Raw genomic sequence first — 144,179 nt, forward strand, 5'->3', positions numbered from 1 at the left:
TGCAGAAATTGGATGTTTGCTCGGCTATGGCATGTCTGCGTTCGACACCTAGGATCCAGAAATGGCGGGAAGAGACTCGGGCCCCCAGACAGAGAGATTTCGCTTCGCGCCCAACACCTTTGACCGCAGCAAGCACTCTACGATTGCAAGATTGGACCGCAGAAGCCTCACTAGCTGCATCACAAGTTAAGCATGTAAGCTTTCTGATGCACGAATAAATACACTTGCGTATTTCGCTACTTCACTTCTATAGTTAAGTGCCCATACAGCCTCAGAAGCACCCGCAAGGTGTTTCACGTACCACACTGTATGCGTCTCCGATACAGCCTACCTGCTTTTTTTTTTTTTTTGTAGCTGAAGCTTAGGATAAGGAAGTTCGTTGTAAGGTCCTTACGATAACCACCTGTATGTGGCTTCTACAACGCAATAAATTTACCGCATTGAATAAGGTACACGGCCAAAGAAAATGTGCGTCAACGAACGGCTTTGCACGGAAGTACATAAGCTCACAAATGTTGGCGACAAGGACTCAAAACATACAAGCGTATTGTATGAGATATATATAGTAATGGGCCGTATCCCTGTAATGCCTCAGTTTGATAGCTCAGCATTTGATACCTAAAAATTGTCAGTGGAATACGGGAAACTCAAGGCCTAGCCTAGCCTTAAGTACACTTTATGATACACTTCAGCGAGTGTTCCCCCAGGTGTGATAGTTCAGCAAACCGAATGGTAATTTAAAAATTATTATTCTAGCTCTCACTCACATATTCTTTCATTTCCCTTTATTTGTTGTAGAAATGTACTCTGCATAACCAGAAATTAAAATGAACATTTTTTTCTAATTAACGCTTAATGTAGATTACTGTTTGAGCACTGTTGTTCTAGGGATACCCGTGTACAATGACATTTTTTTTGCATTTTCCTATGTATGCCTAAGTGCACGAAATGGATTATTTCTTGGCATGAATAGTTTTAATGGGCATTAAAAGCAAATCAAAGTTGAACCCCCTGACTTATCGTTGCTTATTACTCGATTGATGAAATCTGTTTTCTGTAGTCTTAGCGCAACAAAATTACGCCTTTCAAAGGCAAATAAGAACCGCGAAACGCCTCGCATAAATTTACAATTCAGGGATAAATTATTACAAAGAAGGCGCCAAATAAAACAACAGACGAAGGAAGGAGACACGAGACAACCACGTAGGCGCAATTGTATCAGTGAAGCCTCAGTCTCTCTTTCGACAAAGGAACTGGCGTATCTTGGGAGCGACACATAGAAGTTATTCTGTATCGTGGCTTCCTTGCGCGATGCAGATGACGGCCTTGTTTCTTCTTGTTGTTTTGATCCTTGACAGCAGCTATAAATTACTATGTCAAGAAATAAAACACTCAGTTGTTAGTGCGCCTACGTGGTTGTCTCGTATCTCCTTCCTTCGTATGTTGTTTTATTTGGCCCCTTCTTTGTAATGATTATAACCAACTCGCCCACCAGCACGTGCTCAGGGATAAAGTCATAAATGTTTACCTGTGGCACGGACAAGCACAATGTCAATAAAATTTAGCGATTCAGATTATTAGTATCAGTAACTTTTCAGTTGCAGTACCGGTCTCCTTATTGCACTTTGTCAATGAAATTTAGCGATTCAGTATGATTAGTATCATTAACTTTTCAGTTGCAGTACCGGTCTCCTTATTGAACTTTAAAAATATGATTTGCAAGGAAGCCTAAGGGCCTCACGTGCGTTAAGTAATAGCGTCTCATTCACTACGCGTACTGTGTACGCTATCTTAAAGTACATTGTTTAACAATTTTAGCGCGCTTAATTAATATTTTGCTAGCCCTGTCAAACATGACGGCACCCGTGGTTCCCATTTCAGTAGGGTCATACCGATGGCTGCCTCTCGCTTTTGTTTATCGCTAATAAATGGTGAAGTAAGCTTTCGCTTTTTCTGAACTCAGCTAAATCGCAAGTAAGCGACCAGCGACCGATTTCTGATATCGCTCGATAATTTTGCCGATGAGACGCATCGACAACGAAAGGACATGATGTTCGGAAATGCATTGCTTCGGCTTAAACATAATTGAGACGGGCCCCAACATGGTTTCGAGTCCACTAACATGTTCTTTACGTTTACATCACCGCAAAGTACTAGTGTTAAACAAAATTAAAAAGGTGGAGGACGCTTAACCTTCGCCTTTAAGAGCAGAATGCGATAGCATTCAAATACCCTTGACTGCTTTTAACACTTTCCGGCAACTTCAGCTTATGTAACCGTAATGTTTGCCGGGAAACGTTGGCGGCGAATGCTATGCGCAAAGGCGAGCGTTCTGGTAGAAGCGTGGCCTCTTGTATGGGTCCATCCCCAGGGAAGTGCACTGCCGCGAAAAAAAAAAAATATCATCTTCCGGTGTCTCTCGTTCTTTCGCACTTTTAATGTTTAAGTCTGAGAATACTGACGATGATTCAAGAAGAAAGGCATGCGCTGTCGCTGTTTTGTTTCATGACATTTGTTTGAGGCCTGTCATTCTCCAAATTCTGATGAATAACTATGCCAAGAATGTAAGACAAGGTGTGAGCAACTTTAGTGATAGAATGGTGCGGCAATATAGCCCGCATATACCGCATGCCATATAGCAAAGTGTGGCTCATATGTATATACCTAAATATGTATGCAAATTTTCTCTAACAGACAACGCCACTGACGCCGACACCGGTTTTTCTGCAACACGGGGCCCTTAACGCCTATCGCGTCAATAACTCTGGGGTTTTCTCTGCCATAACCGCGATCTGATTTTGAAGCAAGCCATAGTGGGGGGCTCCGGAACAAGTTCGGCCATCCAAGAGTTCATTTAACGTGCACCCAATACATGGTACGGGAGCGTTTTTGCGTTCCGCCACCTTCGACAGCCGCGGCAGGAATCGATCCCATGACCTCGAGCTCAGCATGCACAACGCCTTCATTACAGGGCTACCGCGGCCGGTTGCTTGTTTTCAGCCTAAGGCGCAGAACACTATTCTAAAGAGCCCATAACAAGAATGTTTTGTCTCCACGATTTCATGAATAGATGAAAGAATCTCTCCCATTTTTGGTTAAATATTGAGTAAAATATTATTCGGTGTGTTTTAGTCCAAACGATTGAAATTCTGGAGTCTTGAAATCCTTCAGGACAGCACTAGCTATCTCAGGGTGCTTGAGAACATGCAAAATCGAGCGCTTAGAACCTGTTTGGATCTACTGGGATGCGCTTGAACAGCCGCAACAATTGTCATTGTCAGTAAACATACCATCAATACATATATATCGCCCCAGACAACCTTATAAATCATCTTCGTCATCTTTTCCGATTCCAGTCTCAACGCCTCGCTGCTCCCCCTCGCAAAGTAGACCAGAGGCAGCCGTTTCGGGCATTGTAGCCTCATTCCGACCGTCTCTTCCATCCGATTTCAGGCCTGCGGCACGACCACTTTGTCGTTTGTGGTGGCGGCCACAAGGTCAGCTTCTCGTTCCAGGAGTTCGAAAGAACTCCGACTTCCCAACTTGTTCCCTGAATCAAGCCGCTCCTAATCTACTGCTTGATTCATGCTCCAATCGAGTTCACATTTATACAGATGGCCCTTGGGCTCTAACCAGCTCTACTGGCGTCGATGTCAATCTGCGAGAAGTTCAAGATCAGCCACGCCACAACATCGACAGGGTCTGAACGGTCCGCCCACGGCAGCGCAGTGCTATATGTGCAGCAACAGTCACCAAATCACTGGGCTATATACTGTGACTCAAAGGCAGTCCTGCAATCCCTCTTATCAGCTCTGCGCCAAAGCCCGCATGAACAACTGGTAGCAGAGATACGTTTACACTACCATCAAGCGGTAGGCAGAGGCGACGACATTGTATTTCAGTAGCTATCTGGACACTGCAACATTACTGGCAATGAATATACCGACAAAGCTGCCCATGAGGAACATGGCATATGTGAAAGCACTTTGATACCATTGTCGAGAGCGGATGCAGCGCGGCACCTGAGCGCTCTTGCCCATATTACTTTAACGAAGTGAAGGGCACCTGAGTTCACCAACCAGCGCCTATATGCCATGGCGCCACATATGAGATTAGAACTTTTACCTAGCTTTAACCGACGCGAAGAAACGTTACTGTGCCGCCTTCGAGTAGGAGTTTCTTTCACAAACGCTTACTCATTCCGAATTATGTGAGCGACAGTCCCAAATGCAGCACATGGTGGTGTCGAAGAAACGACCAAACATCTCCTGTGGGACTGCCCCACATACGACGATGAAAGGACAGCTTTGGGGCACTTAGACGACAGGCCTTTCACAGGTGAGAAGACCTTGGGCCAGTAGCCTTGTTCATCTGTGTACAAGGCTATAAAGGTGCTGGTACGTTCCTTGAAATGTACCAGCCTACATCACCGCCTATGACTAACTCAGCAATGAATGCTTGTGCGTGTAACAGTGCAAACTGTGAACGTCTTTGTTCCTTCTCCTCTTTAAATACCCTTTCTCCCTTCCCCAGTGCAAGGTAGGCTACCTGGCTCAGCCTGGTTAACCTCCCTGCATTTCCTTTATGACCTCTCTTTCTGTTTTTCTCTGTTGAATGTGCAGCTCAAAATAACTTATTGCCTCCTAGCTCCGTATGCACTGCAGACACTCAAAAAATGAAACAATTTGTCGAACCTCCGTCTAATACTTTATTCAACACAACCACCCCAGGCAACCTTAGAGGAATTGGGGAGAAAAATAATGCTAAGATTGCGTGATTGCACATTCCAGCGCAAGTATATACTTTCCTTGTTTGTTTTTTTCATTAACTGCAACAAAACTGCGTTGCACAGGCCTCAAGCGGACTTCACCGAATCCATAAGGATTACTCGATATATATATATATATATATATATATATATATATATATATATATATATATATATATATATATATATATATATATATATATATATATATATATCATCATCATCATCAGCCTAGTTACGCCCACTGCAGGGCAAAGGCCTCTCCCATACTTCTCCAACTACCCCGGTCATGTACTAATTGTGGCCATGTTGTCCCTGCAAACGTCTTAATGTCATCCGCCCACCTAACTTTCTGCCGCCCCCTGCTACGCATCCCTTCCCTTGGAATCCAGTCCGTAACCCTTAGTGACCATCGGTTATCTTCCCTCCTCATTACATGTCCGGCCCATGCCCATTTCTTTTTCTTGATTTCAACTAAGATGTCGTTTACCCGCGTTTGTAGCCTCACCCAATCTGCTCTTTTCTTATCCCTTAACGTCACACCCATCATTCTTCTTTCCATAGCTCGTTGCGTCGTCCTCAATTTCAGCAGAACCCTTTTCGTAAGTCTCCAGGTTTCTGCCCCATATGTGAGTACTGGTAACACACAGCTGTTATACACTTTCCTTTTGAGGGATAGTGGCAACCTGCTGTTCATGATTTGAGAATGCCTCCCAAAAGCACCCCAGCCCATTCTTATTCTTCTGGTTATTTCAGTCTCATGATCCGGATCCGTGGTCACTACCTGCCCTAAGTAGATGTAGTCCCTTACTCCTTCCAGTGCTTCGCTACCTATCGTAAACTGCTGTTCTCTTCCGAACCTGTTAAACATTACTTTAGTTTTCTGCAGATTAATTTTCAGACCCACCCTTCTGCTTTGCCTCTCCAGGTCAGTGAGCATGCATTGCAATTGGTCTCCTGAGTTACTAAGCAAGGCAATATCATCAGCGAATCGCAAGTTGCTAAGGTATTCTCCATCAACTTTTATCCCCAATTCTTCCCACTCCAGGCCTCTGAATACCTCCTGTAAACATGCTGTGAATAGCATTGGAGATATCGTATCTCCCTGTCTGACGCCTTTCTTTATAGGGATTTTGTTGCTTTCTTTGTGGAGGACTACGGTGGCTGTGGAGCCGTTATAGATATCTTCCAGTATCTTCACATATGGCTCATCTACACCCTGATTCCGTCATGCCTCCATGACTGCTGAGGTTTCGACTGAATCAAACGCTTTCTCGTAATCAATGAAAGCTATATATAAGGGTTGGTTATATTCTGCACATTTCTCTATCACTTGATTGATAGTGTGAATATGGTCTATTGTTGAGTAGCCTTTACGGAATCCTGCCTGGTCCTTTGGTTGACAGAAGTCTAAGGTGTTCCTGATTCTATTTGCGATCACCTTAGTAAATACTTTGTAGGCAACGGACAGTAAGCTGATCGGTCTATAATTTTTCAAGTCTTTGGCGTCCCCTTTCTTATGGATTAGGATTATGTTAGCGTTCTTCCAAGATTCCGGTACGCTCGAGGTTATGAGGCATTGCGTATACAGGGTGGCCAGTTTCTCTAGAACAATCTGACCACCATCCTTCAACAAATCTGCTGTTACCTGATCCTCCCCGGCTGCCTTCCCCCTTTGCATAGCTCCTAAGGCTTTCTTTACTTCTTCTGGCGTTACCTGTGGGATTTCGAATTCCTCTAGGCTATTCTCTCTTCCACTATCGTCGTGGGTGCCACTGGTACTGTATAAATCTCTATAGAACTCCTCAGCCACTTGAACTATCTCATCCATATTAGTAACGATATTGCCGGCTTTGTCTCTTAACGCACACATCTGATTCTTGCCTATTCCTAGTTTCTTCTTCACTGTTTTTAGGCTTCCTCCGTTCCTGAGAGCCTGTTCAATTCTATCCATATTATAGTTCCTGATGTCCGCTGTCTTACGCTTGTTGATTAACTTAGAAAGTTCTGCCAGTTCTATTCTAGCTGTAGGGTTAGAGGCTTTCATACATTGGCGTTTCTTGATCAGATCTTTCGTCTCCTGCGATAGCTTACTGGTTTCCTGTCTAACGGAGTTACCACCGACTTCTATTGCGCACTCCTTAATGGTTCCCATGAGATAGTCGTTCATTGCTTCAACACTAAGGTCCTCTTCCTGAGTTAAAGCCGAATACCTGTTCTGTAGCTTGATCCGGAATTCCTCTAGTTTCCCTCTTACCGCTAATTCATTGATTGGCTTCTTGTGTACCAGTTTCTTCCGTTCCCTCCTCAAGTCTAGGCTAATTCGAGTTCTTACCATCCTATGGTCACTGCAGCGAACCTTGCCGAGTACGTCTACATCTTGTATAATGCCAGGGTTCGCGCAGAGTATGAAGTCGATTTCATTTCTAGTCTCACCATTCGGGCTCCTCCACGTCCACTTTCGACTAACCCGCTTGCGGAAAAAGGTGTTCATTATCCGCATATTATTCTGTTCTGCAAACTCTACTAATAATTCTCCTCTGCTATTCCTAGAGCCTATGCCATATTCCCCCACTGACTTGTCTCCAGCCTGCTTCTTGCCTACCCTGGCATTGAAGTCGCCCATCAGTATAGTGTATTTTGTTTTGACTTTACCCATCGCCGATTCCACGTCTTCATAAAAGCTTTCGACTTCCTGGTCATCATGACTGCATGTAGGGGCATAGACTTGTACCACCTTCAATTTGTACCTCTTATTAAGTTTCACAACAAGACCTGCCACCCTCTCGTTAATGCTATAGAATTCCTGTATGTTACCAGCTATTTCCTTATTAATCAGGAATCCGACTCCTAGTTCTCGCCTCTCCGCTAAGCCCCGGTAACACAGTACATGCCCGCTTTTTAGCACTGTATATGCTTCTTTTGTCCTCCTAACCTCACTGAGCCCTATTATATCCCATTTACTACCCTCTAATTCCTCCAATAATACTGCTAGACTCGCCTCACTAGATAGCGTTCTAACGTTAAACGTTGCCAGGTTCAGATTCCAATGGCGGCCTGTCCGGAGCCAGGTATTCTTAGCACCCTCTGCAGCGTTACAGATCTGACCGCCGCCGTGGTCAGTTGCTTCGCGGCTGCTGGGGACTGAGGGCCGGGGTTTGATTGTTGTATTCATATAGGAGGTTGTGGCCAAGTACTGCACCAGGGTGGCCAATCCTGCTCTGGTGAGAGAGTGCGTTACCGGTTCTGGTCACCGGGATCAGGCCGCACTCCAGGCCTGTTTGAGCAATTTCTCAACACACGGTTTCTTTTTTCTTTTTTTTTTGTATTTCCCGGAGGAGAATTGCGCGGCACCGGGATTTGAATCACGGTCCCCTTGCACTGGAGACGGATACTCTACCGTCCCCGCAGGAGTTAAATTAAAATTTGAATTATGGTGTTTTGCGTGACAAAAACCACTTTCTGATTATGCACGCCGTAGTGGAGGACTCCGAAAATTTCGACCACCTGGGGTTCTTTAACGTGCACCTAATTCTAAGTACACGGGTGTTTTCGCATTTCGCCCCCATCGAAATGCGGCCGCCGTGGCCGGGGTCCGATCCCGCGACCTCGTGCTCAGCAGTCAAACACCATGACCACTGAGCAACCACGGCGGGTCCCGCAGCAGTTGTACGCCTCATTTAACCTACAGTGGCGCCCTATTTAATCAGTCAAGGTGGACCAATCTGAGCTCGGTTATACCGCATGGATGGCACTCGGCTAGAGAACCTGGTATTTATGACCTGCACATGTGTGGCCACACATAATTGAGGATATAGAATTTTTTTTTTTAGGAGGGTTTCCGTACTGTGATAAAAGGAAGGAAGGAAAATACCTTTAAAAAAAAAAAAAAGGAACATAACATGTGATTTGAACTCGTGATCCTTCAATGTTGCCCGGAAAGGTAGCTCAGTCGGTTGGTTCGTCAAGCCAACCGACTATATATATATATATATAAGGCCAATAGGTTTCCTTTCAAATTCGCATTGTTTTTATCTAGCAAGTCCCATTCTATTTCGCCTCACTACGCCCGAAGAGCTGCTCGGTACAACAGCATTCCCAGTCCTCTCTGTCGGCTAAACGGCGCTTCTTGCCTCGTTCGTTGTAATTCCCATTGAACACAACGTGGCTCGCTCTTTTTAATGTCTATGTTTCCCGTACATCTGCGCCAGCATCTCGAAACCGTTTGGCTGCACAAGCGAGGCGGAGCTTCCAAGCCGGCAGCCGCCGATGCCATCCGCTTTGAAGGCGTCGCTTCTTACAAACATCCATTCTGCATTGCAGATTAGAGAGGCGGCATCGCGAAAAGGTGTTGCACGATGCCAAGACAGCGCGTCAGCAACTCCTCATCGCGTATACACGCAGCCATCTGAGCGACGCTCGCTTCCCTGTCTAGCTTTAGTCGCCTTAGTTGTATCGCTGTCGCAAGGCCGTAGTCTATTCTGAGTGCATAGCCTCTAGCTCGTCCGCTTTGCCACAGTTATCCGTGCGGAACGAGGTTGTTCCGGAGCAGCTGCCGTCAGAGGCGTGCTTTGAAATGATCAACTTCACGAAGCGACTGACGAGCGAAATCTGTTCAGTGCGAGCGAGTCTGTACTGCCGTCTATTTATTTGCTTTCCTATCGCCAATTCCTCGCAGTTCCGCCTGATTTGCTTTGAAAAAACTGCAATCATTCTGGCTTCTTGCTTGCATTATGCAATTTTGCCACTCAGCCTCAAAATATAAGATTTCTAGTGGTAACATTGCTTTCTGTTTTTGTTTTTTGTTATTAAGCATGAAATGCTTTTAGCTCCGGTTGTCGGCGAGCTTCGAGAGACCTCGAGACAAAATTCAGAGCCTTAATCCTGGCACTCAAGATGAGAACGGACCGAGGATGAAACGAGAACATCCGGGCATCGTTGCGAGAAAAAAACGAGATCATCCTAGAAATCTGTCAAAACTTCAGAAAATGCCGTCTCTGGACCTAACCCTTTCACCCTTTGTACAGAACCGCATCACACATGCTAGTTACTGCTGAAGCAAGTTACAAAATATCGCTTGCGATTTCTTCCTAGTGCTTGTTCACAATATCACTGAAGCTGTAACTACTAGTACGCTGAAGTTTAATTTCTCATTTCCAATAGCGATGTTCAAAAGGCCGATACATGTCACCATAGACTTGATTGTCATCTTTTGGCACTGAGGCAGGGTTGCCTGTGCTCTTTTGAACTCCAGCGGTCCGTCAGTTCCGCGGTGCGGGTTTTGCGCCGCCTCGAGATCTGGCGCCATGCTGCGTGACCAAGCCGGCAGCGTCCGCCGCGGCGACGATGGGTAAAAACCATCCTGAATCCTGGCTGAGACGAGACTTGCAATGAGGTTCAGTTCAAAACAGGTTCATTTCGGCTCAGTAAGCTTTCAGGCCTGAGTCGCGTCGTGGCCGCATATGCTTCTGCATCGTTGTTCATTTCAATGAGGTCGCCATCACAAATGCTTTAGGCCGAGCAATGGAGCCCAATGAACGGACAGGTAGGAAGCGTTTACCGGAAACCGATCGCTTAGCGAGTTAAACGCCAGGGTAGAAGACTCCTCGACTGTGCCACCAACGCGAGGAATATGCCGCCGTTCACAAAGGTGACAGCGAAGCCACGGGTCGCGGCCACCTACCTAAGTCCGCACATTTGCAGCCGAGTACTTCGGCGCGACAAGAAGAAAAAGTAGCGACAAACGCTGAGCGCCACGCACTGTTGGAAGAAGAAAAGCATATTAAGGCGGCGGCATCACAGGCAGCAAAGACTCCATATGAACGCAATTGTTTCCTGTCGCTATCTGTGACAGGAAACAATTGCGTCCATGTGGAACAGTGCACAATATAGAGTGGTGCGGTGTGGCGCGGTGTGGTGTGGTGGGGTGTGCCGCTGCGAGCATGCACTATAACTATTTTAAGATTGTGGCTAGCATTATCTCCAGCCAGTCTGCTCTGCCGGTTGCCATTTCATGCTTGCATCTACTCTCGATTACCGGAGAGCCGGCATTCTTTTCGTTTCGTATAACAATTTTTGGGGGGGGAATTACTGCTGTATTCATTCGTTCACTCATTCAATGAACCTACTTGTTCTTCGGGATACCTTTATCTACGTTGCTATAATGAATACAGTATGCGTCCTCCTTTCTCTACTTGACTTAGGGCCGGTGTTTTTGCCGATTTTACCCACTCAGTTACGTTCCCACAGTGTTTCCGGTTTTTGTTTTTTCTTTGAGCAGTTACTTTTTAAAAAAGCCTATACAGTTTGCCTGAATCGCGTCACTAAGGATGAAATATTTGCCCTGGTAGATAATATTTTCATGAATGGCCAAAGCAATCCATTTAATAATCAAACTAAATGGAATAAATAACTGCTTAGTTCGAAAGCTTATGGCGCATGTTTATAATGGAAAACTTTTCTTTTTAAATATTATTCACATACCATCAAGGCCCATTTCGGCATTACATAGGGAGGTTAGAGAAAAATAAATGTCAATTCGCTAACAGCACAATTAATAATACAAGCTGACAAACAAGGAACATAAGCGTGTACACACACACACACACACACACACACACACACACACACACACACACACACACACACATATATATATATATATATATATATATCATCATCATCAGCCTGGCTACGCCCACTGCAGGGAAAAGGCCTCTCCCATACTTCTCCAACTACCCCGGTCATGTACTAATTGTGGCCATGTCTTCCCTGCAAACTTTTTAATCTCATCCGCCCGCTTAACTTTCTGCCGCCCCCTGCTACACTTCCCTTCTCTTGAAATCTAGTCCGTAACCCTTAATGACTATCGGTTGTCTTCCCTCCTCATTACATGTCCTGCCTCAAGTTTTTTCCCTCACTCAATCTGCTCTTTTCTTATCCCTTAACGTTACACCTATCATTCTTCTTTCCATAGTTCGTTGGGTCGTCCTCAACTTAAGTAGAGCCCATTCTTATTCTTCTGAATATTTCAGTCTCATGATCCGGATCCGCGGTCACTACCGGCCCTAAGTAGATGTATTCCCTTACCACTTCCAGTGCCTCACTACCTATCATAAACTGCTGTTCTCTTCAGAGGCTCTTAAACATTACTTTAGTTTTCTGCAGATTAATTTTTAGACCCACCTTTCTGCTTTGCCTCTCCAGGTCTGTGAGCATGCCTTGCAATTTGTCCCCTGAGTTACTAAGCAAGCCAATGTCATCAGCGAATCTCAAGTAACTAAGGTATTTTTCATTCACTCTTATCCCCAATTCTTCCCAACGCAAGTCTCTGAATACCTCTTGTAAACACGCTGTGAATAGCATTGGAGAGATCGTATCTCCCTGCCTGACGCCTTTCTTTATTGGGGTTTTGTTGCTTTCTTTATGGAGGACTATAGTGACTGTGAAGCCGCTATAGATATCTTTCAGTATTTTTACATACGGCTCGTCTACACCCTGATTCCGTAGTGCCTCCATGACTGCTGAGGTTTCGACAAAATCAAACGCTTTCTCATAATCAATGAAAGATATCTATAAGGGTTGGTTATATTCCGCACATTTCTCTATCACCTGATTGATATTGTGAATATGGTCTACTGTTGTGTAGCCTTTGGGGAATTCTGCCTGGTCATTTGCTTGACAGAAGTATAAGGTGTTCCTGATTCTATTTGCAATTTAGTAAATAGTTTGTAGGCAACGGACAGTGAGCTGATCGGTCTATAATTTTTCAAGACTTTGGCGTCCCCTTTCTCACGGATTAGGATTATGTTAGCGTTCTTCCAAGATTCCAGTACGCTCGAGGTCATGAAGCATTGCGTATACAGGGTGGCTAGTTTTTCTAGAACAGTCTGCCCACCATCCTTCAACAAATCTGCTGTTACCTGATCCTCCCCAGCTGCCTTCCCCCATTGCACATCTTCCAGGGCTTTCTTTACTTCTTCCGGCGCTACTTGTGGGATTTTGAATTCCTCTAGACTATTCTCTCTTCCATTATTGTCGTGGGTGTCACTGGTACTGTGTAAATCTCTATAGACCTCCTCAGCCACTTGAACTATCTCGTCCATATTAGTAATGATATTGCCGGCTTTGTCTCTTAACGCGTAAATCTGATTCTTGCCAATTCGTAGTTTCTTCTTCAGTGCTTTTAGACTTCCTCCGTTCCTGAGAGCATGTTCTATTCTATCCATATTATACTTCCTCATATCAGCTGTCTTACGCTTGTTGATTAGCTTCGAAAGTTCAGCCAGTTCTATTCTTGTTGTAGGGTTAGAGGCTTTCATACACTGGCGTTTCTTGATCAGATTTTTCGTCTCCTGCAATAGCTTACTGGTATCCTGTCTAACGGAGTTACCACCGACTTCTATTGCACACTCCTTAATGATATATATATATATATATATATGCTTCTTCCAGAGCTAATTCAGAAAAAGCTACTAGAAATCTTTATTTGACACTTGCGCTTGTTTACCTGTTCTTCGCAGTGTTCGTCCTGCGCTTCTGTCATGCGCGAGTCTATTTACTGGGGTTCCTTGTTGGCGAAGTAGAGGAGAGGTAAACAGCACACGCGTACCTGTGAGGTACACGTTATTTCAACTCTCTTTTGAGGGTTTATGCGTCTTAATGGCGAATGGTGAGCATTAATCACATTTGAACTAGTAAAGGTACCTCGTCCCCACCCTCATTTACATAGAGAGAAGTGATTGTTGCAGGGAAAGGAGGAAAGGCTGGCACTATCTTCTGCAACCCTTGCGGGAGCGCGGCTCAGCGCCAGCACGGGAAAGGATATGGGAGTGAAGGAGATAGAAGGAGGGAGAAAGGTAGAGAGTCGCCATGGCAGTGGCGGAGCAGTCCGGCCTGGAAGGCCCAGTGGCTTCGACCGGAGGAATGGACTGGTGATAGACCATAGGAGGTGGCCCAGCAAAAGGAAAGTTGAGGCGGATCAGGAGGCTCGAGGTGGTGAATAGCCGTTAGGCTATTCGTCTTTGAAGAAATTTCCTAGAGTCTCGCCGAGAGCCCCGACGAGGTACTCGATGACACTTAGGAAGGCTGGTAGCTGATAACGACTGGGGAAGAGGATGTCTTCCTGTCGTGAACACGGGAGCCCTAGGCGGGAGAACTCCTGCAGAAGTCGGCCCCGGTGCTGCAGAGGAGCAGGGTAGGCCAGCAGAAGGTGCTCCAGAGTCTCTGGGTTACCGCAGGAGGTACATGCTGGCGAGGTGGCTTTCCCAAGCAGGTGCCGGCGGGCTGCCATCCAGTAGCAGCCAACCCGCAGTCGGAGAAGCAACGAGGTATCCCTTCGTTGGAGGCCGTGCTGTGCAAGCGGCCGTGGAGGCCGTCCCAGGGATACCCGTTTATCCGGATGACAGGCGATGATGTGCCGGCGCAGCCTGTGCCTTGTGAAGTCCACGGCCGTTACAGCAGGGCTGATGGGGACGCTTGGGTGATGGGCGCTCTTTACGAGAGTGTCTGGCTCTTCATGTACATAATGAGCATCCTGCATCCTGAAGGGCCGCCAGTCTTGAGGAGAGCAGTGCAACCCCAAGGCTAGCCTTTTCACGGCTCTGCAGGCAAAGCAACGCTGCCTTGCAGTCGCAGAAGATAGCTGCCGGAGTCGTTGGTAGCTCCTCTGCCAGTAGGTCCACAGCAAAGTGGAGTCCTGCTAGCTCTGCTGCTATAGAGCTTGCATGACCCGGGAGACGGCACACCTTGCTCTTTTGTAGGGCCGGTGCAACGCAAGCTGCTGTGGATGAGCCCGTCTCCGGTATCATGGATCCATCGACGAAGTTGTGAAGGTGGTCCCCAAGTCTCTCTTGGAGGAGAGAGGCTGCCGTCTTCTGTAGGGCACATGTTGGGGAACGGTTCTTTGAGACACCTGGCAGCTCCGTCGAGATAGGGATTGATGGTTGGTGTGGTGGGCGAGTCTGTACGGCGTTTACAGGCGTGTCCCCTATGGCTTCCTTATAGAGGCCACACAGCCGTCCCAAGTGTGATGCTGGCCGGGAGCGTAGGCGGGTCAGGAGTGCTTGACCATCTGCGGCATGGTGTAGGCGATCAATGTGCCATAGCCCCTGTTGCAAGAAGGGTAGTTACCGGGGCCAAGTTGCTGCCTCAGCAAGAGTGGCGGCCACTTGTGAGGTTCGGGGAACGCCAAGACAGACCCGTATTATTGACCGGTGCTGCAGCTCCAGTTTCCGCAGGCGGCGTGGGGGCAGCGCCACAAGAGGGGGGGGGGCATAGAGTAGCCGTGAAGTGGCTGCAGCTTCAAAGAGCTGCAGCGACCACCTGGTGGTACAGCCAAGTCCACGGGCAAGGAGCTGTGAGATCGCCTTGCAGACCCGAAGCATCTGGGTGCACAGGGCATTGGTAGCCGGCAGCCAGGTAAGCCGATGGTCAATGCGCAGCCCCAGGTACGTGACTGCCTTGCTCCATGGGATCTGGACGCCCTCCAAGCGCAGCCGGGCGGCTGAGCGGTGGGCTGCTGCTCTGGGATGCGGCACGAAGGCCTCGGTCTAACTGGTCGAGATGGTAAGGCCGATGCTGCACAAGTAGGCAGCCGCAGTGTCCAGGGCCCTCTGTAGGGCCGCACCTGTCTTGCGGATGTGCTGCGGTGGTCCCCGCACCCATAGGGCGATGTCAGCCGTGTAGATTGAGGACTGCACGGGGAAGTGAGCGTGGATCGGCAGGGCAGCAGGCAACCGTGCCAAGGCCAGGTTGAAAAGGAAGGGACTCACTACTGGCCCCTGTGGCACGCCTGCAGTGACTGGACGAGGGGTGCTCTTCGCTCGACCCACACGTACCCTGAGGGTGCGATTGTGCAGGAACGACGAGAGGAACTCCCGCAGGTTGCAACAGAGGCCGAGGAAGTCCAGGCCCTGCTGGACAACTGCGTGAGGGAGGCTGTCGAAGGCACCCTGTACGTCGATCAGCAAGAGCATCACGAGGTCCCCGCCGGCCTTGGCGTCCTCTAGGGTGGACACCATGTTAGCGATGGAGTCCGCAGTGCACCGCCGCCGCCGGAAGCCCGTCTGTTGGTCTGCCAGGAAGCCGCGAACACGGGCCACCCAGTCCAGTCGTGCCAGGGCCATGACCTCCATCACTTTGCAGGCAGCGGAGGTGAGGGAGACCGGTGGATAGGACGACGACAGTTCCCTAGCCGGTTTTCTGGCCTTGAGGATGGGTGCCACAATGGCTGTGCGCCATGCCTCTGGCACCTGCCCTGACTGCCAGATCTCATTGAAGCACTCGAGCGGGCACTGTTGCTCGCTGGCGGCCAGGTTGCGGAGCATCTGTGGCGTTACACCGTCTGCTCCTGGCGCGCTGCGGCGTTTCCCTCGTCTCAGGGCCGCCTGGAGTTCGTGCAGGGCAAGTGGCTCGTGGCAGAGGGCAGCGACCTGGCTGGACGTCCAAGCAGGGTGGAGGCTGTGTAGACAGGTGGGCAGCTGGGCAGGGGGGTATCCGACCGGCAGGATGGCTGCACTCTGTGGGACAGGAGGGGCGAACCGGTCCGCCAGAAGTTCTGCGAGGGCCTCTTCGCTGATTCCTAGCAAGATGGCCATAGCGAGGACGGGTTGACGGCTCGTCCTCTTGCCGGTGAATGACTTGAGTAGTCGCCAAGCTAGGGGGCCCCTTGAACGGTCCTTGATGCTTGAGCATAGGCTCACCCAGCTCTGGTTCCTCCTGCGGCGGGCCTGTCTTCTGCACCAGGCGTCCACTCGTCTGTATTCAGTCCGGTGCTCTGCCTTCCCTGACCGAATTGCTCTGCGCTCCACGCGGCGCCTGGAGGCACGGATATTGGGTAGGCGGAAATCTGGGGCAGGTGTGTCTGGTGGGGCAGAGGACTGAGCGGTAGCCGCCTGGGCGCACTCCACGATGGCGTTTAGAAAGTCACAACGATCGGTCGCCTCACTACAGTGCTTCCTAAACAGAGGCCAGTCTATGACGTTGAAAGTTCTGGTCTTTGGCTTGGTTCCATGCACAGAGGTGATCACAATGGGGAAGTGGTCCGAACCCCAAGTGTCCGGAGTTGTGTCCCAGGAATAGGGGCACTGTTCTGTGGTGAGGGAGAGATCGATGGCTGAGTTCACCCCTCGGCGGACATAGGTGGGTCCTCCGCTGTTCCGGATCACCTGTCCGGCTCTGCTGATGGCGTTGAGGAGGCATCGGCGTCGGCTGTAGCAGCGGCGGCTTCCCCAGTGTATGTGGTGGGCGTTGAAGTCGCCACACAGAACTGCCTGCCTCCCGAGGCGCAGAGCCAGCTGGACAAGGATGGAGGAGTCCCATGGCTTTCCTGGTCGTGTGTATATGCTTGCCACGGTCGTGTCTTGGCCGCCGAGGCGCACCGTGACCGCACAACACTCCAGAGGACCTCCTGCGATGTCGGCCACTGAAACCACAGCGTGCGCCAGGTTGCACCGAACGTAGATGGCTGTCCGTGGCTTACCGGGCTGGTGGATGTCGTCCAGGCACGGCGCGTCCGTTCAGCCGCGTGTCGTGCAGGTGGTGGCGCCTGAGTAACCGGTGTATCCCGGGAGTCGCAGGTCCTCGGCCGCCACGTATACCTCCTGCAGAGCAAGCACGTCGTAGTCGCGCTGCAGGAGATGCGGGTGTTCCACTGGAGAACACCCGGGCGGTCGCGACCCTTCCTTGCTGTTGGCTGAACAGCCATGGTGGTTGGCTGGCTGATGGCAAGCCACTGCCTTCAGGCAGATGGGTCGGAGCGGGTGGTCAGCTGGCAGCATGGTGCTGACTGCTTCCATGATGAGCAGCAGGTTCGCTACCAGCTGATCCACGGTAGTCTGCGCAGGAGGCGCGGCAGTGTCCTGTGTCTGCTGGCGGCGGGAGGCACGAGAGGTTGGTACCGGAGGCCTTGGTGCCGGGCTGGGGCCCTTAGCGCATTTGCATAGGACCGCGCCGGAGGGCCGGAGGTGAGCACAGCTGCGGCCGCTCCTCCTCGCGGACTACTGCCCTCACAGCGCGCTTGGACAATGGCGAGGTGGAGGAAGCCATGATTGTGGCCACCTTGCGTTCTTCCTGCCACTTGGGGCAAGCAGGAGTGTCCGCCCTGTGGGAGCCCCCGCAGTTCCTGCAGCGTACGGTCTGGCAGGAGACCTTCGCCGCGTGACTTTTGCCACAGGAGATGCAGTCAGTCGGCCACTGGCAGAATTTCAGGACGTGCGCGAAGCGGCCGCACTGCCGACACTGTACTGGACGGGGCCTGGCTGGCCTCACCCTGAAGCCGAGCTTCTAGAGGCGTACGTGCTCCGGGGGAACCGGTCCCGCTAAACGGATGGTGACGGTGCTCCCGTCCATCGTTGCTAACAGCACATGGATACTGGACTCGTTGGCTCCCAGTAGGTCCGTGTTTGCAGGCAGCCCGCTCACCCCGTGCAGGAAGCCGGTGCTCTTGCCGCGCTCGGCCAGTAGTTGGGCAGTCACAGGGATCGCGTGCAGCTCGGTAAGCTTGAGCAACCCCTCTAGGCACTCCTGGGTGGTGGTGACGGCGGCCACGATGCTGCGCCTGTGGTTGACGCGAACCGCTGATACACCGGGCCGCGAAGAGAGGGTCGCGGCAAGTGCGAGGCGGGCTGCTCCTCGGAATGCCACGCCGGCGCCGAGGGACGGAAGAGCACCGTACCGACGACCGTAGGGTCCAACGGGAGCGCAGAATTCTCCAGGGCCCGTGCACGCCGCCTGTCCCCCTTCGACTGCACCAGAGTGAAGCCGTCTGACGTTGGCTCATGGGCAGGTGGTGTCCCCTCTGCACTGCCGCTGCAGGCACGCTAGGTGTGACCAGGTTGCAGGTGGGCGCCGCGAGTCGTGCGTTGCCTCGGAAGACGAAGGCGAGACATCGGCAGGCTCCTTTCTCTGCTTCTGCCGCTCCTTCCTCCCTTTTGGCTTCGGCAGCGGAGCATTCTGGCGTGGCGGGTCCTTCAGGAACCGCGCCACGGGGTGCACGGGGCCCTGCGGTGACGAAACGGTGGTTGTGTCTTCTGCCAGCTCCATCGCGTCGGTAGCGTTCTCGTGTGCAGTCGGACCGCTGTCAGACGACGCTGCGGGGGGCGCGCCGCCATCGGGAGCTGACGACGCGTCGGGGGTGGGTCCAGGAACGCCCTCGCTCCGAGGAGGCGCGAAGGGGGTGGCTGTCGCCCTTTCCGGAAGGGCTTGCTCCACGTGGTCGCTGGCTTCCGCATGCTGCTCCGAGCTGGGGGCAGCGGTCGACGGCTGCTTGCGATGCCCGGACGCCTCCTCGTCGTCACTTTCTGTTTCGCGGGCGCGTTTTCTGGAACTGGACAGGCCCATGTCCTCGTCGGCAGAGGGAGGGAGCGGGATTGAAGCATGGGGCTCCTCGTGTGCTGGGGAACCGTCTACGGGGGGCACTGAGGCTACCTCGGGGGCTGCCGGCTTCGTGGCATCTTCTAGGGTATCCGCAGAGTGGGGGGGGGGGGGGGGTGACCACAGGCAGATCGACGGAGGTGGCCCGTTGACTGAGTCACTCGCCCAGCATGCGAGTGGCACGGATTTCCAGGTCCTCCCTTGCCCGGCGTTCGTCGAGGGACGCGGGGCCGAGGGTCACCAGGCTCAAACTGCCTTGGCGACGGTGGCGAACGCGCGGCGGGCGCTCTCCGGGCGAGGCGAGAACCATCTTGTTGTCGCGAAGAGAGTGTACCGCGGCCCTCTTTCCTGTCTTTCGGGGAATTTTGTGGGGTCCTTGACGCGGGGCAAACCTTTGTACACAAATGACCCCGACGGCGCCGCGGACAGTGCTGCCGCGCGGCCGCCGCGCCTGACGTCACACCTGCACATGTCGCGTCGTCTTCCCACGCTCGGCTGTCAAAAGCCGATTAGTTATGGTCAGAGTGCTTTTGTGTACGGAGTGTTGACGCGAATTTCTTGACCCCTTGAACTCTGGCGCTTATTGGATGATGTCGGCTTGCCTGATTGGTCGGAATAACGAAGTAGCCCATTGGTGGAGAAAAGTGTCTCTTGGATGCTGGGGAAACTTATTTAAGGAATAGTTTTGGGGTAGTTTAAAGTGAGCAAGTAGACAGCAGCAGACGGCGCATCTTCACCAGGGGAGACCAGGCCGGTCAGGCAGGCCGACGACGACGGGTATGACATCGTTTTGCTTGTAGATATTTTGTACAGTTTAAACTTACGGCAGATGCCAAGAGAATAAATCTAGTTGTTCAAATGTTACTCTCGTCGTCGTACCTGCGAATTTGGACTTGCCCCTGCCAGAGCTCATCCCCATTCATCTTCCGTCTCCCCGGTGAGTTGATGCGTCAGATATCTCACGGCTGCGTCACTTCGCTACATTGTGCTGCAAGAGCCTCTTCTCGCGCACGGGTAGAAGGCCAAGAACAGCGAAAAGAAGCGATGATCGTCCGAGTCGAAAGACAGCAGCGTCGTTCCTTCTTCTTCTTCTCTCTCAATAAAAAATGCATAGAACATAGAAAAGTTAGCTTGGGTTGCCTCCCCCGCCTCGTGCTTCTCACATATGCACAGAAGGTGTCACGAGAGGCACTGGAGTGAGTAGAAGGGGCATCAACCTACCGCGATGGGGGAGCTGGGCGATTAAGGGAATTTTTTCATGAGGACATGAACCTATTGCATATTTATTTCAGCATGTTTGCAGAATGAACATGCAACGGGATGTTTAGACAGAATAATTTCCCGTGCCATGCGTCTGTGCTTAAAGAAATGGTAGGCGACCCTAATTTTTGACTTAGGGGTATCTTGGTGTCACTCGCCCCTCGGCGTTGGTGTTCTTTAGGTTAATTTTAGGCGAACGCAACGCACGAACAGAACTCGGAGGCAACTGTTTTCAATGAATAAACCGATTAAATATCAAGCCACCTTCTTGTGTTCTGTCTTGTGTAATTACTTCCATTTTCTACTTCCGTGTTTCTAGGAATTTCGCCAAAGTCCTGCTCACGTGCCGGGTCTCTAAAGTCTGCGATCCTGTGCTTTGGTGTGCGATAATCAGGGATTTCTAATTAATTATAATTATTCCAGACACGGCAGTAACTCAACTTGTAACTAAACTTATGCTCTGGTATCACAGCTATAATAAAACGGATGAATTTTGTACCGTACTACTTTTTTTTCTTTTTTTCTGATTTATTTTCAATTTCGTCCGCGGTCATCTGTGGAAGTGACCCGAAAGGGCAAGAAACAAGAGTCTCACTCGGTGCTCGTGCCACTAATATTACACCACAGCGTTATGTGACATACCTGGCCCGCAAGGCCGCATTGCTTGCACGAAAAGTTCCGGCCAGCCCTGCCGCACGATAACCGTGAGCCGCAAGTTTCCTGCAAACTGTCCGTTTACTATATAGAGTGTCACCGATCTCCCTTAGACGCGGAACCCAAGCACGCCGCACAGTGGCCTGCCTTTCCACAAGTCGAAGCGGCTCGCAAAGCGTGCGTGCCCCGTTTTATGCTGTACACGCATGGCCTAGATGTTTAAAGTCTTGCTTTCAGTAGTAAGAATTAGTTTTGTGCATTCATTCATTTATGGTGCTAAAGGGACCCTGAACCACTTTTTATACAAGTAAAATAATGCATTTGAAGTTAAAATGGACTATTTAAGAAAGGCTCTGATGTAAAAAAGTACTTCAATGCGTACGGCAGAAGCGGAGTTACTGGCAATCAAAGGTCGCGTACGATCCCGTTCGCGGTGCTTCCGTTCCTTCCTCAACGCCTTCCACTGCGAAGGCTACGGCGGAGCGAGGCGTGCCGACTGAACACCACCGTGGCGCGCAGTTCAAATTCGATTTTGGGTGTAGGTAGACGCCACTACATACCAATTTTGGCGCCTACGACGCGCCGTACTCTAAAAGGCGCAGATATACTCCGACGTAGTGTGCGCGCGCGCGCGCGTCGAACTCCGCGACGCCACGCTGGAGAAAAACTGGCATCTATACTCCGGCGACACGACGTAACCGGCGTGACCGGCGCCGTCGGGCGCGTTCCAACGTCTCCGGCGCATGACTAGCTCCGCTCCTATTTTTCGCCGGCTGCGCCGGGCCGCGTCGGCGAAGCGTTCCCGGCGTTCCGCACGTAGAAGCAAAACGCGCGCGATCTCGAGAAAAAAAAAAAAAAGAGAGAAACAAAACGGCGGGCGGCGCGCGTCCGCGGTGTTGATTCTCTGCGCATGCGTTGGGACGGTTGCTGTGGCAACGCGCGATCTCGGGGCGCTCGGTGCAGCGGCCGCCGATTGGAGTGTAGAGCGTCGGACTTGCGCTTGGCGCGGAGTCGCCGACGTGACGTAACGACCGCAACCGCCGCTAGCCCGCGCGCTGAGAACGTCGGAGTATAACTTGGCCTTTAAACAAACGCTCAGCCCGTCGGGCGCCACGCGGCGGCCGCGGTATCTACGCTACGTAGCAGACCGCAGCTACACGCAACTGTAGTGCGTATGCTCGGCGCTTGCTTCGTGCACGAAAGGGCTTGACTGCGCGCTCGCGCTCATAAGCTGCCGTGTGCACCGTGGTGCGGACTGTAGAGCGGACTTCTTGGTGCGGACCGGCTTTGTCCTGCACCAGCATGACAGCTTGACGGACGGCTATTGGTCAGATCCAACTTGCGCAATTTGAAGCGCTGTCAATAACCCAATAGGAAGCGAAGTCTCCCAAGACTTCTAGCCAGGAGTGAGCGCACGCTGGCAAGAGAGTCCTGTGGTCTGAAGATAAGTCTCGCGTGGTTCGAGGCCGTTGAGTGTGCAAAATTGGTCGAAATTAGCGTGACCTGACGACACCGATAAAAGAGTGGCCAAAGTTTAATTTTTATCATGGCGGCCGCAGCCGAGCATGAGAAGACGATAGTCGGCTTCTTTCATTAATATGCTTAATTCTTATTGCAATTCGAAAGCAGATTTTTGTTTACTTCAGCCTGTTTATTAGCTTGTTTCAATGGAGAGAAACATCTTATTGATAAGAAAGACGGAGAGGTTGACTTCACCTAGCGGGCTCTAGTCTGCAACCCTGCACTGGGGAAGAGGGAAGGGGAGTTAATATACTGGGATAAATCATGATGAGAAGTGGTGGGTGCTTATGCGTATTATAGGCAGTGGCCCTAATAGAGTCGCTCGTCTAGTTTTGTGTCGTGCAGGAACTTGACCAGCGCTTGAGTTTCCCGCATTGAAGTTGAAGTGTCAGGCCCTGGGCAGAGAACAGCGTCCTCCGACACTGGTTACCTGCCAACGCTGGCTAGGATATTATCGAGCGTCCTTCGCTCTAGCATGTAGGCTGGGCAATCGCACAACATGTGTTCCAGCGTTTCAAGCGCGAGGCAGTGTTCGCAATCAGGGCCGTTCGGCTGGCCGATGAGGGTGTGTGTAGCGGCGGGTGCAAGCGACGCCTAGCTGATTCCTGCGTAGCAATGACGCCTTGCTCCGCGTAAGCATCGGGGGCAAACTGGATTCACCGACTGATCTAAACACCCTTCTTGATTGATGTCAGCTGTTGGTCAATAGCAGCCGCGTATGGCAATCCGATACATTATGAAATAAATCAGGCCCAAACGAGCGAGGAACCCGCTTCTGATGAAAAGAAAGCGTTTGAGAAAAAGGTGAGTTCACGCTCCGCTTGAGAGGTCCATGCGTCACGCGCGACTGCAGGCCATCCGCGGACTGTGTTTTTTCACCAAGCCCGAGGGGTGTAGCCAAACCCCTTTAAGGAATACATATACGCGGGATAACAGACACGCAAGCGCGAACACGCGCACATGCACATGCACACAGACGCACGAACACGCACAGACCTTAATATTCATTACTCGCGGTGCTTGCTTGCAGGCTCCCTACCCACGGTGGCGCGATGCCGGCGCCTGCAGCACAAGTATTAGAAACACTGGGAGTACTTACGGTAGAACAAGACTTTCTTAAAGAATGATTGTTTGTTTATAACAAAAACTTTCAATATTATGCAATTCTATGTTAACAGACCTGTGTTCTGGGCGACTATATCGAAGTAGGCAATAACTTTGTATCTATTTCGCCGAAATTTATTTAACTATTACGATAAGTAAACATGTGTTGGGCTGAACAATGTGGAAGGTCAACGATACATGTTAGGAACTGGGGCGCACTGCTCTACGCGCTGTTGCCGAACGTTTTGCAACCATCAATCTCCATATGTGTGTATTGTTAGTCCAAACAGAAGGTTTGAAGAGCGTTATGACGCCGACTTAATGCAATGTGGTCATAGAGTAATACATCCAGCCAAAAGAGCGGACACTTCCATAGGGCCATGCGACCCAGATCACAGCTAGTGGTCCAAGCGACCGGCATTAAGTATGAAATCAAAGATTGACGAGTAGGCTTCTGTTGAAAAGAGAGCGAAAAGAGAAAAAGGTGACTTCACGCTACGCTTGAACGGTCCACGCGTCACGCGCGACTGCATAATTTGGCTGCGGGGTTAACAGCAGCGTATTCCATTAGCGGAATGTGTACGGTAGAACAAGGCTTTCTTAAAGAATGATTGTTTGTTTATAACAAAAACTTTCAATATTATGCGATTCTATGTTAACAGACCTGTGTTCTGGGCGACTATATCGAAGTAGGCAATAAATGTGTATCTATTTCGCCGAAATTTATTTAACTATTACGATAAGTAAACATGTGCTGGGCTGAACAATGTGGAAGGTCAACGATACATGTTAGGAACTGGGGCGCACTGCTCTACGCGCTGTTGCCGAACGTTTTGCAACCATCTCCATATGTGTGTATTGTTAGTCCAAGCAGAAGGCATAGAGAAAGAAATTTGAACAAGAGCGGACACTCCCATAGAGCATAGCGGCCGAATTGACTGTAGCACACCAAGCGGATGTTGTTGACTCCTTCCGGTTTCGGTTTTGGGCGCGCGCGTTTTGAACACCACTTGGTACACGCCGCGCCGGCTCCGCTGCTCGGCGCGGCATTCATTTTTCTTTCTTTTCGCTTCTGCTGAGCCTCGCGTGGCCTTCGCGTGGAATCGTTTCATTATTAAGTAGAAATGATTGCGATTGACCTTTACAAGACTGCACCGAATCTGTCAGGTGCAATTTCATAAAGAAAACGAAAGACGCCTTCTGAAATGATGAAATGTTTATTTTGCTCTATATAAGTGCTCGTTCCGGGCTTCTGCATTCATCCAAAGTTGTGGCACCAGGTAAGCAGCAGTCGTTGCCGTACGATGCTCCACCGGATGCCATCAGCTGAAAGAAAGTAAATTACAAGCATGTATCATTCTGGTATATTGACCTAACAGGAGTATTTCGTGTAGAGGCGAAACGTGCGTAAGTGGTGAATGAGCGGCATTACAGATAAATTCACTTTTACGTATATTTCGCAGCAAAGACTCCTCCCAAACAATGCTACAAAATTTTCAAGCAGCCCTCCTTTCCCGGGCATTATTTCCTGCACTTCAAGTGCACAAATACACGGGTGACTGCGCGTTTCCAAAGCAACTTGGCCTCAGTCGACACGATGGTACGCCAAGTACACAAAGGTGGCTACAACACAGGCTCAGCCAGACCATGTTACACGCTCGCAGAATGCCTTCTAATCGCACTGAAGTCAGACTCGTGGGTGCAAAGCCTGTTTTCAGTCGCTCAGAATACATAGATGTCATGTTCTTGAGCTCCTCCTCGTTATCTTTTACGCGTCCTGCCGGCGCATGCAGCACTCCCGTGTTATCACTCTCGGCAATCGCTCGTCGCGTTTTCGAGAAGCGTGAGTACCGAAATAATGTATATGTTGTTGCAGGGCTATAAAATGCGTCACAAACTTGTCCCACTAAAATTCAGTACACGCAAAACCAACTCACTATGGCCGGCTTGCTTTTTTGCTAACACCTTCACAACCCCAGGCGCGGCGAGCAAGCCTCAAGATATCCTAAAGAGTTACCAAATAAATTACAATACTTTTTCGGGTCAGAGAATGCGTAACGAACTTCTACCAGTAAGATTCAGTACACGCGAAACTGCGGCACACAGCCGAGCTGCTTTTCGCTAACTGCGTCAATAAGCCGGGCGCGGCAACCGTGCTTCTAAATTACCCCAAATATAACGACGTTAGTTACAATAATGTTGGGGGCCACAGAATGCGCGAAAACTTGTCAGTCTTAGGCGCTACGACGTAGTACACGCATGTACACGCGCAAATGCGTCACACGGCCGAGCCGGTTTTCGCTTACTGCGTCAATAACCCGGGTGCGGCAAGCGTGCTCCAAAACTACCGAAATAAGTTACAGTAATGTTGGCGCTCATAGAAAGCGCCGCAAACATCTCCCAGGACGAGGCATTAACTCAAATTATCTGCGCCAGGACGGCGGAGCTGTTTTTCGCTAACTGCGCCACTCGAACTAAGCCTAAATGTGCTCAAAATGCGCCGCACACTGTCAAACACAATTTCTCACCTTGCCGTAGTCCAGTAGTGCAGTGGTGCCGTGTCGAAATGCAGACGATACGCAAGAAAAGCATAGAGAAGGCCGGGAGCCCAAAAACATGGGCTATATCCAAAACAGACGGGTCGGCGAGCACGCGAGCTTCGTACGTACGACCGGCCCCGCTCACTCCTGCGGCTTGTCTGGCGCATGACGTATGCACGCGCGTCTGGCGTGCCGCTAGCTTGTTGCTAGGCAACGAAACAAAAAGTTGCAAAGTATAAGTTCATTTACACGCAAAACTTTTTCACTTTTAGTGGGAAGGGATAAAAAAAATAAAACGTTGTCTGGAAGTTTATTTCACATTCTTTTTTTTCTGATGCTCGCGTCAACTGACGGTTGTTGTTGAAACTAGGCGTGACGTGTTTCCTGTTGCCAGTTTTTGAAGAGTGTCCCCTCTTGTTGAATTTCTTTCTCTATGCAGAAGGTTTGAAGAGCGTTATGACGCCGACTTTATGCAATGTGGTCATAGAGTAATACATCCAGCCAAAAGAGCGGACACTTCCATAGGGCCATGCGACCCAGATCACAGCTAGTGGTCCAAGCGACCGGCATTAAGTATGAAATCAAAGATTGACGAGTAGGCTTCTGTTGAAAAGAGAGCGAAAAGAGGAAAAGGTGACTTCACGCTCCGCTTGAACGGTCCACGCGTCACGCGCGACTGCATAATTTGGCTGCGGGGTTAACAGCAGCGTATGCCATTAGTAGAATGTGTTTCTTCATCAAGGCCGTGAGGTGATTCAGGACCCCTTTAAATATGCACGCGCCCTACAAACACGCGCACATACTCATGCGCATAGGCACACAGGAGCACATGCACACACACGCACGAACACGCATAGACCATAATACTGATTGCTCACGGTCCTTGTATGCAGGCTCCCTACTCACGGTAGCGCGATGCCGGCGCCTGCAGCACAAGGACGAAAAAAAACATGGGAGTACTTAAGGCAGAACAAGGCGTTCCTAGGGAATGATTGTTTGTTCATAGCAAACATTTTCGATAATATGCGGCTTTATGTTAACAGGCATGTGTTCTGTGTGACTGCATGGAATGAGGCTCTAAATTTCTATGTATTTTGACACAATTTATTTAGTTACTGCGATAAACTAACATGCGCTAGTTTGAGCTACGTTGAAGGCGAAATGATTCTGAAGCCTGGGTCCTCTTCGACGTGCATTGCTGCTTAACGTTTTATTGCAATGAAGTAAAAAATATTGCTACTCAAAACAGAAGCTTGAAGTGGAGGAGGAAAAACTTTATTTTGTAAAGGAATTTAGGATTTCCCAGGCCACTTGGGTCCCCGCACGCCCCCACTTCACGCAAACGTTCATGTTCAACATATCCATGACGCTGGCAGCTCGGCTGGCGGCGATCTGCATTGCCGGGTCCGTGGAGCGTAGTGAGATCTCCCAGTCCTCCTATGTTTGGAGTGGTACCGGCCCGCCGGGGGGAGGAGAAGCCGGGCAGGCCAGGAGTATATGGGTGAGGTTTGCTTTTGGCGCATTGCACAGAGTGCAAAAGGGTGGGATGGGTCGGTAGTGGGATAGGAGGGATGGACTAGGTAGCGTGCGCGTTTGCAGACGACGCCATAAGTGTTGCTCCCTGGTAGTGAGGGAAGAGGTGGGTATATTTGCCTCTAGGCACGAGCATTCGCGATGAGGTCAGCGAAGGTGCACGTACGCTCCCTCGAGAAATCCCCCATGAGATCAGCCTGTGTCCGTTTTCTTGACCCTCGGGCTAAAGAATCGGCGGCCTCATTGCAGGGGTTTCCCGGGTGCGCGGGCACCCAGATGCGCTCAGCGCTTCGGGAGAGGGGAGGGTTCTGGGTCAGTATGTGGAAGGTGGCAGGGTGAACTCTGCTCCTAGTATAATTCAGCAGTGCAGTTTTAGAATCACTCAGGATGTAAGTAGCACTGGAGCTGCAGAGTGCTAGCGCTATAGCGATCTCTTCCGCTTCCTCTGGGTCTCTTCCCGGGGGTAGTTCCTGTATTAAGGGAGAGGTGTTCGGTGTGTAAGCAACCGCTGTGGCTCCGTGCTGATCACATGCAGCATATACCCATATTGCATTCTGTTCATCGCCGTACCTTTTATGAAGGGCTGCTGCTTTGACTTTTCGTCGCTCGCGGTTTTCGTCGGGGCGCATGTTACGGGGGAGCGGTCGAATGCGCAGAATTTGAAGAATTGCCATGGGAAGGTCTTTTGGGGAGTTATAATTAGCAGGAATGCTAATTTGAAGTTTAGAAAGTATATGTCTTCCGGTATGGGTGCTGGCTAATCGGAGATATTGTGCCTGAAGTGTGCTTCGGTTAGTTCTTGTACGGTGTTATGCACACCTAACTCCGCCAAGCGTTCGTCACTGGTGTTTTTGGGCAGACGGAGCGCTGCCTCTGTAGCTTGCCTGATTGTTGAATTTATTGTTTGGATTTCGGTTACATTGAGGTTGAGGTAGTGGGTAGAATTCAATACTCTACTCATGGTAAACGCTTGTACCGCTTGCAGAGTATCTGATTCACGCAGGCCGTGAGCTTTATTTGTTACTCTGCCTATTAGCTGCGTGGTGGCTGCTAGTGCGCTCTTTAAGCGTTTGATTGTTTCAGTATTTCTGCCATCTTGTTACAGGTAGAGAACCAGGATTCGAATGGTGTGGACCTGTGGGACCTCTCTACTCTGCGCGTAGATTCTGATAGGAGTATGATGCGTTTTACGCTTTGGCGGGATCAAGAAAAGTTAAAATTTTTCCGGTGAGCAGGAGAGGACTACCTTGGTGACCTCGTCCTGTATTACTATCGCGGCTGTTTGCAGGGTTTCTTCTATTTGGGCGTCTGATCCATATGTAGTCTACAGGGTGATAACATCGGCGTACAGATTATGGTTAAGATGGGGAATTTGCTGCAGCTTCCGTGCGAGCGGAATAAGCACTACATTGAAAAGGAAAGGGGACAGCACGGAGCCTTACGGTGTGCCCACATTCGCTATAGAGTGTAGCGGCGTGTACGAAGGTTGTCTACGCACATGCTGGCCGTTCGGTTCTGCAGGAAAGCCCTTATGTAGTTGTATGCTCGTTTGCCAACGCCTAGGTATAACATAGCTTTTAGGATAGCCTCGTGGGTGACGTTGTCGAATGCCTTCTTGAGATCAATCGCCAGTACCGCTTTGGTGTGCGTAGGTATGAGGGGTCCAGTATAGCTGTCGTGAGTTGAAACATGGCATCCTGTGTGGATAGGCCAGATTTGAATCCAATCATTGAGTGTAGGTACTGACCGGTGTCTTCCATGTGGCCGTATAGTCTAGCTAGGATGACCTGCTCAAAGAATTTGCCTAAGTTAGAGGTAGGGGAGTTGGGTGCAAATTTTCTGGTGGGACTAGTTCGTCAGGTTTGGGTATTAGAATAACCCTTCTATGCGCACACTCCTCTGGCAGTGTGCTGCTCTGTCAATGCTTGATGAAGATACTGGTAAGTTCTCGTGGGGAGTTATCATCGAGGTTCCTAAAAGCGGAATTTGTTATGCGATCTTCGCCTGGCCGGGTGCTGCTCGGGATTCTTGTATATTTATGTCCCTGCCCAGTTCAGTACTTGATGGTCCGGCGAACTTCGGTAAGGAATTCGAAGAGCCCGTCGAGGTGTGTAGGCTCCTGAGTATCTGTGGTAGCGCCTTCGTGCCGTATTTGTGGTTGTGTGTTAGTCGAGCGACGATATTTCCAGTATGTTGTTGACTTTTCATGGGATGAATTAGATGTTTTAAAAGATGCCATGCTCGAGCCATACTGACATTGCCTTCAGACCTTAGCATATCTGCTGCCAATTCTGCCTACAAAGCTGTTGGCTATAATCATGAATTTGCTTTGCAAGCTCAGATATCTAGTTTTCGGAGATTCTTATCGCATTTTTGCTGAACGTATCGTTTCACGAGACTTTCATGTGCTTCTATCTTATGGGCAAATTTTGAGTCCATAACTGGGACTTGCTGTTGTCGGCTATATTTCTTGGTACACGCCGCTTGGTCCTCGAGGACCCATGCTGTCCAGGTTCGCGCATCCACCGGCCTAGTTTTTTTTATTTGTTTCCCGTTGTTTTCTAAATTTATCCCAGTTGATTAGATTATGCTTTATTCTCGTACGAGACGCTTGGGGACTTGAGACCTTAACTTCGGTAATATAGTGGTCACTGCCTAAAGTATGTGTTGTTCTATTCCATTCCAAATTGTTGATGAGTCTGCCCATCGTGAGGTCCGGACTTGTGTCCATCATTCCTGTTGTACTTTGTCCGGTGGGGCAATCGAAATTATTGTACATCATAAGCTGGAGACTGTATATCCCGGGAGCGAAACACTACTTTTAGGGTCATGTAGCAGAATTAGGTCGGGTGGGTGTTCCTCATCTATTATGAGTTGGATTAGCGCTTCTCGTTTACGACGTATGCTGCGACAGTTCCAATGCCAGAGTTTTGAAAGGGGAAGAGTCACCTTCGGCCAAGGTGAATCACCTGCCATTTTGCTGGCCAGAAGTTTTGGAAGTGGAAGGGGGGTCGGTGATTTGGGGTTGGGCACCCCCTCCATTTGGTTGGGTGCCTTCGCCACCATTAGGCTCATTTTTCTGCTGAGCTCGGTACAGAAGATATCTAGTTTGTTCTCTAAAATTTTGAAGCGTTCGTCAATGAGGCAGTCCATGCGAGTTTAGAGTGTTGGAAATCGAGTCTCGGGTGTTTGGAGGCAATTTTCTAGGAAATGCTGACATTGATCGCGCATCTGCTGTTGGAAGTCTGCTAGTTTCGCTATTAATTTTCCATACATCTCAGCTGTTTTTTCTGATGGTTTATGCTCAGCTGTGTTGTCTGACAACGGAGGAACTTCATTTTTTTTCTTTGTTGTAGGTGGGGTGGAGCTTGAGGTTTCTGCGGGACATGAACCCTGTCTAGGAATAAAGGGTGACCAAGAAGTGGGTGCGAGGGCTGGTTGATGGTTTGCGTAATGGGTGAGGGGTTGGATTGGGTGATTGCCTGTCGTAAGCCTCTTACCTCCTCTCGAAGGCGGGCCAACTCCTCGTCCCGGGATTCTGATTTGCGGGCGATTCGTTCTGCCCATGTGAGCATCTGGATGTAGGTCCCGTCTTCCGGTTGTGCCCTTGTTAACTGAAGGCTTCGTTGTTTCTTGTCGCTGTGTTGCTTTGTACCACTCTGTTCCTGTAAGGTGCTCGCCGCCGCAAAGGATGCATTGGCGCACGCACTGAGGTCTTGTCTTCGCCGTGATCTTCGCCGCATCTTGGACATCTCGGTATTTCCTCTTCTGGGCACACATGATGTCTGTGTCCTGGGGCGCGACAGATCGTGCAGGCCTCTGGTCGCGCCCTATATGGCGTGCACAGGTGCCCTCCCCCACAGTAAATAACTATAGGGGGATGGGTCCCTGGGCAAACGTTACAAGGATGGACTTGGACTTGCCCATGCGGCTTGCTAGTAGGATGCCTGATTCTGGATCTCTCGCTTGTAGATTTTGTTGAAGCTCTTCTTCCATTTCATCCCGAAAAGCACTAGAAATCACGCCTCGTACTGTGTCCGCTGCAGGGACTATGTACGCTGCAAACCCGTACGCTTTTGCGTTTAGGACGATGCTTCTGATTTTAACCAAGTGCTATTTCCTGGTTAGTGCTGGCCTCTGTGCACATGTTGTTCGTTGGGTGCATGCGTAGTTGCACTTCTGCTCCTATCGGTATCTTAGCCGCTTCGCAGAGGCAGCGGAGCAGCAGCTGCGGCTGTATCTTGGGTAAGAAGAGGCCTCCCTGCGAGCGGAAAGCTACCTTTATCGCACGCTGCGGCAATTGAGCCATTTGGCGACTTCTGCGCGTGACTTGCTGCGTTGCACGCCCCTGCGCCGAGTCCGGGCGGTACCTCGGACGCCACGTCGACGCGGGGAGCGTTTCGGTGCGTCGCTGACATGCGTTCTGCTTTCCGCGTACCCCGTTCATATCCTGCCTTGGGGATTTTGATTGGGACTTGCCTTCATAGGTTCCGATATTAGTGGTCCAGTCTGCTGGGTGGTAGTCCTCTTCCTGGAGGGTAGTTCCTTCGACTTTTACTTCAATCATTCTGGGTTCTCGGTGTTTCGCCGTACGATAGGTCTCGCGCTTGGCTTGGCGCGGCCTGTACGGCGTGTCCGTCTTCTCTGGCTGATAAGTCGGGTTTCCTCGGCGATAGGGTCACCAAAGTTGCAGACTGGCCTCCACGCACCTTCCGGTAGCTGTATAGCGAGATTGATGAAACTAGGTGATGATTTACTAAAGTGTCAGCATCGGTTTTACGCAGCCGATGTGGCATGCGTCCGCTCCAGCCGGCAGTTGACGCGTTCCTCCTTGAAGAGCATTATCAAGAAGATCCTACGCATTGTGGTAATAGAGTAATATGACAAGAGTAAATACCGGACACTTCCATAGCGCCATGCGGCCCAGATGTCAGCTAGCGCTCTAAGCCACCGGCATTATAACTATGCACTCATTGCCTTTTCCTATCGAGCTATAAGCAATGATTAATGTGTCAGTATTTTCTGGAAACCATTTGTTTCATTTTCGTTCTTGATAGACAGTTGTGTATTTTTGTTTGTGTTGCAATTTATTTCGGAAACCTCCAACCAAACATATTTCATATCGATATATCTTGTGATAGTTCGTGGGAAAAAGACAGAGAGCCATTGTATCATTACACCACGTTTATTCAGAAACTAGTATATGGAAAAGGAAATAATACGATATAAAGAAGTACCGTGCAAATTGTACGTTATATCCCAGTATACTTGTTCGTCTTGAAACGTACCTATACCTTGACACATTTTCAAAGGGACCTAATTCATAACAGTTTATTGCATAATGGCACAGTCAATGCCCTTCTTTTTTTTTACATCTGAAATTGGACATGGCGTGAGGAAAGTGCCTGACGATATCCGCAGATCGTTTCGCTCCCTTCTGGGTAACTGGCCTTGAGATAGAACAAACTGTAAAACAAGGAAGAGTAGATGAAAGAAAAGAAACATAAATTAATTAAGGTACTCGTACGAGTGGACTTGCATAAGTCAGCACAGATATCTCAGCAAGAAAAGGTGTATTTTTGCGAACGCAAAGTACGCGGGTCTCCCCATTTTTATAACGCGCAATTGCAGCAGCTGATTATTATCGTTCCGAGTATATTTGCACAACTTACTGTTCATTTTTGTGAAAGTTGCTAGACTTACATTGGCAGTCATACGAAGAGCCCTTTTATGAAACGGCTGATAAAAAAGATGTGCCAGCAAACCAATATATATTCGCATTACGTTATGTAATGCGATGCGTATTTTCACTACGGCGCCTTACCGTTTCGAAGCAAATAAGCGAAAATGTCATCGTTTCGTCGTAGGGCCGCGAGCTTCCGTATTGCAGGAAGTGCAAGCAGCCGGCTCTGTTGTCAGTAGGATGAGAGGAGAACGACGCTTCGATCAATGTGTTGGGAGCATCGAATATTTTCAATAACTCTAACATTTACTAATGAGTAAAATTTGTTGTGGTGTGGTTTGCTGGGCCAGTCGGTGCATAGTGAACGTATAAGGGGTACCAGCAAGTACGGACGTGATCACAAGTAAGAAGAAACGAACAGGACAACGCTGTCTCTTTTTTTTTTAAACATGTAGAAAGGAGCCCAAGGTAGAAGAAAAGCAGTTTAGTAGTGTGGTTTGTTGGGCCAGTTATAGTGCTGACATTAGCAAACTATGCCAGTTGGTTTAACGGCAGTTAAAATGAAGGACAAAACAAAGAAGGGAGACAGGACACGTGCGTCGACTACAACTGAGCTATTTTACTAGAAAAACTGTAACTCGATTATCAACGTACACAGGCAGTGGCAATGCGCCACCCGGACATCCCACTTCACTGTCTTTACCTTACGTGTTCGATGAAATATGGTGAAAACCTCCAAAATCATATCTTTATGCCACTGACACCTTCAGCTCGTTATCACATACTGTACGAAGGCACAGCTCACCCAGCTATTAGTGTTTCCTGCAGCGGGGAGGAAATTTCTGTTCATGTAAATACGTTAACTGCTTCTCTGCATAGCGACCCGGAGCGAGATCACAGTTGCAGTTGTTGTTAATAGAGTGTTTCTTAACGTTAATTTTGCGAGGCTGTTGTATGTACGTAACAGGCGTGCGTGTTTGTCTACGTACGTGCCGCACGGCACAAACGTCTAAATAGATTGCAAGCATACCTGCCAGTAATACATAGGGTGTCCTGGGTATGGAAATACTTATTGCGTCGAACAACACTATTACTGCTATGCGTCTAGCAAATTTCCAAGGAAAAGCTCTGAAATACAGATCCTTTTCAGGATATTTTTTCGTACAAGAACTTCTCTTTTTTTCGAGCAAGACGGAGAAACACAACAAAGAAAAAGTTGCTCCTTTCAAAGAGATTCAGTGTCAGCTTTTTTTTTTCCAACCCCCGCCACCTAACTTCCGCTGTCACACATTTCTGACACCAAGGTCTGGAAAATGGTATCAGCATTAGCCAGCTATCGCTTCACCGTGCTGACCAGAGCAATTCACATGGCCAGATAATCACAAGTGGGAGCGTAACTGAAACACATATCAAGGCCAGCGGACACAAAGAGGGCAAATTATAAATCCCTTTATTAATAAAGAAACCTATTCACTCAGCGAGTACGAATCACCGCCAACAAGCCAGATTAGTTTTTCGTTTATTTCTAAAGCAAACAGAGAAATTCCGCAAATTCCAGCCGCAACATCAGGAAGTCTTCTTGATAACTGTATCGCCCTCTCCACATCGACCCATCTCTTCTCTCAACCGACCGCATAGTTTATCGCACGACCGCACCGCTGTGCGCAGTAGAGATTCTCCCTCCCCCCTAGCCCACTCATCTTCGTGTTCGCCGACGTGAGGCAGAGGAGGAAATTAGAGAGGGCGATCGCAGTTTTTATTCGATTGGCTGTTAACTGTCATGCCATAAGATGACGCATTTCTGCAACCGATGACGATGCCTATCCTTACCGTTGGGGGGCTTGAACATAGCCGGCGAGCCCGGTCGGCCTAGTCCTCGGTGTACGCGAGCGGGTGAGTTAATGACGTTGTTACACGTTGCATAACGTCGGATTTCGCGGTGCCCGTAACAGAAGACCAAAAAGAAGGCTGTTTTAGTCCTGCGTGCCATCGCCCCTTGTGTGTTCATCACCATCAGCCTGGTTACGCCCACTGCAGGGCGAAGGCCTCTCCCATACTTCTCCAACAACCCCGGTCATGTACTAATTGTGGCCATGCCGTCCCTGCAAACTTCTTAATCTCATCCGCCCACCTAACTTTCTGCCGTCCCCTGCTACGCTTCCCTTCCCTTGGGATCCAGTCCGTAACCCTTAATGACCATCGGTTATCTTCCCTCCTCATTACATGTCCTGCCCATGCCCATTTCTTTTTCTTGATTTCAACTAAGATGTCATTAACTCGCGTTTGTTCCCTCACCCAATCTGCTCTTCTCTTATCCCTTAACGTTACACCTATCATTCTTCTTTCCATAGCTCGTTGCGTCGTCCTCAATTTGAGTAGAACCCTTTTCGTAAGCCTCCAGGTTTCTGCCCCGTAGGTGAGTACTCGTAAGACACAGCTATTATATACCTTTCTCATGAGGGATACTGGCAACCTGCTATTCATGATCTGAGAATGCCTGCCAAACGCACCCTAGCCCATTCTTATTCTTCTGATTATTTCCGTCTCATGATCCGGATCCGCCGTCACTACCTGCCCTAAGTAGATGTATACCCTTACGACTTCCAGTGCCTCGCTGCCTATTGTAAATTGCTGTTCTCTTCCGAGACTGTTAAGCATTACTTTAGTTTTCTGGAGATTAATTTTTAGACCCACTCTTCTGCTTTGCCTCTCCAGGTCAGTGAGCATGCATTGCAATTGGTCTCCTGAGTTACTAAGCAAGGCAATATCATCAGCGAATCGCAGGTTACTAAGGTATTCTCCATTAACTTTTATCCCCAATTCTTCCCAATCCAGGTCTCTGAATACCTCCTGTAAACACGCTGTGAATAGCATTGGAGATATCGTATCTTGTGTGTTGCCTCCGAGTAAACCAGTCTGAAACGCATTACGAAGCCCCATGAAGTCAGCCTGTGGATTTCCTGTCTGCAAACTGTATTTGTCGGTATTTGAGTATCATTGTGCATCAGATACGGATCGACCATGGGGAACGGTCTACCTAGGTTCCTGCCATCGTGTGTTTGTGTAGGCCGCACATTCATGCATCTGGAGCTGCTGGCCTACTTTCACCCGGAAATAAACGCGCTGCTTCGAATTTACTTCGGCTCCCAGTATACGCCTCGTGCACCGTCTATAGAGGCGCCACTGATAGCCACCTATCGGGCACTTCCAACACTACGCGCGGGAGCAGTAGCAGACGACAACCCTTTTGCAGCAAGGATGGCTGAAGTTCGCGGCCGCGATTTCTCCTTTGTTCGGGCGCCAGACTGCTTCTTCTGCGGTGACAGCTGTAGGGAAGACGCTGACCTCTGTGGGAGCGGGTATGAACACGATGTTACCGGTGTTTGGGGCAACATGGCCCACATACGTGCCAGGTGCATCCCGCAGACAAACGCCATGAACCCCATTTAGATGAAGTGGAGCTCATGTTAACTAGCCGATAAATTTTGTTGACTAATGCGATGTCTCCATCGTTTTTTTTTTTATTCTACCCTTGCCGTAATGCTGCTTCTGTACCTCAATAATAAGCACCCTTCGTTAGTGCATACTTATATCAAACAAATCCACACGGTGCGATGTCTGCATACGCCATTATGATTTTAATGCCGATACATACATGTGACATCGCCGTATTAGTGCAGTCAAAGTCAACTCAAGAAGATTCATTGAGAATTTATTGATGGAAACGCGTACACTAGTCAACGAAGTCGCCAAACACACGGGTTAATAAAAGCGTGTGTTAGCGTTGTACCACCGATGCAATTCTGCTGCATACGCCGATAAACTGCCGTTCCCGCTGCACTTTTTCCAATTTTAAATTTCCCAAGGGAGCTGCTTGGAAACGTACAAAGCTATAGTCTGACTAACTTTTCAGTAGTTTATTTTTAATGTTGCTAGAGAGAGGTGCCACATGATATACTTAAAGGCAGAGCAGCGCTAGTCAAAGTAGATGAGCGCTGGCGGCAAGGCCGGGTTTAGTCCACTGCGGCGCAAGCATAATAAGAAAATATTCAGTTGAGTACAAAATTCACATGCAAGAAGGGACTACGTTGTGAAACAAACAAATCACTCGGCGTGTTAAGTCTGCTCAGACAGCATCGAGGTGTGATGACTTCCCAAATGTGACGCGAACTTTTCAGCGAAAGATCGAACAAAACTACCATATGCAGCAACTATTAGCAATTCTCGCCCTGAACTACCTATTTCTAAACACATTTCCCAAAAAAGCACAATATCTGAGATGCCCTCGGGCGAAAAGAATAAAGCGTTAAAGAAGCACTTGCTTCCTATCATTCCGATAAGACACAGCGTGATTTAGACCCTTTACAAACGAGGCAGGGTGAGAACCTCGCAGCTCAAAAGAATGAACAAGAGTTACGCATGAAACAACCGGCAACAGTTAAATATGTGCGAATCCACTCATAAAATAGCTGCAAAACATGAAGTGCGCGACAGATGGTGCGAAGGTTTACCGGGCCACATAAAACCAATAATTTCAGTTCTTGCAAACTTCAGTAGCTTTACCATACAACACAACGCGCTCGTGCAGTCGTGCTGCCTAGCTAGCGCAACGCGGTAATGAAGCGGAAAACAATATAAGCGGCAAACGACATTCCGAAATTTAGCGAAGTGCCTTTAAACCGCATGCTGCACTGCAGACGAAGTTCGTCGCTTACGCGTCTAAGTATGATGGAGTGGAAAAAAACACCGACGCGACAAAGGAAAGGATGAGAACAAGAAATTTCCCGCCGAAGCGACGACCCATTGCCACCGTTGGTCCCGCTGATGAGTCTTTGTGGGTAAAGATTAGAACCGTATCGCCGGCACGTTTTCGCCGGTATTTGAGCCCCCACCGTGCAACAATTCTTCTTCGACCTTCCTTGAAGCTTTGGCCACCCCACACATGCGAAGGGTGTTGACTATTTTGCTCTGAAAACGTGAATAAGACAGAGAAGCACTATCAGAGACACAACAAACTAGGGCGCGCGGCTGGCTCCTCTCCCGTGTGTTCTGCGCAAGGCCTCTTATAGCGCTTCCTTTCACTGACTGTCACTGTCACTGACTGTCAAGGCTGTCACTGACAACGTTCGTCACTGATGCATGTGAAGGTACCGCAGCATGGCAACCGCAGTTGAAATGTACAATGAGCTAAACACCTCGCTAAGCCTTCGAAAACGTTAGATTCATTGTTAAAAGTTATTTATTACTACTGCTGTAATCGATTACTTGATGATGATGATAATTTATTGCCATCCCCTTTGAAAGGGGACCGTGACAAATAGTCACCTAGGCTTCTTGATTTATTCAGGTAGACTGTACATGTTTTCATTCTACCATTTCTGTATACACCTCAATAATCATTTTTTCCCTTCAAAATTTCTCAGTCGACCTCGTACCGCTAGCTGTGTCCGTAACGGATGAGGTAGTGTCAATCTCTTCCCTCACTCGTATCTGCTATCTCGTATCTTTTTATCACTGAAACCCTAAACGCCTCGCGCTTATCTCGACTGCTGACCGGCTGATGCTTCCGTCCACTTCAAGTCCAAGCGCTGTCGGAAGCTGTACTTTACTTACGGGACTCACTCGGTGAATCTAGGGGTCTCACTGCTTAGCTTTGTGTTAGCGCCACCTATCACTTGGCATTAACGCCAGGTGCCTCGTCCGTCAAAGGATGCCAGTGCCCACTTTTTACGTTTACCGTGTTACTCTTTACGCTGTGGGCGTTCCCCGGGAACCACTGCTTCAATTTCTAAGAGATTTGTTGCAAGTAAATTTAAAAGTAAACTGTTGCGAACTTAAGGAATAAATAGGCACGCCCCTCACAAACACGCACACACGAACGCACGCACACGCGCATACACATACGAACACACGCACGAACACACACAGACTTTGATATTTATTACTCACGGTGCTTGCATGCAGGCTCCGCACTCACGGTGGCGCGATGCCGGCGCTTGCAGCAAAATTATTAAAAATCACGGGAGTACTCACGATAGAACAAGGCGTTGCTCAAGAGAAATTGTTGGTTTATAATACAAATTTTCCATATTATGCGGCTTTCTGTTAAAAGGGCTGTGTTCTGTGCGACTATATGGAATGGGGTTAAGAATTTATACGTATTTTATTATAATTTATTTAATTATTTCGGTAAGAATACATGTGCTAGGTTGAACTGTGTTGAAGGCGAAATGATATGTTATGAAAGCTCCGGAGACTTAGGAGCGCATTGCTGCTTAACTCTTTCGTTACCTGGCCTATAGAAATCGATCATTTTAATGTTAGTTTTGCAACGCATTCAAACGTTTCCTTAGGAATTCTTTTACTACTAACATCATCCACCGTCTGAAATGACGTCTGAACTGTAGCTGTTTTTCAGATTTGAAATTTGTAGCAGATTGAGAAATCTGGAAGAATAGACATTTGACTGGCGGTATTGTTGAAAGTAGCCTCTTGCGCTCCCAGTACTGCTTCAATAAAACAGGCACAATACTCGCCCTGTAGTCGATTTGGCAACGCAATTTTTAAATGACAGCAGCAGCGAAGACACAGAATCTCCTCTCAGGTTGCCAATTTTTCTCTCCGACATATACGCTTTTCTAATGATATATCAAACACCGAGAGATGGTCATGAGTGCGTGGTATATTTATAATTGTGTTCGACTAATGTCAAGTGCAACTTTATTTTACCCACGTGACTTGGTTTTAACCATCAGTACATTGACAGCGTATGTACAAATTATTGTGAGCAATCCTTCCCGTTGTATAGGGTTTCCACGCAGTCGATTCAGACCGACCTTCAACCGAAACTTGACTACCTGTCTAATATCTTACATTTTGAACAACTCCTCTGAAAGTGCTTCGATTGATTACTGTTCAGTATGGTGCAACACTTCACATAATTGTAAACCCTGTGCATAAACTGAACAAAGCATGTCGACGCTCCAACGCAAGTTGAACGCACACTAGACCACCTTGCTTGCAGAGAAAAGCTGATCTAAAGCAACAATGAAGCATGACGAGGCTTGTGCATGCTCCCTGGCCTATCAGCCATTGCTTCGTGAGCATGAAAAAACGCAATAAATGAATCAAGAAACAGGCCAGCTGCCTGCTGGAATGAGTAAAAGAAGTGCTCCCAGCGCAATAGGAACTTGCCCATTCTCGCAATTGCGGAGCTACTGCTCTCCCGCATAGTATGAGCTTCATTATGACTAGTATTGACGCCATTAAATCTTCTTAATAACTGTTTTCGTGATCTTATCTACAAAAAAAAAAAAACGCCGCCCGAGCACTCCGTACGGATGGTTAACCAGTGAAGCTGAAGCGTGCGGCCCCGGTGTTTATCATTGGGTTAATCCCGACGGTTCGTTAAACGACGGTCTGGTAGGCTGCTGCATCCTCGGTACGCCGTCACTGCTTGCGCCCGGCTGCACGAACCTGTCCTTGTGCCCGGACTGCAGCCTCGGTAGTGCGTAGACGAGCTCGTTCCCAGTTCTATTCGCGGCGTTGTTGATCGAAAGCTGCCTGCTCCTCAGGAGTACTTATGACGCGTGGTCCACCGATTTCGGAGCCGGAGAGAAACTGCTGCGCGCGCGTTCGGCTGCGGCGGAGAGCAACGACGTCACTACTGGCGCAGTCAATCGAGCGCCTCTCATTCTGTTTCTTTTTTTTTTTTTTGCGCAGGCCCACGGGGTAACGCCGGAGGAGTTTTCGGCGTGCATACGACAGAGGGATGGACGGACGGATGAAGAGGCTAGCCATATACAGCTTCGCTGTAAAATTGGGAACTAAGAACCAGGTGCATATTTTGTATATTTATAATTTTTTTTACTTCGGATACCTATCCCAAAAAAATAGAATGTTATTAGTTTCGTTCGTGTTCCTTGAGGTGCTTCTTTGAAGTTTGACGTACGAATTGCCAAAAATTGTCTGAGCGATTATTACTGTTATACATCCATTAAAAACACCAGTCATCAGGCTATAATTTGTGTATCTCAGCGTTCACAGCAACTATTATGTCTTGAAACAATACGCTAAAACAAAGAAGCACCGAAAATTTACTTCACAATAGTGCCTAGCCGGGCTTGTTAGCACGAACACATACTTTAGCAAACAGCTCAAAACACGGAACACAGAAAAGCGGCACGCGACACAGGCGCTGACTTCCAACGAAATTGAAATTTACATGTGGGACAACATAAATTTAGGGGTGGGTGAACTTGAAGTTTGTGGGTGGAGGTGGCGCAAGTAAAATGTGGAGATGGGCCAACTTCAATTTCGCGGCGGGCCAACTTTTAAATTTGCGGTTAGCACAATTGAAATGAGTTGAGCCAACTTTAAATTTGGATGTGGGCCGACTTGAGACCTTGGGGTGGTGCAATGTCCATTTGAACACTGCTGAGCGCCCTTCGAGTTATGAACTTTTCAAGCGAACGCGCTGAGGTGCTTGGTGCGTCTTCATTGGTATACTCACCGAGGCGCAGTCAGGCGAGAGCTTGCGCGGACAAGGAACGCGCACGTAACACAGGCTTGCGAGAGCAACAGCAACGGTCACGTGCCCTCGCGGCGATGCAGTCTCTGTTGACGCAACACCTTCCGTGGACAGATGATGTTCCCTCTCGCCAGTTCTGCTCCCTCGAGGCGCGCTCGTGCCCGGCGTTACGGCTCAATTGGTACGATGGCTTTGGATGGGTCGGATGCGGCGAGAAAATCTGGAAGTTGTCTACTAAAGCCTAAGAATTGTTTGCCACCAGAAAGGCCATGGGCAGACGAGCATGAGCTAGGAGAAACAAGTAAGCAAAAGCGAAGTCACAGCCGAGCTAAACAGTGGTTTTGCATTAGTATACATTCTCAGAATTTCCGCAGTTTTTTTTTTCTCTCTACCACAGTAGTATAGTCGCTATGGCGTTGCGATGCTGGCATCAAGTCGCGGAATCGAATCCCGGCCCAGAATTTTTATGGGGGCGAAATGGAAGCTCGTTGACTATGTTGAAGTGCCCGTCGAAGAACGCATCAACCAGAAGATAGATTGCCAATGCCATTAGAGTCGCCAGGATAGCTTCGCTTCACATATATTCCGACATGCATGTTGGATCTGCGCATTCTTTTTTTTCCCTGTGCGACTAAATACTATAGCTCTCTCCTACGTTCATACACTACTTTCAGTGGCATCGCAAGCTCTTGCGGTAATTACTGCAATCGAAGGCTGCGTGCAGGCTTCCACTCGTGACGTTACTGCACCCATAATGACGCCATGCAACTGAACAGCTACGTATCTCCTTCGAGAACAGCGCGTGCGCCTTGACTTCAACGTCTGTTTCGACCGAGAAATATCATTTGAGCTGAGCAACCTAATGCCAGATGAGCATCAAGTATACTGTCTCTAATAAATCGTTCACGTCGTTTTTCTCTCTTCTGTATATGCATATATATATGACCACGACTTGTTTATATTCGCGTTATTCTTGTACTTTGACAACTTTTTGTTTTTCCACTTTCTCCGTGATCCCTGGGCTTGTACTAAATTTTTTATAGCGTTGCCTCACCGTTTGTATTGTCTAAAATTTTTTTTTTACTCAGAATCTGGGAGAAGCCGAAGGCTTCAGTGGCTACACTGCTACATTTTTTACAGCTAATATAGAAAGCGAATATTATACTCTGTTTCATACATAGCAGGCTAGCGAGACTTCTTGCAATGGCTTGGTTTGCACTTGAATATAGTAAGACGTTTTTTTTTTTTTTTTGCCACAAGTGTGCGCAACTGTTCTTTTTTTTATGTAGGCTCAGTATTGAATGAAACAAGTTTTAATCCTTAGAAACAAGCACACTGCGGTATGCGGCTGCTAATGCGTTGGTTTAGAACCTTTTTTTGTTGTTATTTTCGTGCTTTTTATTTGCATCCCGTCGCGAGGAGCCTCACGTGCATGCCCGCGCGAGCGAACGCTGTTGGCGCGCAGCGAAGCACGGACGGAACTTGTTCGTTTAGTCTGTTTTCAGGAGGTCGTTGACTTTTAATATCAACGTGGTTACTACAGACAGGCTTCCTTTTAATGTTTCTCGCTCGTTTCTCACGAAACGTAACTAAACAGACCATCCATTCCTGAAATGTAGTCGCCCCACTAAGTACGTCTGATGAAACCACGCGAGATTCGAAGCACTGAAACCGTCTGGTGTCCCAGCGGAACGCTCAGCGCTCAACATCCCTCGGCTCCTCTTATCCTTTCGCGGTCCAAAAAAGCGCTCTTCCCCGATAGCTTTAATGGAGCGCCGCCTCGCTGTCAAGCTTCAGCTAATAATTCAACATTTTAAGCCAAGTGCGGTTAGCCTGGCTATGACATGACAGAAACGCCAAGAGATTCCGCTCCTCAAAGAATAAGTAGCATTGTAGCGTCAAGCGGAACTAGTCTTCTCAGATACTGCCAGTAATGGCTCCACCAGAGCACCGCTTGTCAAATGTGGTTGAGAGTCTGATCATTTGCTGAATATACTAAGCTTGGTTGGTTTGGCTGCGTCACTTAAGGGGGCCCTGAGCCACTTTTTATCGAAGTCGAGAAATGTATTTGAACTTAAGATAGACTATTCCAAAAATGCTTTGCCGCAACAAGTACTTCAATGTGTTCAGCCGAAGCGGAGTTATTGGCAATCAAAGTTCGCGTAGGATCCCCTTCGCGGTGCTTCCGTTCCTTCTTCAATGCCTTCCACGGCGAACCATAGAGTTAATATAACCAACTCTTGAGCAAAGGCTCCCCATATCGCTCACGTATTGAAAACGGTAATTGCAAGGGCTCCATCATGTCGATACGCTGTTCAGGCGCGCAGGCGCATACGAGACGCGCAATCAACGCGGTCCGGAGCCTCCCGCAATATGCTGGCGCCATCTAGTTTAGGCGCCGGCAAAAGCACCCTTACACGCACAGTCTATTGTACATAAAATTTTTATAAATAGCCATTTAATTTTTATAAATATGCACGTTGCCCATATGCACGCGCTGCGTATAAATGCATGTTCTTGCATCAGATTTCGAATATATTGAGCGTTACAAAATTTAGAGGTAGCAACATGGCGGCGTCTTTGCGGTTGCCAGTTTTTTCGCCCAACTTTTTCGTCATCGGTTACCCCCGTATTCACAAACGCACCTTGACTCGACCCTCCACACGAAACGGGCCTTGAGAGAAGGAAAGGTCGTGCGTTTTACTCACTAATGTCAAGGACGGTAGCCCCGCAGCTACCTTGAATCGCTCCTCGAGTGAAGTTAGTGCGTAAACATGGCTGCCTTGTGATTTGTCGCTCGCCTCGTCGGCTTTTTCAGTTGGACGCCAGTCGCCTCCGTAGCTTTTCTCGTTAAGGATGCTGCGCATTTTCAAGGGCATCGTTTTAGGGACCGGTGCAATCCTCTGGAGCGCTTCGGCGAAGGAATCATTCCCCTGCGGCGCCCAAAACAGATCGCCCGTTCTGTCAAGAAGACTGCCAGCTAGTCCAGTAATCTGCTGTCTCACTCCGTGCATGAGCATGACCTACATGGGGGTACACTCTTCGTGCGAGTGCGCCAAAACTGCTATCGGCGCTAGTTCATTTACGTGTTTTTGGCGGCTGATCGTACAAAGCCGCATCAGTTCAAGCATGGTGCGATACGTAACTGCGGCGGACTTCGAGCCTGGGAAAAGAAAACAGCTACGAAGATTCCTGCCGTTACTGCGTGTATTGCCTGTGTGTTCGATTTGTGGATCCGGATTTGTCTGCGCGAGCGCCGGCAGTCGCCCCGTTCGCGTGGTTTGTACTCGGTTGCATCATGCCTGACTACGCTAATCCAAGGACGTCGAAGCACACCACAGCAAGGCGATGTTTTCTATAAACGAGCAGGTGCGTTTACTTTAAATTTTGCAGTTTCCCTTATTTCATGCTGCTCGTTCCAATAGTGAAAAAAAATGCACCGTAATTTTGCGGGGGAAGTGTGCAGATGGTGATATTTCAAGTCATAAGCAATAATTGCGTGAGTCCTGTTTCAAAATGCTCATTAATTAGCTTATCATGCATATGAATATCCGAGCCCACCGAGGAAGTAACCAGCCATTAAAGGGCATTCAGAATTATACCTGCGTGCATACACAGGTGAATGGAATGTTTTATTCGAATACAAAACACAGAATAACAATATAACAGAGTATAGACTTTGTACATGACATTATATGTTATTGTGATGAAAAAGCTGTAGCAGTGACATACCTCCTAACACAGACATTGTCAGCAAGTGGTAGCAGATATATGTCACATATATTTGTTACGAACATTTGTTGTGCCTTATGTAAGTGTTAGATCGCTGTATGCCGGTCTGGCTGCGCAAACTCCGGACGAGATGAAAAATGTTTCTTTGCAAATATAAATGGAAGCAGATTCAGCTCATTAATGTAATTTGGGATCTGGAATACAAAAAAAACTGAAACGAATGTATTTAGTACGAAAAGTAAACTAAAGAAAACGAATACAGTACTTAAGCTAGTCTGAATGTGCCTGAACATCCTTGCACGTTTATCACCAACCCCTTCCCTTATGCAAGAAGCAGGCTGCCAACACAAGCACGCAGAGAAACTGCCTTTCCTTGCGTGCTGTGTGTGCTGCGCTTGCATTGGTCTGCAAGTGGAGAGGAGCTCCAGTTAACGTCCTGCTGCACTAGAATAGTTGTCGCGCTATTCTGCCTAACACATCTCTTTTCTGACTGACATCCTATCAGCTCAAACACCACCACTAAAGGCAGTTTGACTGCATGCTTTGGCCTTCATAGACAGCTTGTAGCTAAGGTCTTTGTATTTCTGATCCAGGTTTCTTCAGCCATATATAGTAAAACAGTAGGCACCCCTTGATTAATTCTGATCAATCCAAGTGCCAATTTCTAGAACAATAAATTAACATTACGCTCGGCTTTCTGTATTTTGATAGGATCGCAAATACAGCGTGAACTCCGAACCTTCAAACAGAAACAGTAGTATTGCTTATATATATATTCTAGAATAAAACGTCCGTGTTCCAGACAGAAGCCTGTCGGGGGTAGGACCCCGACGGTATGCACTGGCAAATAATTGTGGAATATATGCTGTTTCTGCTCTGGTTCTAGCTGCACATTAAGATGACTTATGAAGGCCGCAACAATAATTTCTTCCATTCGATGCAGATAAAAGCTGCTTTCCATGGGGCTTGGAGAACTTCAGCAATTGGCGAAGGAACGAAACCCTGGGTAGCAGCGTGTCTTGTGGGTTCCCACAATAGGCCAAATGGTGATACAGACTGCCATAATAACGACGCTGAAAAATACAGTATAGAACGACATTACTACCATTAGTGGAAAACAGAGATATCAACCATCAAAATTATGGCATATATCTTAATGTACACTTGCTCCTGCTAAAGTTGTTTCATCACATACCACTAAATACAAAAGTGTTTAGTAGAAAAGTTACGAATTGCTGCATTATAAATTGCGGCAGTAAGAAGCTTACGACGCAACCATAACACATCATGGGCAACTGATAACTTCGCACATCATAATCATTAATATATGCTCTTCAAAACAAGATTATTTGTCTGTTGAAAAGGAATAAAATATGAATTTGATTTGATTATTGCCTGGCTGTTTCATGTTTGTGGTTCTAAATAACATGGTGTCCACCTCGCCAGTAACATCAATGTTATTACACGTTTTATAAAAAAATGCACAGATTAATTACCGGGCAGATTAGTCAAGTTCCTTTACAGCACCTAAGTTCTTTCAGGGAAGCGAGATGGTGAAATTCCAACCGGTAGGCACCAGATCTGTCGATGCTTTCAGGTCTGCCACAAGCCTTGCTGTGCCGCACAGAGGTTTATTTTTTCATCAAGTGGTATTTCCAAGGCCCGCATCCTGCACCACAATGCCAAGAACTTTATGTAGACATGACGTTCGCGCTCTAAGTAAGTTCAGTGTGTCTAAGCAACCGAAATGAAGAGACAGAGCACAGCTAATAAAATTGTGCCCGTTGCGCGAACTTGAAAACACATTTTATGGAACTGGCATGAGATGCCACCACATAGCACATTGGAAGAAGTAAGGCGAAAAAGCACTATTGCTAGTAATGAACTACTGACAAGTGAATTTTCAGAAGATTAAAACTTTGCGTAGCGTAAATGTGAAGTGAGGAAGCAATGGAATTGCAGCCGTGCACCAGTGTTGGTTCATTGACCATTGTGCTACTATTTGAATAAACGGATTAACCAAACGGCTTATAGAACAAAGTACAGGACTCGAAAACGATTGTTTTCTCCAATCTGGCGAAGCTACGCATTCAAGCGTATGCATTCTGCTGCATGTGTACTATAACTGCTTCTTCTCTACCGAAAGATTTCATACGCCATACTGAAATGATCATTAGACACAGGCTCCAATCGGTACCTTCTGCATTTCTGTTTAAAAAGCGGAACAAATAACAGATTATCGTGCAGAATCTCCATCAAATTTAAATTAGAAAATAATAATAAAAAAAAACGTTTCGCGGAAGCTTCTGCTGCCTTAGATAACATACTTCAGGGGCTAAAGCCCGCACCATGAGTAACTGGAGCCAGTCATACTTAGACACATCGGAAACGTTCTATCGACAGCGTCGCGGCAACTTCACGAAAACCGCATCAACATAATGGCTTCCATCCAAAAATGGCTCGCCCACCCATGCTGCCTTTCCTGTTGTTGATTTCAGAAAGCTTCCAGCAGCACTCAGTCTTGAACGTAAACACAGCTGTCCATCGGACCTTCCACCCGTTGCCTCCTTCGAAGTCAATCCGGCTCGGTCAGAAAACACGCGCGGACAATATCACCCATAATAACTACGATTAACAATCGCACCCTGAACCATCATTGAAGCACATGGAAACAAATAACAGCAGTCAAATGGCGGCGCAGATTTTCTTGTTTCCGAGCCATGCGCCATGCTCTCAGCTGGAGGAGCGCGATTCCTGCCAGACCTCAAACAAAGCTCCCGCTTGATCTATCAGTCGTACGCTCGCAGTGCCAACGTTGCCGAGCTAAAGTTGTGCATTGCGCCTAGTAGTCCCTTGATTAGAAAGAAATTAACGGAAACACACATCTGTCTTCAATAATTTGGTTTTTGATAAGCACATTTAAGAATAGTCTCGATAGCATGACGCTTTTCTCGGTCGGAACACTTCAGTCCAGTCGAGGGCGCATATTCAAAGCGTTCCTGGGCGGAGGAAACGTGGAGTTATGTTCATGAAACGCAACGGCGCCTTCAGTGAAGGAAGCCCCGTCGCCTCGACTTGGCTTAGTTGAGGAGAAGCGTTGAGTGAAGGCGTGTTCAAAAATACGATAGTTAGAAGGCGGAGAGTTGTGGGCACGCCCCTCTCCGCCGTAGCCTTTACAATGCAAGGCAAAGAAGAAAAGACTGGAGCACAGTGAATGGCGTGTTTGATGGCCAATAACTCCGCTTCTGCTCAACGCATTGAAGTAATTTTTTGCGTCCAAGTATTTATGAAATAGTCCATTTTACCTTCAAATGTGGTTCGAGGCACTTTTGTGTTTGGTGCCGTTCGAGGCTAGTTGAGTGTTCAAAACTACTCGAAGTTAGCGAAACCCGACGACACTGATAAGCATAGCATCCAAATTCCTACGATGGCGGTCGCAGCCGAGCATGAGCAGACAATAGTCGGTTCGTTCCGGAAGTGTGTAATTCTTATCGAAATTCGAAAGCTGATTATCCCTTACTCCAACCTGTTTAATAAACTGCGTCAATAGAGAGACAGCGAGAGAGAGAGAGAGAGAGAGAGAGAGAGAGAGAGAGATTTTATTGATAGGAAAGGCACAAAGGTCGACCTGAGCTAGTGCGCTCTAGTCTGCTACTCTGCAGACTATAAGAGGGAAGGGGAGTGAAAGTACTGGGATGAATGATGAAGAAAAGTGGTGAGTGCTCACCTACATACATTAGGCCTTGGTCCTATACTAGAGCTGCTCGAGAAAATAGTTCGTATTCTATACCAGTGCCCGCAGTACAGTGGGCAGAGAGAATCGCTTTTCGTCATACTGAACCTGCCAGCCTCTGTGGGAAGGAAGAATTTTGCAACATGGACGCGACTTAACATCGCATGAGAAAGCTGTGCAAGTGCTACTGAACTTCTTGCGATTGACCGGTCTATGTGAGCGCCTGTAATTGAAGCGCATTTTCTCTTTACTGTTCCTGTTTTTTTTATTTAATTTTTTTGTTCTCTTTGTCCTCCTTACAACCTTTATATTCCCCACCCCAGTGCAGGGTGGCAAACCACACACTCGCTTCTCCTTAACCTCCCTGCTTTTCCGTTCTCTCTCTATAGAGCTGCATAACTAAGACCCTACAAGGTAAAGCTATTCCAATATGGTTTTATGCCAACCTCCTGACGTCAAATTTGCGTAAACGCCGACGCAAGTATCGGGCGGTGACCCGCAGGGTTGTCTGAACAGACCAATCAAACGCTCTCCTCGTTTACGGGCGATCACTTTCGTTTGCTTTAAAAACGAATAACATTGCCTGCAGTGAGCGGCTTGTCTTACCTAATTGGCTGACAAGAGGCGATGAGTACGCTCACATGTAGAGGGAGTAGATGGGGCCAAGCCAGTGCACTGAAAATCGATAAACAGATAACGAGGGTGGGGCTGGCGTCTGCGATTGGTCCGCTTTCCCTTACATAGCTTAAGGTGGCTGGTCGAAAGTTGCGGCGGCATTCAACGGAATGTTCAGAATGTCGCTAAAACGGATCCTCAGCAAAGGAGATTTGGCAGAACGAGGTCGTAAACGTGCCGAAAGTGCTCGAAAGCGATACATGGCCACACAAAAAATATGTATTGTACTTAATTAAACCCATGTTCTTCGGCATGTGCGAGAAGCCTGTGCCTGAGCGATCGGCGGCAGCCATCCTATTCCTTTCGGAACGGGGCAGCCTGCGGCTAGTCAGAAAAAAAAATCAGTTTTGTTTGGCATGTTAATGCATCTTTATTGCCTACACGTCACTTTGGCGCGGTGAGTTCTCGCGGTTTTGTGACGTCACGCCAGAGGCAGGTAAAGGAGGTGCAGCCCGGAAACTTTAACAGGGGTAATGGCGCAAAGGTGTCAAATCAGAAATAAAAATGTTTCTTTCGTTCGGTCCAATAATGCATAATCAGTGTGTACGCGTCATCTCAGATGGGGAGCCATCGCTATTTTCGTTATGTCGCGTGACAGACAGGCGAAGGGGGGGGGGGCGGTTCAAAAAAGTGTTTGACCAATCGTGAAGGGCTGATTGTAGAATTGGAATAGCAAAGTTTGGAATAACTTTACGTTATAGCGCCCCTAGTTTCGTGTCATGCAGGGACTTCAATAGAGCTTTAGTTGTGTGCACTGAAGGTGCATTGTCAGGCCATGGGCAGAGACTAGCGTACTCCGACAGTGGTTGCCTGCAAACACTGGCTAGGAAAACATCCAGCATCCTTGGCTCCAGCATATAGGCTGGGCAATCGCATAATATGTGTTCTAGCATTTCAGGCGTCCGACGGTGTTCGCAATCAGGGCTGTTCGACTAGCCAGTGAGGTGTGCGTAGAGGTGGGTGAAAGCAACGCCTTGCTGAATCCTGCGTAGCAACGACGCTCTGCTCCGCGTAAGCTTCGCGAGCAAACAGAATTTACCGTCTGCGTTGATAATATGTAGGCGTCTATGAATGTTGTGGGCGTAAAAGTAACACAGTAACAGTAGGAAGAAGCGCACTAATCTGAACACCCTTCTTGGCTGATGTCAGCTACTGGCCAATAGCAGCCGCGTATGGCAATCGTATACGTTACAAAATAAAGCAGTCCGAAAAGAGTGACGATCAGGCTTCTGTTGAAAAAAAAGCGTTTGAGAAAATTGTGACTTCGCGCTCCGCTTGAGATGTCCACGCGTCACGCGCGACTGAAAAATTTGGCTGAGGGGTTCACAGCAGAGTATGTCATCCGCGGACTGTGTTTCTTCACCAAGCCCGAGGGACCCCTTTAAGGAATACATTTGCACGCGCCTTCACCAAAAGAAACAAAAAAGAACACGCAGGCACGAACACGCACGGACCTTAACACTCATTAATGCGGTCCTTGCTTGTAGGCTCCCTACCCACGGTGGCGCAATGCCAGCGCCTGCAGCACAAGTATTAGAAAGCCTGGGAGTACTTACGGTATAACGAGGCGTTCTTAAAGAATGATTGTTTGTTTATTACAAAAACTTTCAATATTAGGCGGCTCTATGTTAAGAAACCTGTGTTCTGGGCGACTATTGGAAAGAGGCTGTAAATTTGTATATATTTTCCCAAATTTATTTAATTATTACGATAAGTAAACATCCCATGGTCGTTTCGTTAACTTGGTAGGCTCATTGCACACTGTTTCGCATAACTTCTCTTCCCTCAAGGCGTGGGATCTGCTGGCTCTTTTTTTTTCGTAGCAATATATTTTGGAAACCTAAAAATAACCTCTGGATGTATTTTGTGACAGTTCATGCAAAAAAGACAGAGTGGCGTTTCATTATTGCACCATGTTTATTCAAGTACTAGTACATGGAAAATGAAATAATACCGTTCATCTAAACAAGTACCGTAGTACTTGTACTTGCCATTCCGTAGATTTGTTCGTCAGGAAACGTGCCTGATACGGGACATGTATTCAAAGGAATCTTATTGATAACAATTTAGTGCATAATGACATAATGAATTTTTTTTCTATTAAAGCTGGAATTGGACATGGCGTAAGGAAAGTGCCTGATGATATCAGCAGATCGTTTCGCGCCCTTCTGTGTAACTGCCCTTGGGACAGAACAACCTGTAAAACTAGGAAGAGTAGATGAAAGAAAAGAAACATAAATTAAGGTACTCGTAGGAGTGCACTCGCGTAAGTCAGCACAGATATCTTTGCAAAGGAAACGTGTGTTTTTGTGAACGCAAAATACGCGGTTCTTCACATTTTTATAACGTGTCCTCAGGCAGCTGATTATTACAGTTCCGTTATATATATGCGCAACTTACTGTTCCTTTTTGTCAAGGTTGCCAACGCTAGATTGGCTGATAAAACAGATGTGCCAGCAAACCAATAAACAAGGGTCCAAACTCTCATGCACCAAACTTTGAATATATGAAACTGCCACGTAGCAGGACAGAACCAAGGCAATGTTAGTTTCCGTCGCTTGTGATATACTCAGATTATTTTTCACATTTTACCCAATTGCTTAGTTCGTCTTAATTATTCAATCAACTTCTCGGATTTCATAATTAGATAAAAAGTGCCAATGAGAAAGTTGTAGAGCAACAGGAAAAACTCAATGTTGCTCAACACGCGTTACATAAGTGTTTTCACGAGCTTGAAAGAAGGCCGCGAATACCCGCAAAGTGCCTCGAGCGTCCAGTCGCGCGGCAACATTGCATGGTCTTGGAAACACCGAATATATTGAAGAACTCTAACGTTAACTAATGTGCAAAATCGGTTCCGGCACTATCATCAGCAAGAAATTAAATTACGGGGTTTTACGTGCCAAAACCACTTTCACACGCCGTGGTGGAGGAATCCGGGAATTTCGAACACCTGGGGTTCTTTAACGTGCACCTAAATCTAAGTACACGTGTGTTTTCGCATTTCGCCCCCATCGAAATGCGGCCGCCGTGGCCGGGATTCGATCCCGCGACCTCGAGCTCAGCAGCCCAACACCATAGGCACTGAGCAACCAAGGCGGGTATAACATTAGCAAAATATGCCAGTTGGTATAAGGGCGGTTAAAATAAAGGACAAAACAAAGAAGGGAGACGACACATGTGTCGATTACAACTGAGCTATTTTACTAGAAAAACCGAAAGCTGATAATCAACGTACACAGGCTGTGGGAATGCGCCACTCGGACATCTCACTTCACTCCTTCTACCTTACGTATTAGATGAAATATGGCGAAAACCTCCAAAATCATATCTTTATGCCACTAACACCTTAAGCTCGCTATCACATACTGTACGCAGGCACAGCTCACCCACCTATTAGTATTTCCTGCAGCGGGGAGGAGAGAGAGAGAGAGGAAAGGGGAAAGGCAGAGAGGTTAACCAGAGAAAAAAGATCCGGTTGGCTACCCTACGCTGGGGAGAGAGGGGAGGGGGAGGTAAAGTGGTAACAAAGTAGAGATAAGGAAAGGAAGGAGCATAGACACACAATCACAATCGGTCACTGTCACCGAATACTGTCATCGTACAGCACAGTGACACTTGCAGCTCTATCAACATCTGTTCAGGCTACAGCCGCCTGTCCAATTCTGTCGCCCTCAAAAACTGCAACAGTGCCCTCGTCGCCCTCTGCTGCGATGGCTTATGATGGCGGTATTTTAAGATCAGTTCCTCTGTGAGAGGTCTTTGGTCAAAGCGCGTTATCGCGGTTGCGAGCGATTGTCTATGTAAATTATATCGACGACAGTCACAAAGAAGGTGTTGAAAAGTCACAGTCCTCACACTAGGCACAGCGGGGAGGAAATTTCTGTTAATGTAAATACCTTAACTGATTCTATTTGCATAGCTACCCAGTGCGATATCACAGTTGCAGTTGTTGTTAATAGAGTGTTTCTTAAATAGGCCTCGCTATTTTGCGAGGCTGTTGTATGTACGTAACAGGCATGCGTGTTTGTCCACGTACGTGCGGCATGGCAGAATCGTCTATATAGATTGCATGCATGCATGCCAGTAATGCATAGGGGGTCCTGGGTATGGAAATACCTACTGCTTCGAACAACACTATTACTGCTACTCCTCCAGCAAATTTGCAAGATACGGCTCCAAACAAGGGCTCCTTTCTGTCGAACTCTCTCTTTAATTTTATTTTTATTTGTTTGTAACTTTTGTACAAGAACTTCTTTTCTTGTTCTTAAGGCAACGAGGGGAAACACAACACAGCAAAAGTTGCTTCCTTCAAACAGATGCAGTGTCAGCTTCTAACTTTTTTTCCAACCTTCACCACCTAACTTCCACTAAAACTCACGTTCCTCAGACCAAGGTCCGTAAGATGGTTTCAGCATTAGCCACCTAACTTTCGCTTTCCCGCGCTCCCCAGAGCAATTCACAAGGCCAAGTGGTCACAAGTGGTAGGGCAAATGAAACACATATCAAACACACCCGCTGTGCCATCTAGCGGCACTGACAAGGAGTCCGCGTGTGGCCTCCGAGACGGACGTTGTGACTCGCCGATGCCTGCGAACGCTGATAATTGTTCCATCGCCTTCAGCACCCTCAGTGGGAGACGCTCAGTGGCCCAATTTGGTGAGATAGTCATTGAAAAGGGGCAGGTAACCAGTACTTTCACAGTGCAACTCGCCATTTAAAGCGTTGGCGAGAAAGGCGTTCATTGAGAAGCGGCACATACTCAACGCATTTCTGGCGCACCGTATACAAATGCATCGGGATGCTGTCCTTGAGAAACCCTTGTGACGTGGGTTCGATTCCGCTCGCCATCGGAGAAATTTAAAGGAACTGTTTTGTCGTTTACAGCGGCACATACCTAGTTACTGTCACATACCCAGTGCTCCATTTCGGCGTCAGGGTCGTTTCGAATAGCGGTGCCTACCCAGTCCCGCATAACTGTGACCCATGCCTTCGTGAAAGAGCTTCATTCAAATGAGGCACGTATGTGCAGATTGGCTCATACTCAGTGACGTAAGTTGATCCATTGGTTGGTTTCGAACCCTGTTACCTCAGCACAGCAGCCACATTCGACCACAGGTTACCCAGTGACCCGCGTAGGCGGGACAACGCTTAGATGTATAATCTGCAAACATAGATAGATGGGTAGCACCGGAAAGTGCGTAAAGTGCCACAAGAATGTCAATGCATTAAAAACGGTGGCACTGTACGTGTGCAAGGCTCCATCCCCATATCTTTTCCCCCAGTGGAGTAAATGCCACACCAACTCTCTATTTCAACTTCATTGCACTGGAATACAGGCATTCTTAGAGGCAGTGTAAGAAATACAGAAAGTTGAATTGCGCCAAGTCCTAACTCGAACACGCGACAAAAGGCAGCACCCAAGGAACGAAGTATCAATACAGAATCTGTATTACGCTTCCTTCACGCCTGGTAGAAGCATTATGTCTGCTTCGTGCACAAAAGTGGCAGTGGAGGGCAATATTATCAGTTCACTACAATCAGCGCGTTTCACTACCAAACAATTGGCGCAAATAGATCACCAGTGAAGCGCCGCCGTATCCCTTTCAATGCGTGCCGCCGACCAGCTATCCACACTAACGCGGCGACGGGGCTGCCACCTATAGCTCTCTTGGCTTTACTTTGATAGCATCATTTCCAGCCGTGAATCTCCCAGCGCGAGTTGCGCGTGGCACAGATCCCGGACGCTTGTCGACGACGACTGTTTTCAGGGCGAAGGGAAACTGCGTAACACAAAGGGATTTACCCGAGTCGAAACAGAGTTACGGCTTCCCAAGTTCTGCAACCGGTGAGCCCTCACAGTAAGCAGGCCCCAACTCCGTCCGACGCTACGGAAGCGGTGAGCAGCCTCATCTTTTTTTACGTCCTGTTCCTCACGGTTCACACATATTTTGCCGTTATTGAGCCACCTAGTCGTTGCAACTGAGCGAAGGTTGCCGTTCTAAGGTCAGTGTGTTCCCTTTATAACTGAAGAGCAGCTGCGAGCATTGCGAACTCTGCATCCACACACAAAGAATGCTGTGATACCTCTTGCTAATTTTTTTAGAACTTTTCCGTTTTTATTTTTTCTTAATTGCTTGGAGCAGGCGATTCTTTAGTGGCCGTTGACCATTGAAAAGGGAAACGTAACTAGACCCATTTTGTAAATATCCCTCCACAATGTATGCAACGAAATTCACTGGCATTCCAGGTAACATCCCGAAAACTCGCCCTATAGCGCAGTGCAAGACAGAATTGACTAGAACACCATTGAATTTCATAACTAACCTTTGTGACGCATATATGTAATATTGTGCTAATTCCAGAGATTCTGCTGAATGCGTGTATCTTTAATCCCGCCTTCAGCTCCTTAAATACGCCAAGTGGACAAAAAAAAGTTAATCATGGAAAATTTGGTGATTATGCCACTGTTCGTGGCGTAATCAGCGCAAGCGTGCTCACGTTATTCACCTGAAAAGGTGTAAGTGCAATATGTGCTGAGGATATTTATTTGTTAGATTATAATCTTTCTCTTCTTTTTTTTTTCCTTACCGCGGCAGCGGTATCGTGCTTTCTTAGCCATAATATACACGAAGCCTACGTCGATAAACTTTTCTTTTCAATGAGCGATAGCGGTAAAAATTTTCCTCTAGGCATCCACTACGTCGTGCTGCAATAAGTGAGATCTACGTTTAGAATGGGAAATGCTATGATTCTTATTTTGACCACTGTCTCTTTTTTTCTTGTTTTTTTATGTGGCCGTCCCAACACATGCACCCAAGGCTAACGAAGACGGCGGGTTTGAACACGGCGCAATAGGCTGCGCACCATTAATCTCACTTCGCCTCACTAGACCACCTATACAAGTCACCATTCATTCTCCTCCAGCTGCGAATCATGAAAACATTTAAAGCGGAGGAGTCGAAACACCTCCTTTCCATAGATGCCCTAAATTTGCCCTCGTAAGACGACTGTACGAACGCTTGTGAATGTCAGCGAACACTGACCTGCAAGTGAGCTCACGCTAACTGGCTCTATTACTCTTCTCATCGTTCCTTTTTTCTTATCTGTGTTTCCCTTTGTCTCTTCTTCCCAAGCGTAGGATAGCCAACCGGAGCCCGGCCTTGGTTAAACTTCCCTCCATTTCTTTCTTGGTCTTTCTCTCTCTTTCTCTGTCCTTCCACTCCGCATTCCTTTGGCAATCTTGGGGATGCTATTAAAGCCAAGCTGGAACTAGCCGACTAGGAACATAGATAATATCGGCTACCAACGGCAAAAATAAAGGCAGAAAAAACGAAAGAAGGAGAAAACAAACACAGAGAACACGGAGGAGAGTTACCATGGCAGACGGCGGCGCAGCGCGGAATTTACTGCACGGAGCTCAAACCCCGCCGCCGCCCTTGCACTTGCGACAGCCTCAGACTACTCCCAGGTGAGCCGCGGAACCCAGCGACGGGGGCTTTGGCGGTCGGCCTCTGTATGCACGCGGACGAAAATCGCAATGAGAAACGGGCAGGAACGGGGCCGCCTCATTCTTTAGCCTTCGTCGAGGCAGCCCGCTGTCGTAATGGCGCTCATCTGGGTCGTCGGGGGCTACGGGCGCGGCTAAGAGGCTCTTCTCCGCGGGGCCTCTTCAATATGCTCCATCCGCGGCGGCCGTAAATCCACCTAACGAGAGACTCGACACGGCCGCCGCCGCCGGCGACGACGACGTCAGCATACGGCCGCGCGCAGAAGCCTCTGCAGTCCCGGCCGAGCTGGCGAGACGCACCATTCTTTCCGGAGAAATTGTGGTAATCGCGCGAACTTTTTTTTTCCTGTTTTGTTCTTAACCGGGCTCAGCAGGTTAAACGTCAGTGGTGGATTCAGCGCAGGCAGAAGCTTTGCGGTGTTGAGTATAGGTGCAGAAAAATGTGCGCCTCTATTCATTAAAAAAAAAAAAAAAACTCAGTGCCCTTCCATTCTGCGAAGAAGGATGACCAGCGGAGCTGCGTATGTGGGCGCCTTAATGGCGAACTGCGCATCCGGCACGGGTCGGCCCGGAATTGCACTATCTTCGGGATCGGCCCCCGTTTGGGGAGTTTTTGCTTACCAAGCCAACAACTCCACGAAAATTTCCTTGGACGGTAGAGATATACAGCTGTAAAAAAAAAAGCCTAACGTGGCTGGTTATCGCGCGCTGGCCTAAAACCGCAGCGCATATCATTTCTGCTGGCATCTGCTGAGCTGATAAACGTACCGGGCCTTAAAGTGCGCACAAGTTGCAGCTAACTATCCCAACGGAAAGGGTGAGCTTATTACGAGAAGTGTTTTCAGAAAACCTAATCCAATAATAGACAAAGAAGAAGCGCCATATAACGTGCGCGAACATTACCTTTTCCTAGTTGATAAACGCGGTGATCTTTTAATCTTATTTTATCTGACTGGTTTCGCAATGAATCTCGGTAAAGTAGGTATACAAGAGAGAAAACGCGCATGCGATAATATACACGTACCTGTTAGTGCAGACGGTGGGGTCATTGTTACTAAATTTAGCTCAGTGGCGCTCGTTGTTCATCAAAAACTAAAGATGTCCCATCTAAGGAATACTGACTGACTCTGCATAATAGGTTAGTTCTGGCTACATGGCACACCTATAAAAGAACCGGTGATTTCTCCTCCCATCGCTTCAATGGCATGACGAAGTGGTTGACATAATGTCTTCATTACAATTACGAAAATCTAATCCAGCTTTCTCAACAATTTTCTTTTTCAAGTGACGATCTCTAATAGGCATCTACAGGCCGAAGGCTTTGCCGAAAACAAAGTAGGCATATCACTAATATTTATGAAAAAATAGAAAAGCACCGGACATGGAAGCTATAGAGATGCCGCGGGAGTAAGCCGGAAAAAGAAACAATTAGCGAACAAGCAAGCGACGGGCTTGATTGTTTAAGCATAAACGTAAGCATAACAAATAAGAAAACTAACCTATCATAGGAAGAGAATCCTACGAAGCGACTTCCATATTCAATGGAGTGGTGAGGCACACCTGGCTTTACATATATTCGCTGAGCTAGCTGGGACACCTAGGGTAACTATGCACACATGCGGGCACGCACACGCAGATAGCCAGACTGACTGATTGACTGACATGCACTGGACTGACTGACTCACTGACTGACTGATTATCCAGTCAAGTCGAGTCAAAGCAAGTCAGTCTGACTGTCTGCCTGTGACTCGCTTAAGTTAGCCGGGACGCGTGTTTCTATTTACGTCCAACTCTAGTGCTCGACCGCTGCGCCGCCATGCGCCGCCCGCTCGTATCACGTTTCTAGGTACTTTTTCTCCGAAGGGCCACTGCACACGCCCTAGATTCTTCTAGGTATTATTCGATTTTACGTCCCTAGGTACAAAGAACATATGCTGTGCCTGGGCGTGCGGTCTGCTCGGCCCAGACCACATTCGCAGAGTTTAGGCGGTGTAGGTAAGTTTTAATTTTAAATGTGTAAGCATTTCTATGCCTATCCGACATGAAAATCGTCCCTCAATCGGTGCCGTAAAAAGACAACCGCTTTCGAGACAGCGCCCGCAGCAGTGAGCGAATTCGCCTTTGGTCTGTCTCTCGCTTCAGTGTCAACGAAGCGGCGAGAACACAGCGCTCATGGAGTTATCGGCACAAGCCTCACTCTGCCACTTTTGCAGATCACTTTCAAGATACAGATGCGCGTGTCTCTGTTCAACAATAGTCAGTCTTAGTTGGGCGTCCGCAGCAGCTCAGCGTACGCAGCAAATCCGCGGAGGCGCCAGTGCGCATGCGCAGTATGCGGGAGCACGCACGGTATCTTGCGTCTGCCCTTTTCAAAAGCTGCGTAGCGTTCGCTGTGGGTTCAGCGGCCTTTGCGAGACGTTCTCGCATGTTCTCGCGTGTCCGCGAGGGCGCATTTTTCGATATCGCTCTGGCCGAAGATATGAATTCGGCTCGTGGTTTGACTTCGTGGCGGCTGATATTGGCTACACAGTTTCAGAAGGTGGCATATGGCGGCGCTCAGTAGCACAGTACTGGCTCCAACGCGTGCGTCAGCAATCCCCTTGTCAGCTTTTGCGTCCGGCCGACTATTTCCGTATCGTGCGCGCGCGCTACGCACGCACGCACAACCTCGCGCCCTGCGCACTTGGGTGGTTGCGGATGCCCAACTAAAACTGCCTAATAACTAAGCGGCGAGAACACAGCGCGCGAAGCTATGAGCACTCGGCATTCTTTGTCGGCATCGCACCTTGCTTTCAAGGTTCGGCCCCCGCGACGGTGCCATACGGAGCCGCCGCCAGAGTACGTTCATGGTTCATAATGGTTCGACACGGATGGATAAATCGCTAAAGAGCGATAATGGCTTATAATGATTGGAACGTCATCGGCACACCTGGCGCCTTCACCTGCAGTACTTTGCTTGCGTCAACAATGATCCTTGCGACGCTGTTGGCACCAGTTCGTGTCGCCACTGCGCTTTCGTTAATACTGGCCTAATCAAGCTTCCTAACATTGGTAATGACACCGGGCTGCGTGGAGATGTGTAGGCGGCACAATGCTTACGCATCATTAGACAACCCCCAGAGGAGTCCCTGCGTGAACTTTTTTTTGTTCTTGGATGTCGTGCGATAGTTTAATAGGCGGCGTGTGTGGCACCTGCGCCTTGCTACTGTTTCGGCTGTAAGAGAAATAGTGATGTCAAGAAGGAAAGAACGTTTGATTGCAGCGTTGATATGGCTCATGGTGCGAGAAACCCTCCATGCACCACTATTATCTCAGCTTCTGTAGATCAAAGCGCCTCGCACATCACGACAAACTTATTATCACGTACCTTTATCCCCTTATCCACACTGAAAAATTTCGTCCAGTGTTACTTCAGCTTCCGCACGCAACTCTTATTCGAATAGCCCAGGCGGCATGTATTGAAATACCTATTTTCTCTTAGCGACAGCTCGCTGAGCAGATTGTGCGCCCAGGCATATATCCTATAGTCCCACTAACTACCTAGAAGGTTCTAGTGCGCTCGCCGTGGCGGTTCGGGAAAAAAGTAGCTAGAAACGTGGTAGGCGCGAGCGGCGCATGACGGCGCAGCGGTCGAGCACGGGGCTTGGGCGTAAATAGAAACACGCACATGGATTACTGTGCACAAATGCACACACACATATGCAGACAGACAGACTGACTGACTCGACTCGACCCACCCGACCCGACCCGACCGTCGGTCTGTCTGTCTGTCTGTCTGTCTGTCTGTGTGCGCATGCGTGCATATTGCCCCGGGTCTACCGGCTAACTTTAGTCAATGTAAAGCCAGATGTAACTTAGTTAGTCAGTCACTCTCACTCTCACTCTCTGTCTGTCTGTCTGTCTGTCTGTCTGTCTGTCTGTCTGTCTGTCTGTCTGTCTGTGCGTCCGTCCGTCCGTCCGTCCGTCCGTCCGTCCGTCTGTCTGTCTGTTTGTCTGTCTGTCTGTCTGTCTGTCTGTCGTTAGCACTCCACCTAATTTGGACGTCGCTTGGTGGGATTTCCTTTCTATGATAGCTGAATTTCGTTTCTTATGCGTTTTACTTATGTTTGTGCTTAAACAAGCAAGCCCGTCGCCTGCTTTTTTGCTAATTGCTCTTCTCGGCGTACTCCCTCAGCATCTGTAGCCCACACGTTTTGTGCTTTTCCAATTTTAGATATTTTAGGTATCTGTTTAAACATTGCTTAAAGAGTGAGAGACTCACTGACTGACTCACTGACGTCAGTATTTATACGTCCCGCCGTGCAGTCTAGTATATTTCAAGAACCACAGGCGTCGGTGCCGTTATAACTGCGCATAAATGACACCTGAGGTCAGGGTCCCAACACTTATCGCTCTCCCTCTTGTGCACTCTGAATAAACGTGTGGGTCCTTGTACTGCAGCAGGTTCTCTCTGTATATTGACGCTAAAGGTCAGCCATAGCAAATGGAAAGACCTGGGGTAGATAATTTTATGTTTCCTCCAAAACAGTGGAGGCCGGTAATGGACAGCCAGACACTGCTCATCCATTTGGCTAAGAACGCGGTGCCAAGGGTTAGCTTGACGAGAAAGAAAAAGGTAAGGCACTGCAGGATGGCACGTTCCACCTCCGATCTATCGTGTCGCCGAAGGGCAACGATACTAGTTTTGGCAGATCAGGCACTGCATCCCAGCCTCCGCAGCAGACTGAACGCGACAATGCTGCCAAATATGGCGCTGTATCTTACCAATACGTAAGAAGCTTCCCTAATTCAATGAAGGCTTAGCGCTTGGGGACTTGCTATTCGAGCAGAAAGTAAGGCGGCACCGAGTGGTTTCTTTTTCTCTATCTCGATCTGACGCGCGTGTGTGCCTGTGCGGGATAATCGCCGTGTTAGGCCTAATGCACTAATATATGAGCTGTATGCACTCTATATGAGCTATAAAAGGCGTGAGCGCATGGTAATGCACTTCCCCAAGTTGAATAATAACGTCGATTGGAGCCGTGTTCCCGAAATGAAGGGAGAGGGTTCAGCTGTTCTTGATTCGAAGATCACCTTTTGATGCCCTGCTTTCGCCCACTCCTCTCTCCCAGTTTAATGCGCAAAGTCTTGGTCCCGCGATAACGATAACGAAAGATGGCAGCCACCTTTTGTGCGAGCTATGCTTCTACCACTATTCTACGCACTTGAACCGGTGAAATATTACAGATAAGAAACAGCTAGCTCACAGCAACGTTTATATTGCGATTGGACGAAGAAAGAGAGAAAGGCAAATGAACGCAGGGAGCGGTATTGCAGGAACCTGCATGACAACGCTTAAAGGGGTGAAAAATCGAGCATAAAATTCTGAGACGACGGCAGCTTTTATTTCGCGAAATATTAATGATTCACAACTCGCACAAAACCTGGCCACTGGCATGTTCTGATCACTCTCGAGGCAAAGCTTTCGTCCTGAAGCCTGGGAGAAAGGTCCGGCATGAAGGAGCGATGCTAGAAATAAAAACAGCGGAACCCTTTCCCTTTCAATGGAGAACAAGGCGCCCGTCGGCGCCACTATATCCAGTCTACGAGAACGCTTTGTCAAGCGAGAGTGCCCTCGGTGTCGACCCTCTCTCGAGAACCAAATGTGTCTTCGAGGCACCGGCTTGGCGAACGACACCTTTTCAGCTGCCACGATGGGATGGGGCCCGTAGTTAGTTAGTGTACATTGCGCTTGCGCCGAGTCTCGCTCTTTTGCTTCCCCGGATTAATTACAAACAAGGTGGTTCACGTCCATTTGACTGAAGGGGCAAACGTGGCTGTATTGGACAGTGGCGAGCTGTCGACAGTAAGATAGACCCTGTACTGTGAAACGTGCCGCAAAACGTGACAAAATGCGAACGAAAACACACGACTTGTCCAAACTCTAAGAAAACTTTACGCCCTTTGAGTCGTATCTCGCCACACAACGATGAACATCATCTGTCTTGTCCGCATTTCCTTTGTTTAACGCTGAGAGCCCGTTACTTCGCAGTAACGAACGGCATGCGCGTTATCAGCATGACATTGCATTGCCTACAGGAAAATAGCGGGTGCGGCGTTTTCAAGAAAGGAAACGCAAGCAAGGCTGATGGCAAATACACGCCCCAAAGAGTGTAAACTTTTTTTAGAGTGCAGCTCCTTGCAGCTCGGCTTGGCTGGACGAGTGGTTCTGGTCATGCCGCTGGGCGTGTGCAGGAACAGCGTGTGAATATGCACCTCGCAGCAACAGAAAAGGGACATTAATTATAATAAAAAATGTACAGAAACCATCGACGGTGATTGTCAGCGTAGTCTGTTAAGCAAAATTACACCGTTTTGCCACACAACAATAAACGTCATCTGTCTTAATTGTCTGCATTTCCTTTCTTTAACGCGGCGAGCCCGGTACTTTCCAGTAACGAACGGCATGCGCGTTATCAGCATGAGAAAGCATTCCCGACAGGAAAGTAGCGGGCGCGGCGTTTTCAAAAAAGGAAACGCAAGCAAGGCAGATGACGATTATTGTTGTGTGGCAGAGATGCACCCCAAAGGGAGTAACTTTGCCTAAGGGTGTAGGCGAGAAGCCCGAGCGAACGAACGAACGCGAGTGACAACCCCTCCGTTCCGCGAGAGCCCGCGTGCGACAGTCCTCCCCCTCCCCGCAACTTGGCTACCCGAAGGCACGCACCCTTTCCCTCGGCGCCTTTGTATTGCAGGTCCGACCCCCGTACATAAACCACCGCCGACCACTGAAAACCTATAGCGCCGTCAACAACTAAAACTGGTGAATCAGGCAACGAAAGCTAGTCGCTTTAATAATTTATACAATAATAATAAAAGGAGATCAGAATTGCCGTGGTCCACTGTAAACCACTTTGCGCACTTAAGTTTTTGGAAAGCAAAAGCAACCTTTCGCCAGAGCGAAATTTCAAAAAATTTGGAAGTCAGTGTATTTTCGTTACCAAAAGAACCTCTTCGTTTACGTAAGGATGTATTGTCCATTTAAAACGCCATTTTAGCGCTAAAGGTATTACGAGCTGTCAGAGCACCTGTTGTTTGTCGTAATTGAAACTCGCTTGTTCAAAGTCATCCAGTATTGTGGGATTTTATGTTAGCCGGCATGTGTAGTTTTGAGGTTCCTATTAGCTTACTCTTTCGAAACAAGCTTTCTATGGAAATTTATTGTTTAATTATTTAGAATAGAGATGCTCCCACTGGGGGGTACTGCGCTGCAGATCGGAACTTCATGGCTATATAAGCGTGATGAAAGTGTGTGGGCAGCGCGAACAGTGTTTGCGTACTGCAAACATTTCGTGCGTACCTGTGCTCTGTGCTGGCGTTGCTTGACGTGTATAGGGTGTGCTTGAACTGCACAGTGTTGACGTTTAATAATGTAAATCTGAGCAACAAAACAGGAAAGGCTCTGCCGTTTTTTCGCTGGCGGGTTTTAGCGACATCCGTTGGTCCATGCAGTAAATAATGCGTTCTAGTGGTTCTCCTTCTAGGGGGCGCTTTCTGATGATTATTCTATAAAGCGGGATTTGAGAAGGAAGAAGAATCATGTGCTTACTGCGGTAAAACTAGGGAAACGATGGAGCATGTTTTATTAGAATGTGAAGATATCTGCCCAGTGGTCAATTAAGGCACCACTAGCCTCGTTGAAGTCCTTGGGTTCAGCGAGAGCAGTGGAAAAGTAAACATATACATAATAGAGATTAGTAAGAGGCGATTGGAAGATTGGTGGAAGAAAAGTAGGGAAACAAAAAAAAAACCGTGACGTACAAAAGCAAAGTTCGCAATAGGGGATCAGAAAATTTGCTTGTAGGAGTTCATAGCGTTGTTTTTTTTTTCTTTTTTTCTTCTTTAACCTAGGTAGGACATTAGACAGTATAATAGCAAGAGCTTGGTGGCGGAACCCACCGCGCCTTTCCAAAGGGGACGCTCATAACATTCATACATCCATCCATCTCGGGAATAACGGGATGCAACAATGAATAGTGCGAGCATGCATGACCTTTAAGCAATGCGTATATAGGCATACCTTGTACCCTTTACAGAAAAGGGCTTTATGGCAACTCAACGCCCCCATATTGAATGGGTGCCTTGCATTATAGACGTGTCTTTTTGCTAGGGTGTAAAGGTGTTTAGCTATAGACACAGTAAGACAACCTTGATGGCGTAAAGTGGTTTAGTGTACGGGGGTCGTGTCAAAAGAGGTAGTCCCTCAGATCTGTTCTGAGAGGAAGCAGGAAAGCAATGTTGCTTGAGAGTGCTGCAGGCGCTAGTCATGGCAGTGGTAGAGAACCTGTACTTTGAAAAGGGTAGTTTGATTCCTCGCACCCCCGCTTTACGATAGTTATCTGCCTACATCTCGGCTACTACTTCAACTTCACAAAAATCATTGCGGCAGAACGCTTCCTGCACCGTAGTTTCCAACTTATAGCATTTAACCGAAATTTCTGACGGCGATTAGTCTGGGGGCCCTTCTAGCTTGACCGAGAATTGACACCCGATGTTCGATTATATTTTTTCTTTTGTTCTTTTTCTTTACTCTTCTGGACTCTTTAATTTACTGGTTATCTTTTCCAAATGTGTTGTATTGTTAATTTAACCCCTGAAACATCTTACAATGGGTTGGAATTTTTTTTAACATTTGTTGGTCTCGGTCATTCAGTGGTGAGCAGCTTCTGTGATACAAGAAGACTTGCTTCTCTAGGGAATTTATACCGTAAGAAAATATGACAAGAAAGTTCGATGGTTGCTATCAGCGCAGAAACTCGCACGAGGACAAAGAAAAAGACGACTAGACCGTAGACATACTGTAGCTCCCAGATCAACACTTGATTAGGAGAAAATGGTTCACTTTACGCATGTAACCTCGAAGTTAATTAAACTAACAAATTATTAGTACACGTAAATTACAAAGTATATTTAGTCTCTACCATCCATTCACCACCTGCCGGCGAATAAGAATGGTCATGTGAAGCTGTCTTTTCTTACATTTGGCAACGAAAAAAAGAAACAAAACAGGGGACTACAAAGTTTGTCCGTACGTGCCTTATCCATCTAATCTGGGTACATAGTTCATCTGTGTAATCATACCTGTCACTTGTTGGACATGAGATGTATTTAGTGTATCTAACAAATATCATCATGAGGCAAACATCATCATCAACATCATGACAAACATCATGAGGCAAATATATATATATATATATATATATATATATATATATATATATATATATATATATATACTGTGGCGGGGTTCATTTGCAAGTTAGAATTTTAAGTGCATACGCATTTCTATGCCTTCCAACGAGAAAAGCCGTCCGTCCGTGCATCACGTAAAACGAATCACTATAAAGAAGTTAATGTATAAAACAAAATAAATTTAAAAAAACGTTGGTGGTGGTGAGTTCCCAACCTACTACCCCACGCTAAGAGCCGAGTGTCTTACCCACTGGGCTAGAAACCTACGCTCGCACAAGTTGAATATGTCGGAACCACACGAATGTGTTGCACCGTTGGTACAAAATGCCAAAGCAGAACAATTTCTATGAAAGCTTTCCTGAAAGATTTGGTGATAGTGAATAAAAGCCATCTCTGGGACTGCATGTAGAGTCGACTTGGAGCATTGTAGACATCAGGAAATTAATTACTTCTCTCCACCTTGCGGGTTTCCGCAGAACTATTACGTCAAACCCTTGCCTTGTTGTCGACAGATTCGACTTCGCCCTGCCATCTGCTAGCTGCCTGGTTAGCTCAGATGGTAGAGTGGTAGCCCCGGAAAGGCAGTGGTTCCGGGTTCGAGTCCCGGACCAGGACGAATTTTTCTTCAACTGTCAGGCTTTTCTTTCGAGGGACCCGTACGGGTTTCCTTTGTAGCAACTGCTACGAAAGGGTGGATGTCTGATCTTCCCTTCATTAATTACTTCTATCCACCTTGCGGGTTTCTGCAGAACTATTACGTCTGACATCAGGAAAATTACGATTTGGCGAAAATTTAATGCGAAGCACGCCATATCCCCCAACGCGTTTCGGAAATCGTTGCATGTGCTTTCCGTTGTTGGGGCGTTCCTTCACTGACCGCAATGCAACCGGTCTCTGAGGGCTTATGAACTTCACGTCGCCCAATAAAGACAGATTAGCAGTTAATGAGTTGATAAGGAGTGATAAGGGGTCACATGGGTTTCATCACGGTTCATATTGGTTCGACGCGGACGGATAAGGTGCTAAAAGTGATAAAGGCTTATAAAGCTTGGATCAATTCTCATAAAGTTAATAAATACAGATTAGGGTCACATCAAGTCTGATAATGCTGATAAGGACCGATAAGCTTTCATAAGGGTTCGATCATGCCCGGTAATGTTGATCAAGACAGATAAGAGTCGATAACGATCGTATAGAGTCTGATAATGTTGATAGCCGATAAGGGTTGGTAAGGGTCGGATCTAGCCCCTAAGGTTTATAACGGCCGATAAGAGTTTATACTGATCGGATCAAGTTTCATAACATTGATAATGACGACGGGCTATGTGGAGATGGGGAAGTGGCACAATGCTTATGCGTACTTTGACAACTCCCAGAGGAGTTTCTACATGAATTTATTTTCGGAATTTCTATTTTCGTTAGACAAAGTACGGTCATGCAGGAAATATGTTGAGAAGCATGTGGATCCTTTGCATAGTGCTAATATAGATCCATGAAGAAACAGCACCAACAATACATGCATAGCCATAGAGGCAGGATACATCTTTATACATCAGTTTAGCAGATTAGCAGTATATCAGATTAGCACAAATACACAAGAATTTTAACAACTAATACAGTTCTATGAATTAAAGTTTAAGCATCACAAAAAGGACTTCTGCTGTTTCACCTGAACAGAAAGATTGTTGCATAACGAATGACCAACACTAGAAAGCCGTCTTTTTCCCCCCAAATTTTTTATTAGTGGCTTCAAGAAGTTGCCACATTCATAGCCTCTCGTTTTGAATTTAAAAGACATAAGAACTGAACAGTGAAGTGTGACATTGCTAGCTAAAGAATTATACTTCGTCATTGTACTTTTGTAAATTTGTTACCAGCTGTAGGGGCATGATTTGGTATTAAGAAGGGTTTAGTTTTGGGTTCGACATTTGAGTTCGACATAAAACTGATTGTACATCTTTTGCAGGACTAGAAGTCGTATTATGTAAGAATCGTATCTGTGACCCCAAGATTCTATACAGTATGATAGTTGAGTGTGAAATTGGGCAAGATAGGTTGTTCTCTAGGTCGCCACGTCAAAGAAATGGCGACATTTGAAAAGTGTGAAGCAGACAGTGCGAAGCTTTTTTGTAGAGAAAACCCATGTGCATTCATTTTCCAGTTGAAATAGTGGTAGAATACACCGACTAAATATGTTAAGTTACTTACTATGTCTATAAGTTCTCCTTCAGCCTGAACCACACACGAGTCCAATGCTATAGCTTTGTTTGAAAAATGAAATACCGTATATTTAGTTTTCTTACCGTTCAAGAGTATTTTATTGGCATGAAACGAATCACAAGTTAGGCTCATATCTTCGTTAACTGCCGGGAAAAATCTCAGCCACCGACCCGCGGGCGCCAATGGGAACAGTGTCATCTTCATGCATGGTGGGAATGAAGTTATGTAGTATTATTGGAAGGTCATTCACGTATAGCTAAAATAAAATTGGTTCCGACACTGATCCTTGAGGGGCGCTCGATATAAATGGGAAAAAATCTGAATTAATGTTGAAAACTGAACCATTTGTTGTCTATTCGTAAGATAAACACTTCCCCACAAAATACATAGCGTTCTAATTTGTTAAGTAATGTACCATGACGAACAGTATCGAAATATTTGTTAACACATATTTTGGGGGGGAAGACAGCAATTACCATCATATTATTGTTTAGTAGAAATTCACCATATCTCAAAGAGACAACATTGCAGTGGAGGTTGATGTCTTGTTCGGAAAGCCATGCTGGCTAGGTGTTAACACAGATTTTCGATCGAGGAAATTTAGTTTTTTCGAAAATTATGTTAGTGACACTTAGTACAGATCTTGTACGTTAGTTTTCCGGGAGGTAACGGTCTCGATTAACGTGGTGAATCGGGCGTGTTGGTGCATAGTTGATGAGGTGACAGCACGAAGAAAGACACGGACGGAGACGAGAGGACAAGTTCAGCGCTCGTCCTTGTCGTCTCGTCTCCGTCAGTGTCTTTTTACGCTGCTGATTTTTAAAGTTACGGTCTCCATTTTTTGTGCACTGTAAGCACCTAAGCTACTTTCAATAGATCTGGGTAAGTAGCCGTGTAAAATGCGTGACTGAAAATCGTAGCCGCAGGAGCGCAAATATTTTCTGTGCAATTTTTTTTTTATTTTGGTGTACACAGTGGTACCTCATCACAAACGGCACTATGTTTGCATGGCATGGTATTAATGACTGTGGCAATTTCCCCAACAGTTATGACGATGTATCCAAGCCCGGCCACGGCGGCCGCATTTCGAAGGGGGCGAAATGCCAAAACACCCGTGTACTTAGATTTAGGTGCACGTTAAAGAACCCCAGGTGGTCGAAATTTCCGGAGTCCTCCACTACGGCGTGCCTCATAATCGGAAAGTGGTTTTGGCACGTAAAACTCCATAATTTAATTTTTTAATGTATCCAAAAGCACTGACAACCCTAGTCGGAACGATAACAAGCGTAGCAAGACGAGAGCAGCTCGTAATTTCTTTACTAATGTTACAAAAAGAACCATTGAAATTCACAACAATTAAACCAACTGATATTCGCATCATTTCTGCATCAGGCATAATGTATTGATTAGGTATGGGTCTTGTTTACGGAGTTTTTAATCGGCCATGTAATTTTATATGTTTGTAGAACTTTTAGCAATGAGCTCTGAATAGTACTACTTCATGTGAGTACGGGCGACTTGCGACACCTTGTTTCAGGCTGCCCGGAATTTTTTCTTCATTGTACGAGTTATCGTGATCTTGTTTTACTTTTGCGGTGGCAAAAGTCCTTTTTTCTTTATTAGTTGTAAAATAGCGTTGGTTATGCACGGACAAATAGGCTCATGGTGATACTTTTTCTTGCTCATGACTGTAGATTGCACAGTGGCTTCCATTATATTACTACTTAATAAGCCATAATGCTGGTGTGCATTCATAAGGTCTAGCAAATTATCATTAATTGCTAACAAGCGCCCTTTTAACAGGCGAAAATTGACGAAGTTGCGATAAGTTGGTGTTCGTTGGCTAGTCTAATCAATACGGGGAAGAGAAATGGCAGTCGCATAATGGTCCGAAAGCACTCGCTGGTTCTTGTGTTGAAATTGCACAGTATATGGTCACTCGATCTCTATGATGAAGCAGTGACCCTGGTGTGAATCGTGATGACCTTATTAAAAGCATAAGAGCTCCGTGTGAAAATTAAGTTGCATCCATAATGTTCGTAATGCTCTTGCGTGGGGGACACTGCAGGCAAAGTCAGGCCACGAGCGTAGTGATCGGCTCAACTGAATATGACACACGGGCTGGCTAATTCGTAGAATGAACAATAACTGAAGCGGGCAAGTCATTATGTGCTCAGCTTTCAATCTAATTATCTGTCTTATGAAAGCCTCTAACTCAGTTTGCGAATCTCATTCAGGGCGAGCGTGAACTTCAGAAGTACATGTGCACTGTGCTTTAGATATGGGCTAAACAAAGAACAGAAAAAAAAAAAAACACTCTAATGCGCTAAAAGTGTGTTCCTGAATTTCAGTTGCAAGCATTTCTCTTTTTAACGTTAAATCAGTTTGCGCGGTAGCCCCACAAATATGAACTCACTACGAAGTGGCGATGCGTTTTTATTGGCTCGCGACTTCAATTTCCATACGTGCTTTTTTACTTATCTTAATTAAGCATTTTCACCATCCGCCGTGTCTGATACTCAGTGACGGAATGAAAATTATGTCAGTGGTTACGTGAATCCAGCACAATCGACCTCAGTGTCCATCGTGTTGACAGTGCGGCTAATTCGTGACATGGTCACGAAAACGTCACACATGTGTATTTAAGTGAAACTTTCTTTGCCTACCATCTGGCGGTTTCTCCTGGGTGGGTCGGTCCGTCGGTCGGTCGCTGGTCAAGTTACCCGGAGTTGATTTCACCTCACTCCTAAAAAGAAAAAAGAAAAAGACCAGTTCCTCCTGCAGCAGGATTTCAACCGTGGCCTTCCAGCTCAGCAGCCCGATGAGGTAACCATTAGTTCATATTCTTTTTCCTTTGTTTCAATAGGCCACAATCGCGCGTGCACATCTATCGTGCTAACGCGAACTAGCGCTTTGAGGTGATCGCCGCGCGTTGATGATGACTATAATATGGGGGTTATCAGACGGCGTGGCGCGGGTGCGGGAGAGCACATGTGTGTGTGTGTGTGCGCGCCAGTTTCCTTTATGCCAAAGACGCAGGAATGAAATGGGAAAATTTATAGCGCTTGATGAAATGCTACATGAAAGCTTCACTTCATCTAGATTCCAAAGCGTGTGTGGGATCTATGTAACTTCTTTCTCGCTTTTTTTTCTCGTTTACGACATTCCTCCATCGAGTAGATAATGTGGTCTATGTGCCATAATACGAAAACAACGCATATGCTTTGACGAGTTATTAAATTATGGGGTTTTACGAGCCAAAACCGCTTTCTGATTATGAGGCACGCCGTAGTAGAGGGCTCCGGAAATTTCGACCACCTGGGGTTTTTTAACGTGCACTAAAATCTAAGCACACGGGTGTTTTCGCATTTCGCCCCTATCAAAATGCAGCCGCCGTGGCCGGGATCCGATCCCGCGACCTCGTTCTCAGCAGCCCAACACCATAGCCACTGAACAACCACGGCAGGTTTAGACGAGTTGTCAAAACTCGTTTGTAATTATGGGGAACGTCACTGCCTATGTCATGGCCCGCGCGGCTCACAAAAAGAATGATGACAACGGCGGTGGTTGCGTGTCGCATACATGGCTTCATTCAAGGTATCGTAGCGTTGCCTGAAAGCATTTCATCTTATCAAGGAACAAGCGGCAAAGATTGGCGTTGCCCATTTGTTTTGCTGAACATGCCGCGTACCACGAAGTAATGATATTGAAACCACTCATAACACAGCCGACATCTCTTGACCCTGCTGGGCGCTGCGGGCACACTCCGCACATTCAGGACCACCGTCGCGTTCTAAGACCTTACATTTACGTATACATTACAGGTTTCTCCAACGCTTTTATGATTATTAGTAGTATTGAACATGAAACAAAATAATTACTCTCTGATAAAATTCGAAGCCGCCGCGGACCGCTTAATTGGCGTGAGAATATCAAATACAGGTACAAACAAAATATCAATAATTGACAGTGTAAGTAACGACTGTTGGGGTATGTTGTGATTGCAGAATTGGAAGAATTGGAATCAGCAATTTGAGCTCACTTTCGTGCTAGGAAACCTGTGCCTTGCTTCATTTAGAGTATTAAATATTGTAAAACACCGAAATGCATTGATGTTCCATAGTCATTTATGCACTGTGAAAGCACGTAGTGCCGTAAACTTCTCTGAAACAAAGTGTTACTTAAAACAACACACACACACATACATACACACACACACACACACACACACACACACACACACACACACACACACACACACACACACATATATATATATATATATATATATATATATATATATATATATATATATATATGTGTGTGTGTGTGTGTGTGTGTGTGTGTGTGCAAATCTCATCGAAAGTCTGTGAGGTCAAAGTGCTGTAAAAACTCTGCGCTGAAACTACTATGTCAGTTGTCCATCATCATAAGCTTATTTTATGTCCACTGCAGGACGAGAGCCTCTGCTATCGCTCTCCAATCGCTCCTGTCTTGTGCCAGCTGACACCATGCTTCCTATCAAGTAAGGACCTGTAGTATAGGTAGAGTATCAGGGTTCTATACTGTCAGTTAGTTGCTCATATGTTCATCCCAAATCATCTAGTATAGGGTGACGCCCTCCGTTATTGGGAAATTTCACCCGTTTACAAATGTTGGGAGTCCCTAAATAGCTCGGCAGAGACCGCGATTCAGGCTCATACCTACTTTAACAGTAGATTCCCGGCAGCAGTTGTAGTTTGCCTCCCACAGCTCCAGTTAATGCGCTACTACGGGGCCGTCTGTGTGGAAAAATGGCTCCCAAATACCGTGCCAGGAAATTTGTGTAGCGTCAGTATTTGCGATGACAACATTCGCAAGCAGCCGAATGCCAGGCCGGGGTACATCTCTACCGATCAGAAAAATTCGTTGTGCTTCCGGCGCCACCGTAATTCGAGCCCAGTATCTACCGCATACTACAAACTTATAGAGTTCTTTTTATTTTACTCTTATACAGCATTATGTAGCTAATATGTTTCTCTAACTTTTAGGCTGTGCACTTGGGTGGTGTTTTTTTAATATCATTATTATTGTTACTAGATTGTATGTATTTACTTGGTTCTAGCCCCCCCCCCCCTTACTCAATCCCCATGTAGGGGCCTTGTAAGGTTTTTACAAATAAATACATAAATACTTCTAATAAAAGAAGGCCACCATTGCGGTAGGTGCGCAATAGAAGAAGCCTGGAGGCCATATTATGTAAGGATTCATTTCTTACACGCACGTCGCAGCCAGTGGCGTAGGGCTAAAATGAAGGCTAATTAAAGTAATCGCTACATAATGTGGTTCCTGATGCATATGTCGGCCTGCACAGCACTGCTATTTCTAATGGTGAGAAAGTGCTCGAACAGTCCACTCCCCACAGCCTTCTGCATGCCCACCAGTTGCTGAGACTAAGCGGGCATTCGTGTGCTTGACACCGTGCATTTCTTCGCCACTCTATGCCTGCAATTTCGGAAGGATTTCATTTCAGCCCGACTGGCATTCTATTTCGTTAGAAATGTGACAACACATCGGTATTTGACGATTTCCGATGCATGAGTGCACGCAATAAAAAATGGATGCATGCACCACAAAGGAAATACTAAAACAGGATAACGTTAAATCACCGGAAATTTGCGTAACCCTGCTCCCGAGCATTTGTCCCTTACTTGCGGAAAATCCCGGACTGCCTCGAAAAACGTTGTATGACTATGTTATTCAACGGTCGCTGCCAAGTTATAGATGTATGTTCGGTACGAACATTTTATCATCGTTTTATGTGATAGCGCAAAGCAAGCCTATTCGTTCAAAGTGCAAGTTTAAAGTGCAAGCACGACACATTAGCTGTATCATCTAATTCTGTTATCATTTGAAGTTCAAAGCTCATTCAAACTGCTCGAGAAGCCGCATTACACAGCTTATCTTGACGCTTCCAGCTGACAGTAAAACTCGACACGGGTTCGCTGCTTTCCAATTGCTCTCCTAGCTGCTTGAGACGAGGCTAGTCGATATGCAGTCGTTAATTACCACGTTTACGCAGTCAAGCTAGCTGATTAGTTTGCAGGCTCTGTAGACAGAGCTGGTCGAGTTGCGTCTGGCTACCACGGCTGCAAGACGAGGCGTTCATGCACTTGCGCTGACAAGTGAGCTTATATATACCCGTCAGCTTGGCAAGTACCACAACACGTTCTGTGCGCCAAAGAAGCCCATCGGCTATAGAATGCTCCTCCCGTACGTCATGGTAGGGTGTCAGTTCTGTCGGAAGTGTTTTCCGGTTTGGCCATGATGACTGGATGTATTTCGTGACCTGCTGTAGTATGCCATCCTCAGCGGTCGCACCCAGAAGACCCTCTAGGTGTACAGGCGATGTAACTAAAGACACAAGCTCTTCATCGACTTGGAAGCCACCCTATGTTTCTGGAACAGGCATTCGGGACAAGGCATCTGCTACTTCGTTGTGGGCTCCGCTACGGTACTGGACTTTGAAGTTGTAGCGCAGGAGTCGTGCGGTCCACCTTGCGATACGAAAGGGCCGCTGTCCTGTACTCCGAGACGAGAGCAACGTGACCAGAACCTGGCGACCAGAGCCTGGTGATCTGTCAATAGGGTGAACGGCCGGCAACAAAGATAAATGTGCCACTTCTCACAGGCCCATAGACAGGCCAGGGCTTCACGCTCTCCAACTGAGTATTTTCGTTCTGTCTCTGTTAACGTTCCCGATGCAAATGCAACAGTTCGCATATGGGACCCCTCTACTTGTTGGAATAGGGCGCCCAGACCGTATGCAGATGCATCAGTTGAGACAATGACGGGCATCATCATCATCCTCATCATCATCATATCAGCCTGGTTGCGCCCACTGCAGGGCAAATGGCTTTCCCATACTTCTCCAACTACCCCGGTCATGTACTAATTGTGGCCATGTCGTCCCTGCAAACTTCTTAATCTAATCCGCCTTCCTAACCTTCCGCCGCCCCCTGCTACGCTTCCCGTCCCTTGAAATTCAGTCCGTAACCCTTAATGTCCATTGGTTATCTTCCCCCCTCATTACGTATCCTGCCCATGCCCCCCATTTCTTTTTCTTTATTTCAACTAAGATGTCACTACCTCTACTTTTTTTCCTAACTCAATCTGCTCTTTTCTTATCCCTTAACATTGCACCTATCATTCTTCTTTCCATAGCTCGTTGGGTCGTCCTCAACTTAAGTAGAACCCTTTTCGTAAGCCTCCAGGTTTCGGCCCCGTACGTGAGTACTGGTAAGACACAGCTGTTATACCCTTTTCTCTTGAGGGATAATCACAACCTGCTGTTCATGATCTGAGAATGCCTGCCAAACGCATCCCAGCCCATGATTATTTCAGTCTCATAATCCCGACCCGCGGTCACTACCTGCCCTAAGTAGATGTATTCCCTTACCACTTCCAGTGCCTCGCTACCTATCGTAAACTGCTTTTGTCTTCCGAGACTGTTAAACATTGCTTTAGTTTTCTGCAGATTGATTTTTAGACCCACTCTTCTGCTTTGCCTCTCCAGGTCAGTGAGCATGCATTGCAATTGGTCCCCTGAGTTACTGAGCAAGGTAATATCATCAGCGAATCGCAAGTTACTAAGGTATTCTCCATTAACTCTTATCCCCAATTCTTCCCAATCCAGGTCTCTGAATACCTCCTGTAAAGACGCTGTGAATAGCACTGGAGAGATTGTGTCTCCCTGCCTCATGCCTTTCTTTATTGGGATTTTGTTGCTTTCTTTATGGAGGAGTACGGTGGCTGTGGAGCCGCTATAGTTATCTTTCAGTATTTTTACATACGGCTCGTCTACACCCTGATTCCGTAATGCCTCCATGACTGCTGAGGTTTCGACAGAATCAAACGCTTTCTCGTAATCAGTGAAAGCTATATATAAGGGTTTGTTATATTCCGCACATTTCTCTATCACCTGATTGATCATGTGAATATGGTCTATTGTTGAGTAGCTTTTACGGGATCCTGCCTGGTCCTTCGCTTGGCAGAAGTCTAAGGTGTTCCTGATTCTATTTGAGATTACCTTAGTGAATATTTTGTAGGCAAGAGACAGTAAGATGATCGGTCTATAATTTTTCAAGTCCGTGGCGTCCCCTTTCTTATGGATTAGGATTATGTTAGCGTCCTTCCAAAATTCCGGTACGCTAGAGGTCATGAGGCATTGCGTATACAGGGTGGCCAGTATTTCTAGAAAAATCTGCCCACCATCCTTCAACAAATCTGCTGTTACCTGATCCTCCCCAGCTGCCTTCCCCCTTTGCATAGCTCCCAAGGCTTTCTTTACTTCTTCCGGCGTTACTTGTGGGATTTCAAATTCCTCTAGACTATTCTCTCTTCCATTATCGTCGTGGGTGCCACTGGTACTGTATAAATCTCTATAGAACTCCTCAGCCACTTGAACTATCTTATCCATATTAGTAATCATATTGCCGGATTTGTCTCTTAACGCATATCTGATACTTGCCAATTCCTAGTTTCTTCTTCACTGCTTTTAGGCTTCCTCCGTTCCTGAGAGCATGTTCAATTCTATCCATATTATACTTCCTTATGTCAGCTGTCTTACGCTTGTTGATTAACTTGGAAAGTTCTGCCAGTTCTATTCTAGCTGTAGGGTTAGAGGCTTTCATACACTGGTGTTTCTTGATCAGATCTTTCCTCTCCTGCGATAGCTTACTGGTATCCTGTCTAACGGAGTTACCGCCGACTTCTATTGCACACTCCTTAATGATGCCCATAAGATTGTCGTTCATTGCTTCAACCCTAAAGCCCAATATCTGTTCTGTAGCTTGATCCGGGATTCCTCTATTTTCCCTCTTACTGCTAACTCACTGATCGGCTTCTTATGTACCAGTTTCTTCCGTTCCCTGACGGGCAACGTCGGGTCAAACATTCGTAGGACCTTGTGGGATGCTAGGAGTCTTTATTCTCGTGCAACTTTCTTTAGCGGCGTTCTCCCAGTTGAAAGTTACGTCTTTGCGTAGTAGACGGCGCATTGGCTCTACCTCACCTGTCAGTCGTGGGGCAAGCTTGGCATAGTATTCAACTAGTCCTAAAAAAGAGCGTACCGTGGCTGCATCTGTAGGCTCAGGAGCCTTAACGATTGCCTAAACCTTGTTCGAGAGTGGTGTTATACCGTCTGCGCTGACTCTATGTCCGAAGAAAGACAGCTCCGATGTTTTAAATACGCATTTCTCGTTGAGCTTGAGCCCAGCTTCCGCTATTCGTTCAAGGACTTGCTTCAGGTTCAGTGTGTGTTCGCTCTCAGTCTTCCCAAAAATGATTATGTCGTCCAAATAGCACAAGACCCCTTTTCAGCCTTCAAGAATCTTCGTCATGATCTGCTAGAACGCAGCCGGTGCTGACGCCAACCCGAAGCAGACCCTCTTGAACCTGAAAAGGCCCTCATGCGTAATGAACGCAGTTAGGTCTCTGCTTTCTGAGTGGAGCACAACTTGATAGTAGGCCGATGCCAGGTCCACCTTGGAGAACCAGCGTGCTCCGTTGAGGGCATGGAGCAGTTCCTCCATTTGAGGCAAGGGAAAGCTGTCTGCTACTAGAGCTCTGTTATAGGCTCTCGTAGATCGACGCACAGTCGAATGCTACCGTCTGCCTTGCGAGCTGCTACAAATGGAGAGACCCACTCGGAGGCGTTAATTCTCTCGATAACATCTGCTGCAAGTAGCTTCTTGATCTCGTCGGAGACCGACTGGCGGACAGAGAATGGTAAAGGCCTTAGCTTCTGCGAGACCGGCGTGACCGAGTTTTTCATCGTGACCATATGTTGCACGCCTCTGACGAGTCCCAAACCAGGCAAAAACAAATGGCCAAACATGATCCATAGTATTGGCGGCATACCAAATTTACGAGGGCCTAGCGCTGCTTTTGGTGTGGCGTTTCGAGGTTGCAAACCGGGGCTCATGGCGGGAACTTCTGCATGTCCCTCCGTGGACAGATGCAGGCAGCGCAATTCTTCTCCCATAATGCGAAGGTTGAGGGCTTGAACCGCATTCAGGCCTAGGAGAGGTGTCCCACATGGTCTAACATGAAATGTTATCATGGCTGCTTTCCCTTTGTACCAGACTCGAGCGTGAAATACCCCGAGAACGGGAATTTTCCTGCGTGAGAAGTCCAGCATCGTGAGATGGGAACTTGTCGGCTGTGCTTCATGGCTAAACAGGCTTTGGAATAGATGCTCCCAGATAATGGACACGGCCGACCCTGTGTCAACCAGGAACGTCATGGCATGCGCGTGTGTCGTTGCGGCAACCGGCGCAACCTTGACATGGATGTAGACACCGGTGTGCTTTTCCGTCCGGACTGCCAAAATGCTTATGACACTTGCAGCATCTTCTTCCAATGCGATTTCGTGGACCTGGGCAGAGTGCCATTCTCGTGTGCGGTGAGAGCTTCGACAAGCTCTCCGAAAATGACAGCGGTGTCCGCAGGCAGAACATGTGCGATCGCGAGCGGGACATGCTGATGGCAAGCAACTTGCAGCGCCGCAGTTTCCGCAGACAGTTGCAGTTCTGGTGCCGGGGGGAACGGCGGCGGCGGCGGCATTCAGATCAGGCGCGGATGCGGTGTGCGTGCGTGAGCATAAGCGGCGGTGACTCGGCGGGGAGTGTGCCGTTATTGCGGTGATCCTCTTGTCGGCCCTGTCCGGTTATATTGTTGCATAACTGCTGCTGAATACGGTGCACTGGACTGGTGAAGGCCTCGGATTCGCGTTGGGTCCGCTCACGCGCAATACCTCCTGTATCTGGACAGCATGATCTAACATCAATTTGTCACCCTCGAGTAGCAATCTCTCCCGGAGTCGCGGGCACGTGACACCGGCTACAAACTGCTCACACATATTTTCGTCGGCTTGAGTGGTGAAGTTGCAAAGAGCCGCCAACTTGTGAAGTGCGATAGCGAAGTCCGTGACAGGCTGCCCCTGCAGTTGGCGACACTCACGGAATCGATGGCGTTGCAGGCGAATGTTGCAAGGGGTTGCGAAATGCCTTGTTAGCATCTCGAGGGCCACGTCGTACTCATCAGGTAAGCGTGGTGCTTCTGCCGTTGTGTCGTGCGGCAGCGTCTGCGTCCCGGCAGTTGTGGCGGTTTCCGTGACGGCGGGTGCATGTGACGTGAGCGTGGCAGCGGCTGCGGCGTTCGATTGCTCTATCTTGGTTTGCAGCGTACTCGTCGAAAGCGCGTCGAAAATTCGCTGTCCTTCGGTCCCCAGACAGTGCAGCAAAAGAGCTCGGCGGCGGCGTGCGGATAGTTCGATCGCTCCGCACGCCACTAAAAATGTCTCAAATAGGCGTATACAGCGGAACATGGTACAGCCGGTGTGCCAGGGGTGTCAGTGAATGGGGGCGATGGCGAAATCCCGGTGGAAAACATCCTCGTCGCCAGATTGTTGTGTCGCTAGCCCAGCGACACGGAGGCTACACCACTGCCGGTTCCATGCCGATAACAACCTTTATTCCGGTGAACATAACTTATATACAAGAGCGCTGTGGCGCCATCAGTCGCATGTGACCTGTGTCACGTCGGCAGTGCCATCTGTTGCGAAGGCACGACACTACATACTCTTAGCACTTCAACATTGCTCTCAAGATGGATTACAAGCGGTAACCGTTTTCCAAATTGGTGTTTTTCCTTAGGCGAGTTTTGTTATGACGCGTGACACAAAGAGCAGCAGCGAAATATATGCGCGGACTCGAGAGCATTCGTCATGGAGGCCGGTCATCGAAGGGAGCTCATTGGCGGGCCTCTTTCCTGCGGTACGCGCGTTTTTTTCTGTGTCCGCTATTGTACGTTGCGGCCTTAGATAATAAACGGGTAGAGGTTGGAGCACGAACGAACACGCCGTTGTCGGGGAGCACTTACAAAGGGCTTTGAAATGGTATTCCCGCCGGCTGCACTACAATTAGGCCTTTCAAATGCGGCCGCCGCTGATTAGCTGCGTGCCACTGTGCGAGCACTCGTGCACGGGGGAAGCTATGAACGACTAGCACGAGCACGCGTGGTGACATATTCGAACTACCAAATCATTTCAAACCACGTCGTAACGAGTTTCTTACCAGGAGTGATGCTGGTCGCCGTTGCAAAGGCGGCCCAGAGCTTAAAAAAAAGAAAGGAAAAAAAAAAGGTCGAAGCATTAAATACTGCAAGTTAGGAAACAGGGCATAAACTAATCAAACTATATCGAATAGTGGCACTGGTCTCTCGGATTCAAGCATTCCCGGCCTTTGAATTCTTAGTCGAAACAAGAGTGTGTTTGGGCTAGCTGTTAAGATATTCCAGTTAGAACACGGCCCGGACACATGAAAACACAAACGTATCGGAAAACCGCAAAAGCACGCGGTATAAAGTTGTTCCCAAAAAGAAAATTTCTGCATAGATAGGCACAGTTTCGCAAAGAGCCGGTGCATTTTCGACCTGGACCTTGGCAACATACTCCAAGACCAATAGGTGCCGAAACAACTAGTTCCTTCAACGCGAGCAGACAGAATGCGTGGCCAGTGGACGGCACAGCGGACGAATAACTCCGCAGGACGGGGGTAGTGGAGCGTTTGTTTTCGCCAGAGTTGTTGCCATTATTAACCACAGGTCGGCGAAGCGCGGGAAGGATTGGAACAGCAGTTATCGAATTAAAACAGAGTGGAAAAAAAGAACATGAAAAGAACAGGAGAAGAGAGAGATTAGGAGGCTAACGAGTAAAATGTCCGCTTGACTAGGCCATGCTGAGAAAAGGGAAGAAAGTTAGCTCGCAAGTACACATTTACAATGGGGAAATGGTGCGTGGCAGGAACGTGAATGGACAGATGTGTTAACCGACGGCCGCCAATAGAGAAGCATTCGACAATGTCCCGCGAAAGTGTGACCGCTGTTTTCACGTGTAAAAAATTTTGGCAATTACTGCAAATATCAACAAGGAAAAAAAATCAAAGAAGTTGTTTAGACGGGTTTAACGGGAGGCTTGAAAACAGAATAATATGACTAGACTGCGACTGCTCGAGGATGCAGTGGCATGTGCCCCTCATATACAGCATGTCTGTCTAGATGCTCCAGATAATCGTGGATATCTAGACTATATTTCCTCCCACATCCTTCGTAAGCATGGCCCTTCATACTTCCCGCTAATGCGGCTGCCGTGTAGCAAATCCTTCAGTGGCGATCGCGTTTGTGAAATACGAGCCATTTAGGCGTGTTATTTTACAGTTCGTGACGCCTTTCGTGGCGTACCTTGTTAACTGCGCGACGAGCTTCTTTGGACACTATATGCGAGGCCGATTGTCCGCCTCCTCATGCATTTTCGGAGTTTCCCACAGCATTGTGCACGCGCAATGGCCAAACCACACGTGCCTCACGCATGCGCAGATGGCACAGGAGAGACCGTACGCGTTTAACCGTGGCGCGAGCCCAGATACCGTCTCTCCACAAATATCGGTGCTCTGGCCGCCTCAGGCAAATATGACACGATGTCTATCAAGGCGAAAACTGTGGGCCAAGTGGGCGCCCCTGGCGCGCAACTTGTAGGTTGAAGCCGCCATCGGTCGCTCGAGGCGCGGCAAACGCAAGTTGCGTGGGCGCGCTTCTCACGCACCGGTGCACGTGTAATTTGGCCTTAACTGTAAGCTCTCTTATTTATCCCCACACTTGTTTACCTTGGCTAATGATGCGTAACAGGGGCGACTTCTTTGTTGCTCGAGCGCAGGGGCGCCTCTCTGTTCGTGCCTGTGTGACCGGAAAAAGAGCTGTGCTCTGCAAAGGAAACTGAACGAAAAAAAGATGGAATTGGCAGAAAAGCCACTCAATAAAGCATTATCAATCGAGCATTTATCTAAATCTTCATGCCGCTTATTAAAATAGGGTGCGCGTCAGAACAGCGGGCCGCCTGCAGCTACCGTGAATTTAGTTGCGCATACACCGAATTCCGTACGTGGGTCGTATTGCTATAACAGTTCAGTTACTCGCACACTGTCATCAGTATATACGTGCAATGTTTGAGGCCAACCGTGCGAGCGAGCGCGCGCGCGTGTGTGTGTGTTTGGCGGGGGGAGGGGGAAGCGTTGAGAAAGCTTGTCTCTACCGTGTGGAAACCAACGTGTATATGTATTTTTTTTGCTTCAAATTAAACTTATTTAATTGTGCTGCTTAATTCAACCTAAATTAAGCTTAGTCGGTTACGCATTCTTGTGTGGCTTTTTCATCAGTCCGATTTTATCGCGCTGTTCAGAAATGAAACAACGAAAGACAAGGGTGTTTATAGGGCAGTTGACTCGTACGAAGGAGACCATCAACCGCTTCCTCGGATCAAAGACTCCGGCACCTTGCTTAATGATAGAGCCCCATCTCTTCTCGAGTGGCCGCGATGCTCAAGCGCTGGTCATTCGCTGATAGGGCGCACTAAGAAAAAAAAAGAAAAGAAGAAGATAAAGAAGAAAAGCTAGAAAACTAAACCAAAGAAACGAGCGGAGGCCTAGAGGATACGGAGTGTGTTTGCTCTTCTTTGTACAGGTATCACTCCTCTACTGTTTTCCCGCGTTTCTTTCCATGGCTTCTTTCGTCCCGTTATCATGGCAGCCGGAACCAGCGCCATCATGGAAATGGCAGCATGGTGCCTCCGCAAGTGGGCACAGTGGTCGGGCAAGGCGGCGGCCATAATTTACGCGTTTTAACGTCGCTGTGACGGCGTCGCGGCTTCCAGTCACAAAACGTCACTGAGGCGAAGGGAGGGAGAGGATAATAAATTACTTGCGCTGAAGCCGACCGGTGATATTGCCGAATGGGCGTTTCGTGTCGCTGTCTGATGCTGACCTACAATACAGCACTGACACGAAACCCACGGCGGAGCCTCACGCGAGTCAGATGGAGGGGACACGATGGGGTCTGTATCGCCGTGCTATGCTTACTCCATTGGCTTTGCGCGCCATCGCGAGACAACCAGCGGAGGTCGACTCATGGTGTTACAGAGAAGAAGAAATGAAAGGAAAGGATAAAGAGGCTAACAAGCATGCACCTGGTTTGTGGCCTTGCATTGCGGGGGGTCAGCATACCCAACAGAGTTCATCATCATCATCATCATCATCATCAGCCTAGTTACGCCCACTGCAGGGCAAAGGCCTCTCCCATACTTCTCCAACTACCCCGGTCATGTACTAATTGTGGCCATGTTGTCCCTGCAAACGTCTTAATGTCATCCGCCCACCTAACTTTCTGCCGCCCCCTGCTACGCATCCCTTCCCTTGGAATCCAGTCCGTAACCCTTAGTGACCATCGGTTATCTTCCCTCCTCATTACATGTCCGGCCCATGCCCATTTCTTTTTCTTGATTTCAACTAAGATGTCGTTTACCCGCGTTTGTTGCCTCACCCAATCTGCTCTTTTCTTATCCCTTAACGTCACACCCATCATTCTTCTTTCCATAGCTCGTTGCGTCGTCCTCAATTTCAGCAGAACCCTTTTCGTAAGTCTCCAGGTTTCTGCCCCATATGTGAGTACTGGTAACACACAGCTGTTATACACTTTCCTTTTGAGGGATAGTGGCAACCTGCTGTTCATGATTTGAGAATGCCTGCCAAACGCACCCCAGCCCATTCTTATTCTTCTGGTTATTTCAGTCTCATGATCCGGATCCGTGGTCACTACCTGCCCTAAGTAGATGTAGTCCCTTACCCCTTCCAGTGCTTCGCTACCTATCGTAAACTGCTGTTCTCTTCCGAGCCTGTTAAACATTACTTTAGTTTTCTGCAGATTAATTTTCAGACCCACCCTTCTGCTTTGCCTCTCCAGGTCAGTGAGCATGCATTGCAATTGGTCTCCTGAGTTACTAAGCAAGGCAATATCATCAGCGAATCGCAAATTGCTAAGGTATTCTCCATCAACTTTTATCCCCAATTCTTCCCACTCCAGGCCTCTGAATACCTCCTGTAAACATGCTGTGAATAGCATTGGAGATATCGTATCTCCCTGTCTGACGCCTTTCTTTATAGGGATTTTGTTGCTTTCTTTGTGGAGGACTACGGTGGCTGTGGAGCCGCTATAGATATCTTCCAGTATCTTTACATATGGCTCATCTACACCCTGATTCCGTAATGCCTCCATGACTGCTGAGGTTTCGACTGAATCAAACGCTTTCTCGTAATCAATGAAAGCTATATATAACGGTTGGTTATATTCTGCACATTTCTCTATCACTTGATTGATAGTGTGAATATGGTCTATTGTTGAGTAGCCTTTACGGAATCCTGCCTGGTCCTTTGGTTGACAGAAGTCTAAGGTGTTCCTGATTCTATTTGCGATTACCTTAGTAAATACTTTGTAGGCAACGGACAGTAAGCTGATCGGTCTATAATTTTTCAAGTCTTTGGCGTCCCCTTTCTTATGGATTAGGATTATGTTAGCGTTCTTCCAAGATTCCGGTACGCTCGAGGTTATGAGGCATTGCGTATACAGGGTGGCCAGTTTCTCTAGAACAATCTGACCACCATCCTTCAACAAATCTGCTGTTACCTGATCCTCCCCGGCTGCCTTCCCCTTTTGCATAGCTCCTAAGGCTTTCTTTACTTCTTCTGGCGTTACCTGTGGGATTTCGAATTCCTCTAGGCTATTTTCTCTTCCACTATCGTCGTGGGTGCCACTGGTACTGTATAAATCTCTATAGAACTCCTCAGCCACTTGAACTATCTCATCCATATTAGTAACGATATTGCCGGCTTTGTCTCTTAACGCACACATCTGATTCTTGCCTATTCCTAGTTTCTTCTTCACTGTTTTTAGGCTTCCTCCGTTCCTGAGAGCCTGTTCAATTCTATCCATATTATAGTTCCTGATGTCCGCTGTCTTACGCTTGTTGATTAACTTAGAAAGTTCTGCCAGTTCTATTCTAGCTGTAGGGTTAGAGGCTTTCATACATTGGCGTTTCTTGATCAGATCTTTCGTCTCCTGCGATAGCTTACTGGTTTCGTGTCTAACGGAGTTACCACCGACTTCTATTGCGCACTCCTTAATGGTGCCCATGAGATTGTCGTGCATTGCTGCAACACTAAGGTCCTCTTCCTGAGTTAAAGCCGAGTACCTGTTCTGTAGCTTGATCCGGAATTCCTCTAGTTTCCCTCTTACCGCTAACTCATTGATTGGCTTCTTGTGTACCAGTTTCTTCCGTTCCCTCCTCAAGTCAAGGCTAATTCGAGTTCTTACCATCCTATGGTCACTGCAGCGTACCTTGCCGAGTACGTCTACATCTTGTATGATGCCAGGGTTCGCGCAGAGTATGAAGTCGATTTCATTTCTAGTCTCACCATTCGGGCTCCTCCACGTCCACTTTCGACTAACCCGCTTGCGGAAAAAGGTGTTCATTATCCGCATATTATTCTGTTCTGCAAACTCTACTAATAATTCTCCTCTGCTATTCCTAGAGCCTATGCCATATTCCCCCACTGACTTGTCTCCAGCCTGCTTCTTGCCTACCCTGGCATTGAAGTCGCCCATCAGTATAGTGTATTTTGTTTTGACTTTACCCATCGCCGATTCCACGTCTTCATAAAAGCTTTCGACTTCCTGGTCATCATGACTGCATGTAGGGGCATAGACTTGTACCACCTTCAATTTGTACCTCTTATTAAGTTTCACAACAAGACCTGCCACCCTCTCGTTAATGCTATAGAATTCCTGTATGTTACCAGCTATTTCCTTATTAATCAGGAATCCGACTCCTAGTTCTCGCCTCTCCGCTAAGCCCCGGTAACACAGTACATGCCCGCTTTTTAGCACTGTATATGCTTCTTTTGTCCTCCTAACCTCACTGAGCCCTATTATATCCCATTTACTACCCTCTAATTCCTCCAATAATACTGCTAGACTCGCCTCACTAGATAGCGTTCTAACGTTAAACGTTGCCAGGTTCAGATTCCAATGGCGGCCTGTCCGGCATTGGAATCTGAACCTGGCAACGTTTAACGTTAGAACGCTATCTAGTGAGGCGAGTCTAGCAGTATTATTGGAGGAATTAGAGGGTAGTAAATGGGATATAATAGGGCTCAGTGAGGTTAGGAGGACAAAAGAAGCATATACAGTGCTAAAAAGCGGGCATGTACTGTGTTACCGGGGCTCACCCGGTAACACACCGTTGCACGGTAACACACCGTTCACCGTGCATTTAAAAGCCGTCGCTTAGCCTAGTCGACTCTAAATGTGCAGATGGGCTGTGCTGGCTTTCTTCGCGGGTGACAGCCAACCCGATGGTCGCAATATATTTGCCCAGGCGTCCAGTAGGCTCTAAAGCGGCACGCAAAGTCTATCTTTCGTCATCAAAAAGAAGGGTAGTGGATGAGGATGTGGCTTCTTCAGCCATCCAACCATCCAATATGCCGATGCGAAAACAGTAGCCGTTTGTAAACGCGACGCGCAGTCACAAGCGACACAGTAAAGTTACGTCGCATCGTGATGCGCCGGGTGTTAGTCGAAGGTGCAACAAAATATCAAGGGAGTACAGTCGCGACTTGGCACATTTCATTTAATTCTTATTCAGTGCTCTATTCTACTCCCACGAGGAAACTGGTGACGTTGCCGGGCTTTATCAGGCCTCGACCATGGCAGAGGTATATGCTCGACTAGTTGGTGGCCAAAGCGCGCTGCTTCATTGACCCTTCAGTATACGGTGGCGCCGCAGTGGCCCAGCAGCGACTGAAATTTGTTTTTGTGCTCATTTTCAACAACGCGGAGCGCAGACACGCTAACACGCGGTGCCTTCTGTTCGGGCGGCTCCGGCTTGAGATAGCACACCTTCTATGCCTGCATCCACTAACGCAGCCGGTCACGCGGGCTAAGCCTCGACGCTAAACTGCAGTACGTCCACTTTTGGCCGGCGTAGAGCTCAGTCGCACGCGCAAGTTACGCCGGGCTCTATTCACGCCTTTGTTGGCACCGACACGTTGACGCCGAGCCTCGGGTGACTGCCACAATCTCGCTTCCTTTTCCTCGGCAGTCATGAAGGCGACACGTTGTTTGACAGTCTGCCATCTTTTCCAGTCGGCCTTCCCGTATCATACCTAGTTTGGAAATAGAGTTGAAATGTTCAGCTTGAGCATGGCGACGTTTTCTTTCCCCTACCTGCTGCGATGTTAAAACGCGCTCGGATAAACACCGTGTTTTACAAATGTTCACCCGTGCAAAGAACTGAGGCAATTCTGACAAGCGCAGCTGTCAGCGACCTGATGAAATAAATGCCATGACGTCATACACAGGTCATCTAAAGTAAAAGTGGAAAATTTTATAAAGACTAATCTATAGGACGTCACAAACTACATGGTGAAAAAAAAATATGTATGGGTGGTGTAGTAGGGACAGGGATTTTCATAGTTGCCATCTATTGGGTCGAAAAAAACAACAAATAAATGAATGCGGAAAGAGGGAAAATATTATTGAGCGCTCTTCCAGTAAATGAATAAAGTCCGACAAAGCTTATCCAAGCACTCGCGTGTCGTATCAGTCTTTTCAGTTTGAGCGACGTTCGTTTACGTTTACGCGCTTTACTGCGTTTACGCGCAGTAAAGCATTTGAAAGATATACTTACTCAATGTCTATTCGTATGCAAGTTCTGGACACCTTCCCTTAAAAAATTACCGTAAGCCCACTGCATTGAGCTACTTAGTGTCGTGACCACCCAGAAAGGGCACTGAAGCTCAGCGTACACTGCAGGTCAGAGTGACGCAGCACGTATTAGCCCGTTAATTATAACACTTATGCATTCACCATTTATCAGGGAAACATATAGGCTCCTTTTGGCAACAAAAGTTACAGCGAAGCTGTTAAGGGCTACTTTCCCCACTATCGTGTCCCCCTGTAGAAAAATTCGCGACGATAGTGCAATCCCGGGTCGACCCGCGGCGGAGGTGACGCAGGCGTTAAGCACTCCCCATACGTGGGCGGATCCCCAAGACAGTGCAATGCCGCGCCGACCCGCGGCGGAGGTGGAATTCGCCATTAAGGGTACCACATACACAGCTTCGCTGGTCATCCTTCTTCACAAAGTGGAAGGGCACAGAGTTTTTTTTATCTACTTTCCCAGCTCTTCATGCTCATGCATCAACAACGATTCTTAATTTTTTTTTCTCCTCAGCACGTCGGTTTTATTGTTTTTGCTTCATACGGGTGCGCAGTTTTATAGAATACGCCTTCACACTTGCTTTTTTTTTCTTTCAGTCCTCTTTATGGCACCGACAAAAATATGAATCTAGGAGCCACTACCACCTAGAAAACATGATGGAGATACCTGCATCACCAGTAAGATGTGTGTTGTCTCCTGTCGTTGCATATAAAACGGCCTTCATCATTTTATTTAAGTTTTCTTTTTTTTATTTCGTCACTTTATATGCTGTCATGATATACACGAGATAGCCCAGTGTGCGAGTCTTTTTCATTCAGCAAAATAACGCACACATATTCTGCGACTGACTTTTGCTAGCCCGTAGATAAAGAGCGCCGGTGGTGCGGTGGCACGCCCGTTCTGCAAATATATGTTTCTTTCCCCCCTTAACGTGTTTTTGAAGACAAGGTCTTCTTAGCTGACATCACACAAGTTTGGCGTATCTGAGATCTGGATATCATGTAACCACTTTCAGAAAAAAAACCCTACCCTGTCGCGCCTCCAGAGCATGGTAGCGAGTCGCAAAAGGTATCAAAATGTAGGTAGTTCTCAACGAGACAAGAAGCGATAATTAGACAGAGAGCGCTAAATTTTACGGTACGGCCGTAATTAGCTCCAATATCTTCGAAGTATAAGGGCATTGCACTACACATCTGTAAAGTGTGCGCTTCTGTAGCTATAGACTCTTGAATGAAAACCCGTCGTACGGAACGCTTTTGAGAATTCCAGCATGTTCACTTCGACTTAGCAAGACTTGAGTGAGGCGAGGGCGTCGGGAAGACGGCTTCAGCGTTGACCACAACAACTGAGAATTAATCACAAAATACGTAAAATTAACGGTACAGGCACAATTAACAAGAAAGCTTGCCCACTCGCCTTCGTGCATAGCGTTCGCCGCCAGCGTTTCCCGGTAAACATTACGGTTTCACAAGCTGCAGTTGCCGAGTAAGTGTGAAGCAGTCAGGGAGTTTTGAATGCTATCGCGTTCCAAGTCGCGTTCCAAAATCGTATCGCGTTCCAAAAAGGCGAAGCTTACGCGTCCTCCAAATTTATTTCACTAATCCTGCAAATGACAGTGTTATGGCCCATATCAATGACAGCTGTAACCTCATATTTATATTTTAGCAACCTGAAAACCCGATCTTTCATGGACCGAAAATGTGAGTTTCATATTTAATAACGCAAATCGCACTCCAGGTTTATTACGCCAAATTCTTTTTTTTTTGCACATGCACATATTGAGTCAACTTTGTGAAGCTTCAGATGCTCAAAACAAATTTCGGACGCGAGCCAAGTTGCACTTACAAATATTCTCATTCTGTTCAGAACCGCGGTGCCCGTCTCGTGCTTTCCGGGTTTTCTCCCAATTGTAGCGTTTAATCAATTACACAGTTCCTTGACTTAGGTGATCTCGCATTGTACCGAAAGCATCTTAGACGGTCGCTTTTTTACGAAACTTTTTATGTTAACGAGATTCGCGAATACGAGTCGCTGTTTCAGCCATCGTACATGTAATTTCGGACGAATTTTACCTTGAAAGCTGGAATCCTTGATGCTGCACCACCATGTACAAGAACTCGTTCATCCCAAGGTCCTACAACGGCTAAAACCACTTCCCTGCTTCCATCGCTTCTATCAATTGTCTCCAAAGCTTCAAGTCAGCCACAAATGCATATATTGGTTCTTGCCCCGTTCTCTCTGTAAAGCATTCGCGCAATTGAGAGCGCGAAAATAAATAAATAAATAAATAAATTGTAAAGGCTTAACTCTAAAGAGCCAGGCTGTCGATTAGAGTAAGCACGAAGAGCATATCGCGTGGCATGCGCTATATTGATTCGCGCAGTGAGCTTTGGAGAATTAGTACGAAGAGTTTTATGAGTTCCGACGCGTTGATGAGTAATATGTGCGTAAAAGGACGGTTGTTGCCAGTGGTTATTTTTTCGGCGCGAATCATTGTTTGGCTCATGCCAGAAACTTTGCGACGGGTAGATAGGTTCTTGTATCGCCTCGTTTCTGGCTTCATTAATAATAATTTTTAAAAATGTCCCGCGGTATAGGATCGAACCTCGGACTCCCAGCGCAGCACTCGGATGCCCTGACGGTTGGGCCGCGATCGCCCGCACGCCTCCCTCGTGTCAGCGTTGAGGGCCGATTTACGCTCGAGCCGCCCAACGCCGCAAGCCGCACCGCACGCTTGCGGTCGCGCGAAAAATTGCACGTATCCAGCACTTGTGCACAAATTACCATTTACACTGTGTGCACAGTGTATACCTTACACATTGTAAACCGAAATTTGTGCACAAGTGTTTGATACGTGCAATCTTTCGCGCGACCGCACGCGTGAGGTGTGGCTTGCGGCGATGGGCGGCTCGGGCGTAAATCGACCCTGAGACGACCATGACACGACTGGCGAGTGCGTCGCGTCACATGCAGCACGAGCAAGAGAAGCGTGCGCGCGCGCCACTTGCCGTTTGGTCACAGACTCACCGCCGTCTCTAGATACCTTGCGTCGCGAGCGGGAGCGTGTCAGTTTCTGCCATTTGTACCTCGTGGCAGCCAACGCTTTGTGACGCTGCGTTCCACTTTACCGCCTTTCGGGAGAAGCCCACATCCCGCAATCCTTTCCTTGTTACATATACCGCTATGCGAATGTACCTGTGCAGCGTTGTAGCGCGCCTTCGGGATGGGCCTCGTGTCGTGACGGAGCAGGCGGTAACGGTTCTTCGCCGGAGCTAAAAAACAAAAACAAAAAGGAAAACAAATTTGCTTTCATCGCATCGGCTGCGTTCTCGTCTTGCTTCTGTCGTCGCACGCATAATTAATTGCTTGCCTGTAGCAAACGCGTTAAAAAAAATCTGGTAACTTTTTAACCAAACCAAAACGATGCTGGATAACCAGCTGTACCGGAAATATGCTTCCCATAACATCGGTTCTCACGCTGGCGTGGGGTCTGCATAGTTTAATTATTTTGACAACATTGAGTTATATATTTTTTCTCTTCTTTTTTGCCTTTTTGGTTGATCTGCTGACCTGTCACTCTACGAATAGCTGAGTGGACGGGAACTTGCGAATGATAAAACGACGAAGAGCGCATAAATATTTTATGAAAGCTTCCACCATTCAGCCTTAATTAGTGATTCTGCACCCAGTGCGCGCTCCAAACGTCTGCCCTCAGCTTCGGTCACGAATCTGGTACGCGAATACAAGCGTATTCCTTTTGCTACTTGCAAATATATCCCCCCCCCTTCAAGACATGCTAATTTGTACGGAACGCACGCGAGCAATAATCTTCATTTTAATGTTCAGCCGTTCAGGACCACCGACACGCATGCTAGTTTGTCATCGCTAATGATTTTGAACGAGCCACTTCCGCATCTACCCACTTTAAGCGGACGTCAGCGCGAGGGCGCACGTCAGAACAGATAATGTACAGCTTCCTAGTTTCTTGTTTATACTGCTAACGTAACTGCTATAAGTACGAGGAGCCCGTCTTCGGAAAACAGCAGCTGATGAATATTTCAACGCGGGCGTGTGTAAACGCTGCTTTTTAAAATACAAGTAATATAACGGGGTATGCCGATGTCTCTGGCGAGGAGATGCGAAACTGAATTCTGCAACGTTTGTTTCCGGCAAGCGGAAATAGCATTTTCATAGTGCTAGAGTTTCAAAATATGTTTCTTGGGATCTCCTTTTTTTTTCTTCTTCAGGAATGTTTGGCAGACAATGAAGTGAAGCATTCTGAAGAAATTTTCCTTTTTCATAGTCTTTTTCTTCGACGCCTTACCATAGACTATTGAATATGGCGTTGAAGGATTTCTTTTTACACTTTTTATGAGAAAGCCTTTGTTGTTGCATGTCAAAAAAGAATTTCAGACTCGTAAAATGCTCTAGATTAGCTAGACCCGTACTGACGCTGAAAACCAAGCAGCAAGAAAATGCATCGATCATGCCTCACGGTGTCCGAAAAGAATACTGATGATCCGACAAACTAGAACCATAAATAGAAGACTAATGGGCTACATTTTCAAATTCTCAGCACAACGACTCTTCTCCACTACCCCCAAGGACACCCTGAAAAAATGTAAAATTGTATAACTCGAGCTCCTTTACTACTTTAATTGTGCATATCAAGGCGCTTTTCTTTTCTCTTGCTCCTCTTCTTTTTTCTTCTTTCTGATTTTTTACTCGGGACGGCTACTTCACAACTGGGGGTGAAAACAAATCTATAACAAATGAATAATAAACTGAAAACTGAAACTGAAAAGAAGTGTGCTCGCATTCCTCGTCATGAAAGCAAGGTGTTAAAACATTAAAGGAGCACACCGAACTTTCGTGCAATATTAGAATACCAATAATGCCAACAGTAACGCATATCTTGCAATAAGCAGTCAGAATGCTTCACTTATGTAAAAATGTAAAAGGCTTATGTAAAAAAGTAAATGACGAAACAAAATCTGACACGAACAAATGTGAAATAAAGCACGCAAAAAAAAGAAAACAGGTTTTTGGATTGTGTCGACAAGCTTACGTACGAAATACCTTTGACGTGCGGAAAATCATACACAGGTCACACAGGCAGATGTATTAATATTAGGTTAAGAGAACACAAGTATGCAACGAAAATGCTACAGTCACCAGGACATTTGACGACGCATTGCGCAAGATGCGGCTACGAGCCCATCTTCAAAGAAACCAAGGCATTGACTAGATGCAGATCTAAAAAAGCCCGTGAAATTTTGGAAGCGTATTTCATGCACCAAGGTGACTTGGGAGATGACGTTAGCACACCTTCTGTGGCGCTGGGAGAAGCAGCTTTTAAATTCTTAGACAGATGTTTGATGAAACCTTACTTGCCATTGTCAAATCAGATGTGCGCAGATTGGCTTCTTTTACGTCTCGTTTTCTTTTTACTTTCAGTCATCCTTCGTGTATATATTTGACGTGCACAAGCGAATAATAAACAGTTGAAAGTGTGCGCACATGTGTGTCTGTCTCGTTTTTGTCCTTCATATAAGCAGTACAGCGCAGCAAGCAGAACGACTCGTCTCAGCTGAAACGCCAGCGTGTCCTTTAACAACAAGGAGTGGCGTATGTCTTAATGTGAACGTAATTAGGCTTTTTTTGACGGCAATTTCTCCAGTAGCTTCCTTAGGAAGGTGAGCGAATACGATGGAAATAAATGGTACTGGCAAAGGGCTTTCAAAATCAACTTCACTTTTATTCGTCTTGAAAAATGCAACAAATATAACTGACCAAACAAAACATGTTTCAATGATGAAAAGTACTACGACCAGCACACAGTCGTAATGCATAACATCCTATGCGAATCCTTTTCACAGGATCATTCGTAATTCCTTGCGACACCTTTTATTCATATCCGACAATAATCAGACAACACTATGGCGCCATCTCGTAGTCTCATGCGGTGCTCTGCTTTCCTCCTCGCCCTTTCGCCATACTCTCCTCCTCCGCCTCAAGCTTTCACTGTAGCCTCCTCCTCCATTTTCCTCATCGCAATCTCTTCGCTATCGCCGTCTTTTATCCCCCACTGCCCTCCGCGTTCGCTCTTTCAGCTTTCGCCGTGCTCGTTCGATCGGTTACAATGGACGCCAAGGCACGCGGATGCTCAACGTAGGAACGCGCGCCTAGGAGCTGTGCTCTGAAAATAGAGAATATTTAATACCTCAACCAAGCTAGCTGACAGCAGAAACTGATGCTTGTGATATCTCTGATAACAGTGGAAATAGCCACCAACGAGTGTGCAGGTCGCACGTGGTTTGCGATGAAAGCACTCTGTGCGACTAGCGCTGTGACAGCCACGGATTAAGGAAAACAGGAACGCCAGCTCAGCAGATAAGGCGTTCCAACTTGTGTCCCAAAGCGCCAGCTGCTTTGCGACGCAAATCATAGATTGCGCACAGCGTGGCGTATAGCACAGCGTAATCAAGCACAGCGTGGCGTATAGTGAGGCATAGTTGGCTTTGTGTTTGCTCACCAATTTGTTTGTTTTAGAGATATGATCGCATTTTGCCTGCTGCTGCTATTGCTGCTGCTGCTGCTGCTGCTGCTGCTGCTGCTGCTGCTGTGTGTGTGTGTATGCGTGTGTGTGTGCGTGTGTGTGTGTTCAATGTGTTCAAATTCAATTTTATTCAAGTGACGGTCGTGAATGTAGTAGCAGACTGGCACACAGGAGAATAGAAGGGGGGGACAGGACATTTTTATATAGCTTCTTCTTAGATTAGCTTAGTGCCTGCAAGCAGCACCACAAGTCAATATGCCGCTGCTAGTACGCTCAAGCAGCGTGCCGTTATTGCTTTTATCTGCGCTAGTATAACAGCAATGAGTCTCTTCGGCAACATAACAACTTTTGACTCTTGGAAATCGGCTGAGTATATCTTTGCTCGTTGTAGTCGCAATCTAAAAAGACAGCACACTGATATACCACTTGAATCGGCGACAACGGCGAAAGCGCGCATTCCGGCCACTTACTATTTGAACAGCTGAAAGGACTCTTGGTACGTTCGTTTCTCGACTTGACCACCACTCGGCGCGTAGGTGCAGACAGCTAGGGAAGGAATAAGCGGTGGGCAGTTGCTTGGAAACCCACGAAGAAAGGAGGCGAGTGGAGGCTGGAGAGCACTGGAGAATGTTGGGTGCCTGTTATAGCTGGGACAATATTGGCCGCGCCAAATGCAGTGCAAGATAGGCGAGTCGGCGTGCACTGCTGTATATTTTACTCCCTGATGACATCGTTGCTTCCTCTCCCGAAAGCCCTATAGATGGGTGTCCCCCTGACGCGTCTTTTGGCTGTTCAACCTGATTTAGAACGTCAAGTCAAGAAAAATTGAATACCACCGCTGTAAAGCGGACATGGGCGTTGCGCGGCTGAGTTCGAGGTCACGGGTTCAGTGCCCGCCGGGGCGGCCGCACTCTGATGGGACCGGAATGCAAAAGGCGCTCGTTTGCCTTGCACTGGGTGCAGGTTAAGCAACCCCAGGCGGTCAAAGTTAATCTGGAGTCCCCCACTACGCTGCGCCTCATAATCAGAACGTATAGTTCTGTAACGTAGTAAAACCTCAAGAAGAATATATTGAAGCGTTCGGACGTGATCGTGCGGTCTTGAGAGTCAACGAGTGTTTCGAGCATTTGAAGGCGCTAACTCCCGCTAGCAAAACAGGGCAGAAAGGGTGTCATTTGTTCATTGTTCTACACCTGCGTCTTTACGCGTTTGCACGAGATTATGTGTTTGTGCACGTCGACGAATATTGCAGTTGTTTCAAGGTGCGGGCTGGCCAGAGCGAAGGAGAGCGTGCGCTTAAAGCCCAACCACTGGCATGCGTCGGCACCCTTCGGCACGCGCCGACAAGCGAACGCGTCGCTTCGCGTCGGTTGGAGGAAAGGGGCACGCAACCACTCGACAGAAGCTCTGACGCGCGCCGACGCTCACTCCTCTGCTGCGGCGCACTGTTGCTGGACTATTTTGTCTTCAACCATCCAAGTACAACCTAAAACAGCGTGTTATAAACTAAGATTGAAACAATAAGTGATCTGTACGCTCTTTTAGATATCAAAAACACGTTTGATTAATGAATGTACGCTTGCAGCAACAGTTTCTTTTTACCCGTGAAGTAACAATAGTGCACAAAATATCGACATCAACGCTCTCGCTAGCGTGTCGTCTGTCTACAAGATAGCTTTGCAAACACCTCCACGACCGTGCCATATCACATCTAAAACTCTTGTACGATTTCATTTTTGGTAGCTTGTAGGCGCCGCCAACAGTGTAAGATTTAGGCTTGCAAAGTATCACTGAAAAATCTGTGTTAGAAATATTGTCACGCTGCATTGACGGTGAAATATGATGCAGAGTCAGAATTGGGAGTTACAAATTAGTATGTTACAATGTAGTAAGTAGCAAGTTACAGTGGAACACACATAAGGGTGTATTATAGTTGCACATGCTGTGTTTTGCGCATATACTTAATTGCTTAATGCCATACTTAATGCAATACTTAATGCCATAGTGTTGGTAGCATTTAAGAGCACCTTATTGTTTTTGTACCAGTATGAGAGCGAAAAATGTCTTTTTGGTTTGTGAGCACTGTTGACAGTCTCGAATAGTTGTAATTCATCGGCACACAAAGCCATGCTGTTAATTTATGAAAGGATTCTTAACACTAACAGAAAGCAAGGAATGCAATACCTACTCAAATACTTTTGACGCACTGCAGAAGATAGATATAGGCCGGCAGTTGGTAACTGCATGTCTAGCCCCCGATTTGTGCATGGGCAATGTCCATGCTACCTTCCGAGTGCTAGAAAGCGTACCAGACTTTAGGGAACTGTTGAATGTGCTTGTGAGTACAGGCAACAAATACGCTTCCAAACATCTTAAGCACTGCCGAAGGAATACCATCAGCACTACAAGAAAGGGAAGGCTTGAGGCGCTTCATACACGTGAAAACAAGGTCTTCATTGTCTGATAACGTATACACCGTGCCAGACTAAGAAGGAAGGTTACTTTAAGCATCGTTTACATAGTATTCAGAACATAAATGTTCTGCAAGGCCATCAGTAGTGCTCGAGACATCACCATTTTCATCAAGGCATACATCATTGGCACTCTCTTTAGAAGAGTGAGAGTGCACGAAGCTCCAGAAATATTTTGAATTACGCGTCATGCTGGCTTCAACACATTCAATGCGGTCATAGTGATGATTCTAATAATAATAATAATAATAATAATCTTAGTGGTAACGTGGCCCTCTAGACAGCTCACAAAACTAAGAAAAAGGCTGATGTCTCTACGCTAGAGTGTCTGAAAGCCAGCCATCTAAAGCAGGAATCTGCAGGGTGTAGAAGACACCCATCCCCCCTCCACGCACGCACGCACACACACACACACACACACACACACACACACACACACACACACACACACACACACACACACACACACACACACACACACACACACACACACACACACACACACACACACACACACACACACACACACACACACACACACACACACACACACACACACACACACACTTGCTGCACTGCACACACGCACACAGTCGACGGTGTCAGGCAGTACAGGCGTACGTGATGGGGCTCAGGCTGTGCGGACCGCTTGTTCAGACGGACTGAAGAAGAAAGATGAGTGCTGTCCAGAGAACCGCGAAGCAACCTCCAGAATAGATAGACTAGTGCAATGTTACGCTGGTATTGCTGGGTGTGCCACTTGAGGGCTTTGAGGCGGCCTCGTAGGCTGGCATGAGCTTGCGATGACCGAAAAGCCGGGAGTAGAGGGTGCGTATTGCCCAGCTCTGAACAAAATCAAGTTTGTCAGTGGCGTGAGTTTGGTACACGGAATATACTGATGAGCCGTGGCAGAACGATAGAAGTGTAGAGTGCTCGGAAAACCTCAGGTCCACAGTGAAGGGAGTCACGGGACGCAAAATCAAGAATGCGACGATCCTCAGATAGAGTGTTGGTGACATATGCAGAAAATTCGAGAGAAAGTCTTAATGTTACACCCAGAATGGGAAGGGCCTGAACAGTGTTTATATAGGGCTGCCTCCGAGGAAGTAGGTGGGACACGCATCAGTTTTTTTGTGGCTGATATGCGTATGTAGTAGCACTTTTTGCAGTGCTACTACAAAGCTTGTTATTGTAGGCGCATTCGTGCAGCTTTAGGGAATGTATTTATTTCGAGTAAGTGTGCTGTACACAGGCATAACCTTACAGTGGAAGTGTTAACTTGTTACTCAAACACATTCTGCAAAGAATCATTAGGAACGTGGTTTTGAGCTGATTTTCTTGCCGACGTCAATTTATAGTATCGCAGCGAGAAACATTTTAGTGGACGCTGACGAGGTTTGGCCAGTTTAAGCATACCGACTGCACAAAGCACTGATGACACCTTTTCACTTTCCCCACAATGCACTCGCACCATCTGCTCTTTGCATAAAAAAAAAGAGAGAGATCAAAAGCCAATTACAGTTTTATTGACTGAGTGTGTGCTGCTTCTCAAGCAGGCATCGAATTAATCCTGGTATACGCGGTTGCATTCATAGGTCTTGCATGATGCAGGTCCTCTTATGGATTGCAGACGGTACACATATTGCGAACATATTTCTTTTTGCAGTGCTCAAGTATAAGGTCGCACTGACTCAGACATGACTGCGCTGTGTCATGATTCCTTCAGTGCGTCAGCGTTCTTGAGGGCTGCACGAGCGATTTATCCCCAACTAGCCCATGCACTTGAAGAAAGTGAGTGAAGGAGTACTGTGAACTTGTACTGAACTAGATTCACGTGCCGAATAGAATATCGCACTGTCAGCTGAAACGGACGGCATGTCTGATCACGTACGTAATTCCCATTGTTCGGCTACTAGTGTCTTTCGCTTTCGAAAGTTATCTTTGCCACTGGAAACAGCGCAGAGCTTGCCCGTTAAACTCGAGTCACCTGCGACCACACTCAACACGCCGCGGCTCACCACCGGAAGTTCCACACGGTTCATTCACCACATCACGCACCATGGACACGAGGTCAGGACTGCCATATTCTAAATCGCTGCAGGGCCAAACAGAACTGAAAATTAATTTCCTTCGACAGAGTTTTTTAGATGGGCTCGTTCACTCGCCAGTTACGGACTCAATTGTCGCGCTAGGCCTACGCGTAACGTAAACAACATTGGCGGTAGGCGAGTGCTGATTATCCAGACTGCGGAGTTCAGAAGCATGTTTCCGTTCGTTTGGAGCACGACAAAATACACATACGAGGTCTGTTAGAAAAGTATGTGACCTTTGGCTGAAGAAAAAAAACTGGCATAACTGGAGCGTTGGAAACCTAATCACCCTCAAAGTAGTCTCCTTGTGACTCCACACACTTCTCCCAGCGGTACTGCCATTGTTGGAAGCATTCCGAGAAGGCCTCTTTCGGAGTGGAGTTTAGCTCAGCTGTCGTTGCAGCCATAATGTCCTCTCTTGTCTGAAATCGCGCTCCTTTCAATGTCCTCTTGATTTTGGGAAACAGCCAGAAGTCGCAGGGGGCCATATCAGGAGAGTAAGAAGCCTGTTGAACTACAGGGGTCTGGTTTATCGCCAAAAAAGTCTGAATCAAGTACGAGGAATGTGCATGAGCATTGTCGTGATGGATGCGCCAATTTCCTGTTGACCACAACCCCGGTGTCTTGCGCCGCACAGCATCACATAGGCGACGGACGACATCCATGTAGTACTCTTTGGTGATTGTTTGACCCTGTGGTGCGTACTCGTGGTGTACCACACCGCGGGAATCAAAGAAAGCAGTCAGCATCACTTTGACGTTGCTGCGCACTTGGCGGGCCTTGTTTGGTCTTGGTGACGTGGAATGCTTCCACAGTGACGACTGGGATTTCGTTTCCGGGTCGTACCTGTACACCCAAGACTCTTCACCAGTGATTATTGTGTTCATGAAGTCGGGATCACTGTCACTGTTTGTGGAATCCGGCATGTCTTGTGAGACTTCAACACGAAGTTGCTTTTGCTCCACCGAGAGCAGCTTCGGCATGAAAACGCCGCAACTCTCTTCATGGCCAAATCATTGGTCATAATGGAATGTGCAAAAAAAGTGCTGATGCCCACCTGTTCCGCAATTTCTAGGATAGTCACACGATGGTCCCGCATCACCACAGCGTTCAGTTCGGCAATGACCTCATTTCGGCATGTTGATGGCCGACCGGAGCGTGGCTCGCTCTCCATCGATGTGCGGCTGTCCTTGAACCGGTTGTACCACTACTTAATCTTTGTGCTGCTCATAGCATCGTCACCGACAGCCGTCTGAATCTTCCGATTGGTTTCCACTTGGCTGTCGCTCAGTTTCTGGCAAAATTTGATGCAGTAGCGCTGCTCCAATCGCTCCGCCACTTTCCTTGCAATAAAACAACCGACGAGAGCACTGCGCACTACCTCACTCAAACGCTGCGTCCCAGCGGCTGACGCTATCGACAGGCGGGAAAAAATTCGTGCATGCGCATGAAGGTTCAAGGTCGCAAAAGTATAGAAAGTTGGGCGAGTTGGTACGGTAACATAATCTTGGATTGTAGCGCGAAGTGAACACGGAGACAGAAAGGATCAGTCAGGACGAGCGCTAACTCTCAACTAAATTTTTTATTAAAAGGAACAACATATATATGTATGTATATATAGGTGATTGCGAAAACCGCAGCATAAGAACTTTAAGTGATTTTTGCATTTTTGCAGCATTTTCTGTGTTTCCTTCTTTGACTTCCATACCTCCTGATATGTTTAATTGATGTTTTTTACCTTGTCATGTTCTTATGCTGCGGTTTTTGCAATCACACACACACACACACACACATATATATATATATATATATATATATATATATATATATGTATGTATGTATGTATGTGTGTGTGTGTGTGTGTGTGTGTGTGTGTGTGTGTGTGTGTGTGTGTGTGTGTGTGTGTGTGTGTGTGTGTGTGTGTGTGTGTGTGTGTGTGTGTGTGTGTTCTTCGTTTTAATAAAAAATTTAGTTGAGAGTTAGCGTTCGTCCTGTCTGCTCCTTTCTGTGTCCGTGTTCGCGCTACACTCCAAGGTTCAAGGTCGGTTAATGCAAGCGCGCTTGTTTCATATCCATCAGGTGTTCGCAAAAGAAAATGGTCGGATACTTTTCTAACGCACCTCGTACACCAAGCAGAGACGTTGTGGCAATCGTGATTCGGTTTAACTTGCAGACAATCGCACTCAGACCGGCGAAACCCAGTGGGCACGTAGGATTTGTCTGCTTCGTTCGAAGTCGCTTTGGATCCACGTCGCGCTGCCACAACCCACGGTCGTCAGTCATGTTGTTGTCAGCCTACTATCACAACGCGTCGTACGTCCAAAGAACTCGGACGATCGTTGGTCGGTCTCGGCGTCTCCGCATCGGACAAAGGAGCCGAAGGCCTCGCAGCCTCCGATTGGTTGATACCGGCGAGGCGTCGCAGCCTCTGATTGGTGCACGCCGGCGAAGCGTGGCCGCGCGTCGGCCGTCAAAAAAATCTCTGCGCGTCGTCACCGACCAACGCTTTTGAAGCTTTTGACGTATTGGCGTGTGACGAAGCTTGCCGACGTGTGCCAGTGGTTGAGCCTTAAAGGGAAGCTGAAGAGTCTGTCGAATTCAATAAGACGCTCATATACGGATGCGGGAACCTTATAAACTATGAAGGTAAAATTTTGGGGGGGATTTTTCACTTAGGAGCGACGCAATCGTCGGTTAAAATTGCGCTGTAACTCCGCCCCCCGTCGAGCGTCGCGCGCTGCTGCTGACGCTGACGATGCGAGCGGAGAGCGGAAACCGCGGCGTAGTGACGTCAACACTGGTGTTCCGCTCCGTCACAGTGTCCGCGACCGTGCCTGACCGGGCTTATTTCTGCGTGCGTGCTGTCCTAATCTGCTTCGCTCGACCCTACATTCCTTTGTTTGTGTGTATATAGGAGTGGTAGTTGACGTGCGCAGCATCAATTGAACTTGTAGGCCGATCATGCCGGCGTTCTGTGCAGCCTACGCTCGCACGAACACCAGCGGCCGCGACGATGTTTCGATGTTCCATTAGTTCCTGCAAGACAAGAAGCTTTCAGCTAAGTGGGAGGCTGCTGTGAAGCGAAACAACTTCAAGTGCTCAAGAACAACAGTGTTGTGCTCTAACCACTTCCGTGACGATTACTACCGGAGTTTATCAATAATGCGTGCTTTGGGTTCCCCTAAAAAAAAAAATAGCACGCTGAACGGAAGGTGCATGTTTATCTCCCACCCTTGACGCAGGCTTCATCGCCAAGCGCCACGAATTTTCTATTCGCACGTGTGTTGTGAAACAGCCTGCATGCAGCTACCATAACGCAGTGCAAGCGTAAAGTTTGCATGTGTTGGAAAGCCTGCTCACGCCAGGACGCTGCGCTCCCCCTTCTCTCGCACACAGAGAAACCGCCATCTCACGTAGCTTACGGAATTCGCCGGTTACGAGTAGCGTGCGGATGGCGCGCTGATGAAGGTTCTATACTACACGTGCTACAACAGCCGGTAAACTTTTCCCGCGTTTAAACCGTCTGTGTAGATTGCCGACAGCTTTGGGGCAGCGCACAAATGCCGTAGATCGCATCACCGCTTACGTTCTACGAGGAGGCATGCAGGAACATAACACTACAGTTGTTTGCCTGGAAACGTACTTACTGGAACGCTGAATGCAGCTTAGCAAAAAACATACTCACCAAAGAACATTTCCAACACAAGGAGATGGTAACACTTCGCCTTCGTTCGGGTGGAAAGCAGTGCTTGCACCAGCATTTTTTGCTTCTTGGAGAGGCCGGCTCTTCGCACTCGGCTCGTACATGTCGGGAGTAAAGTATAAACCCCTTACAAGTGATCTTGCACGCGACAGCGACAGCGCGACAAGCGAGGCGATGTCTGTCGCGTTCACTCGTCGCCGGCAAGCCGAACTCCACGCGAGCGACGGCTTTGAGCGACGACTTCCCGTTATGCGGGCAGCAATATACGCACCGAAACTAGCGTGACGCATGTTTTATCAATTTAAGTTGATGTATTTTACTGAAGAAGGAGCATGAAATATTTCTGAAGGTCTTGCACTAGGTTCTTATTTTTGCACGTGTAAAATTCAATAGTTTGTTCCTTCCGTGCGACAAACAGTAGTACTTGAGTTATGTACATCCAGTTTCGGCTTCGCACTATTGGCTAATCGCTCATAGCATTTCCGGGCGACGAGCGACGAGTTCTAGATTTCTAGAAACGAGCAATGGAGCGACAACACCGAGCGATCTGTTCAAGCGACGGCCCGTTTTGTCGCTCGAACCGTCGCGCGCAAAATCGCTCTCGTGGAGCTTGGAGTTAACGCCGAACTCCTCAGAGAAACGCAAGCTCTCAAAATTTTCCATGACCGTCTCAGCAAAACACCACCAAACTACCTTGAACCGTGCTTCGTGTGTAGCGGCAGCAGTCGGTCCGGACGAACACCATTGTTGACGTCACGAGGCGCCCGACCAATCACAAGCGAAAGCGAGGCGCGCGAGCTGGGCGTGTCTGCTGCTGCACTTTTCGTCGAAATAAAATATGTTTGCGCTTTCTTTCGCTCAATTTCGATGGGATATTCGAATTCAGAGAGTTGAAAATCACGACGTACTGCTCTTCACTCATTTTTTCTGGAAAAAGCTTTCAGCTTCCCTTTAACACTTGCTGCCTGAAGCAGCTCCATTGCCAGCCCTTGACATCGCGAGCCGCGTTGTTGTGCCACACTTCGTGCCTATCATCGAGGCAACGGGCTTTCCCCCCTCGTTCTTCTGAAATGGTTGCCCTTGTGCTGGGCTTGAAACATCTGCTGATGACCTTCTAAGTTCTACGAAACTTCCGACCCTTCTTATGGGTCCAACTGAGGAGCCTGAGGGCAGAGTGTACCCCGAAAAATCCACTGACCGCCTTCAAGATTCCAGAGAACTGGTGCCCCCTTGGCGTGGAGAGCTGTGGTATGCAGCTTGGGTTTATCCCGCGACGAAAGAGGAAGGCGCCGCGGTTGACGTCAGCACCCGCCTCGCCTCGTTCCTACTAAAGGGGTTTAAGGCAGAACCAGCCTATTGTTAGAGAGAGAATCGCCACCAGCCGCCCTTTCGGTCTGTTGTGCTCTTCGGCACCGCTGCTTGTATGCTATTACTTGCTATACGTGCATATTGTATAAAGCTTTTCGTCTCTTCGTCTGCTCCAAGAGTCCGGCTTTCGTCTTCGACCCCGAGTCGCAATAGCCGTGGCAACGGTGGGATTTGCGAACCAGTATCTCAACAGTGGATGGGAAGCTGCAAAATAAGAGGCCCGAATACGCCCGCTACACCGCTCGATGGCCGATACGAGATCGGCAGGCGTCAAGCACTTTGGCTGGGTGAGTGCCTGATGTTTGCTTCATGTCGCCAGACCTCTCTGACACAACCGGATGGTAGGGGAGCGTTTTTTTTTTTTGGCAGACTATGAATTAAGAATTCACCTTCTTTAAACAGTGATCTTATTTTGAAGTATAGCTAAATTTAGTGGGCTAGCAATACGAGGAACGAGATCGTGATGGAGGAATTCCAAGTTCAGGACCTCAAACAAATTTGAGAGGAGTTGGGCATTTGAGCCGACTCCGCAAAAACAAGGAAAGCTATTCTCGACGTGATGCAGGCAGAGGACGCTGCCTGCATCATGGTCGAGGAAGCTGACGAGGTTTAGAAAATCATTGTTTAGCAAAAGCTGGAGGCAAAGGAACGCGTGAAACGTGAGAGGCGCGAGCGAGAGGCAGTGCGACTGCACGCCTTTAGGATAAAGGAGCTTGATAGGGAAATACAAGCGCCTAAATGGCAGCGAGCCCGAGGCTATCTTCACACTTTCAGGACAGACGAAGATATTGTTATATTTCTCGCTGATTTTGCAAGAGTGTGTGAAGAAGTACGTCTCAGCTGGGACCTCTGGTCCAAGAAGTTCATCACGTTGCTCCACTCTAAAGCCGCGAGTGTTCTGGAGTAATTGTCCGATGAAGAAGCGCGGGATTACGCCATAACTAGGAGAGCTCTGCTGAGGCACTTTGAAGCTATAAGTCAGACCGACTGCGAAGGCCAAGATGATAGCGAAAACGCCGAGTTTGCTGAGGACACACCGCCTATTGATTGGCTACTAGCTCAGGGTGCGTAGGAAATGCTTTGGTGCCATTGGTAAACACACTATCTGACGAGCGCGAACACAATGTTTTTTCGACGTCTAGAGAGGCCGCTGTGGAAAGAGTGACCGACAGTGGCTCATTTGATTTTGAGGGCAGCTATGAAATCCGGCAAGTTGAGGAAAGACCTCAGGGTGAGCCGGCTAGCGCAGATGGCGTCGGATGCAGTCATGCTCTCCCAGAAGGAAAGACATCTAACGATGACCACCCGCATAGCTTGGTTGTGCCGCTCAGAGCGATATTATTGCGACGAGAAGGCATCCTACCTGCGAGTACGAGTGCCGGGATCGCCAGCTTTGCAAGCCACGCCGAGGGCACACGACGAAGGCGCAAGCCAAGAAAGACGGACACGGATGGCCAGACGAGACGGCTCAAGCGCACCAACCGCCAAGACGTGAGAAAAAACCCAAGTGGGCTAAATCCGAAGTTTAGACGATTGTTGGAATCTAGAATAGGCGTGACGCGCGTCTTGACAGAAAGAATTCCACAGAAATTCAGACGCTGCAAATACCGCGTGTTATCGATGGTGTCACGGCATTGATGGTGTCACAGCCATCATTATCGATGGTGTCACAGCGGAATGTAGCGAAGCGTCCGGGTGTATGCTCGAAAGTCTGCTTCGCTTCCTTGCTGCGAAAATGAAAGGCGACTGCCTAGCGGACAAAGGCCCCGCGTGCACGTGGGTCCGTGAATACGATGCTCTCCCGGTATTTGGAAGCCGCGGAGGCCGCAGTTTTGTTGTCTCACGATTGGAGAGTGCAGACTCATGAACGGTCGACACACTCGAGCGCGTCTGAAGTGGTTGAGATGTAAAAAAGAGCGTATTGCTTTAGGCTGTTAGTTTTTTCTGTTTGCGAAAAACAGAAAGTTTGTTTGTTTGTTGTTTACTTTCTACGAAAACTTCATTGCTGAACGCTTCAGTGAAGAAAGTGTCAGTGTTTCCGTTTGTTTGTTGTATTTACGCATATGTAGTCTAGGAAGAGCCTAAATGCTTAATGTTGATTGTGTATGTATCGTATGCTTCAGTAGTAAGTGTCAGTGTAGAATTTTGATTCACTATTGTTTTTATGTCGTTAGCGTGAGTTTGAGTATTTCTTTCTCAGTTTGGTAGGACGCTTCTGGACTTTATAAATGTGGTACTAGTTTTGCTGAGTGCATTCAGAAGGCACTAATCAGAGTGTTATTTAGGCTGGCGGTTACAGTTGTCGCGTGTCATTCCATACTTTTGCGAAGTGGCGCCAAGGCACATAGATTAGCAGCGAAAGCCCTTGCGTCATGGCTTTCGGGGGCAAAATGCGGTTATCTTCGGCAGCCTTGGTCTTTACCAACCTGCCCGCATTGCAGTCGATAATCGCTCGCGAAGCAATTCTTATTTGATCAAGCCTGCTACGTGTTTACAATTAAGGAAATGTCCGTATCTCGAATTTCCTCTCGGATACGAGTCTCGTGTTGTTCGGAAACCTTTTTATTTTCTTTCGTTTAGCTTAAACAGGTTTCGGTAACTGTTCTTTTTCAGTGATTTCGGTCTGCCGATTTGAAGAGCATTCGGAAGGTCCTTGCTTTGGCCGGAGTGGTCTGGCGTTGTTGATTCTAGGTCGTTCCAGTAGACTTTCTGAGAGCCGAGCTGCGTTGGGGAGGAAGAAGTCAGTGAGGAGCGGCCATGCTCCAAGCCAAATCGTCCGAGACCTTTGGTAATAGTGCCATTCGACGCAGCAAGTTGGATTACGTCCGTAGTGACCACTAGCCAGGCCATGAGTCACATTTACCGGCCTTTTGCAACCTCGAGAGTTTGCAAACAGATACCGCTCCGCTAGGCCTAGGCAAGAGTAAGGGGTAAGCCCCACCCCGGCACTCCAAGCTTGTAAAAACCACCATAGAGCTTGATGCTTCTCCCTCGCAATCGCACGAAGGATACACCGAATGTGCAGGTGATCGGCTGACAGTTAAACGTCGCAAACAACGCAGTAAGGACGCAACCAAGAACTCGACCCGGTTCCCGAGACACAGCAGTGCTGGCCGCGCAGACCACTACCGCTCCCGAGGCAGCACCTGAAAGTGATACTGAAGCCAAGGGAAGGCCTCTTCTTCTCGAACTGGCCGACCCCGGTCATCGCGCGCGCTGTTTTCACGGCGAGGGCATACTCACGCACCACTCCGGCCGAGAAACTCATCGTGTGGATAGAAAGCAAGCAGAACATCGCAATACTGAGCACCTGTAGCAAAGACATGGCAGCTATACGAGACATCAACACTGCATCTCGGAGCCCAAGAGTATGCAGTGACGACATATATTGCGCCACCGGCCAATTCAGCTCGTGGAGTGGCCCATGGCATCCCTCAGGGAACACCGGACGCGAAGCTCATGCGCGGGCTGTACGCACACAGGAGACAAATCCTACAAACGCGGATGCTAGCACCATGTGCGACCGCATTGATCACTTTCCAGGGAAGAACGGGGCCGAGGTACATAACCTTCGATGGAGGCGAGCTACGCTGCCTACCATATCGACACACGGTCAAGGTATGCAAGGCATGCCATCAAGTGGGGCATCGAACCGACGTTTGCCCGCACCCAGACAAGGCCACCTGCGAAAGATGCAGTGCAGCAGAGCCTAGGGATGGACACGAGTGCCGACTGAAATGCTCGTTCTGCGACGGAGACCGTGCGACTGCGTCGGAAGGATGCCTCAAGAGACTGCTACTCACGTCGCGCTCGTCGCACAGGCTGCGCAGGGGACAGGCACACAAATAAAACACCACGATGGATCGAAACCGAACAAGAGTCGCAGACAGCGATCCTGATCTCGGACGCGCTCAAGCTCCAGACCCAGGGCGGCATCGCAAGAGCGAGCCGGCACCAGATCCAGGTCCTAGAGCAGAACCAGGTCAGGCAGCAGGTCGAAACAACAGGTGAGAAACAACCGGTGAGCTGGACAGAACGCTGCCTCACGAAGTCACAGAGACAAAATGACAAAACCAAGCAACACGTACAGCCACCACGAGACGCAGACACAAACAAGAACAACACTGTACAGGCGCTTGCGGCCCTAGTGCAGGAACTGCGCTTAGAGATAGCCGAATTGCGCGCACAACTACAGAAGGAACGAAACCGAAACAAGCCAGCACAAGAAAGTTTGCCTGAACGCCGAACACCGCCACCGCCGCCGCAGCACGCGTCCACCCCCTCGGTAGTGGAGGAGAAGGTCGAGGAAATGAACACCGAGACGCTGCCCGAGCCTAATCCGAGAGCGTGTCCAGACTTCGAAGCGACAATAACGGCTTGAGATGAGGTATTCAGGAAAACAGCAAAGCCATCCAAGAGCTACATGGGCAAATCGACAAAGGTTTCGACGAGCTGCGGCACATGATAACGCAGCTACACGAGGTTTTCACCCCTTTAGTAAACGACCAACGCCATAAGAAGCCGCGAGTTTATCCACACAGAGAGGCAGCCCTACAGCAAATGCTACGCGCGGATGAAAATAGCCAGAAAATCGAATGATCAAAATGAAGGGATCACCGTTTGGCAACGGAATTGTCATGCCTTCACTCGCAAGAGGGCTACACTGCTGCAGTACATTGCCAAACAAGAAATACCATCAGGCGTAATAGCCTTACAGAAAACAGGAAAATCACCGAAAATCACCGAGTATAACACTCATGCAGCTGCAGAAGCACGTACAGCCACACTCACGAGCAAGCACCTCACCACAATTGACCATCGTTATGCGGACACGGCAATTGATCACGTGTTCACGGAAATAGTATTAGTATAGCAGCTCAGGGACAACACGAGTCTTTTGTACTTAATATATACAGCGCGCCGAAGAAAACGCTGGGACCCCTACAGACAACTTGGTGCAGCAAGTGAGGCAACTAGATTGACAAAATGGCCTGCTCATATTAGGCGACTTCGACGCGGCGCACGAGCGGGGGGCACGTCACACACCAGAAAGGTAGCAGCCTTGTACAACGTCATACAACATCACCGCCTTACAATGGTGACAGACCCAACATATCCGACAAGAGTTGGCAGCAACAAGGCTCGCGACACGTGTCCCGATCTAGCGCTCGCGTCCAGACTTCGGAACGTCGAGTGGGAAAACACTAACGAGACGCTAGGGAGCGACCACCACTTTATATTCGGCGTCACGGTACACGTGGGAAACTTCCCAAGTAGAAAGATGCACTCCACCAAAACCGAGGACTGGGCAAAGTTCCGGAGTGAAAGAGAAACACAATAAGCCCAAGCGTAAGTGATCTGGGGCGCTATAACGTAAAACAACGTAAAACTATACCAAACTTTTCTATTCCAATTCTGCAATCAGCCCTCCGCGATTGATCAAAAATTTTTTTGGACCACCCCAACTTCACCTGTCCGTCACGCGACGTCAAGAAAACCGCGACAGCTCCCCATCTGATATTACGTGTACATATTCATTATGCATGATTTGGCCGAACAAAAGAAAAATAGTTATTTCTGATTCGACGCCTTTTCGCCGTTAAGCCTCGGCTATTGCTGATAAGTTTTCGGGCTGCACCCACTTCACTTGCCTCTCACGCGACGTCACAAAACCGCAAGAACTCACCGCGTCAAAGTTACGTGTAGGCATTAAAGATGCAATAATATGCCGAACAAAACTGAATTTTCTTCTGAACAGCCGAAGGCTGCCCTGTTCCTAAAGCAATAAAAGATGGCTGCCGCCGATCGCTCAGGCACTGGCTGCTCGCACCTGCCGGAAAGCATGGGTTTATTTGCGTATAATAAAACTTTTTACGTGTCCGTGTAACGTTTTCTAGCACTTTCGGCACGTTTACGACTTCCTTCTGCCGACTCTTCTTTGCTGATGATCCGTTTTAGCGTGATTCTTAACCTTCCGTTGCATGCCGCCGCGATTGTAGACGAGCCACCGCAAGCTAAGTAAGGGAAAGCGGACCAATCGCAGACGCCGGCCCCACCCTCTTCTTCCGATTATCAATTTTCAGTGCAGTGGCTCGGCTCCATCGAATTCTTCTCCACTTCAGCGTGCTCCTCGCGTCTTGTGAGCCAATTAGATAAGATAAGCCGCTCATGCAGGCAATGTTATTCGTTTTTCAAGCAAGCAAAAGTGACCTCCTATGAACAAGGACAGTGTTTGATTGGTCTGTTGGAACAACCCTGCGGGTGATCCCCCGATGCTCGTGTCGGCGGTTACGCAAATTTGTCGTCAGGAGATTGGAATAAAAACATATTGGAATAGTTTTACGTTATAGGGCCCCAGATCCCTGATGTGTACGCCAGGCTTTGAGAGTTGTTGCTCGTTTTCTGCAAAATAGCGACGCCTGAACCTGACATGTCAACGACCCTTGAATCTTGGTCTAAGTCATATTTCTAAGAAGAGGGTGGTGCCGGCGTCTGCGATTGGTCCGCTTTCCCTTACTTAGCTTGCGGTGGCTGCTCGTCTACAATCGCGGCGGCATGCAACGGAAGCTTAAGAATCACGCTAAAACGGATCATCAGCAAAGAAGAGTTGGCAGAAGGAGGTCGTAAACGTGCCGAAAGTGCTCGAAAACGTTACATGGCCACGCAAAAAGTTTTATTACACGCAAATAAACCCATGCTCTCCAGCAGGTGCGAGTAGCCAGTGCCAGAATGATCGGCCGCAGCCATCTTTTATTCCTTTCGGAACGGGGCAGCCTGCGGCTATTAAAAAAAATCAGTTTTGTTCGGCATATTAATGCATCTTTAACGCGTACACGTCACTTTGACGCGGTGAGTTTTGGCGGTTTTGTGACCTCACGTGAGAAGCAGCTCAAGAAGGTGGAGCCCGAAAACTTTTGACGAATAGCCGAAGGATACAGACGAAAAGGCGTCGAATCAGAAATAAATTTTTTTTCTTTTGTTCGGACAATTCGTGCATAATGAGTGTGTACACGTCATATCAAATGGGGAGCTGTCGCGGTTTTCGTGACGTTGCGTGACAGACAGGTGAAGTGGGGGCGGTCCAAGAAAGTTCTTGACCGATCGCGGAGGGCTGATTGCAGAATTGGATTAAAGTTTGGAATAGTTTTATGTTATAGCGCCCCTAGTCCCCGTCGTAAGAAATCTGTTTGTGAAAGCGAGAAGTCATGGAGGCGCGCATGACCAATGTCAGTGGTGGTACTCAGGTTGTCTAGGTCGCGAACATCGCAAGTAGTTTAGCATTTCCTGTAGAGGATACAGACATTATTGAAGGAGGACCCATGGACGACAAATGCGCTCAACGTAACTCTGTGGCGAGACGGGGTTGGCGACGACGCTGTTACGATATTGATATCCAAAGTTCAGTGTACTGAGGCACTGCTGTTAAATCGTGAGGGAAATATCCGTCCTCCTTCCCCCTCTCCCCATTCAGTCTCTTTTTCTTTTTACCTTTTGAGGCTGTGTCACTAACGTAATTGATGTGCCCGTACCAGAACAAGATATTCGTAAAAAATCAGTGCCACATTTTGAATTCTTTTCATTTTATTTAGAAAGAACCTATTGCCAGAATATCCAACGCCGGATCAGAATGCTTAGATTATCACTGCCTTTCCATAAAGTTCATCTTTACGTTTCATGTGGTACTAGTCAAAACAATGTCTACAAACGAGTTTCACCGTCTCGCCCCATAGGTTGTTTCGATTAGGTCAAGAGATATGCGTTTACACGATTATTGAAAAATCAAAGAAAAGAAAGGTGTCAAAGTTTTTTGCAATGATTGTTTTCATTTTCATTCTTTTTGGGCCTTCGTCGTTCGTTCACGCTAATCTTCGCCTCACCTTTCGCTACAATAGTTCACTCCAGTCAGGCGCCATTGCGCCAAATTATTAAAATGTTGCTAAGAGAACCCTCACCAAATACAAACCAAGTTGGCTTGTTTTATAAAAGCATGGCGATTACGTGAGGAACCCGAGGAACTGATCGAACTTACTCATCGGTTTCCACATTCTAATGTAATAATTTTCGGTGACTTTAATTTCCCAGACATAGCATGGTCCACACAATCAACCTATAGCACACAGTCAGAGTTCCATGCGTTCCACCAGTGTTCTCTCGATTTCAGTCTAACCCAGTTAATTTCAAGCCCGACACGATGTTCTGCTCACTCTTCTAATATTCTTGATTTCATCCTAACAAACAATCCAGATATATGTTCGGAAATAACTCATATTAGTGGTCTATCCGATCATGATATTTTAAATGGTCGCTTCGTTCCTTCACCTATCAAAAGGCAAATTATCAGCAAGTACAATAGATGTTACAAAAGAGCTAACTTTGATCGTATTAACAATGAACTATCGCTTTTTTTTGTCGACTTTCTGAGAGATAACTTGTCACGGACAGAAGAAAACTGGTTACTACTTAAAAACGCACTCACTAATCTCATAGATAAATACATCCCGATAATTTCCATAAAATCCGATAACACTGCTCCTTGGTTTTTGCAGAACTTTCGTCGCCTAAATAACAAGAAAAAAAGATTATTCAGGCAAGTTGACAGAAATAAATAATCTAAATCCTGGCATTGGTACAAAGCATGTGACAAAGAATACCAAAGTTTACTCAAAGCCACACACAAACAATTCTACAAACGGGACCTGTCATCGACGTTAACAACTAACCCTCGGCGCTTTTGGCGTGTCATTAATCCCAAGAATAATCCTGACATCGTCCTTACTGATTATGGCGGCGCAGCGTTGACTGAGACTGATTATTCCCAACTACTGAACGAAACATTTTCATCGGTATTCATGCGTGAATGTTTAGAGCCGTTAGCCACCATGACTCGAACTGCTTCGTTTATGCCGGAAATAATAATTACCGATCCTGGAATTTATTCTCGCCTTACTAATCGTAAGATTTTATCTTCCGCTGACAATACTGGCTTAAATAAAACAATTCTAAAAATATAACCCCAAGCATCTTCCCAATACTGTCCGCCTTATTTTCACAATCACTATCAACAGGCGTTATCCCTCACGATTAGAAGGTGGCTAAGGTAGTGCCATTGTTCAAGTCTGGGGATCGTTCTTCACCGCTTAACTATCGACCAATTCTTTAACAAGCAACATTTGTAAATTAGTCGAACATATTATACACTCCCAGGCCATTAACTACCTTGAAGAACATACATAACCTCATATTTAAAGGGACACTAAAGCGAAACAATAAATCAGTTTAGACTAATGGAACATTGTTTAAGAACTCAGCAGGCAGTCATTTAAAAAAATAGTTTGATTATTATATGAGGAAATGAAGGTCCGAGTATCAGTATTTGAATTTCGCGCCGAAACCCCAGCACCGGGACGTCAGCATGACGTCAGGGATTCCAAAGTATGTTTTCGTATTTGGGCCGCGTTGGCTGAATAAAGGTTCCCGAAACTTGCCATGTTTAATATTTGGTTCCTTTAGAACACAATGTAGTCAATCTGTACCGCTATATATAATTAGTAGGCCCTAGAAGATGCCATCAATGTCCAAGACGTCACAGCCCCCAGGTGCGGGAACTCAAGTAGGCGTCGCCACTCGTATTTCTTTCTTGCGCTTTTTCTGGCTCACCAAACATCTTATCGTTGCAAGAGTTGTGTTTTTGGTGTTGTAGAACGGTAATTTACTGATGCAGGAGAAATCATTTTCACTTTAGTGTCCCTTTAAGCAACAGCACGGTTTTCGCAGAGGCTATTCATGTGACACTCAGATCGCTGGCTTTATTCACCACATACATTCATCAATAGACACCGAAATTCAAGTAGATGCCGTATTCCTAGATTATTCAAAAACATTCGACCATGTCCCTCATCGTCGACTTATTCACAAGCTTACATAGATGAACATCGGCTCTACTGTTGTCACATGGATAAAAGACTTTCTTTCTAACTGGCTGCAATTTACATCGGTTAACAATCACAACTCACTTCTAGTCCCCGTAACATCTGGTGTACCACAGGGAAGTGTGCTTGGGCCCCTACTTTTTCTAATTTATAATAATGATCTACCAGACAGCCTCAAATGCAATATCAGACTATTTGCTGACGACTGCGCCACATATCGTAGTATTCACCCTAACTGTAATCATGACATTCTTCAATCTGACTTAAACGCAATAAACGTATGGTGTTCAACCTGGCGAATGCCTCTAAATCTTGCTAAAACTAAATTCGTGTCTTTTACTAATCAGGCACCCCCAACTTCAACATCTTGCATCTTAAACGACAGCCTTGTTGAGCAAGTTTCCAGCTACAAATATCTTGGCGTATACCTAACCCCTAGCTTGACGTGGAATAATCACATTAACCATATCTTCGCATCTGCAAACCGTTCGCTTGGTTTCCTTAAACATCATCTCAAACACTCCCCCGTACACTTACACAAATTGGCATACACAACACTAATACGCCCTAAAATAGAGTACACGTCATCCATATGGGATCCCTATCGGACATGCCTAATAATTGATTTAGAAGGCCTGCAGAACCGTTCTTTTCGCTTCATCTTTTCAGATTATTCACGAAAAACCAATGTAACATCATTAAAAAATCGCGCCAAGCTTGAAGCCTTGTTCTTCGTTGTAATATATCTCGTTTAACACTATTCCATAAGCTTTACTATCACGTATCTCTTCATAACGAGTTCATGTGTGAACCCTCAGTCATTTTTCGTGTCGGAATCATTGTTGCAAAGTCAAATGCATCATGTGTTGTTTCCTTGCGTTTGGTCAGTCATTCATACCTCGCACCGCGATAGAGTGGAATAATCTGCCATCGCACGTTGTCACAGAAACAAATGCCTCGAAATTTACAGACTCTCTACGCAGTGCCATGCATACCTAAAATATAACGTTTCACTCTCTGATTTGTAAACTTTTTTTTTCATGAGCCGATAACCAAAGCCTCCGAGACGTTGTCATAGTTTGTGCAGATCATTCAAAGTTGCTGCACTGATAACTATATTTATTTTTTGCTTCTTTTTATGTTTATACGTTGATGCACTGTAATTAATCTTGTCCCTGTTTTGTTTTTGTATTGTATTCACATTTACGCACTGTTCTTTGCCTCACCAATGTAACCTTTACTCTATGTAATACCCTACCTAGAGGGCCTTTAGGGTTATTGTGAAATAAATAAATAAATAAATAAACCCGTGAGGCGATTACGTGAGGAACCTTAAGACGTCTTAAGGGGCAGCCACCACTGCCTTCTATCACCAATGACACTGTCAGTTACCTCCAGCGCTTGAAAAGCGTTTCGAGTTACGGTATAACTCTCGGAGGAAAGCTTGCCTGCGCCTCGATCAAAGTACCCGGGAAACTAAGAGTCGGGCGGTGCTATTTCGCGTTTCGTTTAATAGCGATGTCGGTCTCATGCGCAGAGGGGGGCTCATGGAAGCGGAAGCATGGCAAGGAAGCAAAATGCTTAGGCGAACGTTGTGAAGGGCAAGCACAAGGGCGGAAAGCTCTAAAAGAAACGTGGTTGAAGTGGATCACAAATGTGCAGCGTCTCTAGTAACTTGAGGTACTGCCACGAGTCTGACTTTCCTGCTAAAAGAAAACGAAAATCCCGGAAAAGAGAAACGCTTAACGCCATGCGAACAGCCAGCATTTTGTGTCCTTCTCGTCGGATACCGGCGCCACTTGTGCCCCGCCGTTTCTGTAGTGAATGCATGCAGAAGCGATGGAGAGAGAGAGAGAGAAGTGGGGCGCGAGAGAGAGAACGCTTAGTCCAAAAGAAATGCCGGACAGAAGCGAGAAAAAGAGAAGCTATAGTTGGGTCTTGAAAAGTCTTCACAAAAGCTCTAGCACACACCTTCGCGCGCAAGCTCGCGGGCGCACCAGCCACCCATGTACACTGACAGATGTATTGACGCGCAGATGCGCAGAAGCCAGAGAAATATCCATAAGGCAGGCTTCGCACAGACGCACGCTCGCGTTCACACACGCAACACAACTTGGTCGCGACAAGAGCCACGCAGAAGGCCCTGCCGTTCCGTCTGATGTTCCAGGCCACCTTCCCCTGACAGGGACATTTGTGAAGCGACGCGAGGCGCTTTCCAGAAGCTCCACCGGAGGGACAAGAAAAAAAAAGCGAAAATAAAGCAAGAAAGAGTTTTCGGGTACGCTGCGAATAGGAAAAGAGTAAAATGCGAAAGGGTTCTTTCATTCTTTCAGCGTACAGAGCAAAAGCTGAAAGAAAATACAATGAAAACGGAGTGAACGTTGGAGTTGTGTATACCACGGGCAGTCGTAAAGAACACGAACACAAAGACACAAGAGCATCTGTAGCTGAGTTTACGTTACGGGTCCTTATCCTTCTGTTTAGCGATCTACGACTTCTATTTTGACAACAATCGTGGTGTCGGCACTAACACTGGGTTTATATTTTTTTGTCTTTCAGAGAGAAAGAGAGAAGGGAAGAAGGAAAGGCCGGGAGGTTAACCAAACTGAGTCCAGTTTGCTACCCTACACGTGGGGAGGGGAATGGGGAGTGAAAGAGAGAAAGAGAACTTAGGTGTAGGATGTCTGTAGCCGGCCGCTCAAGTCTGTTGCCTTCAGTGAGTGAAAAAGCGCTCTAACTGCTTTCTTTGCTAATGAACTGTGAGGCCAGGCTCCCAAGATCTTCGCTTCCGTAAATAGCCTGTCATCCAGTCTAATAAAGGCACACTGGAGAGTCTCACGTTGATTACCGAAGCGAGAACAGTGGCACAGAAGATGACTGATCGTCTCTTCACACTTGCACTTAGCGCACATTGGTGAATCCGCCATTCCCATACGATAACTCTAGGAGTTGCTGAATGCGACTCCTACCCACAGCCGATACAGCAGTGTTGCGTCACGTCGTGGAATGTTCGCTGGTAATTTCAGTTTCAGTGATGGGTCGAGGCTGTATAAACGACACTTAGAGTTCTGTGGTGTATGCCAGTAACTTAACGTGATGGTACGACCGAGACTGCGAAGCTCTCTTGCAGCGTCAACTCTGGATAAAGGTATTAGGAGTGTCGGTGAGCCAGCCTGGGCATGTCGGGCAGCGTCATCGGCGAGGTGATTACCAACGACGCCACAATGTCCCGCAGCCACTGAAATATGATATCATATCCTCGTTCGGAAGCGCAATGGCAGGTTTCGTTGATTTGTGACACCAGCTGTTCATAATTGCCACGTCGTAAACTTCGCAAGCTCTGGAGGGCGGCTTTCGAATCACAAAATATTGCCCATTTGTTGGGCGGTTCTTTTGCAATGTATTCGACTGCAGCGCGAAGAGTGGCCAGTTCGGAACCTGTAGATGTCGTTACGTGTGAAGTCTTAAACTTGATGAGGACCGATTGAGATCGTATAAACAACGGCGCCCGTCGAATTTTCCGAGACGGAACCGTCCGTGTAAACATGGATTCGATTAGCGCATGATTAATACAAAAATTGCAATGTGATCTGCTTGAGAGCCGCGGTGGTCGGGCTAGCTTTCTTCACTATTCCTGGAACAGCAAGGTACCCAGGAGGGTTTTTCAAGCACCACATAGGGGATGGCGCTCTTGTTGCGGGTGAGTGCCTCAAAGACAAAAAGTGTCGGTTAGCCGCAACTGATCTGGAGAATGCTGCATTGGGTCTTTTCTCAGGCAAGCGAGCGGCATGGTGGTCAGGGACTCTGGATATATGGCGAACATGCGCCCAGAGTGCGTCGATAGCTATATAGGTCACTATTGGGTGGTCTGTCGCGGTGGCAATTGTTGCCACGGTTGAAGCATTTCGAGGTAGTCCCAGACATGTTCGAAGGGCTTGTCCTTGAATGCTCTGTAGGACATGGATGTTAATTTCTTTAGCATTGGACAGCACTGGTGTGGTATATCGCAAGTATCCTAGGAAGAGCGTCCTGTATAGTTGAAGCATAGAAGCCACGGATGTGCCCCACGTTTTACCGGCAAGAAACCTTGGTATATGGGAGATAAAGGTAAGCCTTGTCTTCAAGTATGAGATGTGGGGACTCCATGAAAGATCTCTGTCGATAATAACGCCTAGGAAGCGGTGAGTTCTTGCGTAGGAAATTGGTTGGTGGTCAATAGAAATGGGGTACCAGGTCATGGGCTTGCGGGTAAAAGCGACTAAGACGCACTTCTCAGTCAAAATGATGAGGCCTTCAGCACGCAGGCACGATGATGTTATGGTCACTGCTTTTTGGAGCCGTGCACGCCCCTGGAGACGTGTAACTGCCGAGGCCCATATGCATATGTCGTCAGCATATATGGAAAGGTTTACTGTATGTGGTAGAACGTCGGCAAGTCGAAGGACTGCAAGGTTGAACAAAGTGGGGCTAAGAACCCCACCCTGAGAGACGCCACGGCAAGTGTAATGGTCAGCGGTTCGGCCATCCGCACTGTGCACAAAGAAGGATCTTTTGAATAGATAGCTCCGAATCCACCGAAACATGCGTCCACCAATTCCATTATTTTCCAAGGCATCAAGGATGACTTCATGCGTTACATTATCATACGCACATTTCACATCGAGGAATAGTGCAACCGACATACGCTTGCGGTGTTTTTCTTGTACCGACGCGACGTGGTCGATGACGTTGTCATTTGAGGAACGGCCTTTTCTAAACCCAGCCATAGCCACAGGATATACGTTGTGGCGCTCAAGATACCATTCTGACCATGTGAGAATCATTCTTTCCATGACCTTCCCAACACAGCTGGACAGGGCAATGGGTCGGTAGGACGCTAGATCAAGTAGTGACTTTCCAGTCTTCAGGAGTGGTATCAAGCGGCTGGACTTCCACCGCTCAGGAACAACGCCATCATTACATGACTGGTTATAACATTCCAGAAGTCTGCTTCAGCCATCTTCACCTAGGTGGCATAAAGCAGCCTAGGTGATGCCGTCTGGTCCTGGCGACGATGAGCGCCTGCATGTGGCCAGAGCAGCGTCCAATTCCTCAAGTGAGAAGGACACATTCAATTCTGGGAAGCGTGTCGCAGGAACCTCACCGAGAATTTGATGGTGACCACACTGGCCGCAATCTTCACACAGAAATCTTCGGCTATATCGACCTGTGAGCGGCCTTGATGGACGGCTAGGGCTGAGAATGTGTGTCGTTGCTGTGGAGACGAGCCAAGGCCGCGCACCGTCCTCCATGTGATAGACAGTGGCTTGCGGGGGTCAAGTGATTCGCAGAACGTCTTCCGCCGTTGTTCCTCCAGCCTGTCCATACGACGTTGGATTTTCTTCTGTATGCATCGAGCGACTCTAAGGTCATGAATTGACTTGGTGCGCCTGTATCGCCTCTCGGCCCTTTTGCGAATCTTTCGAAGTCGCTCATGTTCCATGTCGAAATCCGTACGTTTTTAGGGGATGTAATTGTGTACTTAGAGTACACGATTAGTACACTTGTAATAAGGTTCTCAATGGTGCCAGTAAATCCTTCTTTGCATGCCTCTTCCACCTTTGTCCTGTATGTTGACCCCCTTATATGTACTTGTCGGGAAGTAGGAAAGGAGAAAGTTTGAAATCCAGTGATTCCTAAGTATGTGGGAATATGGTCACTGCCATGAGTTTCGACGTCAGAGAACCATCGAACATTTTGAACAAGTTGCCGTGACACCAAAGTCAAATCTAAGCAACTGCTATAGTTCGAACCACGCAAGTACGTCGGACTGCCATCGTTCATAATGCTCAGTTCATGGTTGAAAGCAAATTCCAGAAGTTTCCGGCCCCTGGAATCTATACTGGAGCTTCCCCAAGCCAAGTGATGATAATTAAAGTCTCCCGTGATAATCCAGGGTCCAGAAGTCGCCGTCAGGATGTCTCGCAGTCGGTGGCCGTCGAACCGACTATATGGGGAGATGTAGGCGCCGATAAGGGTGAAGGCCACTTTATTTTTTGTAATGCGGAGACACATGTATTGGTTTACATCATGAGGGTGCACCGAGTGGGGAATGTAAGTTAGTTCTGTACGGATGTAAACAGTTACTTTGCTGGACTGCCCGCACCTCGACGCCATAAAGGCTTCGTATCCAGAGAATCTTAGCGCTTTTGACACGTGCGGTTCACATATTACCACTACAGGAAATCGGTTGGTAAAAACGTATTGGCGGAAACAGGAAATTCATGATTTAAATCCTCTGGCATTCCACTGGAAAATCGTGGCGCTACGAACTTCTTCACGATGTGAGGGCAGTGGAAGAGCCATTGTGCTTACGCAAGATTTGCAAGTACTGGGCTCGGGCATCCAACAGTTGAGCTGCGCTTCGAGCTGTTGGCGTGTTCGAGTTGCCCACAAGCGTGCGAATCGCATTTTTCAGAGACTTGAGCATTCTTACAATTCGGCAGTCACGCTCCGTCAGCTCATCTTGGTGAGGGGTGGAGCATAGTGGTGCCTCTCCTTGTTGGGGTTTTTCCACAGGGATTATCCTTGGCAGTGGTGGCCATTCTTCCTCCACGGCATTCTTTTCAGCTGCTCCGTTATCTATACGCCGTTTGGACACATTCTGCACTGGGGTTGGAGCAGATTCAACTGCAAGAGGCTTTGCGGCACGCGTATTCTTTGTGCGGAGAGCAGAATTCCTTGATGAGCGTCTGCGACGAGAACGACCTCGCCTGACATCAGCAGCTGCTTCACGATGCGTCGACCGGTCCCTCACTATTTTCTTGAAGATGGAGTGTTCTCGCTTAACTCTTGGACATTCCTTTGATGAGGCGTCGTGGGGTCATTGACAGTTCGGACACTTATAATTTGCCTGCAGAGTGTTGTGCTGCACAGCGGGACCATATAGCAGACTTTCCACAGACGGCGCTCAGGTGACCGAATTTCTGGCAGTTTCTGCACTGAAGCGGCTTGGGATCAAAGGGCCGGACAGCATGTCGGAAATGACCTACCTTCCCATGCGATGGAACGCAGTCACCTTTAAAGACAATTTTCACGCATCTGGAAGTTTCGAGACGGGCCACCTGCAATATGTGGGTCCCATGATTGGCAGGCTTTATCAAAAGTGTTAAATCTTCGCCTGAGATGGCTGCATCAATGTCATATATGACGCCTGTAGAAGCCTCTTTTCCCATCGGGATGATGGTACGGACGTTCATGCCACCCAGGACAGTGACAGCTCGCAGAGAACCTAACGCCGACGCTTGGGCGACGTCTACCGCGACAACATTCTTCCGAGGGTTAACTCGGACGTCCTCAATGCCATTTTGCAACAGTCTGTCGAGTTCGACCGATGCAACTTGCCTGTTGAGGAACCTCATGTTGTCGGAGGGTAGCACAGGTAAGAAAAGGATGGTGTGCTTCGGCGAACTGTGCGGAGTCCTCATAGTAGATATGTTCCCAGAGGCCCTAAGCATCCGCTGCTTTGCTTTCTGACTCAGGACAGTCATGTAGTCGTCGTCGGAGCTGTCGGAGCTATCGGTCGAGTCTATCAGGGTAGCCACGCTGTCGCTCGAGAGGCTGTTCCGCTTCCTTGAGGCTGCCGACGCGGGCGCCGCTACATCAGGTGGATTTGCGGATGGCTCCACTTCCATTTCCGTCGAGCAGGGAACAGTGCTCCCCAGAAGAAAGCGAGAATTACCACAAAATCCTGGTGACGGAGAAAAACACTCAGCAATAGGATCACTTCGTCGTCTCATTTAGCTTCAGAACCACTACACATAGAATATTCTGTTCCAATCCTGCCAAAACATAGTTTAGGCAACAGGGTTTTAGGATTCCGTCAGCAATGCTCGGCACACTTTTCCTTTTCACTTGTTGGAGCAACCCGGATGCACTTTGCGATGGTATTTTTACAAACCTGAAGGTGTTAAACCTATGTGCCTGACAGGCTGTGAATATCGAGCTCACGTATGAACCACCGCCTTGCCATTAACCACTGTCATTTTTTTTTCCTTCGATCATTCAGAATCAGACGTTTTAGATTGCCACAATGTCAACACAGCTGACCTGTGTAGAACGTTGAATAGCAGCTAAAAAGGCTCTCATGGTTTTATTATGTCGATCGTTATAGATGTAGCACGTGCTGTTCATAGCAAAATGAGCACAGCAGTGTTTTTTTTTGTATAACTCTGTATACAAAACCAAAGTATAACTGCAGACACTACCCTGAATTGGCGAGATACCCACTCTATTATACCGATGCATACTTGGTCTTTAAGTTTATCCACAGCGAAGCAAGAAGTAAAAAAGCGGGAAGCAGATGTTGAAATAATACATCAGAGAACATAATTTCAGGCTTAACATAGCAGAAAAAATACGCATAACATTATAGGTACAATAGCACTATTTTGTCACGAGTTTCGGTGCACCGCAACTTACAGGACACCCTAAAATCTATTCATTTAGAGAGAGAGAGAGAGAGAGAGAGAGAGAGGAGCTCTCTAATGGATCCTGCAAAGGTTTCCCTTGCGGCTCGGTTAGCGTGCGGCTCCAGATGGAAATGTTCAGAGATGAAATAGTACGTACAGCGCCCGACACAAATACACGACATACACAAAGCAAGCCTTAACGAGCAACATACAAGCTAACTGAGACCACTGTCTCTAAGGAAAGTTAAAAGTCATCGCTGCGCTGGATGCACAGACAGTGCTAATGTATGGGCCAAGTACAGGCTGTAGCTCAATGCAAGCCATTCTCGTGTATATTCCGCACGGACAATGAAAGTTTTGTTTTTAATGAGAAAAGGCTGAAAGATCATATTGTTGGATTTAAACACTAAAAAGACAAAATACGTTATTTTTCGGCCTCGCAACAAGGGTATTGACGATAGCTAAGTAATTACAATTCCGTGATGACGTCATCATACGTTCTACGTCCCAGAGGTTCCTTGGTGTTACGTTCGAAAAAATTTAAACTGGTCCAGTCATGTTGGCAACATTAAAACCAGCGTTGCAAGATCCATCGGTGTTATTAATAATTTAAAGCATCTGTTGCCTTCTAAATTCAAGAAACCATTATACTGTAGCCTAGTGCATTCGAGCCTCCAATATTGTTTATCTGTCTGGTGTACCACGACGAAAACCAGCATCCATAGTTTACTAACCTTGCAGGAACACATGATTGGGGTAATTGAGAATGCGCCCTATAGAAGCCGCTCCGCTCCGCTTTTCAAGAAGAATTGTATTTTAACAATAGAAAACCTTATTAACAAAAAAAAACAGCCATTGCAATATTTAAAGAGGTGAGACTCAATGAAAGCGCCTTTTTTAGGGCACACCTGCCGAATGAACATAAATACAATACAAGGCAATTAACTTACGACAAGGGCAAGATCCGTACTAATTACGGCATGCAAAAAAACATTCATAGTTGCTGATTTTCTGAATCATCACCCAGGCTTACTCACTATAATAAATGAATCACCGTCCCTAAGCACTTTTAAAAAAAATGTGAACATGTATTTGTTGTCGCTTCAGGTACGACTGTTCATTCTCTTGTACACAAATCGCCTTCAGTATTTCTGTTACGTATTTCACGTACGTTTCATTTTTTTGTGTACATATCAACTTTGTGTACCATGCTTACCCTGTGTGCTTAAGTGTTTTGTGCACTGGGAACGGGTCGGGGAAGGGGACGGACACTTAGCCAGGCATTCGTGCCTTTTTGACAGCCTCTTTGACAGAGATTATTTGTATTTTTTTCTGTCATATTAAACATTCATTCATTCATCCATTACGTGAGCCACGTCATTCCGCACTTTGCAAGCAGAACATAGTGACCGTCCACCGGGCAGACATACTCCTACCCCCCCTACCCCCCTTACGCGCCATGGCATCTCCTAGAACGCGAGCGCCGAGGAAGAAAGTCCTATCACCGGACCCTCATCTGGGTGTAAGGGAAGCGTATGAGTGGCGCCGCCTGCAGACAGTATCCCCACCCAGGGTTAAAACATACCATCCAACCCACCACGCACGTGCACACTTGCCCGGTGTGTGGAGGTCAGCGAACTCTCGCCCAAATTACGTGGGAATGCGAACTCAGGTCACCTAAAATTAATACGCCTCACATTCGGGCGCAAAAATTCAGAACGGAGTATTAGCAGACCTGGCTTGTCAGCGAGGAAAAGGAGACCCAAATGGCCCTCCTCGACCAAGCACGGCGGTCTGCTGAGACCAGTGGAGTACGGGACTAGGGGCTCCACCCACCTGTTTTTCCAATCCTTTCCATCTACGTTTTTTTTCAGTTCAATTCACCTCAAATAGGATGTATTTCATGTTGGCGACACACCGAATACGTTGAAAATATGCCCGTACGTACCTGTGATGCTAAACTCATGCATTCGGTCGTAAGTTTGATTAGGTACGTACTGCTGACTTAAGTCGATCCATACCGCGCTGTGAGCGGCACGCGGAATAAGATATCCGGCGTCGTAGAGAAAGCTTTTAGGAGTTGCCCTGCAGGTTTGTATGTTCAAGTAGCAACGCTTATCATGTAGTCTACCAATGTTATCGTGTAATTTTCAAGGAATATTAGGAATAATTAATTTTTTCTTGCTAACCTCGCAATGCCCAAACACAGCTCCACATGAAGGAAAATTAGAGCAAAGTGTTTACCTTTATTTCTCCCTATGAAGAGTGCATCATTACAGAAAAAAAGACACCGGAATAGTATTTGAAGTAAAACGTTAGATAATTAGTATAACAATTAATTTATTAGAAATTAGTGCGCTGAAGTAAACACAACTAAATATCGCTCCAGCTTACCAAACAAGCTACTATACACTACGCATAGGGTTTCCCGTGAATAAATCTATTTTGTGCTCTAACAATGTCGCACTATATGGCGGTGAATCTCTACCGCAGAAAACTGAGTCATTCTCAAAGGAATTATCCTTTGATCACAAGAACGAATGAAATTGCAAGAGGGCACTTTGCATATTGCTGAAGTATTGATGTCTGCACTTTCCACGTCACTGCACAAATTAGCTCGAGGTCCTCAGAATGTTATGTTGAGCGCGCCTAGTAATAGCCCATTTATTTCGAGAACGGCTCTGCACGGTTAATACTAAGGTAATAGTAGCTACGCGTTGGCAGCATGATTAATTAACGTGTGTGAATTGTTCTTCGTTTCGTAGAACCGATCGCATCCCAGAGATCTTCGGCAATCGTACGCACGAGCAATAAGTGGTAACTCGGTTGACGTGTGAAAACTAAAGCACGGTACATATAGGAAACTATGAAGTTGCTTATTTTTACAAAGAATGAAGTAGCGAGTGCACACGGTTATGCGCCGAAAATCCAAATACGAGACTGTTCGCGCGCTTTTTATTCTCTACAAGATTGCGAAAGTATGGAGTAAATAAATTCAATCGAATGCCTAAATTTTCCAGTCAAATACTGATACTGAAATTTCAGCGGCTCCTTGGGCGCCAACTTCCTCTTACTGTGATTCAGAACCGGGCTCTTTCTGCGAGCTCTTGTTGCCGCTGCACAACCATAAGTAAAACTTGGTGGCCCACTTTGTCACGAAGGCGCGCGGTGGTTCTTCGGTAACAGTTATAAGGTGAACACCTGGATGAGCTCGTTGGACCGCTTTTGGAGCAGGCGATTCCGAAAAGGGGGGGGGGGGGGGGGGAGGGGCGGCCTGCGCGCTCATTGCACCAGCAGTTGGTCAAGGCGCGATTGAAGTTTCTCCGTTCGAGTGGCCTATTAAAATAATGTTATACTCCCGTGGGCACCCCTTAACCGCTCTGTTTTCGTTTTTGACGCGTCAACTATCTTTCATCGCTATTCGTTTCCCCCTCAAACGTTCCCGCAGTATAGTGTAGCAAACCAGAAGCCTCTCTTACGGTTAACCTCCATGTGATTTTCACTTAATTTATACATCTTTCTGGGGGAGTTGGTTAAGATAAAATCATCTATATTTGGTTCTTGCCTGCGTTTCATCTGCGCTGTGTATCGTGCACTTTTTTTGTTGTTGAAAAGTTGGACTCAGAGGTTGTTCAGCAAACTTGCAGCACTAAACTAACTTGAAAAGTTAGGTGCTACATAGGTATGCCCATTGCGAGCCATGCGTGGGCTTACATTGACACAGTGGAACTGAAGTGAATTTACCAACGCACGTCTTCACAGAATGGAATCACGTCTGTAAGTCCATCTTCCACCAGAGATACTACGAGCGGAAGAAGCATTTCTTTGCCAAATCTGGCTTCTTGTGGCATTGAGGAACGCCTACTTCTTCGGCATTGGAATGGCCGACAGCCCTGCTTGGGACAACTGCAGCTGCTAGGAGATGATCGAAAACCTCCTGTATGATTGTCCTCTTTGCAGTGAGAAAAGTGCTCGTGACCGCGGTTGAAAAACTGGACGATCCTCCCTTGACGGAGAAAAAAATTCCTAGGAGTTTGGGCCTGACCGTTTCGGCACTTATGGCCCTAAATGCGCTCGTCAGATGCTTAAGGACTTGTGAATTGTATGACCGACTTTGACATTGTAGGGCGTTGCATCGCTTTATTGTGGGAATTTTTCTCTCTTTATTTTTTTAAAATCAACTTAAGCCTTTCCCGGTACAGGGTAGCCAGCGGGTATTTATACTGGATAAACTTGTATTTCTTCATTTTTTCTTTCCTCTGCGAACTTGTTCTCTTTGAGCGAACATCTATGACAATCAGAGAGAGAGAAAAAGAAAGAAAGAAAGAAAGAAAGAAAGAAAAGCAGGGAGGCTAACTAGACTTTGTCCAGTTTACTACCCTACACGTGAAAAGGGAGTAAGCGCGATTGAAAGAGAGAGGGAAGACAAGAGTCTTGATCCCACTTCCACATGCACTAAGCCAGATGCATCGTATTGGGCACCAGAGTTTGTTGCTTTCAAGTACTGCAGAACAGCTCGAGCTGGGGGATTTTCTAAGCTGATGAACTGTGAAGTCAAGCTCCAAGACCTTTGCTGCTTGTAAGTGGCCGATCGGCCAGTCCTTCCAAGCCACACTGGACTTTAATGTTGTTGATCGAAGCGGTAAGAGTGGCACAGGAGATGATCGATGTTATCTTCACTGCAACACTTAGCGTACATGGCAATCAGATATACGAATCACAATGCAGATGAAATAATCAAGGCATTCGATGTAATATATATATATATATATATATATTTGCATGTCAGTCCTATCTGCTCTGTTGTGGGGCGAGACAGATTTACTTTCGAGGGGTTTGTCTTGAGTGCATGCGCGCGCAGGTTGGGTTTTTATATATATTCTCTGTTCTTCTCAATGAAATTTCCGGTTGTTAGTCGGCGCTTCATCTAGTGGAAGTTTCACCTATTCACGCATCGTCCTTTGCACTGCAAGAAAAAGGAAATCGTCGTCAGCTCTAAATTCAATGCGACTCATGTAGATGCGTGCTATATCAGGTCGACATGCCTACGCGGCCAACTGCAACACTAAGTCGCCTCTCGAGAAGCAAATTTACGCGCTCATTTTGCAGCGAAAGTTGCTTAGAGCCGCTCACAGTGCTCGTAAAACTTGATGACGTTGTTCGTACATACCAAACCTGACGTAGTTTGAAAAGAAAAGTGAAATAGCTCTGTCAGATTTCAACACGAGGTCACCGCATACAAACGTATAGGACGTTACCCTAATTACAAGCCTAGTACTTCACATGAAACGCAAGTGCTCCACAAGTACGCCCTACTCTGCGTTACCTTCCATTTGGTTCCACTTAGTTCCTTGTAATAAAAGATAGGTTCCACGCTCTCCTTAGAGGGGGAATGGCTTCACACCGCGCTCCCTACAGAGGCCATCTCCGGTACTCTGCGAGTTCTGCCAGTGCCTGGCTTTATCTGTGTCTGCTTTACTTGGCTAACTCTGGCGGTAGCGTTTTATGGCTGTGTTCTGTAGGAGGTGGCCTATACTGGACGAATTGCGCTCATCGCTCGTCAGGCGCTAGACAACAACGCGCAGAGGCAAATTATCGCTGTGAGCGCTTCAGAACTTAGGGAGAAGCTGGGGAAAGCTTATTTTTTCGCTATATTGCTTTCCCGAATAAATTATTGATTTTTCGTCCCACGTGTTTCTTTTTTCTAGTTCGAGCGGAACTTTGAAAATCGCCTGTGGTGAACAGAACTGTTCCGTCCTTTTCAGGCAGATTTCTCGAAGGGACGAAATGACCGGCATTAGAAGTTGCAATGACGAAGTAGTTAATTAAACTTATTATCTCATTAACTTGTTATTGATTCACATGAGAGCACGTGTATAAATGCCAAATTCTGGCCGAACAGTAGTGAATTCGTGTCTGTTTAAAATTAGCCTAGGACAACTATCTGAATGTGCGCCCCAAAAATTTGCGAAGGAATACATCAATATTGCTTACTAGCATTATAGACCACTAGAGGGACGGTTTGGGGAAACTGTTAGCTGAAATGCCAATGTACTTTGTAGGACCTTTTAAAGACGGATGCTTCGAGAGTGTTCTGTTCCAAGCTTTCTGCTAAGGACAGAACGGCTTCAATACAGCTCCGCTTCTATGTTGCTATTTTTTACGTGGGTTTTATAGGAAATTAATAAAACACACTTAATCAGTCAGTCTTTATACTTACACAACTCCACAGTGCCATTTACCGTGAAAGTAATGCCAATATCTTCAGGTAATCCCCACCAACAGGCCGAATAGCGCTATAGGCCCCATACAATAAACAAAAATTCAAGTTAACGAAAAATTAAACGGGAAGCTCGATATATAGCAAGGGTCTTGATCCTTCTATGTCTTCCTGGATTTATAAGAATAGTCTGGTACTTACTGTCATATAGCCCTTCCTTCTACTTCTCCATTTCCCGTCCCCCCTAAGAAGCGCAGCAAACCGAATTTTCGGTTCTGGTTGACCTATCTGCCTTTCTCTTTTTATTCGTCTCTCTATCCGCGTTCTTTCTCTGTCTCACTCTCTTTATCTTTCTTTGGTTGTTTCTTTCTTTCTTTTCATAAAAGGTAAGGCCTCGCACTCCGTTGGTCAGTGACAACGCCTCTTTTTTTTGTTCTCTTACACATTTCCTCATTCGGCTTCACAAAGAGCACTCTGTACTTGTCTTTTGCAGCCGTATACTTTCATTTGACCACTTTTACTTGTTGCCTTCATTACAGATTCGAGGAGGACGGGAACTTCGGGTGTGCATGTGTGTGTTTTGAAAGGGGTAAGTGGTCGGTGAAAATGTGTTTCTTTGCCGTTATTCTCTATTTGTCCGAAGTGTCTTTAAGCGTGGCCAAAAACAAGCAGAAAGTTAACTTGTGGACTTTGGTGTAGTTCACTGCATGCGGATTAGCAGAAAAGCGCTGGTTGTGCCGACCATTTCCGAGAAGATAGGTTCGACGTCCAAATTGCCGCCAGCTCCTGCGTACGCCTGACGAAGACTGGAATGATGGGGCGGTCGAACAACTTGTGGGTCCGCAGAACGAGCTCTAGTAGGCACTTGGTGCCCCCTTAGGCAAACGTCTAGTGGCTTTAACATAGGCGCTAAGGCTCTTCTCACAGACATTTAGTTTCTTTTTCTTCCTGCCTTCTTTCTTAATCAAGGGGATCAGCAAGGGGCGGTAAAGAGTCAAATGGTGGCTATTCGCCACAGTTCCGTTGGCAAGAGCTCTACGCCATGCACTTGCCTTGCTGCTGTTGACCCTGTTCGAAGCCAGCGGTGAGAATGCTTTGTTTCTAATTTCGTAGGGGACTGCTTGAAGACCAATTCCTGGAGCTTTTCTGAAACCGTGCACGTATAGATGCCGCTACTTCTGCGCCTGAGGATGGCTGAATTTCTTTGTGGAAACAAGTCAGGGAATAAAGTGATAATACAACGAACCCTCGGGTTAGAACAATGATTAGTTTTAGGCTTCTAATTTTGACGTCCCTGCCTGTGTGGCTGAGTCGCTATGGAGCACCGCTGCTGAGCACGAGGTCACAGGTAGGATTCCAGGGCACGGCGGCCGCAATATGGTAAGCAGGGGGGGGGGGGAGGGGTCTAATGCGAGAGCGACCATGTACCGTGCATAGGGTGCACGTTCAAAAATTCCAGGGGGCCCTCCCCTGCGGCGTCCTTCATGGCCCACTGCGTAGCTTCCGCACGTTAAACCCCACAATTTAACGAATCTAAATTGGATACGACAATAAAGCGACGATGCAGTTGCATATAATTAAAGCAGCAGAATAACCGCACAGGAGATTTGTAAGTACTAACAATAAGAGCATTTAGTTCACTTGGTGGCCCCCGAATAATTCCAGTGAGCTGCCGACACACGGGGCACAGCCCAGCTGAACCAACTGATGTTCACCAGTTTTCTCAACACTCATGGCCACTAAAAGAGTGTGCTTATATTACCTGTACACTAAAATGCACTGGCGAATCGAGATGGGTGCCCTGCTCACATATTCCTATTTGATTTTGCGAGGAACGTCCCTGTTAATCCTGGAAAACATAAATTCACATTCACCTGCGATACCTTAACGGTGCAGGCATTCCCTTTTGCCATTCTCCCACAATGTCACCTGAAGGAGTCCTGGGGACTCCTGCCAACGCTAAGAGTCTGCTCCGCAAACAGAAGAAGCATGGAGGTTTCACCCTGTAGAGCACAAGCCACCAATACGGTGGCGGCAAGCTTCATAACGATTGGCATCACAACGCCGGCGGTGGTGATATTGACACGTGTACTTATCTTTATCGGGCGACCACATTTTGCCGACTAACAAATGTTATTGCACAGCGCCGGACGCGCCCGCATGTATCCGAAGTTTCCGGAAAGTTATCGATGATTCTATCCGCTGTCTGTTGTCACCGAACCTTGTGTTATCTGATTTCATCGCCTGACGCGAATGGTGTAGAACTCTGTGGAAGGCACGCGGGTCTCAACGATTAGTCTGGAACATTCGACGACTGCTCTATAAAAGCCGACGCGCTTGACCCACTGATCAGATTCTCGACGATCGCCGACCGTGTTCGCCGCTACCGTTATGCTATAAGTATAGCCTGTTTTGTGGGCACAGGTTCGGCCAATAAAAGTTAGTTTTGTCGTTCAGAGTATTGCTACTGTGTTATTCAACGTCACCACCACGTGACATCTGGTGGAGGTGCTTTACGTTCATGTACCGGACGCCCCCGACAAGCCGTAATCCAAGCCCGCACCGCAAAGACAACACCAGCGCCGTCCCAGAACATCGAGCAAGCCGCCGGCTACAGCAGCTGCCCCCGGAACACGGAATTATACCAGAGACGAGCAAGAAGATCGTCCGAGAAGTTCGTCCGGAGACGACCAAGAAGACAGCCCCAATGGCAGCCGGAGCAGCCCCAATAGTTCTGCAGCAGCCCAGGGAGCCACCGACGTTCCGCGGTTCCACATTTGAGGACCCGGAAAGCTGGCTGGAGACATATGAGAGGGTCGCTACGTTTAACAGTTGGGACAACGACGACAAGCTGCGGCATGTCTATCTCGCATTGAAAGACGCCGCCAGGACCTGGTTCGAGAATCAAGAAGCGACCTTAACGACGTGGGACTTGTTCCGAAGTGGCTTCTTGCAAACTTTTACAAGCGTCGTGCGAATAGAGCTAGCCCAAGCACTACTGGAAACCAGAGTGCAGCTGCCAAACGAGACGATCGCGATCTTCACGGAGGAGATGGCCCATCTTTTCCGGCACGCCGACCCGGAAATGTCGGAGGAGAAAAAAAGTCCGCTTCCTGATGCCGGGCGTCAAGCAAGAACTTTTCGCCGGACTTATTTGTAACCCGCCAAAGACCGTAGCTGAGTTTTCTGCAGAGGCATCGACGATCGAGAAAACTCTGGAGATGCGCACCCGGCAATATAACCGCGAGGGGCTCACGCCGCAGTACGCCATCCAAGGACTGGGTTCCGACGACCTACAAGAGACCATCAGGGCCATTGTGCGCGAAGAACTGCGCAAAGTCCTGCCTTCGTCGCAGCCTCAAGTGGCCTCGATCGCCGACATTGTGAAAGATGAGGTTCAGCGATCGCTTAGAGTTCCTGAGGTGCAACCTCAGTTACCGCAGCCCCAGCCAGGAGCGATGACCTACGACGCCGTCGCAAGCCGTCAAGGCCCCCCTCCGAGACCGCGCCAGGGCCCTGTAACGCCATAATTCCGTCGTCCGCCGCCGCCGCCGCCAGCACGCCCACCCGTCGCCCAGCGCACATACGCGAGGAAGACGGACATTTGGCGAGCCCCCGACCACCGCCCGCTCTGCTATCACTGCGGAGAAGCCAGCCATGTGTTTCGCAGATGCCCATACCGCGACTTGGGACTGAGAGGGGTCGCCGTCAACGCGCCCCGTCCACAGCTTGGAGAGCGCCCACGTGACATCGCCGACGACCTCGCCGCTACTCAATGGAGCCCTCGACGACCGTCCCGTTCGGCGTCACCAGGGCGCTACCTGTCGCCGCAGCGCCGACCATACAACGGCCCAGCGCGGGGTCGCTCTGCGAGCCCATATCCGGAAAACTAAAAGCAGCAACCGGTGAAGGTGCGGTTGCTGTTCGTCGAACTGACGAAGATCCTCCGCCGCTGACGAAGACGACGAAGAAACCATCTCGACGACCTAATGACGACACGCCGCCGTCCCGACGAAGTCAGGAAGCCAAGACAACACCGACGAAAGACAACTTGACGACGCGACGTTCCAGCTTCAGTTCAACACGACGCAGCCGTGATCCGACGCCAAGACCCAACTGCAACGCCAGACAAAGAACCACCGACCTCGACGTGCTTCTCCACGACCACGCAGTCACTGCCTTAGTCGACACAGGGGCCGATTACTCCGTAATGAGTGGACACATCGCCGCCCAGTTGAAGAAGGTTAAGACTGCATGGGAGGGGCCCCAAATTCGGACCGCTAGAGGACACATCATTACGCCGACTGGAATCTGTACGGCAAGAATTACCATTCATGACCGGACTTACCCTGCCACCTTCGTTATCCTCCAACAGTGTTCACGAGACGTCATTCTTGGCATGGTGTTAAGAACGGCCAGCTGCAGTGCAAAATTTTGCCAACCAGTTGCGACTGTGGAGGCAACATCCCGTGAGCAACGCCGCCAACCTCTAGCCACGGCGTGACTAAGTCGACTTTGTGTCGATATCAATACGCGCATCCTCCACTCTCCGTCGCTTCAGCTAGGATGCGTTGTGACTGAAGGAGTTCGACGAAGCAGGCTTTGTGCGCAACACGACAAAGCGGACCTGATCTCCTACGGGCGGGGGAGCTGCCGCGGGAAAGCCGACGGACACTCCATCCCACGCACCGACCAAGACGCAAGACAACGCGCTACCCGGAATGGCTCCGAGTTCTATGAAATTCCTGTGGTGTCGGTTTCGGACCATGAACACGTGTGTGTGTGCATGTGTGTGTGTAATCCGTCCTGCGGAGAGGCGGCTAGTTTGCGATGACTAAACGAACGTTCGCATCGCCTTGTATTGCGGGAAGACCGAGTGTTTAAAAACTGCTCTTGTGCGGATGCTCGACACACTTTTTCTTAAGCAGTAATGTTGGACTGAGACTCTCTCTCAAGCAGTCATGTTAGACTGATGTAGTTTCTCAAACAGTCATGTTAGACTGATATAAATACTGTAAATAAACCCATATTCCTCGTTCTCGGTGAGAAGCAATCCTTCCCTTCATCAACGTCCTCAGCATGGATAAGTTGGGCGACGGCATGGGCCAGCTACCTTCGAATTCATGCCGGACTCCAATTTTGACAACGGATCACGAGCGATGGGATTGAGCCCCAATCCTGACAATGGACTTCCTGAACAATCAACACGGCGCAATCATCGACCTGAAGTCGAAATCGATAACGCTTTCGCAAGATCAAGCGATACTATCGGAGAGCTTTCGTGGTCACCACACCTTGAGTGTGCTTGAAGATCGATCAAGTGAGCATCCCGCCGCGCTCCAGCATTGTTATTTCCGTCGGCACCGAAACACCCGCTGACGTAGGGGGCGTCATCGAGGGCGACCAGCATCTACTACTCGACCGTGAAATTTGCGTCGCAAGAGGAGTCACTCGACTTCACAGAGGGAAAGCGGATGTGATATGCTAACCAACTTCAGCCAAGAGTTCAAGCACATCAGCAAAGGCACGACAATCGCGTACATCGAGGAAATTCTCGAAACGAGAAATGCCTTTGTCCACTCAGATTCTGCCACATCTACCCCGATGACCATGGTTCCCGAAACAGACTACGACATTAATCCAAGTCTCCCCGTGATTAAGCAACAGCAGCTCAGAAGTCTGCTCCGATGATACAAAGGCTGCTTTCGACAAACACCAGTCGACAAGCATCGCATAATTACCGAGGAGTGCGCTCGACCACTCCGCCAGAGCCCTTAACGAGTTTAGCCGCGAGAACGTGAAGCTATAAGAGAACAAGTCGACGAAATGCTGCGCGACGACATCATCTAGACCCGCCGCGGTTGCTCAGTGGCTATGGTGTTGGGCTGCTGAGCACGAGGTCGCGGGATCGAATCCCGGCCACGGTGGCCGCATTTCGATGGGGGCGAAATGCGAAAACACCCGTGTGCTTAGATTTAGGTGCACGTTAAAGAACCCCAGGTGGTCAAAATTTCCGGAGTCCTCCACTACGGCGTGCCTCATAATCAGAAAGTGGTTTTGGCACGTAGAACCCCAAATATTATTATTATTACGACATCATCCAGCCGTCGAAAAGACCGTGGACATCCATCCCCTGTTGTCCTGGTGAATAAAAAGGACGGAACCCTACGTTTCTGCGTCGATTATCGTCGACTGAACAAGATCACGAAGAAGGACGTATACCCCCTTCCGCGGATAGACGACGCATTGATTCGGCTCTGCAACACTAAATACTTCTCGTCGATGGACCTCAAGTCTGGCTACTGGCAAAAAGAAGTCGACGAGAAAGATCGCGAAAAGACCGCCTTCATCACGCCGGACGGCCTCCACGAGTTCAAGGTCATGCCATTCGGACTTTGCTCGGCGCCTGCAACGTTGCAGCGCGTAATGGACACGGTGTTAGCAGGATTGAAGTGGCAGACGTGTCTTGTTCACTTGGATGACGTCGTTGTCTTCGCCGAAAATTTCGACGACCACCTTAGGCGGCTTGCGACAGTATTAGAGGCCATCAAATAATCAGGGCTCACTCTGAAGCCGGAAAAGTGCCGCTTTGCTTATGATGAGCTTCTGTTCTTAGGCCACCAGGTCATCAGCAAATCCGGAGTACGCCCCGACCCGCAGAAAACAGCTGCCATCGCAAAGTTCCCGCAGCCCACTTACAAGAAGGCAGTGCGTAGATTCCTTGGCATGTGTGCCTACTACAGGCGCTTTGTCAAGGACTTTTCACGCATCGCTGAGCCGCTAATGCATCTAACCAAATCTGATGTCGAGTTCAAGTGGCAAACGCCGCAGGCTGGCGCATTTCAAGAACTAAAACGACGCGTGCAGTCGCCGCCGGTACTTGCACATTTCGACGAAGACGCCGATACCGAAATCCAAACTGACGCCAGTAGCCTAGTTCTCCGTGCCGTCCTAGTCCAGAAGAAAGACAGCCATCAACGGGTGGCTTATGCTAGCCGGTCGCTGTCAAAACCGGAAGGCAATTATTCTACGACTGAAAAGGAATGCCTCGCCATCATTTGGGCAACAGCAAAATTCCGCCCTTCCATTTATGGCAGGCCATTCAAAGTCGTCAGCGACCATCACGCGTTGTGTTGGCTAGCTAACTTAAAGGACCCTTCAGGACGGCTGGCGCGGTGGAGCCTCAGACTACAACAGTATACAACATCACTGTAACCTACATGTCCGGACGAAAACACTCGGATGCCGATTGCCTATCACGCGCCCCCATTGACCCGCCGCCGCAAGATGACGAGGATGACGACGCCTTACTTGGAATAATAAGCGCGGAAGATTTCGCTGAACATCAACGAGCAGACCCGGAGCTAAAAGGCCTCGTGGAGTATTTGGAAGGGCACACCGACGTTGTCCCTAGGGCATTTAAGCGCGGATTGTCTTCGTTCACGCTTCAAAACAACCTACTCGTGAAGAAGAACTTCTCACCAGTCTGCGCAAACTACTTTCTTGTTGTTCCGTCGGCGCTGCGTCCAGAAGTACTGCATGCCCTACATGACGATCCGACCGCTGGGCACCTCGGTTTCTCCCGGACGCTATTTAGGATACAAGAACGGTATTACTGGCCGCGCCTAACCGCCGATGTCGCCCGTTACGTCAAGACATGCCGCGACCGTCAGCGACGCAAGACACCACCGACAAGGCCAGCGGGATTACTACAGCCGATCAAGCCTCCTTACCGACCTTTCCAGCAGATCGGGATGGGCTTGTTGGGACCGTTTCCGACATCAGCTTCCGGAAATAAGTGGACCGTCGTGGCGACGGACTATCTCACCCGCTTCGCTGAAACTAAAGCTCTACCGAAAGGCAGCGCAGCCGAAGTGGCGAAATTTTTCGTCGAGAACATCCTGCCGCGACATGGTGCTCCAGAAGTCCTCATCACCGACAGAGGAACGGCTTTTACAGCAGAGCTCACCCAAGCCATTCTGCAATACAGCCAGACAAGCCACAGGAGAACAACTACCTACCACCCGCAGACGAATGGTCTCACGGAGCGCCTGAAAAAGACCCTCGCCGACATGCTAGCAATGTACGTCGACGTCGAGCACAAGACGTGGGACGCGGTCCTGCCGTACGTAACCTTTGCTTACAACACGGCGGTGCAAGAAACAACACAGATCACGCCGTTTAAGCTGGTTTACGGCAGGAACCCGACGACGACGCTCGACGCCATGCTGCCGCACGTGACCGACGAAGAGAATCTTGACGTCGCTACCTATCTCCAGCGCGCCAAAGAAGCCCGACACTACAACCTCCGACGACGCTTCGTCGAGTACTAGCCCGGTGACCGTGTTTGGTTCTGGACCCCAATACGCCGACGAGGACTAGGTGAGAAACTACTTCGACGTTATTTCGGACCCTACTAGGTCATTCGACGTATTGGCGCACTGGACTATGAGGTCGTGCCAGACGGCATTTCGCATTCACAGCGGTGCCGCGCACGATCTGAAGTGGTCCACGTGGTGCGTCTTAAACCCTTTTTCGGGCGCTGACGAACTTTCCTTATGTTGTTTTCTTTGCTACGAGTGCTTCTTTATTACTTTCGTTTGTTTGCAGCATCGAGTCGATGCTTTTTAAGAGCGGGGTATTGACACGTGTACTTGTCTTTATCGGGGGACACGTTTCGCCGCCTAACAAATGTTATCGCACAGCGCGGAACGCGCCTGCATGCATCCGAAGTTTCTGGAAAGTTATCGATGCTTCTATCCGCTGTCTGTTGTCGCCGAACCTTGTGTTATCTGATCTCATCGCGTGACGCGAATGGTGTAGAACTTTGTAGAAGACACGCGGGTCCAAGCGATTAGTCTGGAACGTTCGACGACTGCTGTTTAAAAGCCGACGCGCTCGACCCGCTGATCAGATTTTCGACGATCGCCGACCGTGTTCGCCGCTATCGTTCTGCTGTAAGTGTAGCCTGTTTTGTGGGCACGGGTTCGCCCAATAAAAGTTCGTTTTGTCGTTCACAGTATTGCTACTGTTTTATTGAACATCACCACCACGTGACCATATCTATAAGAGGCCAGGACTGTAACGACAGGACAAAGGCGCGTTTTGTCTAAACCTCTGCTGTTAGCAACAAACGGCGCGACACCAAGCGAAAGCAACGTTTGTTGGATGATTTATGTTCATGGTTCTTTCGTGCTTTTGTCCACTCTCGCAAACTAATAATAATAATAATAATATTTGGGGTTTTACGTGCCAAAACCACTTTCTGATTATGAGGCACGCCGTAGTGGAGGACTCCGGAAATTTCGACCACCTGGGGTTCTTTAACGTGCACCTAAATCTAAGCACACGGGTGTTTTCGCATTTCGCCCCCATCGAAATGTGGCCGCCGTGGCCGGGATTTGATCCCGCGACCTCGTGCTCAGCAGCCCAACACCATAGCCACTGAGCAACCACGGCGGGTTTCTCGCAAACTAGTAATGCACTTGACGCGCCCTTGATTTGACCTGCGTTTCGCTTGTGATTGATTGCAAAATGTTGGCTCATGTACATTGCTTGGGCATTGCCAATGGACAATGCAAAGCTTACATCTTTGATGCTGTTTTTGATGCATTTTGATGCTGTGTTTGATGCTGACCAAAGAGTCGAAGTCTCTTTGGTCACCCCTAGACCAATACAAGCGCGCACTCACACATAGACAGGTTGTCACATTATATACATGATGTTGAAGGTATACGAGTATATCAAGGGATCCACCGTGGAAGCTTAGCGGATATGGCGGTGCGCTACCAAACACGAAGGCGCGTGTTTGATTGCCAGCCAGTGCGACCGTATTTGAACGGTGTCGAAATGCAAAAACAGTACTATACCGTTGGGTGCAAGTTAAAAAAAAAACTCCAGGTGGTCAAAATTACTCCGAAGTCCTCCACGACTGCGTGCCTCATAATCTGCTCTTGCATTGCGGCACGTAAAACTCCAGAATTTAATTAAAGTATATGAAGGCTATAGACAGTTGACGAGGTAACAGAGGCAATTTACATAATTATCTTGTGATATCATCAGATGCACATATACCAAAATTCACATGAAAACAGGAGCATACACACACACACATATCACGAATGCATACAAAATATGCTCATTCAATAAATACGTTTGGTGGCCTGGCTATAGTAACCGGGATGCTCAAAAACAAGCCGTATGCGTCCTTCAGCCAGACCCGCCGTGGTTGCTCTGTGGCTATGGTGTTGGGCTGCGGAGCACGAGGTCGCGGGATCGAATCCCGGCCACGGCGGCCGCATTTCGATGGGGGCGAAATGCAAAAACACCCGTGTGCTTAGATTTAGGTGCACGTTAAAGAACCCCAGGTGGTCAAAATTTCCGGAGTACTCCACTACGGCGTGCCTCATAATCAGAAAGTGGTTTTGGTACGTTAAACCACAAATATTATTATTATCCGTCAGCCAGCGACAGGAAACGGTACGTCTGCTGCCTAAAAGCTCCTCTTTCCCGATGAAGGACAACTCCTCTGACAAACTGCAGTATCTCACAGTAGAGCCTGGGTTATGAGTCTCCACATGACTCCCATTGGCTCCCTTTGGATCGCTGACGTAATTCTGCAACCACGCTGACGCTGGCGCGAAGACGCGTCTACAGTTACGACCCTTGCGCAAGACAGGATAAGTGACTAGGCGTCTCTATCAAAACACCGCGGTCCACAGTGGCTACCTCCATTGTCATGGCAACGGCGGTCGGCTGAGCACTAACGCTAGCAGCCATCATCTTCATCGGCCACCTTTTATACATGGCGTGCTCCGGCGCGTGTGCCTCGTGCTGCGAACTGCGAGATTGAAAGAAAAAAGGGAAGATGAATAAAAAGATAGTTTCTTCTGCTCCTGCTTTCGGTCTGAACAGCCGTTCAGGTATTTCGCTTCTCGACTCACTCATTGTTGTCGTGGGCCTAACATCGGTCCTTATAATGACCATTAACAACTTGTTGAGTCAGTGAGGCCCGCCGAAAGCGCTTTCAAGTCGGCTCTGCAACTTCTGTAACGGCAAAAACAATTCAGAAGCTCCAGAGACATGGTAGAGAAGGGAGACTGAGGAGGTAGCGAGAGCGTTTCAAAAGAGCATGGAGGAAGAAAAATGTAGAAGCTAGTTTATTTCCTTCCTCCGGTGGAGCCAACGTCCCTTTAATCGCTTTTTTTTTCTCGAAGGGTTCAGCTATGCGCTTACATTGATAATCATCGTCAACCATGCTTGCAGTTTTTTTTTTTTTGCGCGGGCAATAATTTGAAATAAGAATCCACGAAAATGAAGCGCCATGGAGATTTATAACATTTATATAGCCAAGCCAATTGGGCTAGTTGGAATGCTGGATCATGGTTACGATACTTCAGCGCAAACACAAGACATAAAAAACGAAGTGCACAACACGACACTCGTGGTGTGCACTTCCTTTCTCCTTGTCTTGTGTTTGAGCTGAAGTATTTGTATAGCCACTTCGGCATTTCTACAAACATGTAGCTTCATGGCGCCCTGTGCGGCTATCTAATGCGTTCCGCCATTACCCCCAACCAAGAAATTTTCACGTTCATCGAAATCTAAGGAGTGCTTTCATGTAATCATAGTATAAGACAAATATTTCCCGAACGTCTAAGATACCATGAGTTACAGTATATTTTAATGCGACGACTTCAAGACAGGGCGCGCCAAATGAAGCGCGGACTCTTGGCGTAAAGTCTGATACAATACAAGCGCTCCTCTAGGTCTCATGAAAATCAGGTTGTGGAGGTAAGGTGGTATCAGGTATTGCGCTGTTCGGCGCAGTGGTCGAAGCCGCATTATGATCGTAGCACCTAAGTCTTTATACGACAGGATCATCGGGGAGACAAGATTAGAATGGTGCAGTTTCTGAAAAAAAGAAAGCGACTGCGGAGGATCAGTCTGATTATTCCGTATTCCGTGGGGAGAAGCACAGAGTGAAAAGCGGTGTATAGAGTGGCCTGGCAACGTGCGCATATCTATAGCTTTCGGATAGGTGATCATTTTGTGGCTCGCAACCACTGCACCAGACGTCAAGGGTTTCTGATATACCTAATCACTGCCTGCCATTCTTTTGACGTGTAGAGCAGCCCTTGTAAACAAACCCTACTGAAAGAAGTCGTGCTCCGTTTGGCGCGAATTTAGAACTGGTGATATTAAAATGAGACATACATAGTCATTTTTACGCGTTGAAAGAGTTGTAGCAGCATACTGTAGCTTCCAGTTCACTGTCGCTATATGTCGAAGCAAAAAAAGCTAGAAACCGAATTTTTTAACACTTCTTGCGCTTGTCATGCACACGACAGAAAAATACTTCATCAACAACTCAAGTAATCGCACATTACGTGATCATATTAGGAAAAAAAAGTAGAAGTTCTATCAGAAAGGCGCTCCATTCGTAGCGATAGCAAAGTATTAGACAACTGCAAGAAGTAAACTTCGTGTTATTACGGGCTTAGTATTTGCAGTGAACATTTACTTACTAATTAAACTAAGAAGCACAGTATTATGTGCGCACAGGAACACATGCACAGATGTTGCTCAATGACCGCGCACACTCGCTGACACAATGCTGCCGTGATGAAGAGCGGCAGCAGCGGCGAGCGAATTCCAGAGCGAATTCCGTTGAAGCCACTGGCTTCAACGCCTCTACAAAACATGAGATGACGCTATATCCAATACTAGGCACACGAGAAAGCAGCGCACAGGAAGCCACCAGCACCCTCGGTTCTCTCAACCTTTTTACCCGCCGCAAATTACTTGAAAGATAGGGCACACGCGGCCACGCTCAACCGCGACATGCCCAGCCACGGCTGGGCTAGACGACAAGCGCTCACATTCTTCCTACCCCCCTACCTCGCGCGCGCTAGATCACGTTACCATGCGTGGTCACCTCTCCCACTCCTCTTTTGTTATTTAAGGGGGGGGGGGGCGTGGAGGGGAGAGCGCGAGAAGATGGCGGGTATCAAGCCACTATCCTTCTCGGGTCACCATCACACGCTTTCACTCGCACCTGCAGCGTGGGGCGCGTGGGTGGGAGCTTATCGCACTGGGACTTAATACGGAAGCTCACGGCTAACCCGACGGCGAGAATTCGCCTGGGATGTCCATTTATTTCATATCGCAGTACAACGAAACAAAACGCAATGTTCTAAGAGAATATGCAGTATCATTATGCAAAATTGATCAGTCGCAATTAAAACAACTCTATAAACACTTCCTGCATCGTTACGAATCTATAAATTTAGAGCTGAATATTTAAAGGCTACAAATCAAAAAGTTGTGAAAGTAATGAACACATATAGAGGTAACATTATGACTCAGGTGCGTATATATCTGTCACTGAAATGCTAATAAAAAAGAAACTAATTTGAGCGCAAAAAAAAAAAATCGCAGTTCAGCCCGAAAGACGAAGCACCGATTGCGATAGTAAATTAGTAGATAGCCGTACGAAGTTAGGATAGTAGTTTTATCGGCCGTATAAACTTGTAAACATTCGCTAAATTAACAATGATAGAATATGTAAGCCTGATTCAATGAGGACGTAGTGTAATGTTTAGGCTTGGGCATAAAATAGATGGTAGCTTGCCCATGCCATCGTCCAACTTATCCACGCTGAGGACGTTGTTTAAGGGAAGGACTGCTTCTCATCGATAAGAAGGAATATGGGATTTATTTACAGTATCTCCATGAGAACGTTACAGTTCATCGGTCTAACATGACTGAAAGAGGAATCCACCCTGAGGAGTCACCAACGGCTCCCTAAATACACACTGTCCTCCCTAGGTCCCTAGGTGAGGGAAAACGGCCGGCCGTTCGACCAAACGGAGCGTCCAAAGGTATCGTAGCCGACCCGCCTTTGAGGGGGAGGGTTTACGCACTCAGAAGGACAGAAAGCTGAGCTAGTTGGTAAGGATTCATTATGCAAAAAAGAAGTGAGGCGTGCAGACATGACACAAGAGTAGAGAAGTGGACAACACGAACGCCGAGGCGTTCGTGTTGTCCACCTCTCTACTCTTGTGTCCTGTCTGCACGCCTCATTTCTTTTTTGCTTTACGCACTCACTTCCGCGCAGGTTTCACTGACCACACCGAGGTGAGAGAGTGCTCGCAGACACGGTTCCTGCCCCGAGCAAGCGCCTCTTCAGCCCAGTGTTGACCACCCTGCAGACATTGGCCGCCGTATCTGTCCATGACTTCTAAGCCCCGTGAGACGGCCGCAAGACATCTCCATGGATTTCCACTGCACAAGCCGTGGTGGCGACGGCGAATCCAATAACGATACTTCGTCCGCCGACCGCGTTTAGTCACAGCGGCGCGGAGGGGGTGTTGATGCTGCACATCGTCGCCCCTACAAAACGAGTCACCGGAGCAGGTGGGGAAGGGTTCCTCGGTCGCTTCTCGGAATCTCGCCACCTCCGCAGCTGCAGTTGGCTGGGAAAATTTTGTAGGTCGGTACCCTTGCAGGCCGTTCGTAACAGTAGAAAGAAACAGGCACACAGAGAACGCGCCATCTTTGCGAGTCTGCTTCTTTCTACGTCCTTGTTCAGTCGTGCTTGCTCATTCCATCACAGATTCAAACCAAGCTTACCGTTAATGTGTTTTAACTAAATTAACCAGCACGGTGTTTCGCG

Source organism: Dermacentor variabilis, chromosome 1, assembly GCF_050947875.1.
Source record: "Dermacentor variabilis isolate Ectoservices chromosome 1, ASM5094787v1, whole genome shotgun sequence".
Taxonomy (NCBI): Eukaryota; Metazoa; Arthropoda; class Arachnida; order Ixodida; family Ixodidae; genus Dermacentor; species Dermacentor variabilis.